The sequence below is a fragment of the Erpetoichthys calabaricus genome, chromosome 6 (genome assembly GCF_900747795.2).
Source record: "Erpetoichthys calabaricus chromosome 6, fErpCal1.3, whole genome shotgun sequence".
Lineage (NCBI taxonomy): Eukaryota > Metazoa > Chordata > Cladistia > Polypteriformes > Polypteridae > Erpetoichthys > Erpetoichthys calabaricus.
The window spans coordinates 93,161,499-93,305,677 of NC_041399.2; positions in this window are offsets into that span (position 1 = coordinate 93,161,499).

Genomic DNA, 144,179 nt, shown 5'->3' on the forward strand with positions numbered 1-144,179 from the left:
CTGCTATCGTGGGCTGCATCAGGAGTGGGCAGGAGGAGGAGTATAGGGACCTAATCAAGGACTTTGTTAAATGGTGCGACTCAAACCACCTACACCTGAACACCAGCAAAACCAAGGAGCTGGTGGTGGATTTTAGGAGACCCAGGCTCCTCATGGACCCTGTGATCATCAGAGGTGACTGTGTGCAGAGGGTGCAGACCTATAAATACCTGGCAGTGCAGCTGGATGATAAATTGGACTGGACTGCCAATACTGATGCTCTGTGCAAGAGAGGACAGAGCCAACTATACTTCCTTAGAAGGCATGGTGTCCTTCAACATCTGCAATAAGATGCTGCAGATGTTCTGTCAGACGGTTGTGGTGAGTGCCCTCTTCTACGCAGTGGTGTGCTGGGGAGGCAGCATAAAGAAGAAGGATGCCTCACGCCTGGACAAACTGGGGAGGAAGGCAGGCTCTATTGTAGGCATGGAGCTGATCAGTTTGACATCTGTGGCAGAGCAACGGTCACTGAGCAGGCTCCTGTCAATCATGGAGAATCCACTGCATCCACTAAACAGTGTCATCACCAGACAGAGGAGCAGCTTCAGCGACAGACTGCTGTCAATGTCCTGCTCCATTGACAGACTGAGGAGATCGTTCCTCCCCCACACTATGCAACACTTCAGTTCCACCCAGGGGGGTAAACGTTAATATTATACAAACTTATTGTCTGTTTTACCTGCATTTTTATCACTTTTTAATTTAATATTGTTTCCTTATTAGTATGCTGCTGCTGGAGTATGTGAATTTCCCCTTGGGATTAATAAAGTATCTATCTATCTATCTATCTGTCTTATCTATGAGCAATTTTGAAGTATCTGTAACTGTGTCTTTTAATGTTTAACTTTCTTATGTCATTTTCTTTTTAGCTCTGTGGGATTGCTCTCTTAATTGATGAATTGATGATATATATTATATAAGGGTAGTATATATAGGTGGATCTGCAGGAAGTGATGTTATGAAGAGGCGTGATCTTGAGGGTTGGAACCGGAAGTGATGTTATTGGGTGGTTTCTTCAGTTCTGCCGGGAGACAGGAAAGAAGAGTTAGAGGGCAGCGTCAACCCCTGGGTAACTGCATGTAATTGAGGCAGTAAACTGTCTCCCAGGCACACATGTGTGACAATATATATTATATATATAGTAACAGAGGCGCTATATAGGCGCCTGACCCGACACAGATGGACACAGAGGCACGTACCAAAATAACAAGAGACTTTATTTTTCTTCACCCATGGGTGCACATCTTCCCCGTGACCCACAAGCAGTACACAGTCCATAAAGCATTTAACTGACAACAACAATCCTTTCTCCTTCACCACCACTCCTCCTCAGGCTTAGTCCTCCTCCTCCTGACTCTGGCTCTCGAGTGGTGGTGGCTGGCCCTTTTTGTAGCCCACCCGGAAGCTTTCCAGGTACTTGACCACCTGGTCCTAATTGCACTTCCGGGTGGGGCTGAAGATTTGTCCAGCCAGGCTGTTGACTCCATGCAGCTCCCCCTAGCGGCCATCCGAGCTCCCAATGAGGCTGTGGAAGACTCCATCTCCCATGGAGCCATGCGACAGGTAGGGTGATCACCGTCCACCAGGGAGGCTGCCACCAAGCATCCCGGGGGAGGTATTGCGCTGCCCATGGTTGCTCCCCTGAAACAGATGCAGCAGGGGCGTCCCTGCCGGGCATGGGACCCAGCTGTCCGTCACAATATATATACTGTATATATATATATATATATATATATATATTTATATATATATAGTAAGCTTGACGCTATATAGCGCCTGACCCAACACAGATTGACACGGAGGCACGTATACAATAAAATAAACTATTTATTTTCTTCCCCTGCGGGCACACATCTTCCCCGTGACCCACAGGTAATACACAATCCCAGCACTAATCACACCAGTACAACAAGCACTTTTCTCTCCTTGGCACCACCACTCCTCCCAAGCAACCTTGTCCTCCTCCACCCGACTCTGGCCACTTGAGTAGTGGCTGCAGGCTCTTTTTGTAGCCCTTCAGGAAGTACTCCAGGTGGTAATTGGCCTAATTAGGCTGCACTCCTGGGTTTGGCTGCATTCCAGCCCACAGAGGCTCGTTAAGCCATGCAGCTCCTCCGGGTGGTGGCCACAGAGCCCAACAGGTCTGAGTCCTGAAGTCCCACACCTGTGGCCCCGATGTAACCCAGGAGGGCTGCCACCACGCGTTCCGGGGGACGTAGAGTGCATCCCATGGCTGCTCCCCCGGATCCAGTGGTGAAGGGGCGTCCCGGCTGGGCATGGGACCCGGCTGTCCGTCACAATATATATTGTATATATATATATATATATATATATATATATATATATATATTAGGGCTGGCCAAGTTAACGCGTTTTTATCGCATTAACGCATTAATTAATTAACGCCGACAATTATTTTATTGTGCGTTAACGCAGTTTTTCTTCTTATTATTATTATTTTGAAAGCCTCAGTCTCGCTAGCGATCGATAGATATCAGTAATCTTGTTAAAGTGCTTTTCGATATGCTTTGTTGATTTGACCTTGATTCCCTGCACGTGCATGAGTAACGAAGAGCAAACAGCTTCTAAAATGGCAAGTGGAGAGATACCAAAGTGAATGCTCAAAGCAGATAATCCATGGATGACTTTTTTGTATTATCGCTATATCGGACTCTGATTTGTCAGACTCCAATTTTGATGCAAGTAATCTGTATATGTAGATTGAAAACGAAAGTGAGTTACCGGCATCAGCTGATCGTGGTGCTGAACACGTTTGTGTGGCTGATGCACCTATGGCAACATTCACCTGGGCGGACAGACACTTACGATGACAGGAGGTACAAACCATATTGTGTCTCACTGCAACTGGCACCCCCGCGCACCTCTCACAGTGATGGCCAGGCAGCCAGCCTACTGTGCATTCCTGCTGGCCGTTGAGCCGCCCCCTGCGCAGCCGCTGCTGCCGCAAACTGCAAACAGGCGCAGACAGCAGGGATAACAGGCAGCGATAGACTTTTTATGTTGATTTATGTGTGAAACCATTGCTTTTTGCACTTTTCAAAAAACAAAACAAAAGTTTTTTGGAAAAAATATTAGCCCTCAAAGAGTTGCTACTGAACATAGACTGTTTATGGTGCTCCCTGATAAAAGAAAATGTTTCTGCTGAAATCTGTTCAGATAAAAAAGAAAACAGATTTAGAAATGTTAATGTAGCCCGTCTACTCTAACTGTGTGTAGAAAGGGGCCCTGAGTTCTTTACTCCAATGCCTAATTTATTATGATTCTAATTACTTTAATATTTTGAGTCTCGGGTCACTATGAATAAAACATTATCAAATAATTCTAGCAATACACTGGTTGGATAATAACAAATAATGGTAAAAGAAATTACCTGTTAACATTCGTTCCTAACCCAATAGTTTATTTTACACCAACTTATAATAAACACCAGGAAACTGGGTTATAAAACAATAATGAATTATCCGTTTAATTATAAGTCAACCAACACAATTAATAAACTGAAAATAATCATGAACTATATTACACTATTAATACTAAAATAAAACACATTCAGTCTTGTCACTCTATTTGAAACAAAACGTTGCAGGCCTGATTTGTGGCTTGGGAGCGTTGCGACCAAAAACTTATCGGTCCTTTCACTCCAACAGGAGCAACAAAATAAAATGAAAAAGGTACCTTACTTGGCAAAGTTTTCAGTCCAACAAATCCCTCTGACCTCTCTGCCTCTGTCTATGCGCAGGTAGTCGCTGTTTAGTAAATCCAAAAATGTCTCCGTCCTCCAAATAAGCAAACGTCCACCATTAACTTGTAGAGCTGAGTTAACTCCTGCCTCTGGTAGTTCGCTCCGTTACTCCCCTCGTTGAATTAACAAGTCGTTCCTCACCAGATAGACCCTGCGAATATCTAATCGAACTTCTTCGTCTATCTCAGCAGTTCGTATCCCGGTAAATTATCTGGTTGATAATTTATCTCTCAAACTTTCTGCTACACCACCTTGGCGTCACGTTCTCTCTTTTCTTTTTTCTCTCTTCCTCCAGCCCTTCCGTTTTTACTGCCACTTCCGGTTATCAAAATAAAAGTCATCATAACTACATAAACAAACTATTACACTAAAATTAACAGTTTACAACACAACATTTACATTTTTACATTAATTAGAGATTTAAACACATTTCTATCTGGGCTACATTAGCTTGCTGTTGCTCGGAAGGTGTTTGTTAAAATGTTGTGATTGTAGCTCTGGACTCTGAAGTTAACTTGTTTTTTCTATAACAAACTAGATAAAATGTTAATGCTCTGGCAGTGGCAAATAGCTTTGGTTTTATATTTGATTTGCTTGTATTAATGTTTAAGTTGAGATTTACAAGAAATATTTTAACTGCTACTATGTAGAGGGAATACTGTTTTTAAAAGCACCTTATGTTTACAGTGTTTTCAAACCAAATACACAAAATATACTACTTTTGAGTTAATTATTGAATTTTGCACATAATCCGAGCCGCTGCAGCACTGTCAGCCTGTGGTTGCCCCTGCAACGGATAAGCTGTCTTTCACAGACGCCTCGATCGCGCTTCAGGGTGCTCTTCGGCGTGTTGTCCCATTGGGGGGAGTCCCAAAAGAGTTTAGAAATGTCACACGTACCGTATATATAAATATAGTGCTCACAAAATTAAAGGAACACTTTGAAAATATCAATGGGAAAAAAATCATGCCAGATATCTATATTGATATGAACTGGGTAATGTGTTGGGATCAAAAGGATACCACATCGTTTGATGGAAATGAAAATTATCAACCTACAGAGGGCTGAATTCAAAGACACCCTGAAAATCAAAGTGAAAAAATGATGCAGCAGGCTAGCCCATTTTGCCGAAATTTCATTGCAGCAGCTCAAAATTGTACTTAGTAGTTTGTATGGCCCCCACATGCTTGTTTGCATGCCTGTCAATGTCAGGGCATGCTTCTAATGAGACAACGAATGTTGTCCTGGGGGATCTCCTCCAGAACTGGAACAGGGCATCACTGAGCTCCTGGACAGTTTGAGGTGCAACCTGGCGGCGTTGGATGGACTGAAACATAATGTCCCAGAGCTGTTCTATTGGATTTCGATCAGACGAACGTGGGCGCCAGTCAATGGTATCAATTGCTTTATCCTCCAGGAACTACCTGCATTCTCTCGCCACATGAGGCCGGGCATTGTCGTGTACCTGGAGGAACCGAGGACCCACTGCAAAGACATAGGGTCTGACATTGGGTCCAAGTATTTCATCCCAATACCTAATGGCTGTCAAGGTGCTGTTGTCTAGCCTGTAGCGGTCTGTGCGTCCCTCCATGGATATGCCTCCCCAGACCATCACTGACCCACCACCAAACTGGTCATGCTGAACGATGTTACAGGCAGCATAATGTTCTCCAAAGCTTCTCCAGACCCTTTAACGTCTGTCACATGTGCACAGGGTGAACCTGATCTCATCTGTGAAAACCACAGGGCGCCAGTTGTGGACCTGCCAATTCTGGTATTCTATGGCAAATGCCAATCGAGCTCCACGGTGCTGGGCAGTGAGCACAGGGCCCACTAGAGGTAGTTCCCCAGGCCACCCTCATGAAATCTATTTCTGATTGTTTGGTCAGAGACATTCACACCAGTGGCCTGCTGGAGGTCATTCTGTAGGGCTCTGGCAGTGCTCATCCTATTCCTCCTTGCCCAAAGGAGCAGGTATTGGTCCTGCTGATGGGTTAAAGACCTTCTATGGCCCTGTGCAGCTCTCCTAGAGTAACTGCTTGTCTCCTGGAATCTCCTCCATGCCCTTGAGACTGTGCTGGGGGGCACAGCAAACCTTCTGGCAATGGCACGTATTGATGTGGCATCCTGGAGAAGCTGGAATACCTGTGCAACCTCTGTAGGGTCCAGGTATCACCTCATGCTACCAGTAGTGACACTGCCCATAGCCAAATCCAAACTAGTGAAAAAACAGGCGGAAAAGATGAGGAGGGAAAAATATCAGTGGCCTCCACCTATAAAACCATTCCCGTTTTGGTGGTCATCTCATTGTTGCCTCTCTAGTGCACCTGTTGTTAATGTCATTAACACCAAAGCAGCTGAAACTGATTAACAACCCCCACTATTACTTAACTGACCATATCAATATCCCAGATGTTTCATTGACTTGATGCTATACTCTAATTAAAAAGTATTCCTTTAATTTTTTGGGCGGTGTATATATATATATATATATATATATATATATATATATATATATATATATATATATATATATATATATATATATATATATATATATATACAGTGGTGGTTCAGCATCGGCACAGACAGACATGGACACAATGTTCCAAAAACACACACTTTTAATTATAAAATTTCAGCACACAATACAGTGCCCCTGCACCAAACACCTTTCTTCCTGTCCTTTTCTCTCCCTTCCGGACTACTCCTGCAACCTTTCCACCTCTCCTCCCGAGAGTTGCTTTCTTCCTCCTGACTCGGCTCTCTCACTTGGAGGAGGCAGCCTCCTTTATAATCACCCGGGTTGTGCTCCAGGTGCTTTCTGAGGATTTTCAGGTGGCACTTCCTGGTGTGGCAGAAATGCCGCATGAGCACCCAGAAGCACTCCGGGTGTCCCTGGAATCTCTTCCGCCAGCACTTCTGGATGTGGCGGAAGTACTGACACCCAGGGCTCCACAATCCTCCGGGTGCCCCCCTGTGGTGGCCACGGGCCCCAGTGGGGTTGAGCTTCCATGCTCCGTTCCCGTGGTCCCCATACAGACCAGGGTGGCTGCCCTCTCATGGCCCAGGGGAGGTATAATCCCTCTCCTGGTCCTTCTAGGTGCCCCGGCCGGGCATAGGTCCTGGCCGTCCGCCACAATATATATATCTTTATATATAATATGCTACCGTGGCTGTTCGTTTGTCTGTCCAGGATTTTAAATCAACTGTAGCTTGCAAATCGTTTTATCTATTGACCTGAAATTTGGTACACATATACTACGTGACGTCTACTATTCGCTTTCAGGGTGATGATTGACCTCCAAGGTTATTCCTCTTTTTATTTTTATTTTATTTTATTGTAGAATCAACTCTCGGCAGCGGCCAGTAGGGTGGTTGTGTGCCGCTTGCGTACAAGTGCTGTTCTCATTCCTTACCACCTTCGCTGTCACCTCCCCTACGTCTTTATATCTTAAATCATTCTTGAGGCAGATTGAAGACTTAAGTGCCACCTTAAGTGAAAAATTAAAGAAAAAGTATGAAGTATTTGTAACACAAACACTGACTTAATCAGTTTTAACATGAAAAGATGCAGATGAAAGAAAAGAAAAAGCGGGCCACTAGGGTGGAGGAAAGAAGAGCTGCTCAGGAAGCAGCAAACACATCAACCTCTGAGAAAATGAATGATAAACATACAGAGAAAGAGGATGAAAACTATGAATGCTCAAGTCAAGTGTATTCACTGCACGTTATCGTACATATATAATATATATATATACATACAGTATAAGCATTTTAAAAAATTCATCCATCCATTTTCCATCCTGCTGAATCCGAACACAGGGTCACGGGGTGTGCTGGAGCCAATCCCAGCCAACACAGGGCGCAAGGCAGGGACAAATCCCCGGGCAGGGCGCCAGGCAACCGCAGGGCACACACACACACTCTATGCACACACTAGGGACAATTTAGCATCGCCAATGCACCTAACCTGCATGTCTTTGGACTGTGGGAGGAAACCGGAGTGTCTGGAGGAAACCCATGCAGACACGGGAAGAACATGCAAACTCCACGCAGGGAGGACCTGGGAAGTGAACCCTGGTCATCTAACTGCGAGGCAGCAGCGCTACCACTGCGCCACCATGCTGCCTAAAAAAATTCAGTGTATTAAAATTTTGCATATACAGTATACTTTTCAAAACAAAGCACGGTTTCTCAAACTGCAGTTGAGACAAGCTCCTGAATGTTACTGACATGTAATCACAATTTTTTTGCATTTGCTATTCCTCTGCATATTTGTGTTTAGTGGATATTTAACATGGTATTATATGTAAAGGTTAGTTGTCCTCTGTTAATTTGAATCTCTGTCATAAAATATTATACAATGCTCTGTGAGTATTTCTAATTGTGACCAGGAAATGTAAATGACAAACAATTAGATCATGGTGGATGTACTGTATATGAAGAGAGGTGACTACAATTAAGGTGCAGTGAATTTTTATTGCCAGTCAGAATATTTAAGTTTGAATTCAGATGTATGCAAAATAAGTGTTTCTAGTATCAAGATGACGATTCAGCTTGCTGCCACTCCTCACATTTGCAGACACTGGTACAAGCAACCCTTCACAGTTCCTATGCAATGTGCCAAATTAAGTCATGCTTTTAGACAAGTCTTGCAGACAGTAATCTGCAATCACAACTTCATTGCGCTGTCACTCACCTGTCTCCTAACTATAAAATATTAATCTCCTCTAGACAGCATCAGAAAGTTCACTGATACAAGACTTTGTTATTTATAAAAAGTCAATCATTTTATTTAGAAAGGAGTTCAAGTAAATTGCAGAGGGTATTTTGAACTATTAATAAAACAAACAGGGTTGAGAGGTTGATTTAGTGTACTAGTTGGGGGGGGGGTCTAGTTTCTCTTTACTTAGTGTTCTATTTCATTGATGTTTTTATTAAACAAATATTGAGAATACAATCACATTCTGTTTTACATGGGCATAATATTGTGTGCCATTTTGAAAACAGCATGTTGATTTCTTATTGTGTAGCCCACTTAACTTGTTGACAACAAAATCAGCAGTCCTCCAGAAAAAAACTTTGAGGACTACTGGTATATAGTGTATGCATTTCAGTATACAGTGTATGTACTGCTAATAATTATTTACTGCATGTTCTAATGGTCTCCTCATATTGGGCTGGCTGATTACCGATGGTATGAGACAGCTTGTACTCTGATTTCATGTTTAAAACAGTGGTGGCAAATGAATTATCTTCTAAAAACCATCTGTAATGTATATTACATAAAATCACAGATCATATTTATTTTTGTTCATGATATACCCTATTGAAAACATGAAATTATGATTTAAGACATTTACTGTATTAAATGTTACAGTGGTGTAAATATGATCAAATATACTGTATGTTCTTATTTTTGAGCAGCAGGGCTTGAATGCACACTTATACACTGACATGTGGGAGGTAGGATTTGAGGAAGAAGTAACAGATGGGGATACAGATAGTGAAAATGGGAATGATGCCAGCAAAAAGGCAAGGTAGGAGGCAATTTCTTTATATAAATTAAGTGGGGGATATTATTATTATTGAAGAAGAGAAAGTCCCTTATTAAAAGTTACACAATAGAGTCATAAGGAAAAATTCCAAAAGTGACTTTTTATATTAGGAAAATATTTATTAAAATATAATTATGTAAGCCAATAAACAGGAAGTGTAGTTAAAAGCAGACGTTGCAGTCATGGTCCATCAAGGGACATGTTACTCGAAGTGTGATTTCACTTACATTGTGACAAGTTCTACTGTCGATGTGAAGACCTCATTCTATCCTAAACAGACTTGTACTGTCATTCCCATTAGTGTTATCTCTTAGCGTTTCTTTCCTGAATGAAGACTTGGCAACATAAAAAAATAGCCCGCACGTTACACAGTTACATAGAACAACTCCATTCTTCCATTTCAATAGGTTTTGTTAAAAATTTTAAATTGTATTATTTTAGTGATTCAAAAGTGCACTCCTTTTTTGATTTTATAACTTTTTTTTTTTTTAGTAAAATTACGACAGTTGAGTTGCCTTTAGTTGTAAGCTAATCAAGGAGTACAAAGTGTAAGTGTCTGAGGTTTGACTCTGAATTTCATTAATGACTTTCATCACTACAAGATAGAGCAAGTAATTGCACAACCAGAAGCTGTTGTTTGCTCCCCAGTATGTAGACAATAGGGGTGTAAAATTATTCAAATCCGTAATAATTTCAATAAGGCCAAAGAGGTACGAAAAGAGTAACATTTAAAACAAGCAAAAACAGAAACAGTAAACAAGAGGAATCACACGAAGTTCAGAAATAACCAGAAAACCAAAAAACCTACAGAATCTCTGAGTCTGTCAGCAGTGGGTAGCTTCCCTGTCTATCACGTGGGCTTGCTTGTCCACCAGCCATCACAGTGCTGCACAAACACTTCTCTTCTGTGTCCCCTTCTTTACTGTCTCTCAGTCCTCTGGCCTTACTTTATCCATCAGTCAAGTCCTTACCTTAAACAACATCACAATCCTAAGCTCAATGTAGGACTGACCAGAAAAAGATTTTAATTTCTAGCCATTGACTACTTCTAAAAAGATCTCAATATCAGGAATACTCTCTTGAACTTCCATGGATATACTTCTAAAAATTTCTATAGTGGACCCATGTGTCTCTGGTAACAGGTTCCCCCAAGTTGCTGTCTTCTGGGTGGAGACCTCCTGTATTTCATTCCCCTATTTCCCAATTCTCATGTCTAAGTCTGCCCCGCAGAATTGATTTCTGGTCCATTTTTTTCCTCCCCTGGAAGAATAAATTTATTAACATGGCAACATGCATCATTCAGGTCAGAGTTTCTCTTAACATTGGTGCTTTGTAAGACTTTGTTGTCATTCAGTAGTGCCTTCAGTTGCCTGTACCTCCTACCTGCATACCCCTGTGTTTTCTTTAAAACTTCTATACTATGTATTTCAGAAATATGTAATTTATTTTGGCCACATTTCATATTGATTACTGAATACACAGTGTACAGTATTCAGAATGCCTTTAGAAAATTAGTATTTTTCTTGAATATAAAGTCAGAAATACACTACTTTTTTAGTACCCTTGGCCTCTATGTACTATATATACTGTATAGAATTCATTTCCTTCCCTAATGATAACTTAACTTTAGTTGTTCTACCAGGGTGGTGCAGATCTAATTATGCAGCTGTTCGACTGACAACTGTCTCCCCGCCATTTTGGAATGCAGGGCAGGTGCTGCCATCTATCGGCAACAAAAAGAATTTTAAGTGAAATCTCTATGTGCAGGGCGGCATGGTGGCACAGTGGTAGTGCTGCTGACTTGCAGTTAGGAGACCTGGATTCGCTTCCCGGGTCCTCCCTGCGTGGAGTTTGCATGTTCTCCCCGTGTCTGCGTGGGTTTCCTCCAGGCGCTCCGGTTTCCTCCCACAGTCCAAAGACATGCAGGTTAGGTGGATTGGTGATTCTAAATTGGCCCTAGTGTGTGCTTGGTGTGTGGGTGTGTTTGTGTGTGTCCTGCTTTGGGTTGGCACCCTGCCCAGGACTGGTTCCTGCCTTGTGCCCTGTGTTGGCTGGGATTGGCTCCAGCAGACCCCCGTGACCCTGTGTTCGGATTTAGCGGGTTGGAAAATGGATGGATGGATGGATGGATCTCTATGTGCAGGGCAGGTGCTGTGAATTCTCTATGTAATAAACTTAATAAGTTATAGCATCATGAAAATTGCATAATTAGATCTGGACCACCCTATATTAGTTAAGGTATCAAACCGATCTAATACTTAAATTACTCAATGTGTATGCATCCTGGAAAAGTAGTACATTGTTAGGTTATATACAGTCCACTTCCTTCGGTATCTTAGTAATGATCTTAAAGCAGTGCCTATCATTTTACATATAGAAAAACGTTTTCTCGGGATCATTTAAAGCAATAGTGCATTAAGTAAAGTAATGCTGCTATTAAAGGTTATGTGTACATAAAGCTGGCTCATAAGTAGACTACCTGTCAGTTTCACTCTGGAAATTTAATGTATAAAACTTACTATGTAATTTATTAGATATTTCACTATAGACAATATTCGTGCAATTTTTTTTGTTTAACCAAGGGCTAATACTATCGGCAAGCACTGTACTGTAGAGTTTAAGGCTTTGGACCTAGGACTTCAAATTCTGAGGTGTGGGTTCAAATCATGTTACTAACAGTGTTTCACCATGAGCAAGTCACTTCACCTGCCTGTGCTCCAATAAGAAAAGCAAAAGAAATGTAACCAATTGCATCTCAAATATTGTAAGTTGCCTTGGACACAGGCATCATCAGTCAGATAATAAGCAATAAAGAATTTTGGAAGTTGAATTGAGCCATCTCCGTGCAAAGAAAGTAGACATGCATGAAAATGTAAGTGATTACGGAGTGTGTCCCATTTCGATGTCCTTAGATGAAAATATATATTACAATGGAGTAAATTGTGGGGGATCTGTTCAGTTTAAACTGATTCTGTCAGTCCTCACTTTCTGCTTCTAGTGAAGCAACACCTACGCTTCACAGCCACATTACCTGGCACCAGCATTCAAGGTTTGTACTGTGCTTGCTAACCACTGAGCTTTGCATCTTCCTTGAGTTTTGTTGAACTTTCTTCTTCTATTTCCCACCTTACTGTATGTAATCACGTCTCTGTTATCCTGTCGAGGACACTGACCCCTCTCAAGTCATCCATCCACATATTGGTTAGTGGGGCTGTTCACATAGTCAGTCAATTGCTTCTGCCCTGTCCTTTGTTTGCATAAAGCTCATTCTCAGTGCAGCCCAGAGCATAGGTCTGGTCAGGTCAGGTTGGGGAGCATGCACTGGTACAGCACGTTGCCACACCCACACATGACAAAATAGCTTGGGATCCTGGTTGACAACCCCCAAGGCAGACAAACAGTCTAGTCCCACCCTCCGGAAATGACCATCTATCTGTCACAGCCAGGTGTTACATGGGCATACCCATGGCCTAGTCCAGCTAGTCGGGCCATCAACACTGAGGACCTTGCGAGCTGAATCACGCTTTGGAAATCGCACCACATGACCATAGTGCTGTAACTGATGATCCCTCACAATGCAGGTAATGTGCCTCATTCGGGACTCCATGAGCAACCTCTCATTCAATATAAAGTCAAACCAGTGGTACCCATTATTCTCTGAAGAGACACAGTACTGAAGGAGTCCAGTCTTTGTCTCAGGTCACTTGCGTCCATATCTCACAACCATATATGTTAGCATAACATTACTAAATATCAGTCAGTCGGTCATTGTCCAACCAGCCTTATCCTAACACAGGGTCACGGGGGTCTGCTGGAGCCAATCCCAGCCAACACAGGGCGCAAGGCAGGAACAAATCCCTGGGCAGGGCACCAGCCCACCGCAGGGCACACACACACACCAAGCACACACTAGGGACAATTTAGAATCGGCAATGCACGTAACCTGTATGTTTTTGGATTGTGGGAGGAAACCAGAGCACCCGGAGGAAACCCACACAGACACAGGGAGAACATGCAAATTTCACGCAGGGAAGACCCGGGAAGCAAACCCAGGTCTCCTTACTGTGAGGCAGCAGCACTACCACTGCGCCTAAAATGTTCTCTAAAATGTTAGTGGTCACATGACAGAGCAAGAACATATATTATACTTTTCCAGAAGATCTATACACTAAGAAACTCATAAAACATGCACTGACCCATAGAGGGGATGTCAGAGCACAGCTCAAAGTGAAATGCCTAATTTATGAGTCAGCAAAACAGAATATTTCACTGCTAAATGGCACAAGAGGTGTCATGACCTATTTGTGGCAAGAATCAAGGTAGCACTCTTTCTTTTGCTGAGGTCTACTGCGAGTCATTTGTCGTCTTTTCCCTTGGGATGTGTTTGGGGGAAAAATGGCTTTGAAGATTTAAAAACAATAAATCATCCTACCAAGGGACAAGATGATAGAAATATGCATTAGGAGTTGAGATATGACTTATTCTAAATGACTTCAGCAAGTACTGTATATAAATTTCCATTAGTTCACTGTACTCTAAAAGACATTATATTACAGTAAGTAGATTAATAACTTCATAATTATTAGCCAAAACTGGCCTTTAACACTTGCACTTGTGTTCAGTCTAACAAATTAGTCAATATAACATCTAATGAAGACTATAAATACTAAATACAAGTTAAGAGACAGGAAATTAACTATGAAAAGAGAAATACAGGCTTCAGACAAGAGAACATAAAGTAAAAAATAAACATTAAGATTAAAACATATTGGATGAAGGAGACACATGTCCATTAAAAAATTACAACATCTGAAACAATTCTTTTAAATACTTTGGCAAGAATGAGAAAAAGAAGAAAATGATTTTTAAAATTCCAGACTTGAAAGCTAGCAGTTCAACTGGGTTGCAGTTGTCCATCTGCTTTTTTTAAACCTGATATTTCCTGATGTCCAGAAACTTCCAAAACTGTCACATGAATGGGAAGCAAAATTTATTAAGAACAGAAAAAATGTGTAACAACAAAAACACACCATTCAGTCCAAAATATCTCATCAGTCCTCTTCAACTAACTAAACCAAAATGACATAGAGCTTAGTTTTAAAGATCTTTATAGTACCACTCTCTACTGCACTACTTGTATTACATGTACCAGTGGTTCTCTCTGTATGAAGAAAAACTTTTTACATTTCAGTGAAATTTGCCACTGTACTAATCCATCTATCCATCCATTTCTTTAACCCACTTATCCAGGACAAGATTGTGGGGAAGCTGGAGCCAATTAAAGCAAGCATTGGGCACAAGGTAGGAATTATCCCTGGACAAGGCACCAGTCTATCACAGAGCGAACATACACACACTCACTAGCTGCCAATTTAACAATGGCAATTTTCCTAATGTGCATGTCTTTGGATAGCAGGAGGAAACTGGAGTGACAGGACGAAACCACGTGTAGACATGGGGAGTAAGATGCAAACTCCATGAAGGAAGCAACCAGGACGTGAACCACAGTCTCCTTGTTGTAAGGCAGCAGCACTATCACCACGTCACCATGTCCCTGTACATATTCCCTTCCTAATTTTAAACATTTCAATCATGTCACCTTTTAATCTCTGTTTGTATAAACTGAAAAGGTTCAAATCCTTCAGTCTCCTCTCATAGCTCATAACTCTCAGTCCTGGAAACAGCTCAGTTACTCATCTTTGGACATTTCTGTATCATTTTTGTAATTTGCAGAGCAAACCTGTACAAAGTGCTACAGGTGAGACCTGACTAGTGAGTTACTGAGCTTAAGCCTAACCTCCCTAGACTTGTACTCTACACATCGTGCTGTTTAATATAACGTTCCATTACCTTTGTAGAGGCTCCTGTATACTACCTGGATGTAGACAGCGACAAACCTACCATGATGCCAAGGTTCATCTTATAAAGTGCACTTTAAACGTTTCACAACAACAATTGTATAACAACAAAAACATTTATTTATATATCACATTTTCATACAAACAATGTAGCTCAAAGTGCTTTACATGACAAAGAAAGAGAAAAAAGACAAAATAAATAATTCAAATTAGGGAACACTAATTAACATAGAATAAAAGTAAGGTCCAATGGCCAGGGAGGACAGAAAAAACAACTCCTGATGGCTGGAGAAAAAAATAAAATCTGCAGAGGTTCCAGGCCACGAGACCACCCAGCCCCATCTAGGCATTCTACCTAACATAAATTACCTCAATCAGTCCTCATTATATTCAGGGTTCTCATGGAAGAATTTGAAGATGATGGTCATGTGTATTTCTGGCCTTTAATCCATCAATGTAAGGACATCACGGTGCTTTGATTAGATGGTGGTGGCGCATATCGCCACCACAGAAAACCGGAAAAAGAACAGAAGAGCAAAGTAGGGGTTAGTACAGATTTTGGAGCCACCATGAATAATAATGATAATCAATTGAATATACAGACCATCAGGATTTAACTAAGATGAAGCTATGAGAAAGCCATGTTAAAGTAATGTGTTTTCAGCAGTGTTTTAATGTGCTCCACTGTATTAGCCTGGCAAATTCCCATTGGTAAGCTATTCCAGATTTTAGGTGCATAACAGCAGAAGGCCGCCTCACCACTTCTTTTAAGTTTAGCTCTTGGAATTCTAAGTAGACACTTATTTGAAGACGTAAAGTTACGACTTGGAGTGTAAGGTGTCAGACATTCCGAAATATAAGATGGAGCGAGATTAATTAAGGCTTTGTAAACCATAAGCAGTATTTTAACGTCAATTCTAAATGACACAGGTAACCAGTGTAGTGACATCAAACATTTTCACTCGTAATGTATAATACTTCAGATTTCCTTTCACTGAGTTTCATCCAAATCCTGAATTCTGTCTATGCCCATCTGTAATGATTCAGCCAATTCTAGTGTATTTGCTGTTCCATATAGTTTGGTATCATCATCAAACTTTGTAAAACCATCTTTTTGTTTATTTTCTTACATAGATAATGCATTTGGATCTGAAACTGAAATAAACAAAGTAGGATTGGAGATCAGGGCCCTCGCAATCTCATATGAAATTGTTGAGTTGAGGGTAGGTCCCCGTTGCAGATCAACATTCTTGTGTTCGATAATATGAAATTATGTTTTTGCTTCCTTCCCCTCAAGGCCCTTTTACTTACCAATTAATCTAATTCATTAATTTGTCTAATATAGGCATCTCTGGGAGAAAATCCAGGGTGAAAAACATGCAAAAAAGGAGTGAATATGCAAACTCCGCATAGACAACAAACAGACATGAAATTCAAACCAGAATGCTAGAGGGAATAAAACAACATTTTCAAAGTCAATCCATTTCAGGGTTGAAGGGGCCTAGAGCCTATCCTAACAGCATTGGTTGAAAGGCAGGAACCAACCCAGGACAAAGGATCAGTCCATCAAAAGGCCTGCTTTACAATATATGCATTCAACTACAGGGCAATTTTGAATTGTCCATCTACCTAACCTAAGGATGGATTCCATTTGAAATTGGAAATCGGAATTTCCAAATTCCTAATCAGAGTTTGCAACTGGAATTTCAACTCGGAAACTCAGGGCTGGTCTGAGTTTGCTCAACTTCACATCATGACATCAACCCAAAATGGTGACATAGTAAAAGCAGCAATATTAAATTGTTTATTAGCACTCTTGTCTGTTTGTGTCTTATCAAATCAGTTTTATGCACAGTACTGTCCAACTTCTATTAGTGAACATGTAGCCGTGGTACATGGATATACAAAATACCACATAATATGTTGTTATCAACTGCTATTTATTCCAATGGAGCAAGCACAACACAGGCTTTCCTGGATGCATCTATATTAGTTTTTAATGTTTTACTGGAATGCAGTCAAATCTGGTGTGACGGCATTACCACCTCTGACATCCATAAATTGAACACAGCATAATTTTGGCAAATTCTATAGCAAATGCACTGTTTTATCATTTATTTACTGTAACTTTTACTATTTTTTTTCATGATTTGTAAGCAGAAAAATGTCATTAAATGTATTCTACTAAAATAAACTATTATTAGGGCGGCACGGTGGCCCGGGTCCTACCTGTGTAGAGTTTGCATGTTCTGCCCGTGTCTGTGTGGGTTTCTTTCCGGGTGCTCTGGTTTCCTCCCACAGTCCAAAGACATGCAGGTTAGGTGCATTGGCGATCCTAAATTGTCCCTAGTGTGTGCTTGGTGTGTGGGTGTGTGTGTGTCCTGTAGTGGGCCGGCACCCTGCCCAGGATTTGTTCCTGCCTTGGGCCCTGTGTTGGCTGGGATTGGCTCCAGCAGACCCCCGTGACCCTATGTTAGGAAATAGCGGGTTTAGAATGACTGACTGACTAAACTATGATTATTACTAATATTATTATTGAAATTCAGAGACTAGCAGCGGTCACTTAAAGAAAGTTGTGTAATTTGATGTAATTGATCGAAAATATCAGATTCAGTGTTATTGATTAGCCTAACATGCACATCTTTCAAATATGAAAGAAATAATGGAATGCCCAAACCAAACTTAAGTATAAGAATGTGCAAGATTCAGTTCAATATTATTGGCCAGACACAGAGTAGCACTGAAATCAATGATCTATAAAGCAGCAGCTCAAACCAGAACAGTGGTATGTTACTCACCTTGACCCAATTTTGATTTAAAATTACTACTGTTTCATATTTTAAAACTCAAATTTAACAATTTAATTCCATGCAACTGGAGTTCTATCATTAGACATAAAATGGTCACCATACATAAAGAAAAAAGTATAACTCTTGAAAGTGGTGATATTAAAAAAATTAAACTGGCTTGCTAGTTATTTTTATTGTTACTGAACTGAAGACTCTTTAAATTTTTTTATTTAGGAAATAAAGATTATCAAAAATGAAATAGTGAAATGGCAAGTATGTTTTAATGCAAATAAAGTTTATAGCTTTGAATAATGGAAAGGAAAGCTGCTGGAGTTCTTGAAGGTCAAAAGTACAGACAGTTTTCTCATTGTCTGGTGACAACTGAAAAAGACTGGAGAGAAAAAGATAAAGATTGGTGGAGAAGTCAAGCATATAAATTTCAGAAGATCGTATCTTTTTCTCTCCTTTTATAATTTTAACTCTGATCTGGTTTTAGCAATCTCTGCTAGTTGACTCATTGTTTTTGCACTCAATAGTCAGCAACAAGATAATATGTATATCTGCTATCACCAAGATGGCATGAAATTAGGGAGTCGAATCCACTCATCTTAAAGGTCATGTGACATCATAACTAAGAACCAGAAAAAAACTATAACGTGCCCACAAAAATGCTAGTTATGTGAATATAGTCAACAAAACATTTTTGTAAGATAAATCTATAAATATATATGGTTTGACTCAAACAAGTAACGTGTATCTTAAAATGACAAATGTCTGCTTAGTTTCTCACTTTATTGTAGGCATGCCTCCTCATGTACAGTGCAGACCAAATGTTTGCCTGTTAAATCCCCACAAATCATTAAGCATTTGCATGCCCCAAATGTTTTATAATATATATGATATATGTAATTATACAATTGTACTGTCCTTCTAAAGCACTTTAAGGTAGTGTTCACTATTGACAATTGCTACACAAAATAAAGTGTGTTTGATTATTCAATTCAAAAGCTCTAATCACAAGAAACATTATGTATTACTTTGGTGACAGCTGGGAGGAATTCATTAAGTATCTGTAATTCTTTCCATTAGGAAAATAACTGCTTAATCTGGATTTTTTAATATAGGACATCAGGAATTTTGAATTTGTGAAAGCTAAAGGGAAATCGGCTAAAATATCTGATTGACATGCTGTCTAACACTGTGCTCAAAAACATATATGACTGTCCAAGCTGCTTTAATAAAACAGTTTACAACAACATTTTCTGTATTATACATTTTAATCAGCAGAGCAAGGCTTAAAAGGGAGACCTGCAAGCCTGTTTGATTTTGGTATATGTTATATGTTGTTCTTTAGTTTTAACCTCCTGCACTCTGTTTAACTACCGGGAATTTAAAATGCCTTTCAACTGGAAATCCAAGAGACTAATGCAGCTTTTGCAAAAGTAGCAGCTCTTCTATGTAGACAGTCCATTTAAACTTCACAGACCAAATTCTGTTCCTGTGGATAATTAGCAGAGGCATTTCCAGAATCCACTGATTGTATCCGCTACTTTCGCTATTCCTGAATATTTTGAAATGAAACTGCTTAGAGTAAGGCTCTGGTGCATGTATCCTTTCCTTCTGGCTATTTGTAATTCTTCAGAATTTCTTACAAGTGCATAAGAGATGTACTATAAAATTATTTTTGCAGAAAGCTTCCTTTTTATCCACAACACAAGACAATGGTATTGTGTCAATAAATTGTGATCATTAAAGCAGACTTTCATGTGGTTAATATTTTCATTCCATTCACCCGGTCTTTCCATTTCTAGACTCATATAAAGAAAAGCCAAGCAAAATGACACCTTTTATTGGCTAACTAAAAAGATTACAATATGCAAGCTTTTGAGGCAACTCAGGCCCCTTCTTCAGGCAAGATGTAATTACGTGTGATTACATCTTGCCTGAAGAAGGGGCCTGAGTTGCCTCGAAAGCTTGCATATTGTAATCTTTTTAGTTAGCCAATAAAAGGTGTCATTTTGCTTGGCTTTTCTCTACATTCATAATAGCTAACACGGTACAACACCCTAGTACTATAGACTCATATAAGTAATACAGGGAGATTCACTTGAAAGAAGCCCCAAATATTCTGTTGTAACTCCTGTTAGGATGAAGCAATCTGAAACAAAAAAATACGCTATATACCTTGACGTATGTGTAATCGATTGCATTACATACGATGGTGGAAGTGGTTTCCATTTTCTGCCTGACACATTTTGACTCAGCGTTCCATGTCCCTGAACATATTGGCAAGCGTCTTGGGGGGAATAGCAGCAATTTCACATTGGATGTTTTCCTTCAAATCTTCCATAGTGCGAGGCTTGTTCCGATAGACTTTTCCTTTGAGCAAACCCCAAAGGAAGAAGTCTGGTGGTGTCAGATCTGGCAACTATAGTGGTCATAGCCCCTTTGAAATTACCCTGTTGCCAAAGAATTTCTGCCATGCTTCTTGTCGATGTGTGACATGTTGCTCCTTCCGTTAACTCACGATCATCCAGTTGATTCTGACATCACTTAAACAAATTGGTGACTCAATACGTTCGTACCATGAAAATGCGCTGCTCAATACTGTACACCACCATCCTAATGAGAAGTCAAGTGACCGAGTGAAGGGGTATGAGCGGTATGCAGTCAGAAGTTGCAAACGGAGGTTAAACATCGCAATGGCTGTCTGGTGCCTACCACATTGCTCCGACGCAGGGGCATCCCAGCTTGTTCGTAGCTCTATATACAGAGGAGCACATTGCATGTTGTTTCGTTCAGTTGGCTTCGTCCTAGAGAGAGTTATTACAGAATATTTGGGGCCTCTTTTGAGTGAATCTCCCTGTAGCTTAAGAATGGTGGAAACAGTGATGAGTAAAATGATTTGTGAAAAATTTAATTTGCATTGAAATTCAGTGTTTCACCTGGCAAAAACTTCTGTGAAATAAATTTGCGCCACTGACATATGAAGAAAGGTCTTTACATCCTTTTGTGAAGCATTTAGATGCCTTAATTTTACATGTATCTGCCTGTCATTTAGTATTTAAATAAAGATCTCTATTGAAAAAAAATGTGGGTGCATGTTGTGGAGCTCATGCCATATATCTTTTGATAGTACAATCCACCATTTAGCTAATCATGATGGCATTCACAATCCTAAAGATACATCTGAGAAAGAAAAAAAATGTAAAGCTCTGCCTCTCTTGCAGGAATCAAGAAAGAGGAAAAGGCAGGGCAGGGTTGGGACTTCCTATACAGTGAGATTTTTCTGTGGAAAAAAACACAGTATTGTGCACAATGGTGTGCTTTGGTGTGCCTTCATCTAGAAAATAAGCATTATGTGATATTTAAAAAAAATACACAGACGATTTGAACAGCATTGATTTTACTGGCATGGAACTGTTTACATGCATTACACAGCTGCAGGAAGGAACAAAGGTAAACACAAAAGTGTGAGTGCATCTCTAGTGAGCAATATTCCTTGTTTTCCACCATCACCCCAAAAAACCCAAAACCCAGGTCACAATACATATTATATGTATATTGTGATCTGAGTTGCACAAATAAAACTGGTAAACAGTCCTTATTCATAGAACATTTTATTCCAAATTCATGGGACAAGTTGACTCTGTTCCATCTCATCAGACTTAATAAAATTCAAAGATGTGTTCTTCAGAGCTGCTGTCATACAAGGGGTGAGGATGGAACCTTCCACGTGGATCTGATATTCAGAAGTGACGCAGTTGGGGAATGACTTATAATAGTATTAGAAGAAAGAAGCTCATAAAAACACACTTAGAGGCCATTTGGTATATGACAGGCAGTGTGGCATAATGGTTAAGAGTTCAAACTGTGAGGTTATGGGTTAAAATCCTGCTTCCCAGGTAAAAACAAAATATACTTACTTGTACTAAAAATATACCTTAATATCAGAAAGTACATTTCTAACACATTATTGTTTTTGTGTGCTAAAAATAAGTGCAAAGAAAATATAATACAAATGTACTAATTAAAAATACATTGAGTACTTCAGTGTACGTAATGTAAATATGCTAATTTGCACTAATTCTTAAATTGATATTAAGTGTACTCAGACAAAGTGTACTACCCCTAAAATATATGTTATTAGTGCATTACTTAATGCTATGCTATGCATGCTTTAAATATAAGTTCAATTTTTGTGTACTTTCATACACTATTATTAAGTTCATTTTAAGTGTATTTTACTGCACTTCTGGGATATAATATACAAAAAGTATGCTATATCTGAGTTGTACATACATTTGAAATATATCACAAATATATTTTCAATGTATTATCCTTGCATTTTGAGTGAAATATAAATATAGTCCATCCATCCATTATCCAACCCAATATAACCTAACTACAGGGTCACAGGGATCTGCTGGAGCCAATCCCTGACAAGACAGGAAACAAACCCAGAGCAGGGCGCCAACCCACCACAGAGCATGCACACATAAACACACTAGGAACAATATTGGATCTCCAACCTAACCTGCATGTCTTTGGACTGTAGGAGAAAACCCATGGGGAGAGCATGCAAACTCCACGCAGGGAGGACCTGGGAAGCGAACCCGGGTCTCCTAACTGTGAGGCAGCAGCTCGACCCACTGCGCCACCATGCCACCCCTCTCAAGTATTGTATGTAAGATAAAGGCATCAGACAAATAAGTAAATATATAAAGAGTAAAATAATACCAGAGATTGGCAATGTGTTGCATTTTGATCAGATGGTAAGAACTTCACTGTACTCTGTGCATGCAGCAATACTACTGCTACTACTACATACTGTAGCTGACAACATAAAAGATAACACAAGAAAAGGACTGATACAAAATATGCTGAAAGCAGCTTCTCCTACACCTTATCACCACATATTTTGTTGGTTATGATTGATTATTGACTTTGAAAGTGGACTGATTTTTTTGGATTATGTTTGTTTTGCATGTCAATAAGAAAGATTGCTGAATGTGTTCATGTTTTATGGTGGCTAAGGTGAGATTAGCATGGAAGTCATCAGAAAGACATCACAGATAAGTATAGACAAAAGCACAAACTCCATGACTGTGATGTCCATGCATTGATTGTAGATTGAAGGGAAGAAGAAACAATCAATTAATGATAACCATTCATCCATCCATTATCCAACCTGCTATATCTTAACTACAGGGTCACAGGGGTCTGCTGGAGCCAATCCCAGCCAGCACAGGGCGCAAGGCGGGAAACAAACTCCAGGCAGGACGCCAGCCCACCACAGATAAATGATAACTTTATTGAAAATATCAATGTAAGGCAGAAACAGGTCAAAGAGAAATGCCAGCGGGAGATAACTTTAGGTTCCTAACTTTTTGACAGCTTTTCCACTTTTACATTTTTTTTGTAACTTATTTTTTATTTTCTCCTCTACACTTTACTCCTTTCCGGGCTTGCATTTCTATAAAAGTCTGGTACAGTAATTTCCCAGTTAATAAATCCTCTGAGAACAAAACTCCTTTATGATGAAGTCCACATAAAACTTGCCATGACAAATGGTCAAATTTAACTACCAGTATGCTAGAGCATTGTAATCATTGTACAGAATAATCAGTTTGTTGTTGATATTGTGTTTACTGTAGAACAAAAATGAATTTATTACAGTATACATGAATACTTAGTTATTTCACCCATATTGTAGTTATAGTAGCATATTTAGACAGTAATAAATATTATTTACTCAATATGTCACAAAAACATTAAGAATTTTCTTTAGAAACTAAAATGCAGTAAAGTGTGAGAAAGAAACACCATGTCACAGAATGACTGGGGTTAGCACCTGGCCAAGAAAAGAGTCATTACAGAGCATGAAATTGCTGGAACAGATTAAGAGCATTTACAGTTTATGCAAGCACTTCAGAGATGTTTGTTTGCTGCTAAAGTTCAGTAGTCCTTAAGTCTTATTAAGGATCCTGGCTTGGATTGTCTCATAGAGTTGGAGAAAGTGAGATAAATGATGTTGCCTTTGAGCCCAAGTGAGGTGTGCATAGCAGCCAGTGTGAATGTTTAGGCAGTGAATGAGGCAAATGAGAGCACGTGGATGGTGCCCCAGGTGGCTACATGCAGCAGAAGCATTGTAGAGCAGCTATGGAAGGAGATGGCTAATGGCATGAAAGATGTGATACACCTAAACCAACACCAAGTCCCCACTGCCACCCAACATAATTGTTGCAATACTTATTCATTTTCCTACTATTTTACATCTACAGAGTGTTTTATAATGAGTTGAAATGTCGGAATGCATCTACAGTACTTTGTTAACTAAGGTATTATTGTGTTCCAGTTCTCCTACTTATGCATTTTATGTCATACCTTATACTCTGAAGATGTTGTTCCACCAAGTCATCATTTCATGTATAAAGGACAACCTCATCAGAAGATGACCCATACGGCAGTATAGTGGAGTGTTCTGTGCTGGTGAGAAATCAGCAAATCATATTGGCAGTACCAGACCATCACATATAGGGGCTGCAATATCCAGTAAATATATGGAGTGTCTTCAGAAGTATGGAGAAAGACTGTATCTTGATGAGATGTGTAATTTGTTTCCTCAGCATGCAAGAAGGTAGCTGACATGTTTCACATGTTGGCAAATGGGGAGATAACCTCTGGGGAATTATAGTTGTAGTTGCTGAGCTGTAAGATTGTCCATAGAATTTTTTTGTTTTCAGCTACTATATCTATTTATGAGTGTTGAGAAGTTACATGAAGGAAAGATTCCAGAAGAGTAAGTAGACAGGCCAGGTACCAATCCCTAATACAGAAGAACAAAACCAAAGAGAATAAAGCAGGATCCACAAAGTCTTAACAAGTAGATATCAAAAAGAAAAAGAAAACCAGAATACTAAAACAAATTTGATCAAGAAGCTTGTCTATTTAAACCATGAAACATTCATCCAAGTGGATGTGCAGCTGTTTACAAGCCTTTTTGTGGTACACAATGAAATCCTGCTATGCATTGTACTGGTCAAGCGACCTTAAGATTGCTTTCTCCTCTAAACCAACAGCTTGGGTCCTGGATGAGACAATAGTCAGAGCACTAGGAGGACAAGTTATGGGGTTCCAGAGGGTAATCCTGACCCCCACAAGTAATGGTGGAATTAACCCCAGAAGTGGTCCCTGACTGAGGTTTAAAACTCATTCCAGATATACGTCCAGCAACTGTGGAGTCAGGGGAAGGGTAGGACTAATTTGAGAAGGCAGAGAACAGGATTCAGATTATTTTATGTGAAGTAAAGAAATACAGTACCTTCTGTGTTGTGCTCACTTATCTGAACAGGGTTCAAGACCCTAATAATTAGGCCCAGAGGAGTAGGAGGCTTTTGTTTCTATTGTATTTCTTTCATTGCTTTTGTTTTCCTGTGGAAATACCTACTTCTTGTTTTTTATTAAATAAAAACATTGATGAAATACTTTGATTCGCTTACAGTGTTGTTTATTAAGTCATGTGTGGGGCGGTACACTTTTTTTAATTATAATTTAATGTGATATGTTCTGTGCCACAAAGTGAAGTAAAAAGTGCATTAATGCTGAAAGATCTGCAGCATTAAACAGTTTACTAATCACCATTTGTGTTTCTTTGTCTTTGACCAATGATGTTTCTGCTAACATTACAACATAACAACAACACGTAAAACAAACAGTTTTGCAGATGTTAATTAAAACACTAACTTGAAATATGGAGCATTTACATGAAGAACCTCCTATCCTAAAATGAAAACATCTGTTTCCTTGGTCTATCCCATGTTTAAGATTGCTTTCAGTAGCTTTATTACCTTATTTCTCAATTTAGGCACTTTGAATACCCAATTTAAGCTACATTTTATAAAAATTAACATGATATACAGTATATACTATTTTATTTACATTGTAGAAAAACATGGTTTTAGCCTGCAGTGACTCACTGGATTCTTATTGATTTTTATTGCTCTTGCAAAAAGGCTTCCTGCTATGCCACACTAACTTTTTTGTATGTTTCCCCAAGGCTGCCACAAAATTGAATAGAAGCCTGCCACCTTAGACTGCCACCTCTTTGGGCCTTGACGCTGCCATTGTTCTCATTTCTTGGCTACCCCTATTGCAGTTAAAGTCAACATTACTACAATACATCTGGAGACGGTTTTTAATGTCAGTTTAGAAATAAAACAAGGAATGAAAGACATTTCTACCATAAGCATGCATGTCACTTGGAGATCAGTTTGATTTAAAAGAAATCAAAACTAGCTTTCATCTGTAAAAAGACCCAATTGCCACTGATTTTTAAAGGATGCAAAATAATTTCAAACAAATACAAATAAAAAGAAATATAGCACCATAAGCAAGAATTTATTTGATTTGGACAATATGAGAAATCAAAATAACATTGGTGAACAAATGGATAGTCACTTGTCTTGTATTGACACTGCCAGGATGAAAAGAATCATCTTAATACATTTAAAATGTGTGACATTGATCGAACAATACACTTTGATCTTCATTATTTTGAACTGTGGAATATATATATAGAAGGTTTTCTATAATATTCTTGCACTTTGATTCCAGCATTGTTTGTATAACTGATATCTCAGTGTTTCCAGTTCACACTTCTGCTGCTGTTTCACCAAGCAATGAGTCAGCAACACAAGCAGCTAAATATAATAAGAATAGCCACTGCCAGAGAACTGAAGAGTACTTCAAAACTTTAAAAATTCCCCAAAAAATATTTAAAAAAACAAAATATCAAAAAAAATGTAAACACAAAACTGTAAGAGACCTCTAATAAATGGACACCAAACATACTGTACTGACTGCATTAAATGGCAGCAATGTGAATGAAAAACAGAATTGAGAGAAGGAAGAATAACATATAAACTAGCCAAGATCAAAACTGGGAGAGCAAGAATCTAGAAAAACAGGGTTAGGATGTGAAGCCAAAAATCATATTCAGGGGGCGAAACAAGAAAATCAAAATTCAGCAAAGGCTGACAAAGACAAAACTAAGACAAAAACACAAACCAAAGATTTTGTTCAAAAGAACAGAGAAAATTCATAACTAGTAATCAATTATTACACAAAGAAACAAATGTTGGAGTTTTTCTATATCAGGCCTATTCAAATGGTGGCCTGCAGGCCACATGCGGTCTACAAGCAACCTCTGAGTGACCCAGGAAGTGGTCCCTCCACCGCTCCAAACTGCAACAAAAATGATTGCAAACATGACCAAAAATAGGTTTGCTGATTGACATTTTTACTTAGTTCACCAGTGGTGAATGAAATAATTGACTCTTTAAACTATTATTTTTGTAACAGATGCAAAAGGCTGTTTTTTTTTATTGTTAAGCATATGTGCCATTAACATATATGGTGGCATGGGCTCCCCTTGCATATCCCTGAGCTGCATAAAGACTGGTTTATTTCCCACACTGGATGTGAGGCAGTCACTGTGAAAATGACATCAGAGGTGGAGACGCATGCGGCAAAATATTTCTAAGTACATGGCGCTGTTGAGGGGACAGCCATGAATTTCAACAAAAGGCTGGTTACGTATGTACCGGAATAATGAACGAAGGGCTGAATATGATGCATCAAAACAAAATGTAGGCATGCGAAACATTTGAAATTCCTTTGCCCATCATATAGATTCCCTGTTATGAATATACCTGTGCCCCGTGGAATTCAGTTGTCCCTTCTGATTTCATGCCGTCACACTAAGGTGTGACTATCATCGATCTCCATGTGTTTGTGCATCTTTGCATGCTGTTTCTCTTTAGATTTAACGCATGCCAGTCTGTCCATCAGTAAACATGTACAATCAGTCACCTGCCTGCTGTTTCGTCGTACACTGTGATGAGATGAAGTCTGCGTTTTAAGGTTGCAGGTGTATTACCATTACTTTACTGGGCTGCTCTGTGATTCACAGCGGACAGTAACTTTGTTAAAATGGTATCGAAAATGCCACTTCATTAGTTATTACTTCAGTCATTTTGGTGTGCACACAATATGTTCTGTTACCAATAAATTCTTCAACAGGACCTCATCAACAAAGAAACACAGAAAATGACTTAGTAAAAATAATAATAGTAATAATTACAATTAATGATTCATTACTTAACACCCAAGAACTCTGTACAATGACATTTTAAAATAAATGTACTAGTCTACACACCATATGTGCAACCCTTGCTCTTAAACATTTACTCAGGTAGTTTTTTTCTGGGGGGGGGGGGGGGGGATGCACAGGGAAGGCGTTGTTGTGGAACTCAAATTTAAACTCTGTCATATGAGTCATTAAAACGGTGTGAATGAAACAGTTTAAGTAATCCCTTGCCTGTCATGACCACCCTTTTAAATTGGGGGAGGATCTTATATTTCAAAAGGAAAACAAATGTTATTGCTAATACTGTGCACTTTTTTTATTTTTATGCACTTTGAGATGTACCTGGGTCAGATGTGAGCAAAATGTTTTTTTTTTATTTCAAATGTGGAACAAAATGTATTGCTACTACCTCAGATTTTATTCAGTTAAAGCTTTTAGTTGTTTTTTTTATACATTTTTTGATGTGCCTGCGTCAGATGTGACCAAAATCAAAAGGGAAACAATGAATAAACATTACTTGTTTTTAAATACGTTCATTTGCGTTGATTTAAAATTTGTCATTACCTGCATTATAGAGTTTCCTTTTAAATAACCTGCCATTGTACCAAACAACCAAACTCCATTGAACAAAAGAAGAAGACAAAGAAGAAGCAGCAGTGATGATACAACATTAGACAAAAGAAGAAGAAGCAACAAAACAAAATGCTTGTTATTTTTGACGATGGAAGTGTGCTTCGAAATGAAAATGTTTGAAATTTGCATTTGTTCATTTTTCTTCGTTTATTTTTTTTAAATTACTTTGTGTTGCATAGTTATGTTTGTACCATGAACCTTTACCATCCATCCATCCATCCTCTTCTGTTTATCTGAGGTCGGGTCGCAGGGGCAACAGCTTGAGCAGAGATGCCCAGACTTCCCTCTCCCCAGCCATTTCTTCTAGCTCTTCCGGGAGAATCCCGAGGCGTTCCCTGGCCAATTGGGAGACATAGTCCCTCCAGCGTGTCCTGGGTCTTCCCCAGGTACCGTGAACCTTTACATTTGTATTAATAATCATTTTCGCTGTAGTAATCGATGCATATTCAGTGCTTGAAGTGGGCCAGCACTCAGTGGTACCGCCAACTCTTCAAATTCCACAAGGCAAGTTTCACTAGAACTCCTTGACTGTGCATGGAAGACAAAAAAACGTGAACCAGGCTTTTGACAAAGATCAGATTGACTACAGTGGTGCACCATATTACCTGTTATTTTTCTTTTCAGTTTTTGGAGCAATGTGTCTAAATTGTAATACCAAGTAATCTGCCATGTGTTTGTACCGTCAATTTTAACAGAATTTCATGATAGTTTTGTACCAGATGATGCATGCCATTTCTAAACTGTTAAAAGACTTTCATGCAAATGGCAATGCACCACTAAATTGTATGTGACTCAGACTGACAGTCACGATGTACACAGAGGCTTTTCAATTTAATTACAAGTGACATTTATATTTTTTCCTTTCAGCCAACTTGCTACAAGAATATCTTCTGAAAATTGGATGTTAATGAAAAATAAGGTAAAATTGCAAACAACCATTTGTTAATCTTGTAATTCAGTTGTAGTATCTGACTTTCACATGTATCTTTTTTTTTTTACTTTCCTTCTTTTCCTAGGACATCCCAAAGCAACCTACTGGTTCTGTAGACTGTGAAATACACATGTTGATGGTATTTGAATATTAATTATAGGCTTTATGTAACCTTACATTTGCGTATAGATTGTATATGATTTCAGTACTTTTTCTCTTGTCCTCTGTCAGTATGCGCTTTATCTGACCATGGAGGAACCCTTTGATTTTAGTGCTGTTAGTCTTTTAAAGGTTCTGATCATTTTTTTTTTCTTCCTGTGTGGTATACTTTTAACTGTGGCATTCATTTACAGTGCCCTCCACCATTATTGGCACCCCTTATAAAAATTAGTAAAAAGGGTTAATAAATAATTGAATAGCCTGATTAACAGGTGCACAGTCACAAAAACTGCAAAATTATTACTCTTTTTAAGGCATGATATTTGCTCTTCACAGGCCGTTTAACATAGTAAAATTTAATTATAAAAATAATGATTGAAAGGTGACTATTAGCACTATGATAACTGCATTTCTTACATTTAACATTGATAAAATGTGGAGACAGCCAAAGGATGCTTTCAATTAATAATTTTATTGTCAGATTTTTTACTGTTGTCTATTCCCTGATATATGAACTTGAGAGTGTTGAGTATGTGATTTGTAATATTCTGTATTCATAATACAGCTAAAAAAACCTTGAATTTGAGATCCACAGGCAACAAACTCACTAGAGCTGTTGGGATGTTGAGAACAGACATGAATACTGTAGAATATTTGACACACATTAGCAAACAAAGAACAGAAGTTGTTCTGCAGGCAGAAGGGGGTACATTGGAATATTAGGAATACATAAATAAATAAACATAGATAAATAGTAATGAAAGTAATAAAACAAATGTTTAGGGTTTTGTATTACAGAAATAAAGATTTAACTATGACCATTTATTCAAAGTTTAAAATTGTAATACGTTTATAGGCCATCTATAGTGTGACTTGTTAAACATAGGTGACTATTTGGACATTCGAGTAAACAACAACAGTCAAATATGCAATATCTACTTGCATTTTTATAGGAATTTTGCGGGGCAGGAGACATGTACACATCATCGCATGCATGTAGGACGATGACGTTCGACAGTCTAATTGGTTGGCACAATGGCACTGAATACAAAAGGGAATGAAATGAAAGGGGCTCTTTTGGCTAGACTGCGCTGAGATATTATACTGGAGATGATAGTATAATATTGATTGTTGACGCAGTCACGTTGATAAATGATTCTAGACTCATTTTTAATAACTGTAAAATCGTGTCAATTTCTTATTGGGTTCTCTCAGTAACAGGACAAAATACCCTTTTTAAGAACTTCCTTTTTCCCCAATAAAATCTCACCCACTAACGTTCTACTGGAAATTACCAGCAACAGAAATGTCAATCAAGATCAATATAAATTTAACTCATTATTATAAATGTATATATTTAAAGTCTAAAAATTCTTGGTTGTAATATAATAATAATAAAAATCAAAACTAACACCATATTCATAAGCACTGACCTTGAAATAGTTTAAAACAATATCCCATTTGCTTATGTTTAAGTTTTTGTCATTTTTGACCTTCTGGCTCTTAGAGGGCTAGGACCACCGGTAAAGAATCAAATATCAAACATACAGTATGACATTCGTTACCAGCAACTTTGAAATAGCATAAAACAACAATCCACATGCCTTTATTACCAATACCTATTTTTTTCTGAAGTTTTGTTAAAAGGAATAACTTTGACCCCTTGTATCCCATTAGGGGTGAACCCCTGAAGTCTTTTGATATACCATGTCAACTTCAAGTCTTTCTGATCAATTTTGTTGACAACACTTATTGGGTTACACCCTAGTATAAGGGTATAATTTCCTGCACAAAATATGTTTCAAAACAGCAGAAAAAATAGTTTGTTCAGGTATTGAGGGTCAAAAATAAGGGAGAAATCCCAAAAACCCTTGCATAACTAGGTATCAAGATGAGTCAAATGGTATATCATATATGAGTCAGGAGGTGCTGGACAAAAAAAAAAGTGATTTCAAAGCATTCATCAGTAATTCCAATTCTGTTTTGGAGTTGAATATAATTTTTTAGTTTACTTACTGCTTTTAAGTCATTTTATTTTTGCATGCAGTAGAGTAGTAAGTGCTGTGCTCAGTACATCCATAAAGCACTGTGTAGAATGATAAAAAAAAATAATTAGCATCACCAAGGCATACAGTAAAAGTCTATCTTAAGGATATTACAAATGTAATAAGGTCAAGTAAAATGTCAACTACATTTCTGTGTAAAGTAAAATCCCTTAATTATCGGAAAAGAATGTCTTCATTTTTAATTTGCAGTTTATAACTTGACATTTTTGTTTGTGATTATATAGGAGGTGTATGCTAACAAAATGATGGCACTTGCACTCTTAACATTAACATTAGATTCCTCCTGGAAATCAATTCTCCTCACATAATGCAAAAACAAACTGATGACCATAAGGAGACGACGACACAATTAAAGTGTGGGTATACATAGGAAATGTTTTGAAAAATACGGGTTTTTCTTTTGTGTTTGTTACTGTCTTACAACCATTGCCGATTGCTCCCACAGATGCTGATCTTGATGAAGTGGGTCCTGAAAATGAATGGATGAATGTGCACACTATAGTGTGCTGGAGCAGTCCCCATGTGATTGATTTCTACGGTTTGGTTTTTAAAACTCAGTGCGACAGACATTTTTCAGCTTTATCAGCTCCACTGAATGTTGTATCACATCATTGATTTACTGTGGTATGTGTGCTGTCTCTCTGCTGTTCCAATCCTTGGCACACATTTATTAAATCTTCAGTTTTATTTCAAGTTTCGTTAACAACAATTTACAGCTCTATTCACTGCATTACATCAACTAAATCCTGCAATATTTTATATAAAACCAAACCATGTTTACTCCTCATCAATATTTTCCTCTCTTGTAACAAATACTGAAAAAGGAAAAAAAACATACCAGAAGGAAAGTTTCCTCAATATGTTGGAAGGCAGTTGCATAGGTTTAAAAGTTTAATTCTTCAGCTCTGTTACTCTTTTTAAAAAACATATTTTGAATGAGATTTTTTTTTATTTATTCAACATTTCTAACAAATGCTGTAAAGACAGCATTGAAGTAGATTTTCAAAAGGGCTTAACTTAACAACAAGTCACAATGCCTTAAGAACATAAGGACATAAGGAGATTGACAAATGAGAGGGAACTATTCAGTCCATCTAGCTCTTTTGGTATTGGAACTGCATGTGCTTATTGTCATGCTAACTAAGATGCAAATCTAGTCAGTACTGTATATAACTCACTGAATCTATTTTAAAGAAAAGGCTTAACTGTTACTATTAATAATAATAATAATAATTCATTACATTTATATAGCACTGTTCTCAGTACTCAAAGCGCTATACACACAGCCAATGTTAACTGGCTACTCTTAAAGTACTGTATACTGTTTGTTAGCTGTTTATTCTGCTTACCTGTACAGGCTTATTGAATGAAAAAAAAACAACTAGTGATATGCAACAATATACTAGTTTTTCAAAACAGAAGAATTGGAACCCAATTCATACTCTCACAGTCTGTTTAAAAATGTCTTCTTCTATAGTACCCTGTGCCAGTTCCCCCAACGGGAAAAGACAACATACCCAAAATGTACTATGTTGGTTATTCTCTTCACATTCCAATTATCATTGATTATGTATAACAAAGGAGAACTCCATAAAAGCATTGGTAGGCTTGGCCATTTGACTTTTGAAGTTGATACACTCTAATATACAATATGCTGTCCCAGACATAATAGCTACAGGTGCATGCACCCAATTTGTCCATGGACTAGCATCAGCTTTCTAGGGATCCATTACTCCAGTTTATATAAATCCACCACAGTTGTTTTTCTGACGCTGGAGTGTGTTTCCCGAAAGCATTGTACTGCTAACTTCATCATAAAATCGACTGTTAATTTAAAAGTGTTTCTCGAACCCCATTAAAAATAAAGTAGTAATCTACCTGCTAGCTTACTTAGTCATTATTTACTACACGCTTTTAAGGGACTGTTTACACTTTACGTTTAGAACGTGTACACGCACGCATCTTGGCTGCCACACATTCCCAGCGTTCATTTGACGGTCCTCTGAGCATGTCCTTAGAAATTAACGCTACGCAGTAGCATTGCAGTACCAACAAAAACTCAGTAGGGCACAGTGTGTTAAAGTCAGAACGTGACATCAGAGTCTCTGTTTACTATCTACATATGACAGAAAGTCGCTTTGCGGATCATACAGGATTAATGTGTGTGCTTTGGTGTTTGATGAATGGTTTGATGTGGTGAAGCAAACTACCGACATATAAATGCATTTGTGGTGCTTTTATATTCAAGCGTCGCATATTCCCTATCATAATGACACAATACATTTTAAAGGTCTCACATACCATCTTCTGTGCCACCTTCACAACAGCATCAGAATGTACGGCGGCGTATTTGAGCCACAGAAAAAAAAAAAGTTAGGAACATAGTGAAAAGTGTTTTTTGTGATTAAAGTGGAAATTTCTGCTTAAATCTCGAAATGTCCACATCAATCCCATAGAATACTTTACCATCGAAGTAGACCGTCTTAAACGTCATCTTAAAACCGACCCAGTTGTTAATTGCTATGTGCTTCTGGGGCTTCCTCCTGCATTGACAGCAGCGGCAAGCAGCAATCCCCACACAGAACACATTAAACTTATGATATTCCAGCTCTCTGCACATTTAGAATCCTTAGATTTATACTTGATATCACTTTCCTGATGAAATGCATTAAGCTATATATATTTCATTTTACAGATAAATTGTTAACTTCATTTAAATAATGAATACTGTTAATAATTACACATGGGGTGGCACTGTGGCTGAGCAGTAGCACTGCTGTCTTGCAGGGAGTCATGTTCCTGGTGTTCCCTGCCTGGAGTTTGCATGTTTTCCTGGTGGATTTCCACAGTTTGCTCTGGTTTCCTTCAAAAGACATGTAGCTTTGGTGATTTAGTGATGCTAAAATGACACTAGTGTGTGTGAGTGCTTTTGTTCACCTTGCAATGAGCTGATGCCCCATCCAGGGATTGTTTCTATCTCATGCCCAATGCTTGCTGGAATGGGTGCATCCCTGGATTGATGGATGTAATTATTAAACATCCTTTGAAGAGATATTGTGGCAAGGTGTCCTCGGAATTTAATGGATGTTTCAGACACATTGAAGCCAAACGTTTTCTCACCATGATGATATTTCCCACTGCCACCTGGTGAAATCTTCCAGATTTATGTAAAGTATGCGTATAATACAGCACAATGCTTGCTCAGCGCCTGAAGTATAAGCCTGGCCTTAAAAGTGGTTTCCTCATGCACTGACTATAGCATTGGGCAGCAATCATCACACATAATTAATTAAATTCAAAATATGATAATTTTCTAAAACATTTGGAATACTAAGATTTAGGCAACACTTTAGTTCAGGTACTGCAAAAATATATCTTTTATTCATTTACTTTTTATGTAGAAAGACCTTTACAAACACTTCTTTGGGTCTTCATAACACTTACAAAGCATCAGTAAAGTGTTTGTTCATCTCTGCAATGTGACCTGCTAACAAAAGGTCACTTTGGAGTGGTCTGGGGTGGCTTAACTAAGACACATTTCTCTTGATATTACATATTTGGTATAGGACCTGGGAATATTTCATATTAATAAGTCACTTTACCATCATGTCAATATGCTACAGTGCACAGATATGAATAACCTGTCTATGTTTTATAAGTGTTATGAAGTCAAAAAGAAGTTTTTGTTAAAGTCATTACGTAAAAGTAAATGAATCATAGATGCATTTTTGCAGTACCTAAACTGAAGTGTTACCAAGATTAATATTATAATATTTTCATGATGAAATGCAATAAAGCATTTATAGTTTGATATTTTGTAGACAAATTGTTTGATTCATTTAAATAATTTAGACTATTAATAAATACAAATTCATAACATTTCTATGTTTCTTAAAAACTTTCAGCACTCAGTGTTCTAAGGTTGCAGCTCACTTTACTTTCACACAGACATTTCTGTGTTGCAAATGGCTATGCGAAAGAAAAGGGATGAAAGAAAAGGAATGACAGGGGCTTTGGATAATTAGTTTGGAGACAGTATTGCTGTAATAAAGGAAGCCCACCCTGAACACCATCCATTGAATCATACATTTGTATCTTCAATCACCAGATCACAAATCCAGCACTTGCACATTATTAAAATTAAACCAGTGGGCTGAAGCTGATACCCATTCATACACCCAGCTTCTTTACTCCTTATTACACTTGCCATAAGGGTTCTCATCATCGAGAACCTTCAGAGGTGTCTTTGTAGTCACTAAGAGCTTCTTTATAGATACTGTGGCAAAGTAGCCTCAGAATACCTACAGTTCAACAGTGTGAAATTGGAAGAAACAGAGAGCTTGGTGGTGGATGGTTTTCTGTGTTATTGGGTAACCTGCTCATACTTGCTGGTTGACATTTAAAAATAACTGTAAGACAGCAGCTGAAGAACAAGACAAGATTACCAAGCACATCAGCCAACTTGCAGCATGGTGGAATGCAGTGTATAGGCAGAGCTACTGTATGGGAAATGTGATGCTGCTGTATTTGAGAAGTATACTGTACACACACTGCACTGTCTAATTGTGGGAATTTTTAATGCATAATGAAATTTATTTGCTTCATTTAAATATGTGTATATAACATAAATTTCCACTGGGCTGTCCAATTGGTAACTATTTATCCAAAAGAGATTAAAATAGGTTGTGATGTATTATTGTCTTCAATGTATCATTTCCATCCATCCATTTGTCCATCTAGTTTCTTAACCTGCTAATACAGGATAGAGTCACGGGCAAGCTGGAGACAATCCCAGTAAACATTGGGCACAAAGCAAGAACAACACCTGGATAGGTACCAGTCCATTGCAGGGTGCACAGACACACACACACTCACAGAATAGGGCTAATTTAACAATGACAATTTACCTAACCTGCATGTCTTTGGACTGTGGAAGGAAACTGGAGCACCCAGAGGAGACTCAGGCAGGAACAACTTGCAAACTACACACAGGGATCACCTTAATGTTTATTCTCGCTGTTAGAAGGGATACTGTGGTGCTTTGCTGCTATCTAAAAAAGGGGCTTTTAAATTATTTTTTTTTAGTGAAGTATGATTTTCGCTTATGATGCTTGTACATCATTTTTCTGTATTTTCAGGAACAATTTAAGTGTGATTTTGTGCTTATTTATATGCCTTGTTCTATTGTTATTAGATTCTGATTTTATGGTTACTTCGTATTACTTTTCTTAACTTTTTTTTCATTCCACAGGAGGATTAAAGCAACACCTTATAATTAAATTATTGCCAATCTACAGCTATTCAGTTGACTTGTAATGCTTTGTTGTAGGTGACTTCAACAACAGGGTTCACTAAGTAATAGTTTATGCTTGTTCTTAAAGTGGTTACTTAACAAGGGATTTTGTAGCTTAAACTTTATGTATATGCATCACCAGAATTCAAACACACCCCTGATTAGTCAATACAAAAGTTTCGGTTGCCATTCTGAATATTTCTCTGCTATGTATCATTTCTGAATACAAATATTTTTGCACAATATTTTTATTCAAATAGTTTTGTTCATGTTTATCATTATTACGGTAATGTCATCATGCTTCCATTTTAGATCATGCTTAGATGATAGGTACTGACATTTCATGTTTTTCATTTCCACGGCCTCAATATGTACAGCAACCATGCAGTAGTTTCAGTATATAAGTCATGGATAAAAAAAAAAAAGTAAAATCACTTTTTTTTTTTGCTTTGGAAGGGATTGCTTCTAGTTGGGTTTGATTTGGAACTTCTGATTTTTTGGTCTGTTTCAGATCAATCGGACTTCTGTTTAAAATCCATCCATCCATCCATTTTCTAACCCGCTGAATCCGAACACAGGGTCACGGGGGTCTGCTGGAGCCAATCCCAGCCAACACAGGGCACAAGGCAGGGAACCAATACTGGGCAGGGTGCCAACCCACCGCAGCTGTTTAAAATCTCTGATTTTTATATTTTTGTATGTTTGTTTAGGAAATAAAACATATTAACAGAACTCCACATAAGGAAATAAAGAAAAGAAAATTACAAAAAACAATCCCTCACTCTCAACCCCCTCAAACAAGCCTATCAGAGCTGACATCCCTGTCTACATGGTCCTTAGTGTAGGAGGACACAAATAAAATAAAAGGGCTGAGCACAGGCCCAGCATGTTTACTTTTGAATCATACTGATGAGCATGTGCTAAATTCTGAAAAAAATCTGAACAAATCGTTATAAATAGAATGAGGCTTTTTCAGTTTCAGATAGAGTAGAATATCTTTGGGATCATTCTAGTTGAGCAAAATACAGTCAATATGTAAGTATATATATTTCTCTTCTGGTTCATCCTGCTTCCACTTCAAAACTGGTCCCGCCCACACGCAGCCGACACGGCATTTCTCGATTCCTATTCGTCCTCTTCCAAACCCTTCCCCACACTGCCTGCGGCCTCCCATACACCTTGCTATTTTCGTTATACTGCAACGGTTGTTTCCTAAGCCTTTGTTATAAAATCAATGACAGTATCTTCTCTGTCGACGGGTTTTTTGTACAACGTCATCTCTATTCCGGGATCCGGCAACTACCTGTTCCTATCAGTGGGTTATTTCTTGACACAAATGGTTGACGAAGGCAATGCACTCTCACTACCAGTAAAGTAGCTTTACCACCTTTGTGGGAGCCACCTGTGTCTTTACAACAGCTTCTTACACAGCAGACATCAGAAGCTAAAAATTATTGTGAACACATTCGAGAATACAACTCTTCTCTAGCGTTTGCTTCCATGGGTGCACAGATAACTCAACCTCCTGGCCACGGACCATACTGTTTTAAAATACACAGGCAAATTTATCACCAAATTTCTCCACTATACACTAACACTTCTACCTCTCCAGGATATGGACAGTTGTATGTTTTTGACACAGCACAAGCTACTGAAGTACGCTTACAAAATAAAGCAAACTCTGCATGCAGCGAAAAATTACTTCTCCAGCTAGATTCCATGCTCAGAACCATCAACCCCTTCGCTAAATCATACAAACACATGCATGAAATTGCTCAGTCCAATCCAACAGCATCTGTACGCATGGTTTTCAAGGAAAACCCTAGGCAGGATTTACAACGATACAATGCCTCGACATGTCACACCGATGTTGCAGCGATTTTCGTCAGAGAAGATGGCGAACCGCCTGCCGAAAGGGACATTTGCATCTATCCAATAGGCAACTGCTGTAAATAGATTTCCACGCTCAATATGAATTGCGATCCTATGGTTTACCCACTTTTATTCCCTTACGGAGACATTGGCTGGTACAAAGATTTACAACATGTTCCCAATAAAAGAACTGCCAAGCGAGTAAGGCTTACTCAATGCCAATTTTACACATACAGATTAGCAATGAGAAATACATTTAGTATTTTGCACTTCAGCGGCAAACTATTCCAACAGTACGTCGTAGATGCGTATGTTAAAACAGAGGGCGCACGTCTCAACTATCTCAGATTACATCAACAAGATCTGCGCGTGTAACAATACAAAGGACTATCAGACGCACTGCAAGCAAACACTGAAAATAACAACGTATGTGTAGACAAAATGATCATATTATTGTCCACATTTCCAGGAAGTCCAAGATACATGCAATAAAACTATCAGGATTCCATGGCCATAGTATGTAAATTTGGAAAGCCTGATTTATTTATCACTTTCACATGTAATCCTGCTTGGCCGGAAATTCTACATGCACTGTTGAATACCCAAAGACCAGAGCACAGACCTGATACCAGTCTTCATCCACGGTCAGTTGTATGTGGCTTTTTCTAGGGTTAGATCTTTCGACTCATTATCTGTCGTCTCCACCAAAACACCTATTCACAACTGCATCTTTCAAGAAGTATTTATTTCTTCTTGATTTCTGAATTCCTTTCTCACCGTTTTCCGTTCCTATTCTTACACCACTGTATGCTACGGCGTGCGTTGGCTAGTATGTAAGTATTGTGGTAGAGGATATTGAAATATTATTTCATACCACACTTCTAAACCTTTCTGGTATTAGTTTAAATATTACTGTTAAGGTGTTAGGAGTGAAACTGAATTAAAGGCTCTCTTTACCCAATATGGTTTAAAGTGTAGAACATACCCAAAACAAATCACCTTAGTAATGCAGACACTTAATTGCATCTGCTGAAGGTTGATTTTTGCCATTTTTTAGAAAGTTTCAGATGATATATACAGTATGTGACTGAGGAACAGTTTTTAACTGAACAGTGGCATACTTGGCACATACAGAACTAGCGTATATTTTATGAACGGCTGAGTTCCGTTTTCTGAATGTTTGAGATTGATTGCAAAAATCATTAAGAGGTAGGTTCTGTGAAATTTTGTGAGATATATATACCCTAGAAATGCTTTCTGAATCTTCATGTACACTATCCAGCATCACCTGAAAGATATAGCTGAAAGATGAGGAAATTTGGAAAGTTTGCTTTTTAGAAGGTTCCTAATTTATATAAAGAAGGTAAAAGCCTCTCAGTGGAAGATTAAATTAGCAGCTTAATAGTTAAAAGGAAGAAATATTGTTAGTAAATAGTGAACCACTGATTTGCTGAAAAATTGATGATAATTGGAGTTGGTTGCAGCACAGAGTAAAGCGTAGAAATAAGATTTAGAACAGGATTTCCTTTCTCTTACAACCCAAGCAGGTGTAGTTTTTATAGATTTCTGCCACTTTCCAATATCAGTATTTTATTATACAAATATTTGCTGCTCAATAATAGAACTGATAGTACCATGCTGCATACCTCTTTACATCATATAATTGATTCTACAATTGAGTGTAAATTTTTAAAGGAAGATATATATATACTGTATATATATATATATATATATATATATATATATATAGAGAGAGAGAGAGAGAGAGAGAGAGAGAGAGATAGATAGATAGATAGATAGATAGATAGATAGATAGATAGATAGATAGATTCTTTATTTATATATATATATATATATATATATATATATATATGGAAGAGAAGGTCTGTGATACGGTTTGCATATTAGCAGCTGGAGATCCACAAAGGGTGAAAAAATGAATCACGTATCATAAAGTAGTTTTTATTCCTGAGCTTTCAACCCCTGCCAGGGGTCTTCATCAGAGGATAATGCTTAGACTTACAAGAATCAAAGGCAATATATAGCAACACATTACGTGGAGGGGGGGTGAGCCGAATCTTGGCTATCAAATGAGAACGCCATCAACAGACACTTGGACATAAATCCAGCATATGCAAACTTAAGAAGAACATGTTCATAATAAATAAACTGTACACCCAAACCCCCCCCCCCCATCACACTGACTTAGCCACCCCCCCCACCACGTAATGTTTTGCTATATATTGCCTTTGATTCTTGTAAGTCTAAGCATTATCCTCTGATGAAGAACCCTGGCAGGGGTTGAAAGCTCAGGAATAAAAACTGCTTTATGATACGTGATTAATTTTTTCACCCTTTGTGGATCTCCAGCTGCTAATATATATATATATATATATATATATATATATATATATATGCATTGATCACAACCGCAGTACGTCCCATTTTTTCACCTCATGAGACGTTGGTTTATCATTGACCAAAAGCCGCCCGGTGATTTCTGTTATTCCGTATTGACAGCGTTTCATTAAAGGGCGATCTCTTTCAGCAAGGACTTTAGTCCTGTTTGCTGAAAGGATGTTATGGAGGAAAACACTGGAATAGCGCTGTTTCTTCTGAATGTTTATCAATGATCAGAATGACCAGAATATCCCTGCTTCACAAATAACGGGTGTTTAACTGTTTTTATAGTAAAACTGACAAAACCACACACATGCACATGCACACAGACACACACGTACACCCACACGCAGTTGTTGGAATGCTTTTGGCAGACACACTTGCTGTGCTCATAGCTCTTAAAAATTGTATACATTATAGATAACACGTCAATGACTACGCGAAGAAGAAAGAGCAGCGCGTCGAAAAGAGACCCAAAAGCGGGGCTGTAAAAAGACAAAGTAGAACATCGTAAAGAATTCAAAAACGTTGGCGCGATACACATGCAGAGCAGGTTAGAGATAATGGAAGTCTCAAAAAAAATGATAGTAAAGATCGCATTGGCACGAACAAACAGAAAATATTACTCGGTGAAATAACTGAACAGCAAAAAGAGATCGAATAGTGTTTGAGGATGTCTGGGGGAGAAGAGAGACAAGGCAGTAAGACAAAAGGACAGCTGCTGTACAAGTTTTTAATCGTTTGAAGCACCGCATGAAATTCAGATCACGCGGCACTGCAGCAGCAGCAAGCAAGTCGCTGATCGAGCAAAGAGGAGGTAAAAAAAAACTGTATTTGTTTCCCATTGTATCACCATTTAAGAGGGGTGTTGGAGGAGCGACCACATCTCTTTGGGGTGTGTTCAGCCCCCCTCTTCACAACAGCATGTAGCGTTGGCGGGGGAGGGGGGGAGGGGTTGTTGAGCAAAGTGAGCAGGGGGCAAGGCCCCCTAGTATATATATATATATATATATATATAGTGGTGGATAGCCATGGCACTTGCTCATCTGGGATGTCTCAGTGCTGGAAGGACTGGGGGAGAGAACATTCAAAGGGCATTATTTCCCCCGGAGTGATAGATGGCAGCGCCCTGGTTTTCCACAGGCTTTACAGGAATTGGAGTTCAGTGACTCCAGGGAGTGCTGCGGGGACTGGGGAGTCCTACTTAGTGAGGCTTCATCTTTAGCAAGAAGTGCTCTTGGCCCAAGCCTTTGGGACAATGGTAGTACTTCAGAGGATCACTTAAAAGGAGCCATTTGCCTTCATTCAGGGACCCAGAGCCAGGAGGAAGAGGAACCAAGCTTGCCAGGAGTAATGGAGGCTGATAGAGAGAGAAAAAAAGAAAAGAAGAAAGAAGAAAAGGAATTGCTTTACTGTATACTGTGCTTTGGAACTGTGCATGCTGTGTGGGGAACAAAAAGAAAAACATTCCCTCCTTGTAATTAAAGGGTGTGTGTTGTGCTGAACTTGTGTCCACGTCTGTTTATTTCCGGTCTGGGGAGCTAGTGTGCCCCCTGATAGCTACTATATATATAAGTATTTACAGTATATAGGTAAAATCAAACTTCCATTAAAATTAATTTTAAATCCAGAGATTTTTAAATTCTCCTAACAGGTTTAGTACTAATGGCATAAATGAATGTGGGACTGACATTCCCCATATCTTCTGTGCAAAGAGATATTTTCTTATTAAACTCCTGCCTTATGAATTCCTTTCATCTCTGACTGCTTCTGAAGATAAGTAGCGAGTGATTCATTAGTAACAGCAAAAAGCATTTTTGATAAAGGACACTTTTGTTTGGTTCCGTATTTTAATTTCAGTTAATCTGAGTTAATGCTGTTAATATAGACCAAGACTTCTGGACTAATATGAACAAGATTAATCAATGTAGATATAATTGAGCTAAACCCAAATGTGCTTAATATAGTAAATAAATAACCCTGTTCAGCATTTTTAAACAGTAAGACCTTTGAAGCTTCAGATTTAGTAGGTGAATAAATTACTTTTAGACAGCACTGAACACTGGTTTCTAAATAGCCGTCTTTGATAAATATGATTTGATGGTGTGATATTACAGAAGGAAGCATTTTCTCTATTCTTCTAGTTAAAATGTTTGCCAGTATCTTAACATTATTATTAAGAAGTAAAATTGCAAATTGTAGCAAGTATCTATTTTGTTTTTTGCAAAGACAGTAAATGATACTTTCCATGATGTTTTTGGCAGAGTTGTATTTTCTCTAGCTTAAGTACACACCGCTAAAAATAATGTCAGTCTCTTGAGTTGAAACCTTTTTATTAAATTCCACTGGATAGTCTTCCAGGCCTGCAGCTTTCTCACTTTGCAATGAGTTAGTTTGAGGTTTATCAAGCTATTTTACACCAAAAGTATCAAGGTTTAGTATTTGTATTTTATCAAAAAAAATCCTTTGCTTAAGCTTCATCTTTAAATTGGTAGTAATTTAAGACTTAAAGTATTCCTTAAATCTCTTAGTTATTTATTTGAGCTCCCTAATGTTATTTGCAGATTCATTTTTAATCTCTAATACTGAATTCTAAACTTCCTGTTTATGGGTTTGTTGTGCTGAAAACTTATTGGCCTTTGCTCCGTGTTCATAATGATGGTGTCATGATGTAAAGTTAAGTTGTTCAGTTTTGTTTATAGTCAAAATATTAAATTCTGATTGCAGTGACAACCTCTTCCTGTATCATTTGATGTTCTAGAATACTCTGTATCAGTGTTCCTATTGAACTCTGGTTAAACACTGAACTCAATCTGTGTGGAAATTAATTTTATATAGTCCTCCATTGCTAGCATCAATGGGTTATGGTCACCAGATGCAAATTGGGCTTATGGTGTAAACACATTTTAGCTTCAAAATAATAAAAGCAATTAACAGAGATAACAATAGCTTCACTTTTGCAAGATTTAATAGATGGTAATAAGTAAAAATATTCTCTCAAATTTGAATATTGAAATCTCCTTGACCTAGAAAGACTTTGATTCATAATAAACTGTAATTTAGATGTTAAAGTTGCAGTTTCTGAGGCCCTATCTAAATCTGGAGTTAAAGTCTCCTGATATTATAATGATATGGGTTCTCATACTGGGAATTAATGCAAGTACCTTAATCATGAATTTAGATTCACGTAAATTCCATACCACAGTATATCTCCATTTAGCGTCAGACACTATATCCATGGTTACAAGTGGAATTGTTTTATTAATTAATATTCCCACACCTCTGAATTTGTAATTATTGTTAGAATCAACAACTTAACCAACACGGTCCATGTTAAGCAGAAGCTGTTCCTTGCTTATTAAGTGTGTCTCCTGTAAAAACGCTATCTCACCTCTTATGGAAGGATTTGACTGTACCTTTTTTCTATCTCTTATAGTTGTGATTGTGAGTTCTGAGACCTTTAATGTTCTGGCCTACAAAGTTTGTTAATTGATCAGAATTATATATATTTCTTTCTTCTAGAAAACATTTTCTGACATTAAATGAAATAAGCGAGATTTTTTAAAAACTTTAGCTTTTTCACCTGTTTTATATTTGTCATTAGTAGGTCTTGTAACCAGTAAAATAACCATAAATTACAGGGTAAGACAGTGGGGCAAAAAGACAGACAGTAATTTGCTCCTTGTTCCCCTCTCTTTTCACAATTCTCCTCTCACATTTTGCCTCCCACTTAAGAATCCCAGGACTCTGACATGAGAATAGACACAACACACCCAAAGCACACAGAACCCCACCCCACTGAAATGACCACAAGCAAAAAGTACAGTAGTACTGCAGTGGCATTACTAGTTTGCAAAGCACCTATTATATTATTAAGCTTTATAAATGAATGTTATTATATAAGGCTATTTTTTCCATCCATAAGTTCAAATCTATTTACGTTCTCTGGTAACATGTTAGATGTTTTTCTTTGCTAAAGTCTCAATGGTTTTCAACTGTACTGGACATCACAGTTTGCAAGTGTTAAAAGATCTTACAGTACATTAAATATCTATCATTTATTACATATTTGTCTCATATCATATTTGATAATATGGAAGACTATTTGCATAATAATAATAATAATAATGTCTTGCACCTACAACTCTTTTATTGACAGCAGTGGCTCTCTATTATCCAAACCATAAGTTCTTATGTGTGTTTGTTGTTTGATTTTATTATCAAAAATTATTAGTATTATTAGTTATATTGGTTATTAGTATATCATTAGTAACTGAACTTCAAACCCTGTTCTTAACCAATTAACAACTACTATATGAAGAGCTTGAACTGTAATTTGTTGAGAAAAACACTAAATAAAGAAGAGTCTTGAGCCATTATTATATGTGAAATTGAAAAATGGTCATCTTTTATTTGCACCTGATGTACCTTCTTCAAAGCATCATGAAAGACTCTAACAGAAACTCTTCTTTTAATCATCTAGGTTCATTTACATAACACATTTCAATATATTTTAATTTTCACCAGTGAGTTTTAGATAAATGTTATAATCTAGAAACACACCTCTGAATTAAGTATTATGTAAAGTCCCAAACTAGTTTATCATATTAAAAGTCCTAGGTATAAGACTTCTCATATGTAAACTGTTATCACAGGACAAAGTACAAAGTCATATGGTATACATGATCTGATTTTCTAATCCAAAATATACTGTGTCACACGATTGAGAATGAGCCACACAAAAAAAAAAGGTCCTGGCTGCTAAATGGAATAAATAGGTAACAAAGATGTGTATCGATCAGAGTCCACAACAGAACTGTCTTGTTGGCAAAAAGATGGTGGATTTAAAGCAAACCGGAGGAAGTGACATCATAATTGGGGCCGGAACTGGAAGCAACATCATCGAGGCCAGGCAGAATTTCCCATAACTGGTCTGCAAAGGATTGAGAGAAAGAGTTAGTGCACTCTGCCACCGCCTGGTTTGGCATGGAATTACCCTCATTCAGGCCCTTTAGCTGCCTCCCATGTGCATGTGTGTGACAACTGGTACAAATGAAGCCAGAATGTCCTAGTTTAACACACAATCTGTTTCAAGCACCTTTTTTTCTCAAACAGGCTATTACTAACTGATCATGAATATAGATACCCAGTTTTAAAATTGTGAGATCATAAGAAAGTGCCATGATTGGACCTACAACTCAGTATTTAATTTGCATATTCAATGTATACTGTAGGTATAAAATTGATAATGTTGTATATTGCACATACTCTTCCACAAAACTCACATTAGCACAAAACAGATTTAAAGATCCATTTAACAATGAATCAACAAACAACAGAGAAGTTGATGAAAATTTAAGAAGGTAAGATTAAAGAAAGAAACTGTATAAATTCAAGGATGAACTTGGCCAGGGAAAAAGGAACGCTGAAAAGCAAGACAACAAAACAAATATCAATAAAGAAAACGTGACTCAAAGAAATAAGTCTACAAGCTGAAACAAAATCCCCACTCTTAAACAAAACTTAATGAAAGTAATAAATTCTAATACACTTTAAATAATCCAAAAGTAAAGAACAAAGGCAAAACTCAAATCTAAGCCAGAGGACAAATTAAGAATATGAATCCAGAAATGTGTAATTTGCACAACAAACATTTTTTTTCCAAATGAAAGACATAACTTTTAGGAGAGAAGGGAGCTGGTAGGCAAAATGCCACAGCAACCAAGGCCAGCTCTTTACTTTCTTTCAGGTGACTGCGCTCTAATTTATCTGAGGGTCTATTGATTAACTAGAGGCTATGCTTTCACATTAATTAAACAAAATCTGAAAACAGGAAATGGAAACAAAATTAAGACCAAAAGCTAAAAAAATGGAAAAAAGGGTCAAGTCAGGGAAGAAGACAGAATTAAAGCATGAGAGATGAGAAAATTTCTCATGTGAATGCAAGGGTACTGCTTGCTCTCCTTTTCTACCAAGTTTTATCCATAACCTTTACACAGTAAGAATTATGTTTCTGGACTTCTCTAGCGCCTTCAACACCATCCAACCTCTGCTCCTTAGGGACAAGCTGAAAGAGATGGGAGTAGATTCATACCTGGTGGCATGGATCGTGGACTATCTTACAGACAGACCTCAATATGTGCATCTCGGGAACTGCAGGTCTGACATTGTGGTCAGCAACACAGGAACACCGCAGGGGACTGTACTTTCTCTGGTCCTGTTCAGCCTATATACATTGGACTTCCAATACAACTCGGAGTCCTGCCACGTGCAAAAGTTCGCTGATGACACTGCTATCGTGGGCTGCATCAGGAGTGGGCAGGAGGAGGAGTATAGGGACCTAATGAAGGACTTTGTTAAATGGTGCGACTCAAACTACTTACACCTGAACACCAGCAAAACTAAGGAGCTGGTGGTGGATTTTAGGAGACCCAGGCCCCTCATGGACCCTGTGATAATCAGAGGTGACTGTGTGCAGAGGGTGCAGACCTATAAATACCTGGGAGTGCAGCTGGATGATAAGTTGGACTGGACTGCCAATATTGATGCTCTGTGTAAGAAAGGACAGAGCCGACTATACTTCCTTAGAAGGCTGGCGTCCTTCAACATCTGCAATAAGATGCTGCAGATGTTCTATCAGACGGTTGTGGCGAGTGCCCTCTTCTACGCAGTGGTGTGCTGGGGAGGCAGCATAAAGAAGAAGGACGCCTCACTCCTGGACAAACTGGTGAGGAAGGCAGGCTCTATTGTAGGCATAGAGCTGGACAGTTTAACATCTGTGGCAGAGCGACGGGCACTGAGCAGGCTCCTGTCAATCATGGAGAATCCACTGCATCCACTAAACAGTATCATCTCCAGACAGAGGAGCAGCTTCAGCGACAGACTGCTGTCAATGTCCTGTTCCACTGACAGACTCAGGAGATCATTCCTTCCCCACACTATGCGACTCTTCAATTACACCCGGGGTGGGGGGGGGGGGTAAACGTTAACATTATTCAAAGTTATTGTCTGTTTTTACCTGCATTTTTTATCACTCTTTAATTTAATATTGTTTCCTTATCAGTATGCTGCTGCTGGAGTATGTGAATTTCCCCTTGGGATTAATAATGTACTGTATCTATCTATCTATCAACTGGTTTGTTCCATAGTTTCTGGTGTCAGCAGTCGGGGGTTTGAGAAGCATCAGAATAATGCAGTGACCAGAAATATTAAAATATTTTGCTTTCCTTTTTTCTATTACTTCAGGACAGGAGAGTTTATAATTAAATCTAAAAATAAGGCTATCAGCTTTGGGTTCCAGTACCCTACAAGGGAAGAATCTACTAGATCAACGCTTCCCAAACTCAGTCCTAGGGAATTACTGTGGCTGCAGATTTTTATTCCAACCAGCTTCATAATCAGTGACAACACCTGATAACATTGATCTCATTTAATTAGCTGGTATTTTTTACATTCGGGAAAGCATAGCAGCATGATTTTTACATTTATAAGACATTCAGAGTGTGAGAAGTAGCCCGGACACAGACACACGGACACCATTGTACAGTCCACCACACATTTATTTACAGAGTCTAATAGTGCACAACCCAGTGCCTCAAGCACCAAACTCCCCCAAAGTCCAGGCCTCTTTCACTCTCTGCCTGCTCGTCAGGCCGCCTCCTCTCTCCTGCCTCCAAACTTTGTCCACTCCTCACCCGACTCCAGTCCTTCTTTGCAGTTAGGTGGCCCCTTTTATAAGTACCCGGATGGGCTCCAGGTGATCCCCGACACTCCCTAGACACTCCCCTGTGTGGCGGAAGTGCCGGCTGTGTTCCCGGAAGCCCCCCGGGTGTTCCCCGTCTTCTTCCCCCCAGCACTTCCTGGTGTGGCGGAAGTGTTGGGGTTCCGGGTTCTTCAGGCATGGGGGCGCCCCCTGGCGGAGACCACGGGCCCCTACAGGGTTGGGCTTCCAAGCCCTGCACCCGTGGCCCCCGGAGGAACCAGGGCGGTCACCCTCTCGTGGTCTGGAGGAGGCATGAGCCCTCCTCCTGTCTTCCTGGGTGTCCCGGCTGGGTGCCACCCCCAGCCGTCTGCCACAAGAGATATTTCTGCTTTTGCTACAGGTTTAGATGCTTAACTCTCTTTTGTTGATTTCATTATATTTTGCCCTTACTCTTTGCAGTTTGCTCCCTTCAATGTATTTTATTAATGACAATTAAAAATAAGCAGAGCAGACACCCAGGCAAATGACACTGACTCATGAAAGGCTGCAACTACTTTAGTGTTAGACCCACTAATTAGTAAATAATGGATTAATTAAACAATTAGAACACCTTGAAAAGTAGAATGATAATCAAGATGAAAATATTGTTAAAAAGAAAAAAATACATTATTCCCATATAACTACTTGGTACATTTTAATATATATATATATATATATATATATATATATATATATATATATATATATATATATATAGTATCTCACAAAAGTCAGTATACCCCTCACATTTTTATAAATATTTTATTATATCTTTTCATGGGACAACACTGAAGATATGCAACTTGGATACAATGTAAAGTGGTCAGTATATAGCTTGTATAACAGTGTAAATTTGCTGTCCCCTCAAAATAACTCAACACACAGCCATTAATGTCTAAACCACTGGCAACAAAAGTGAGTACACCCTAAAGTGAAATATATATACAGTGTATATGTGATATATATACAGGTGCTGGTCATAGAATTAGAATATCATGAAGAAGTTGATTTATTTCAGTAATTCCATTCAAAAAGTGAAACTTGTATATTAGATTCATTCATTACACACAGACTGATGTATTTCAAATGTTTATTTCTTTTAATTTTGACGATTATAACTGACAACTAATGAAAGTCCCAAATTCAGTATCTCGGAAAATTAGAATATTGTGAAAAGGTTCAATATTGAAGACACCTGGTGCCACACTCTAATCAGCTAATTAACTCAAAACACCTGCAAAAGCCTTTAAATGGTCTCTCAGTCTAGTTCTGTAGGCTACACAATCATGGGGAAGACTACTGACTTGACATTTGTCCAAAAGACGACCATTGACACCTTGCACAAGGAGGGCAAGACACAAAAGGTCATTGCTAAAGAGACTGGCTGTTCACAGAGCTCTGTGTCCAAGCACATTAATAGTGAAGCGAAGGGAAGGACAAGATGTGGTAGAAAAAAGTGTACAAGCAATAGGGATAACCGCACCCTGGAGAGGATTGTGAAACAAAACCCATTCAAAAATGTGGGGGAGATTCACAAAGAGTGGACTGCAGCTGGAGTCAGTGCTTCAAGAACCACCACGCACAGACGTATGCAAGACATGGGTTTCAGCTGTCGCATTCCTTGTTTCAAGCCACTCTTGAACAAGAGACAGTGTCAGAAGCGTCTTGCCTTTGGACTGCTGCTGAGTGGTCCAAAGTTATGTTCTCTGATGAAAGTAAATTTTGCATTTCCTTTGGAAATCAAGGTCCCAGAGTCTGGAGGAAGAGAGGAGAGGCACAGAATCCACGTTGCATGAGGTCCAATGTAAAGTTTCCACAGTCAGTGATGGTTTGGTGTGCCATGTCATCTGCTGGTGTTGGTCCATTGTGTTTTCTGAGGTCCAAGGTCAACGCAGCCATCTACCAGGAAGTTTTAGAGCACTTCATGCTTCCTGCTGCTGACGAACTTTATGGAGATGCAGATTTCATTTTCCAACAGGACCTGGCACCTGCACACAGTGCCAAAGCTACCAGTACCTGGTTTAAGGACCATGGTATCCCTGTTCTTGATTGGCCAGGAAACTCGCCTGACCTTAACCCCATAGAAAATCTATGGGGTATTGTGAAGAGGAAGATGCAATACGCCAGACCCAACAATTCAGAAGAGCTGGAGGCCACTATCAGAGCAACATGGGCTCTCATAACACCTGAGCAGTGCCACAGACTGATCGACTCCATGCCACGCCGCATTGCTGCAGTAATCCAGGCCAAAGGACACCCAACTAAATATTGAGTGCTGTACATGCTCATACTTTTCATGTTCATACCTTTCAGTTGGCCAACATTTCTAAAAATCCTTTTTTTGCATTGGTCTTAATTGATATTCTAATTTTCAGAGATACTGAATTTGGGACTTTCATTAGTTGTCAGTTATAATCATCAAACTTAAAAGAAATAAACATTTGAAATACATCAGTCTGTGTGTAATGAATGAATCTAATATACAAGTTTCACTTTTTGAATGGAATTACTGAAATAAATCAACTTTGTCATGATATTCTAATTTTATGACCAGCACCTGTATATTGTAATAAGGCTATATTGTGCCCGACCCAGCACAGACTAACACAGAGGCACGTGTAAAAACACAAACTAGACTTTTATTTTCTTTACCTGTGGGGCACATCTTCCCCGTGAACACCACAGGCACAACACAGTCCAAAATGCACAAACACAAAAACACAACACTCCCTTCTGGCACCACCACTGATCCTGTCAAGCTTCATCCTTCTCCTCCCGACTCTGGCCCCTGAGTGGTGGTTGCTGGCCCCTTTTATAGCCCACCCGGAAGTGCTCCAGGTGCTTGATCACTTGTTTCCAGTTGTACTTCCGGGTGGGGCTGAAGACTTGTCCAGCTGGACTCAGGGACCCATGCAGCGCCCCCTAGTGGCCACCCAGATCCCAACAGGGCTGTGGAGAACTGCGGGAAGCTGAGGCTGCCACCAAGCGTCCTGGGGGAGGTATTGAGCAGCCCATGGTTCCTCCCCCGGAACATATGTCGAAGGGGCATCCCGACCGGGCATGGGACCCGGCCGTCCGCCACAATATATATATATTTACCAAACTTAATTTTCTATTTTTTTCTATATTGTTCCCAAAACACAGAACTTGGGAAATAACAGTTCACTTAATTAGCCCAGGAGTCCAATTAAAAACAGAAGCTGGTTGGAACAAAAACCTGCAGCCACATTGGGTCCCCAGGACTGAGTTTGGGAAGCACTGTACTAGATGGCTTTTCAGATTTAGGGTATTCTTAGTCCTCCACCAGGTCTGTACTACAAGATGCTGAAAATCAGGAACATGTTCAAATAGCACACTAGGCTGGAACAGAAACTATTTTTTTTTTTTTTAAAGAGAATACTGTTATCATTTGTCATCAACTGTAGTTAAGCGTATACTGTATACTTCTACAATTAAATCAATGGAAAACAAGCAGAGAGGACAAAGAACCAGGTTTAGAATAATGGCACTTTGAACGCCATGACAATACTTTCAAATAAATTGTTGTTAGTAATGTTCATAGAAAGATAAAAGAGGCAGAAGATATTTTAAGCACTGCATGAGAGTAGTAACTTATTGGTTTTGAAGTTTGTGTATATAGGAAAGGAGAAAGAAAATGCTTTATGTATGGCAAAGGTGGCAGAGACAGAATACAAAAAGAAAAGTCAAGAATACTGTTTGTGTTTGTAAAGGATTTTTATTTTTTAAGTTTGCTTCTGCTGCCCCTTCCCCCATTCTCCCAAAGCCCTCTTGCTCAATGTGCTTCCCTGCTAGCTTTTTTGCTTACCTTCAAGGTTAAACTGATAAGGCTGCTCTCTATCCTGAACTTACATTTGTGGAAACTGATGTTTTTCCTGACATGTTCTTGCTTTCTGCCCTTAATATACTATTATGCCAATATACAGCTATATATTTTCATATTGCACATGATTGTTTTGCTTTTTGAATGTTGTGTTTGTTTACCTATTCTGCTACTCCTCTTTGTCATTGTTAACTTTCTTGTCAATCTTTTGGATGGTAAATAATTGTTCTCTTCTTTCACTACTATAAAGTTCTTGTTGGACTTCTTCTGATCTACTTTCCAAACATAATAATTACCATGAGAAACAGGCTGTCTAGTTTCTGAAGACCCTGCTGTTTTGGCACTTGCTGCCATTTTTTTCACCTACTTGTGGTCACAGGGATCATCCATTTTCTTCAATCTTCTGCTTACCCAAAGAGAGGGCCCAATGATCCACTTTGAGGTGTGTTTTTAATTGGTCCACTGGATCAAGGTACTCCCAGGATAACTGTGTGGTAGCTCCACAGTTCATCCTTTTGTGGTAGGCATTGCTTTTATACAGTATTTTCACCCATCTGTAGGGTAATGACAAAACTAATGAACAGATCCATTTGGTATGCATCAGACTATTTATGAAGTGACTTAACAGTAGAATTCCTGAAGCCTACAAAAAAACTGGTAATCCCGGCCCACCATAACTCCCTTCACACCTTTCCATCAGCATCTTTTGTCTTGTAAATGTGTTGATCAACACAAGCAGCAAGCAGCCTGCTATCTCATCCCCCCACCGCCACAGAAAGGGCAAAAAACTCCCCCAGCTCAAGTCTGTTTATTTGGGAGTGAGGTACGTGGAGTTTTATTAGGTAAATAATATATTGTGTTCCGTGTCTACAAAGATCTATGTAAGTGCAGGATGACAGGAAATGCAAGAAATGTTGAACACATAACTAAAAGACAAACTTTTTTCATGTTTTAGTACTAACAACAACATTTTGACATGAAGTGTATAAGGTGTGAAGACTGAAGTCTAAATATCAAATAAACACTTACACAAAAGGTACAAATATAAAAGAACAAGTGCACTTTTTTCAAGAAAATAACCAAAGAAAAAGCAATGCATTATTTGTTAACAACAAAATGGTATAGTTTCTCCTATAGCCAAGGACTTTTTTGTGCTTGAAAAGATGTACTTCATTCAAATGTCATGTGTTTGTACTGTATATGAATTTGGAGACCACTGGACAGGAGGTACACCCTCTGGCTGGGACAATTGGTCAGCTGAGGGCTTTGGCTGAGCAATAAAGACTGAAGGCTCAGGCTGAAAACAGACTAAGGTCCTGAAGACTTAAGGCCATGTTACATTATATGACTTTTCCAGTAATTTTCAGTTGAAGCCTTCGTATACATAATCTTGCCGAGTCTGAAGCAGTTGGCAACACACTCCCATGAAGCCAATTGCCTAAGGTGACATACCCAGCAACTCACACCAACTAGTTCAAGAGTTGCCCAGAAAAACTTGATTTTATGATTAGTCATTTGGACAGGCTCTGTATGCATGATGGGTGAAAACCAAATCAATGCTCATCCAAAAATACAATTCATAAAATGCAAGAAGGAATAAGTTATGTGTGTTAGATCTCACAAACCAAAGAGAAGCTGGTCTCTGGGATGTCTCATCTTTTACGTAACCTGACAGAATGGAAAAAAGGGCTGACATTGTGGCTGACTTTATTGTAGATTTTAATCCTTCATACAGCTCTGGCTACGTCAACCAGCATACTATTGGCTGTCTCAAGAAAAGGCAAGCACAACTGGGTTGGAATGTTGGGATATAGTCAGTAAATTAGATATTCCCAAAAATTTTCAGTCATTCAAATTGACGACTAAAAGTCAGATAACGTGATGTTGGCTTTAGACTGAACAGCAAAGACTGAAGACTATTTAAATTTCAGCTGAGTTCAAAGACTGAATGCTGAACCTTAGCAGGTTCTGTGCTGGTTAGGAAGACTCAGATACTCAGAATCTGAAGGCTCAAGCTTTGGAGGAGGAAGCACACCTTCAATAACTGAAGAATTCCTTGGGACATGCAGATACTGTCTCAACAACTAGAGTTCCTGCTTCAGAGAATGAAGAGATGCTCTTGGAAACTGAAGACTTAGATAAGGCTACTTTGATTCAGACCCCTAGTGAGGCTTTAAATTCCTTTGATTGAGCTCCCTTAGTTTTGTGGAATTTGCTGACCCCATGGAGATTGTTTGGTACATTCTAGGGAATTTAACAATGTGCTTGCTATCTCATCTCTTGAATTCTCTCTTTGTACCATAATTCATTTATTTTGCTAATCAACAAATATGATTTTTTAGGCCCCTCTGAAACTCCCAATAGTTTTTCAACCATATTACTATAGAACAAAATACATTTAACATTCTGCTTTTTCAATTTATTTAACTTTGACTGTGACATTTTGATATGTTTCATTTTGAAGACGGTAATTAGCCGAAAACATCAGGAAACCCTTGCAAACTGAAAAAGGACACACTAAGACAATTTCATTAAAGTATTATTAATTCATTATATCAAAAATTAAGTCAATAACAAATAATTTAAAAGAAAGGGAAAAAAAACAGTGATTATTAAACAATACAAAATAAAATGATAAATAAGAAACTCAAAAACAGAAATACAAAGAAATTGCAATAATCATATAAACCAAACCTCATGTGACAAAAACAGATTAAATATAAATAAGCCAGAGAAAAAATTTCAAAAGCAAACAGCAGATAAAAACTCTCAAAGAAACAAGACTGAGCCTAATTACTTACCAGACCAGCTCAAAGACAGGTGAAGAACACAACAGCTAAAGCTTGCTAATGCCACAGCAACAAGGCTGAAAAAAGAAATGAAAACAGGGGCAAAGCACTGCTGCCATCCTAACAGCAGGAAGGTTTATTTAGAAGCTGTTGCAAAATCATTTAGTAGAAGCATAATTCCATGCTTTGACATTCCTCTGCATTTAGTTAATAATAGAATATCACCCTTTGTTGAAGAGATAATTCAGGACTTACATAAATGCCTGCAAGTTATGCAATTATTGCACCATTCATACAATTCTCAAGTAGTCAACTTTGTGGAACAAATTTACAGAAAAATTAAAAATAAACTGGCCAAACACTGCACAATGACTTGACAGAAAGGACATAAGGCCCTGCTGTGTTATGATATATTTATTGTTTTGATGTCTATGAAGCCCACCTGCTAGGAAGAGTGGACTTTTGCTTCAGTAAACTCTGTTAGTTGTGAAAAAAATGAAAAAATTCAGGTATATTTTATGGCTCTTACAAGATCACTCAGCCTTTTTATTCTCTGGTGAAAGCTGCCCTTTCTGACCTACCTCCAGATTCTTGTCATGCCTTTTCTCCAGGTGTCCATGTCTATACTTAAGTTCACAGCAGAAAGTCTGCCCTCAAGCCCAGTTGGAAAGGCCAACTGTACATTTTGCTGACTGTGTACACTGCACTGAAGTATCAGGGGCAAAAGAGTCATGAGTTCATGCAACTCACTCATGCTATATCACAGCCTTTAATGCATCGGCATCCTGCTTCTGCATTAACTGAAATTCTTCTCTATCCAAAATGTGTTCACCATTAAAGATGTCTTATTGGCACTACTAGAAACAAAGGAGATCCCACAGTTTGGGTCATTGTTCTGTAGACTGTATTGTGAATGTTCCTAGTCAGTACGTTTCTTCATCATTATCTCTTCTGGGACAATCCACCTGAACTATAAAAGCACTAAAAGACTATCACCACTAATAATTCCCCAATTATCAAACTAATTAATCTGCAGAGAATTCATTCACTATGATTAAACAAATAACAATTTTCAAAATTCGCTGCATTTCAGTGTGTGCAGCTAATGTTTATCAGTTCTGTTTTTATTAAATATTGAAAAATCAGCTTGAACAGTTTTACTTCACATCTCCATATCAGTAATTGGTATATTTCCTGAACTATAATGCAAAACCCTTTGTGATAATTCAAAAGAAATGTGTATTTATCATTTGTTGTGTTCACATTTGCATATTCCAGGTTATTCCAGGATGTCCCATGCAGTCCTCTTCTGCAGGTGTACTCAAAGTGTCCAAAACGGAGCTTAAAGTTGAGGCTGGCTTTTCACGTACCTGTACAGCTATGACACATGCATTATCGCCCATAAATGAGATAATCCATTGTTTTTACTAGGAAACATTTAGTTTATGAAAGAAGTGTAAATATTTGCACATGTTGTGGAAATAGCAGTAAATAAATATTTTTGCACCAATATGCTTAAGTGATAGAGCCATTATAGTTCTGAGAGTCCAAAATCCTCAAGGTTAATACTAACAGTGACATAAAGAAAAGTAAATAGCTAATTTAAACAATAAAGATATTATCGAGTATTAATTAAAAAGAACTAAAGAAAAAAACTAAAGAAATTCCAATTGGCAAAACAGACAAAAAAAATGAAATTAGGAAAAAACTTAACAAAACCTCTAAACACACTGCAAAAATGCAAAGACTTCACTAAGGGAAACGAAAAAATGAATCAATCACTCAGTGAAACTCACATAAAAAAAGACTTGTCCAAAAAAGGAGACACATCTGAAAAATAAACTCTGAGATTGAGGGATGAAAAGGGCTAAGTCAAAAAGAGAGCCGCAGGACTAGTTGGGCTTCATAACAAGGATCAAAGTACCAAAATATTCAAAACCAAAATGCAAAACTAAATTTAAGCATAAAAACCAACAGACAGATGATCTAATCATTACTAGAAAGGATTTCCCTAAATAACAAAAGAAGTGGAGTCACTGAGAATAGCATGCCTGTGGTGTTATGGGTCCACAGCTCTCCCAGCAAAGGCCGTTTTTATTTAAATAAATAATCGCAGTGTTCGCGGCTTAGCGAGGGGGCGTGGTGGCTATAGCAAGCCGCAGGGCAATCTGCAGTGTGGGCGTTTCTCACCTAAGTGCACAGATGAGAGACTGCTCGCATCCGTGATTGTTCCTGTGGCTAATGGGCTGCAGCTACCATGTCCTCTCCGCATATATAGAGAAGCACGAGCCGGTTAAGAGGAAAGAAAGAAAAGAGAAGTAAAAGAGAAGGAAACGGAGGTGGCAGAAGGAAGCAGGAAGGAGAAAGCCGGCGCGGATGAGCCGCGAGCGCTCGCAGGCAGCTGTGTGGAAGCCTGGGTGTTAGGCCGACACCCGGTAGTCTTAGTAGTGGTCGCTCCCGCTGAGTGAACGAGTAGCGGGGGTGACCAGTGAAGGGCGACTGGCCGCGTAAGGCCAAGAAGGCAGCGGTAGTCGGGAGGCTTGGATGTAGGAGTCCCAATGTGAGCGTCCTAGCCCTTGGGTTAAAGCCAAGTCTCGATCGGGAGAGTGGAACCGAAGCCAGGGATCGGGAGCATCCAGATCAGTTGTGTGGAGAGAAGGCCAGCTGCAAAAAGGGCAACACTCCTGTTGTGTGGCCCAGATGGGAGAAGCAGGAGAGCTGCCAGGTAAAAGACACCGGGCTTTAGATTAATTTTAAAGAGACTGCCTTCAGCATTTTGTTTTGTTTTAACCTCATTTTAAAGGATTGTCCTATTTATTGAATTTAACCTCCACAACGTTTCTTTAATGGATTATTTATTTATTTATTTATTGAACTATGAACACTGCACTGTTGCACTTTGGATTTGTTGTTTAAATAAAAGCACTTATGCACAATTATACATCATCCCCTTGCTTATTGTTATTGCCTCACTGTCTAGCTCATCGGTGACATTACCGATGGTGTTGGGTTCAAGGGCTCCCTAATAGCCGATGGGAGCGAGGAGCCGAACCTGCATCGTCACAATGCCGTCATGTTTTATATTGGTACTGTCATAATGTTGGTCTCCATATATCATGTGCCTGTTTTCTTTTATTAATAGTGTTGTTTTAGTTTAATTACTGAGGTCAGTTGTGGATCAATTTAGGTGCACGGCAAAGGTTAATATCAACAGTGACATTTGCAAATCCTTAAAGAAAGTTAAATACAGCCAGTCGTCAACTTATGACCTATGCGCTTTATGACTGTCCAATTTATGACTTCTACCACATTTTGCATCTGGCAGTGTGAGCATTGCTAAGCTGGGCATACGACAGTTTTTGCCATGCCAACTTTGTTTGTGGTTTTGACTACATTTAGTGGTTTCTACTACATTCAGGTTATTATTGACTGCAATAATAAATTATAACTCTAACAATCGATACTAAACAATAAACTCAATCAATAAATACTAGCACCAATGTCCAAAACAGTGTAGTTTAGCAGAAGCAGTTGATGATGAATGTTTGAATGAAAAACCTTGTGATCAGCCTTCTGAAAGTGATGTAGTCACTGGTAGTTTTGTCCTACCAGGATCCTGATGCATTGTGGGGTTGAGATGATTGGGAGTGCTCCCTCAGAAGAAGATGTATCCAATCAGTTTGAACTGACATGGAAAGGCAGGCATACATCCAGGAAGGCTAGGGATCTGCACTGGCAATCGGAAGGTTGCCAGTTTGAATCCCGTAAATGCCAAAAGGGACTCTGCTCTGTTGGGCCCTTGAGCAAGGCCTTTAACCTGCAATTGCTGAGCGCTTTGAGTAGTGAGAAAAGCACTATATAAATGCAAAGAATTATTATTATTATTAAGAAAACTGTAATCTAAGGTGGTGAAGTTGTAATCCAGTTGATGATTGCAATCCCCACAGCATCTTTAAGCTTCTGTCTTAAAGGTCCTGCCTGTTCAGGCTTCTTCCCAGTAGCCCCTGCACCCTTCCAATCTGTTCAATAGCGTTATAACACCAGAGCAACTGGGAGCTGTGGGAATTTTAAGTAGCAATGCTACAACTTAAGGGACTTAGTGTATAGTACTATACATACTGGTCCATTTTATGTCCTGATTGTCTTACGACCATTTGGTCATAACTGAACATGGTCGCAAGTTGACTATTGCCTATAGCAAATTTAAAGAATAAAGATTTTATCAAGAATTAATTAATAATAACTAAATAAGAAACTAATGAAATTCTAATTAGCCTAAATGGACAAAAGGAAATGAAATTAGGAAGAAACTTAACAAAACTCTAAACACAAGACCAAAATATACTATAAACTGAAATACAAAGAAATCACTAAGTAAGGCCAAATCAAAGTACCAACATATTCAAATCAAAAATGCAAAACTAAGCATAAAAACCAAAAGCAAGAGCATCTAACCATTACTAGAAAGAATTTCCCTAAATAACAAAAGAAGCAGGGACAATGAGAATAGCATGCCACCCTGTTTTATGTAGGAAAGTGCTCAAGTAATATAAATTTTAAGTACAAAATAGAACAGGAAGAAACCTCTCAAATGAATTTGTGGGTTGTCACACACGTGCACATGGGAGGCAGCTAAAAGGACCAAAAGAAGGTAATTTCCTGCCAAACCAGGGGGTGGTGGGATGCACTAAACCTTCCTGATTCCAACGACATCACTTCCGGTTCCAGCCAGAAGATGTCACTTCTGGACCCAGCCCCAAGGACATCACTTCTAGTTCCGAGTACTGATGATGTCACTTCCACTTTAAAAACCCGCCATTTTCCCTCTGTTAATTAGTTCTGTCTTGGACTCAATTCTGTACAAAAACTCTGTTTTATATTTGACTTTTTGAAGTCAGTCATTAAATAAGGGTGGCTGCCCCAAACCTTTCTTTGTGTGTTAAGGCTGTTCATTTTTATAGGGTTTATGTTGACACAATATTCTCATGGCCTAAGTAATGAGCAGAAGCAATTGAAATGCAAGTAAAATTTTGAATTATGGAAACATTCCTTATAAATCAAAGGGAATTATGTTCAGACGGCAGTGGGGCTGCATTTGGAGGACTATGTGCACCACTCTACACAAATCTACCAAAAAGACATAGCAGCCCTAGTAGATGTACAGAGTATACAAACCAAATGCACCTCAGGGGTAAAATTTTTGACAAGCTCAGGAAATTAAACCTGTTCAGTCTTGAGAACAGATATTTGTTTCGGTATCTAATCAAGGTCTTCAAAGATATCAATAAAGTTGATCTAACTGAATTATTTAAATTAAAGAGTGAATCACATACTCATGGACATCAGTAGAAAGAAGGGAATTTAAGACTGAACCAGGCAGCACTTCTTGACTCAAAGAGTTCTTGGAGCCTACTAAGTCATGTCCATGTAGTTGACACAGAAACCTTGGCAGTTTTTAAAAAAGAATCTGAATGAGATATTGGAGCATTCTAGCTATTAGCTTTTGAAATGAGCTTGATGGATTAGATTTGATGAAGTTTGTTAGACTTATATTCTTACATTTTTTGGGTAACAGTGCTTAATTGCATCGTAAACTCTATAAAATATTTAAGAATCCATATGTTTTGAAACATTCCCTTCACTTTTCTAACCTCTCCAAATCTTAAACTGTTATATATTGGTTGCTCCCCAGAAGCTATGACTGGTAAGTATTTTGTCTTCTGCTCTTATGCCTATCCTTGACTCCTTATGGTCTGATTTATGCTATCCTGTCTCTTAACATTGCCCTTTACCACTCCCCCTCCTTTCTTCTCTGCCCGATACAAACCCATAATATACTGTAATTTATTGCTATTGTGTTCTCCATGAATGCAGCTAAATGCCTTGATACAGAATGAAGGAAATTGTCTACTACCCAGAAGGTTGTTTCTAATATGGCAGTAAAGGCTATTGATGCATTTAAAACAGAGCTTGTGGCTTTGAAATGCTTCTAGCTGCCTAGAGAGGCGCCTTCATTGTGGTAGGCCACAGATACCACAGTTATACTAATAATTCCCAGGCCTTGCTGGTCATATCCACACTGATGCCTCCCACCTTTTAAATATAGAGCTAGCTTCTCCCTAAAATTGATTTCCACTGTTATTGGTTCCTTTGGTTTCTCTTTTTGTGTCCTACACAGTACGTTTTTTTTGTTTTGCTTTTCATCCTTCTTGGTTATTAAAACTCTGAAAGCTGTTGTTTCTTGTTGCCTCTCCAATTCTATTTCTTTTTTAGTCTCTACTGCCCTGTGTAGCGACACATGTCAAACATTTCAGCTGACAGATTTCAGGATAGGCCTTTGAATGAAAGTCTTGTCAAGCTGAACAGGATTCAGGGAAAGCTGAAAGGTAAAGCAAGATTCAGACTATTTTACATAGTTAGATTGTGCACCTTTGGATTCCAATGGGGAAATAACCTTGAGTTTGTGATAATGTCTAAAACATTGTGTGTGTGTTATGGAGAAACTGCAAAATGTCAACATTGTCTGCCAACAGAGATGAAAACAAGTAAGATAGGTGTTGTGTGTGTGTGCGTTGATTTTCAGCGAGCGGCTGCCTTTTATTGTCTACTTTTCAAAAAGAGCTTTCTCTCATTTACTGATATGGACATTTTCATGGAGCTTTCTCTCAGTTCCTGCTTGGTAAAAATGAACATTTTTGCAAAGTTTAATTTTTTTCTATTGAGGATACATAACCTGTGATTAAAACACTGGGAAAGTGTCATCTGCATCTTGCTGTTGAAAATGGGACTGCATGAAACCACCCTGGTGGTATAATTCTTTATTTTGCTTTATATGTGCTGCTATTGATTTTGATACATTTTTAAGTGAAAGCTTAAAAGACATCGCCTCTGTCTGACTGCACATATCATTGCCCTAAGCTTTACTGTATATTCTTCATTCCTTTTCTAACTGCAATACATTAATGGCACAAGGGGGCACTTGTGTCCTTTGTGTCCCTTTTAATAAATTATTATTATTAAAAGTAGTAGTAGTAGTAGTATCAGTAGTAGTGTCACATGAACAAAGTACAGTGAAATTCCAAGCAACACACAACAATGAAACATTTGGCACCATGATAAACAAGAATATTTTAAAATAAATACTATTAGATATTTTAAAATATGCTGTTACTTGTTATGAGTTATTTGTTTTTATAACGTTATAATTGTTGCTATTTATCTAATGTTTTTCTAAAATTGAAAGCTATAGCCCATCCCATCAGTGCTGAGTCTGCAGCAAAAACAATGGACGTGACACTAGGGCACTACATCAACATATTTAAATAATTAAAGTATCAAGATGCTCTTGGCAGAATTTGGCATTCCTCTCAGGTATAATATTTAACATGGAACTATTAATTTTGACTTTGGTCTGTCTCTTTGTGAATAAGATTTAATAAAAGTTCAAATATAAAATTTATAGTAGACATCTAAAATAGGAAGAGTATCCATAAACTGCAATACTGTAAAGTTAATGCAAAAAAAAATAAAAGTTTCTATGCAAAGTACTGTACACTCAAAAGGAGGATTGGCATCAGGATCCATCCAGGAATTCGAGGGTTTGTGTGCACATTTGCAACCTGAACTTTCCAATTTAGAGCTGGGGCTTAAGGTCATCCTCCATATTAAAAAAAGAAATGCCTATTGTTCATGTTTGCACTTCTAGCTCAAGGTTTTTTATCTCTAGGCAATACAATACCATCTGATTCCTTAAAGGTAGCCACAGTCTTCTTCTTCTTCTTTCGGCTGATCCTGTTAGGGTTTGCCACAGCGGATCATCTTTTTCCATATCCTTTAAAGGTAGCCACAGTAATCACAAAAAAGTATATCATCATTGTGAATGCATCATTCATAAGACATTACACTGCATCTTGATTTTTGCCCACTGACCGTGTTAAATTTGAAAATAAAAAACACCAATAAGGCCTATGTGTGCTCCTTCCACTTTGTGGAAATGAATACACTAGTGTGATGCTTCAGTTTTAAAGAAACACAGCATCCTGGTGAAGAAAGAGCAGGTATGTATATAGAAAATCATTTTTTTCAATTGTTTTTTGACCAGTAAACATCTGATTGCACAGTTAACATTGATACTGGATGTTTAGTGTGCAGTTCAAGTCGTGAAGTGTGTGTGTGGTCAATGTGTTCTTTCTTTGTTATGGTGGCTTGTCCTTTTTCACCTCAAAGCTATTCAGAGCTAAACTTGAGATATTACCTTTTCAAAGTAGGCAGTTCATAACCAACAGAGTTTCTTGCAAAATCACGTGGTTGCAAACCTCTCACCTTAATTTTAAAAAAACTATATTGCTGTATTTTATTAGATGATGACATTGTCAGATTGTATCACAATCAAGACAGACAAGCCACCAGTAGACCATTGTTTTATTGATTATTAGTGATTGGAATGGTGTGGGAACTTGCATACTTCACTAGTCATTAGCAAAAGTGGGGACTGATATTATTACTTAAGTTAGTTAATGATTGCGTTGGAAATGTCTGTACACATTTATTAAGATATTTGTATGTATTCCCACCAAACATGTCATGCCAAAATGCTACTGGGAAAGATGCATACAAACTGGACCTAAATGGCACCATAACTTGAAAGGTGCTATGATGCAGAAAGTCTGCTTGCGACATTATCATGTTACCTTGGTTTCTTTTCACATTTGCAGTTCATTTTAAATTCATACTCATATTACAAGGCTTTTACTTCTGTTTATGAAATAAAAAATACAAAACCATGATGAAGTTGTGCTGAATTATTTAAAAATAACATTGTAAATGCACAACATTTACATATAAGGTACATCAACTAGAATAATCTTTCTTAGACTTTATTTCTTTATTTTTTTATCCAGATTTCATTAGTTCACCATAACTGTGGCACTTTGATACATGAGTTACAAGGTTAAGGTAGCATTACAAATTTAGAAATCCATTTACATGACAAATGATTTGCCTGAAGAATAAGGACAAGATCTGAATGCATTATGGGCTCTTTCTCAAACATATACTCTTTACTGTTATCCAGTTTGGTGTTCAAGCTATTTCTGATGACTTGAATGAATGTTGTGAAAAAAGATACAGTTGGGAGAATAATGTGGCATACAATGAAGTGTGAGAAAAGAGTACAATGAAGCTAGTTCACAGAACGATCACAATACTGCTCTTGACATAAAATCAGATTTGACAGGCTCAGTTCATTCTGCTGCTTGCTTAAATCCTGTACAAATGGATGAAAATTCATCTCTGTGCTATCTAAGTCTTAAGGATACCAGAAAGTGGTTTGGATGATCCCCTTTGTTAAGAATATATATATATATATATATTATATATATATATATATATATATATATATATATATATATATATATATATATATATATAGAATATGATATTATATGTAGCATAGATGTGGTAGAGTTTTGTTAAAAAAGCCTAAATGCACTAAGACTATGATTATATGAATAAGTGAGTGTTCTAAGTATTGAAGCATACGGGATGGAAGGGTCTTGAATACAGAGGAAGGAAATATATTTTAAAAAATCTTGCAGTGCTGACAATAGATGTAACAAATGGGAATTATAAATTAATTCCACATTTAGAAAACAACAAAGAATCAAAAGTGAACAATTAAACAAAAAGGCATAGTGGAGCTGAAAATTAATCATACTGCAGACAATCAGGTTCCTTGCTTTTCTATTCAGGGAGTGATTCACTATCAGCTTAACCTTGCTAAAAGACTTACATTACATTACAAAATATAATGGAAATGTATTTTAAATCAGAAAATATTAATAATATTACTATATGTATGGTATTGCCAGCCATTAAAGCAGACTCAGCCATCACAAAAAAAAATGTGCTTGTTTAATAAAAATATTTCCAGGTCCTTCTGGCAAAGTCATGAAAAGAACACATGTCCTTATGACTTCATGAGAAATTTCTTTTTAGTTTAAATGAAATTCTAACTATGCTGTCCAACTACAAACTGTGGTACTTGAGTGATATACAGTTGACTTAGGTTGCCTGTTTCTAGTTGTAAACTGTTTTTTTAAATATTTTCCTTATTTAAGTGTATATAATGTATTCTAAAATGCTAAGTTCCAGTTTAATATTTGCCTGTTAAGCTGCATCAGTTCTCTTAGGTACATATTCATTCAGTTTCAGCTCCCAGAACACTCTTGGAGAACTTGTGCAGCTCTTTTTCATACTTTGACTATCTTGCTTGTCCGTCCAAGTACCCCCACAGCATCAATGATGTGAGATCAGGGCTCTGTGGAAGTCATACCACCCAGTGGTGTTTCTGCATTAAGCACCAAAGGGCCAGTGGGGAACAACCCTACCCTTAACCCTACAAGATGTGGTGCAAAATAAGTAATAAGCTGCCATCAGTAATTTAACATATTATTAAAACATTTATAATAACCCCTGCGGTGGGTTGGCACCCTGCCCGGGATTGCTTCCTTCCTTGTGCCCTGTGTTGGCTGGGATTGGCTCCAGCAGACCCCCGTGACCCTGTGTTCGGATTCAGCGGGTTGGAAAATGGATGGATAGATGGATAATAACCCACAGGTTTGTTTTCTTAATCATTTGCTTATCCAATTTCTATATCAAATGCTAATTGTAATTACTTGTAAAAATATTTTGCTTCTTGTAGTATGTGATATTGTCTTTGTGCTGGGCACTACAAGCCTTTTTCGTTCTGAGGGGCTAAAACTGATGGCCCTGCAATGTAGATACACCCTTGTGTTGTGTGCAAATACTCATACCTTGATCTTTTCAGTTTAGCATTAGGACTTGTCACATTAATTGCCCATATTAGAATGAGGGCAGCCTGTTTTTTTTTTTTCTTTCCCCCAAAACATTACACAGACTCTTGATTTGCACCCATTGTTGAGGAGGACTATGTCTGATTTGAAAAAGCCACCTAAGAATCCAGCAGTATGATGCTCCTGTTTCAAAGAAGCAAAGAGTTGGAGTCACTAGGTCAGAAAGAACAAGTACTGTATGTATGTAAAAACTATTTTTTTCAATTGTTCGCTGGCCACACATTGAACAGCAAACACCTGGCTGAATGTTAGTTAGTGCTACTGATGGACCTGCAATGTGCAGTTGGAGTCAAGCAGTGTGTGTAATCTGTAATTCTTTGAATGTTCCTGTGGCTTGTCGTTCTTCACATCAAAGCCATCTAAACTTGAGGTGTTACCATTTTGGTTTAGGCAGTTCATAGCCAATATATTTTCCTAAGCAGTGGGTGGTTGCAAGGCTCTCTCTCACTTTTCTTAGTCTTTAAATCTACATTGTCAGATGTTCAAGTTCAAGCACTTTATTGTCATTGTGTAACACAACGGAATTACTTTTTGTGACAGCCCCAAGGTGCATTTAAAGAAAACTCAGATAATTCCAAATATGTCATATACAGTGTTAAGTGATCAAGTAACCAGAGCAAATTATTATTGCTCAAAGTACAGCAGCATAAATTGTTATTGCACCTGTTAATGAATAGTACATTACATATTATATATTGTATTACATTAGTATATTGCACATTACCAATATAGCTTATTGCACATGTTCAAATAAAAATGGTCTCAGACTGAGGAGATTCAGAGTTCAGAAAGTTTATGGCAGATGGGAAAAAGCTCTTTTTTAGTCTGTTTGTGCGTACACGGATTGACCTAAAGCGTCTTCCTGATGGGAGGAGCTCAAACAAAGAATTTCCAGGATGAGTTTTGTCCTAGAAATTAACCAGCAGCTTCTGGGGGAGGTCAGCTCTCCTTAGCTTCCTGAGAAAATAGAGGTGTTGTTGTGCTTTGCCTATTATAGCCAAGTTGTTGTCAGCCCAAGATAGGTCCTCTGAGATGGTGACACCTAGAAACTTAAAGCTGGAAACTCTCTCCACAGCATCTGCATTGATTGTTATCGGACTGCGATTGGCCTTTTTAGTGGTCCTAAAGTCCAGAATAACTTCTTTGGTCTTTTTGATATTTAAGACCAGGTTGTTAGTGCAGCACCATTCTGTCAGATTCTGAACCTCTTCCCTATATGCAGCTTCATTGTTGTCTGTTACAAGCCCAATGACAGTTGTATCATCCGCAAATTTAACAATAATGTTTGATTGGTGGATGGGTTGACAGTCATGGGTGAAGAGTGCATAGAGAAGGGGACTTAGTACACATCCTTGCGGTACACCAGTGCTCAGGGTAAGGGTGGAGGATGTGTGTGTGCCCATCCTGACAGACTGGGGGCGGTTGGTGAGAAAATCCAGTAACCAGTTGCATATGAACGGAGCAAGTCCTAGTGCATAGAGTTTTTGGATCGGCTGGTTAGGTATGATGGTATTAAATGCAGAGCTGTAGTCAATGAAGAGCATCCTAACATAGGTGTTGGGCTTTTCCAGGTGCGAGAGGACAGCATGTACAGCCACACAGATGGCATCCTCAGTTGATCTGTTGATGATGATGATATAAGTTGTGGACCACCAGGGGGTGTACAAGCCACCCTACCTGACACAGACAGATTCAGGAGGCACAAGTGCAAGCAAACACTTTTATTTCTTCCTTTTTCCCTCATGGGAAATGCCTTCCCCTGTTTCCCATACGTACAACACAGTTCACAGCACAGCAAATAGACAAAACACTCTTCTTCTTTCTGTTTCTTTTTCCTACACTCCTCCTGACAAGTTTTGTCTTCTCCCACCCAACTTTGGCTCCCAGACTAGTGGCTGCTGACTCCTTTTGTAAGGCACCCAGAAGTGCTCCAGATGCTCATTGACAGCGCTGGGTGTGGTGGAAGAGTTGCACTTAACAGATCAGCAGCAGCTACAGCACCCCCTGGCGGCGCCCATGAAACCCAACAGGGCTGCACCAAACTCCATCTCCCATGGAGCCCTGTGGGAGTCTGAGGCACTGCTGCAACACAGGGGGGCTGCAATCTAGCACTCAAGGGGAGGTAATGCTCTGGATATGCTCCAGTCCTTCCAGCATGGAGCAGGGGTTCTAGCCATCCATCACAAAGTGTACATTACAATGATCTGATGTCAATCAAGACACCACCCTTTGGTTGATTTTGTGTGATGTGAAAGGTATGTGAAGTTGAGTATTTTACTAGTGATTAGCAAAAGTGGGACAGATGTTATTAGTAAGGTAAGTTAATGTTTATGTTAAAAATGTTTGCACACATTTAACAAAATTTTGGCATGGCTGCACCAGAAATTTCATGCCAAAGACGCCACTGATACTCTGTTGTAGAATTCTTTGTGTGTGTCATTCTACTTAAGACATTTCTTTATGATCTTAGCTATGTGCTTCAGGTCATTGTCCTGCTGCAGTGTGATGCTGGGTCGAATCAGATGCCTCCATGATGGCACTGTCTGATAAATGGCAATCTGCTTGTACTCCTCAGCACTGAGGATTCCATTAATTCTGATCAGATCACAAAGTCCATTTGCAGGAATACAGCACCAAAATAACTGTGCTTCACTGTTGGCTGCAGACTTTCACCCATGTTGTGCTCTCAAGTTCATCTATGGACAAATGTCAAATTTTGACCCTTCAGTCCTGGGTGTGCGCTGCCACTTGTTCAGAACCGCAGTGTGATGCAGAGTGCTATAAGGACTATAGCACAGATGGTTAGGGCATCTTGTAGTTCATGAACCAAGGATAATGTAAAGTGGTAGAGGGAAACACAGATACATGTTGGAAAAAAATGCAAAACCTGTTTATTAAAACCAGTGCAAAAAATCTGTTTTGTGTCAAAGCTGTCAATTCATGAGCACACAGTTCAAGTGTAATGCCATCCATCCATCCATTTTCTAACCCGCTGAATCCGAACACAGGGTCACGGGGGTCTGCTGGAGCCAATCCCAGCCAACACAGGGCACAAGGCAGGAAACAATCCCGGGCAGGGTGCCAACCCACCGCAGGACACACACAAACACACCCACACACCAAGCACACACTAGGGCCAATTTAGAATCGCCAATCCACCTAACCTGCATGTCTTTGGACTGTGGGAGGAAACCGGAGCGCCCGGAGGAAACCCACGCAGACACGGGGAGAACATGCAAACTCCACGCAGGGTGGACCCGGGAAGCGAACCCGGGTCTCCTAACTGCGAGGCTCAAGTGTAATGACTCTTCAAAAATCACAAAAAGAATAAATAAAGTATAAAGAAAAAGCTCAAAACCTTCAGATTCTATACCCTTTTCTCTTCCAGAAAGTATCTCTAGAAAAATGAGATCTTAAAAATAAATCTTAGCACCTTCAGACCCTTCCTCCCATTTCTTCCTTAAAGTACAATAGAAAAAGATCTTCAAAAATATAAAATAAACTTCTCAAAAAATATTCCCCCAGAATTAAAGCTCACCACAACTGTCTCAAGCTACATGTCCACTTTAAAGTTAATTGGAAGTCTCCACTCATTAGGCTCCGTTCAACCCTCTCTTATTCAAATAAATCAGAAGGCTGTTATGTATGACTATGAAACCCACAATGGCAAAACATGACAATGGTTAATCAGAGGGATACTGATCAGACAGAAAATGAAAAAGCATGTTGTGCCACTATATATACCTGTGGGATTTCTCCCCACCAGACGCAGCAGGCACCTCTCCAACCTCGACCAATAGAAGCACATGCCGAAATACTTGCAATGCTGCATACCGCAGGCAGGAAGACACCTGTGTTTTAGGGGATTTGAACTCATATGCATGTAGCATGCATACACGCTCATGAATCCTCTATCCAGGCAACTCTTCTGAACCTTTTCCTGCACTCCATCTCTGCTCCCTTAGCTGACTTGGAGCTCCTCTCTTTGCCAGCAATTAACTTGTACTTCATTCCCGGCATCTACTCTTGATCCCCTAAGCCACAAGTGCAACTCCACCCTTGTGTATATGTGAAACTCGGTGGTCACCTAGACCCTGCCTCTCTGCATAAGCGCAGTGCCTTTTGGAGTGCAACCCTGTGCAGCCTCCCTGCCATCCCTTATAGGTGCCCTGTACTGCAATGCCTCAGAATGACCAGGTAAGTTCTAACACTATTTACAACAAAAGAAGTAAATCTTTAAATTGCTTCATTACTCATTAAAACAACACCCTGTGACACAGCCTGTAATATACAGTGCAGGGCTGAGTTTCTTGGGTCTCTTTCAACTCTGAAGGAATGGCTTAAAGGCTGCAACTCTTCCATGAGACACACTTCTGACAAGAAGTCTCTGGACTGCAGAGGGTTGTACTTGGGTTACAGTGGTTTCTGTAAATTCAGAGGAATGTCTTTTGGATGTACCTATTGTTTGCTGCACTCAATTTCCTTGGTTGTCCTCTGCATTTTCTGGATCAAAATGACATGCAGGATCCTGTTGCTATGATCACTCTTACCATGGTGTAAGAAGTGAGAATGTGAAGAATAAACTGTCACTTCTGCCACACCCTCATCTTTTAGTTTGTCATCCTTCACCCAGTTTGATTCCTTCTACAAGCATTTCTATTTCTGTTTATCAATTTGCCTCAATCAACTCATGATTATTAGCACCTGCTAGTTATGTTTATTTAATCATACACTGGATTACACCTAAAAAAATTACAGAAAATATTTAGGGCACCAGAAACTTTTGCACAATATTGCATATTATGTGTGTGTGTATATATATATATATATATATATATATATATATATATATATATATATATATATATATATATATATATATATATATACACAGTACATACTAGCTGGGTCCTAGAGACTATTGAAATCGTCAGAAAAAAAATGAAATGTCGAGATGTCAGGTAATTGAAAGTTTCTTCGGAGGTTTCGTTTTGCCCAACGTGCTTACCTCACTTGTGTATTAGCGGTCAGAGGAAAAGTAAAAGGGATGCCGTTTGCCAATGTGCTCGTCTCATTCCTATATTAGCCACTAAGCAAGTGACTCTTTCTTCAGAGGTTTTGCTTTGCCAGTGTGCTGGCCTCACTTGCGTATCCTCGGCGGTGGACCCAACTCCACCTTTCACTTCCGGGCAGGACAGACAGACACACTTCCATGTGTAGACGTTTATATATACGATATAGCGAGAGAGACAGAGTTAAGATGAAGTATAGCCACTACAGGTTCATCTGAGTTCAGTAAGTCCTGTTGGAAAGTGGACACTGATAGGACATTGTGGAATTTACTGTCCTTTTGTTCCATTCTTAATGTAACTTTGGGAATCAAGCGTATATCATCAAGGCCCAAAACCCTCCACTGGCCCAGAATTTCCTAAGACCTGGTAATCTAAAGAGCTGCTCCTGGAGTGAAGCTTTTTCTCAATTAATCAAAACCCAACGTTTTTCATTTTGACAGCACATTTTTAATGATAAAGTACACTTATGCAGCTTGCAGCACATTTTAGAAGAAAACATTTTGCAAGTGTACATAGTTGACACATCTGTTTTTTTCTGGAAATTATCAGTGCATTTAAATTAATTTGCCACATAATATTTTGTGACATATGTTCAATTGTCTTTAATTATCAAAGGCTATAAAAACAGTTATTGTTACATTTGATCTTCCTGAAAATAACTCAGACTGAAAATTGAATGCATTTTTTGATGTTTCCAAGTCTGTGCTTATGTCTTATTGTTAAAAATTTTGAACATGGTGACAGCATCATATGAGGAGATGTGCAATTAAAGCAGGTAAACTGGTACCAAGAGATTCTTTGTGCGTGTGTGTGTTTGTCATCATGGGTAAAAGTAAATAGACTAATTGTCTCTGAAACTTCCCTAGTTGTGGTCACACAATAAAGTGTTATGAATGTGTCAGAAACAATATTCCTTTTGGGACTTTCATGCAAGACAGTGTCATGTGTGTATCAAGTAACAATTCTGTAACGATATCCTGTCAACAGTAGTCCTGTGTTCAGAAACACACCATTGAAAATCGAGCAGACGGATTCTGAAACAGAAACAGAGGAGCAATTAATAGAATATCATCTATAAATTAAACGCTGATGACATCTATTGTGTTGAAAGATAAATTTCAGTTGTTTTGAATCCTTTGAGGCATTCATAAAGAGAAGGGAAAAAGGAATAAGTGGGTAATGAGAGAAATTGAGGATTAAGACTAGCAAAATCAAGAGACGAACAGAGATCAGAATACTGAGAAAGCTAGACAGAATATGCTATTACGAACATGTAACTAGTAAAATGTCTAATCATTATTTTACAACTTTCTCTTTTGTAACAGTGCTTTCATGAAGGAGAATGATTTGAATAGTTTGTTTGGCACAGACGTGATTTAAACGTTCACTTATTTTATAGATATTAATGCCAAATTAATTTGTTCCTAGTCTAGCATAGTTTGGAAAGTTGCAATGCTGGTAAATACTAACCAAAAATAACTGATTTTTACTAGAAGAGATTTATTGCAAGACCCTTAAATTTAGTTAACTGTTGAAATTGCTATGACCATTCAATCAATCTTTACTTTATGTAGTGCCTTTCATAGCAAGCCCAACCATAATTTAATAAAGAAAACAATGATCTTGCAACATAACATAAAATTCACGACTTGCATGTTACCATTCTTCCCAAATGTGTAAGCTTGTTTTTTTTTGTAATTTCTAACAGTTGATTTCTCATTCTTTTATTATACCTAGCCTCATACTGTAGCTATTGTTTTTCTACTGTCTTACTTAACATAATCTTTTGCTTTAGAAAAATTTGATGTGATAGAAATGCTGAATGTGTTCAATAGAAACATCTTGCTGTTGACTTAAGTTGTTGTGAATTACAAGTAATTACATGCTTCCAATGTCATGCTTACAGTATAGTATGTCTCTCTTTACTCAGCTCTATATTCCTTAAATAGTTATAAAAACCTTCTAAACCTTCTACAACAAGCAATCGGTAAACGTTCTAACCACTCAGCCCAAGTGCAAGCAACTCTGTAATAGTAGGCACTCATTTATGTTGGATGTGCATCACATGAACTGTGTATTATTATTTACCACATGTACTGATCTGAACATAGCAGTTTACAAATGCATCCCATCCATTATAATGGAGCTTGAGAAGATCTGCCAGGAAGAATCGTAAAACTGCCAAAACCCAGGTACTGTATGTAGGCACTTACACAAGTAGACCTGAATCTGTAATTGCTGGCAAAAGGGCTTCTGCAAAGAACTGAATTAAGGGTCTGAATACTTACATAAATGAGAGATTACAGTGTTACATTTTTAATATTTTCTAAACTTGTCTGAAAACATGTTTTCATTTTGTCATTATGGGTTATGAATTATAGATTGATGGGCATCCATCCATTATCCAACCTCCTATATCCTAAATACAGGGTCATGGGGGTCTGCTGGAGCCAATCCCAGCCAACACAGGGTGCAAGGCAGGAAACAAACCCTGGGAAGGGCGCCAGCCCACCACAGGGTACGCACACACACACACCAAGCACACACTAGGGACAATTTAGAATCGCCAATGCACCTAACCTGCATATCTTTGGAATGTGGGAGGAAACCGAAGTACCCAGAGGAAACCCACGCAGACACGGGGAGAACATGCAAACTCCATGCAGGGAGGACCCGGGAAGCGAACCCAGGTCTCCTAACTGCGAGGCAGCAGCACTACCCACTGCACCACCCGATTGATGGGCAAAAATGGCAAATTTATCAATTTAAAATTAAATCTACAATACAATAAAGTATTTAGAAATTGGAGGAGTATGTGTGTATATACATACTACATACTATATATATATAGTGACACATGTGGATATGCAGCAGGCCCTTGATTGCTGCTGGCGCAGGACAATGCCCGGACTCTTGTGGCCAAAGTGTGTGGGCAGTTCCAGGATGACGAAGGCATTGATGCCATTGACTGGGCTGCACATTTCCCAGACCTGAATCCAATTCAGAGCCTCTGGGGTATTATGAATCAGTGCATCTGACACTGGTAAGTAGTGCCACAGACTGTCCAGGAGCTCACTGATGCCCTGTTCCAAGTCTGGGAGGAGATACTCCAGGAAACTGTCCGCTGTCTCATCAGGAGCCATGCCCAGACATTGTCGGGAATGCATACATGCATGTCGGGGCCAAACACCCTACCGAGTCACATTATGAGTGGCCGTGTTTAAATTCACTCAAGCTGAATCAACCTGTGATTTCAATTTTTGACTTTGATTTTCGGTATGATGTTAAATCCAGCCCCCAATGGATTGGTGATTTTGGTTTCAATTGACCATTTTCCACTTCAACATTTTGTTCATCAATATGTGATTTAAGCATTCCCTTGATAAATACTTATCACACATGAGGGAAGAGGTTAAAGGCTATACGGGGAATGAGTTGAGTGTAACACAGTAAACTAACAGTTTATCTACAGTATTTCTGCCTAGCAAAGAAGATACTGACTAACTGGAGGATCTATGATATTACCAATGTCCCGGGTCCCTGTCCATCTCTTCTGGTTACCCAACATATAAATGGTGGCAAAAACATAAACAAAAAATCTCATCATTCAATGGATTAGCACATGGTGCCCCAACATCTTTTAATGTCTTGGTTCCATTTTCTTGAAGGTATTACATACAGATAATATACAACTAATTTGTTTTGTGCAGTATTATCTGATTTTAAACCTGGCTTTATTTCCAAAATTTCTTCCCTAATTCTTTGCACATTCACTGACTTTATTAATGTCGTTATATTATGAGATGCAGTCACCCTGCATTACACATCTTCAAATACATCCCACTGCTCCTCAGCAGTTTGCCATATTAAAAATGTGTTTCTTTAAAACTGTGTAATAACTGAAAAGTTGTCTTAATGAAACTTGAATTATGATAATTAAATTCTAAAAGTTCAGCAACCTGTATATTCTCCCTTGATTAAGACAAAATATTAAGTCTAGACAGGCTTTATATTTTCACAATGGTGCCTAGTGTAAACATACAAAATACAGTACATTAAATTATTAGTACATTTCAAGATGTGCTTGGAAAGTATGACTTTTCATTTAACCCTATGATTATGAAGATTATAAATGATAAATGAATCATTGAATAAGCTGGGACCAATACAGTAATCCCTCGCTATATCGCGCTTCGCCTTTCGCGGCTTCACTCCATCGTGGATTTTATATGTAAGCATATTTAAATATATATCGCGGATTTTTTGCTGGTTCGCGGATTTCTGCGGACAATAGGTCTTTTAATTTCTGGTACATGCTTCCTCAGTTGGTTTGCCCAGTTGATTTCATACAAGGGACGCTATTGGCAGATGGCTGAGAAGCTACCCAACTTACTTTTCTCTGTCTCTCTTGCGCTGACTTTCTCTGATCCTGACGTAGGGGGATTGAGCAGGGGGGCTGTTCGCACACCTAGACGATACGGACGTTCGTCTAAAAATGCTAAAAGATTATCTTCACGTTGCTATCTTTTGTGCAGCTGCTTCCTGAAACGACATGCTGCACGGTGCTTCGCATACTTAAAAGCTCGAAGGGCACGTATTGGTTTTTGCTTGAAAAACAAACTCTCTCTCTCTCTCTCTCTCTGTCTGCTCCTGACGGAGGGGGTGTGAGCTGCCGCCTTCAACAGCTTTGTGCCGCGGTGCTTCGCCCTATTGATTTGTTTGCTTTTCTCTATCTCTGTGACTTTATATGCTCCTGACGGGCACTCCTTTGAAGAGGAAGATATGTTTGCATTCTTTTAATTGTGAGACGGAACTGTCATCTCTGTCTTGTCATGGAGCACAGTTTAAACTTTTGAAAAAGAGACAAATGTTTGTTTGCAGTGTTTGAATAACGTTCCTGTCTCTCTACAACCTCCTGTGTTTCTGCGCAAATCTGTGACCCAAGCATGACAATATAAAAATAACCATATAAACATATGGTTTCTACTTCGTGGATTTTCTTATTTCGCGGGTGGCTCTGGAACGCAACCCCCGCGATGGAGGAGGGATTACTGTACAGGCTTGTCATAAAGCTGCTGTTAAAATAACTTTATGTTGCCTTTTGCTTGTACATTTATCTTTAGTTAGGCAATCGTAAAAGTACACCTACTATAACTTTCTTGGTTATGATCAGTAAAGGGTATAGAAAACAACATCTGTGGACCTGTAGTATGTTATATAGAGCCGCACTTGTAAATGTTTAGACAGTATTAGTAGCAGATTCTATTATTTCATAAACAGAATACTGATGACAAAATAGGCTGCAAAGTGGAACAAAAAATGCTTGATGTTCAAAAGACACAAGGTGATACAGTAATCCCTCGCTATATCGCGCTTCGCCTTTCGCGGCTTCACTCCATTGCGGATTTTATATGTAAGCATATTTAAATATATATCGCGGATTTTTCGCTGCTTCGCGGGTTTCTGCGGACAATGGGTCTTTTAATTTCTGGTACATGCTTCCTCAGTTGGTTTGCCCAGTTGATTTCAAACAAGGGACGCTATTGGCAGATGGCTGAGAAGCTACCCAGCTTACTTTTCTCTGTCTCTCTTGCACTGACTTTCTCTGATCCTGACGTAGGGGGTGTGAGCAGGGGGGCTGTTCGCACACCTAGACGATATGGACGCTCATCTAAAAATGCTGAAAGATTATCTTCACGTTGCTATCTTTTGTGCAGCTGCTTCCTGAAACGACATGCAGCACGGTGCTTCGCATACTTAAAAGCTCGAAGGGCACGTATTGATTTTTGATTGAAAAACAAACTCTGTCTCTCTCTCTCTTTTTGTCTGCTCCTGACAGAGGGGGTGTGAGCTGCCGCCTTCAACAGCTTTGTGCCGCAGTGCTTCGCATACTTAAAAGCAGCCCTATTGATTTGTTTGCTTTTCTCTCTATCTCTGTGACAGCCTGTGCTCCTGACACGCACTCCTTTGAAGAGGAAGATATGTTTGCATTCTTTTAATTGTGAGATGGAACTGTCATCTCTGTCTTGTCATGGAGCACAGTTTAAACTTTTGAAAAAGAGACAAATGTTTGTTTGCAGTGTTTGTATAACGTTCCTGTCTCTCTACAACCTCCTGTGTTTCTGCGCAAATCTGTGACCCAAGCATGACAATATAAAAATAACTATATAAACATATGGTTTCTACTTCGCGGATTTTCTTATTTCGCAGGTGGCTCTGGAACGCAACCCCCGCGATGGAGGAGGGATTACTGTATTATGGACTACCAGTATACTATACAATTACTAAATCACAATAAAATAAATTATAAACTTGTATTTGTTTTTTAGGACTCTTCTTGTTCTGAGAGGCAACAGGAATATACAATTTTTCAGCAATTAAGGAAGGAAGAAGAGAGAGAGAAAGAGAGATACTTTCTCTTGTTGTTACTTATAAATTATAGGATTTATACAGTATATAAAACTAAGCCAGGAAAACATTATAATAAATAAAAGTGGAAACCGGGTTTTAGTATGATTTTTTTTCCCACCTTCTTTGTATAGACTGCAATTTTTAAATAAAGATGGAATACTTTTTGAAAGATTTATCTTGATTTAACTTTTTTATTACACAGAATATGTGATTTTGGTAGGGGTGTGTAAACTTTTTATATCCACTCTACGTTATAAATTGTAATATTAATTTTTCATAATGATTTCTTTACAAGTACATTGCCTATAAAAAATATTCACCCCTTGGATGTTTTCACATTTTTTTGAATCAGAGTGAATTTAATTGGTTTTTTTATTCTTGTGTAGCATTGGCTTTATGCTTGTTTTCCCCAAACAAATCTTTCCCCAAAGCTGCAGGGTTTTCTCCCAAATTCCTCCATATTATGTTGCATTCATTTTACCCCATACTCTCACATGCATTCCAGGGCTTGTGCAGAGAAGCATCTCCACAGTATGATGCTGCCACCACCATGCTTCACAGTGGAGCCAGTGTGTTTTTGATAATGTACAGGGCTTGGCCTACATCAACCACGCCGTTCAGTCTCATTAGACTATAGAACCTTCTTCTAGCTGACTTCAGAGTCTCCCATATGCCTTCTCATAAACTCTATCTGAGATATGTGCTTTTTTAACAAAGGCTTTTTCTTTGCCAATCTCAAATAGAGCTGCAGCTGGTGAAACACCAGGGCAACAGTCTCTCCAACCTAATGAACTGCTGCATTAACTCCTTCAAAGCTGTCATAGGTCTATTAGTGGCCTACCTCACTTGTCATCTTCTTACGCAATCACTGTTTTTTTTTTCTGGACTGCCTTGTGTAGGCTGTAAATGTCTGTGCCATACTTTTTACATTTTTTACTGATTTTTTTATCTGGACTCCAATGGATATTCAGTGACTTGATACTGTATTTATCTTGCCTCCATCCAGTGACTGGTGATTTTCACAGAGTAGCTTTAAGTGTTCTTTTTGTCTTCTTTGTGTAGATTAGGCCACCATACTGACTCACCATAAGATGGACTTTCCAGAAAAGGTGCATTTATATTTCAATCAATTAAAATCCTTTGACTAAAAAAAGGTGACCTCCATTGAACTAATTCTGTAACTTTTAAAAACAGTTCCCTGCAAAAGTGAGGATTTAAGTATGTTTAATTAAAGGGGCTAAATATTTATGCAATCAATTATTTTGTGTGTTGTATTTGTCATTAATTTAAACCATTTTGCAGAAATCTGTTTTTACTTTGACATTAAAGAGTCTTTTTCTGTTGATCTGTGTCAAAAAAGCCAAATTAAATTAACTGTGATTCAATATTGTATAACAATATGTGAAAATTAAAAAGGTATGAATACCTGTTTCAGGCACTGCAAGAGAAGGGACCTCACAATTCCCGAGATTGTTAATAAAAAAAAAAGATACACATAAAAGTTAAAATACTCCCATTGAGATGCAATACCTTTGTTTCTTTACTTCTTCCATTCCTAGAAACATTTCCTGTATAGTACTCATGTTTTGACACTATGTCTAGTGCCTCATGTGACTTTTTCTTTTTATCTATAATGGTAGCAAATTGTCTTGCCTTCAGTCTCCATTTTAATTTTGGGAACAAAAAGAACTCACAGTGAGAGAGATCTGGAGAATTCACGGGGTGCAAAGCAACATCCACATTGTTTATGTTCAAACACACTTTGACTGACAATATGATTTGTGCAGGTACACAACTGTGCATGCAGTACTGCTTGGGGCATATTTTCCCTGATGCTTTCCCACAGAAGCTTTAGCAGTTCAGTGTAATATCCCTGATTAACAGTCTGTTCATGGGGAAACTTTCATTAACAAGTCCAGTAATGCAGAAAAAATAAACCATCATTGTCTTGATGTGTGATAACACTTGGCATGCTTTTTTAACCTTGGAGAAAAAAAAATTCCAAAGTCAATGTACAATTGTAGAATAAATGCCAGAAATACGCATCTGGATCAACTCAGCACAATGCCACTTGGCAGACTGATTATCAAGACTGTAAGCATATAATGGCATAACTAGTGGCATAATTGATAACTTCACTCTACTTCTGTGCTGTTGACCAATTATGGGAATTTTGGGTTCCTCCTTGTATATTTTTAATGTAATATTGAAATATTAAAAAATTCTGAAAAAAAAGAAAAACTCCCTTAAAAAAAGACTCATCAAATAAATTTAAAAAAAGTCATAATTTTCTCAGGCTGATCAGAATAACACAAGAAGCCACAAAAATACATTTTAGATAAATAAGCATTAAAATTGGCATCATACACATGAATTTTTTTCAATAATTCTCCACATATCCAAAGGGCAACCCTACAAAGACGTAAGGAAGAAGGTGGCATGGCTCTACCTAACTTTCAATTTTATTACTGGGCAGCAAACAAAAAAAAAAAAACTTGGACATGGACACAAATCGATGAACATACACAGGCTTGTAAAAATAAATAAATAAAATCCTGCAGCAATTCTTTATATTCCTTGCTTTGTACCTCAGTAAGTATAAGACATCGCGAATATACTAACAACCCAATTGTGCTTCACTCACTCAAAATATGGAACCAATGTAGGAAGTATTTCAAGATAGAGAAGCTTTTAACTGTGGCACCTCTGCATGATAACCACCTTTTTGCACCCACTCAAACATATGCAGTTTTTAATGTCTGGAAAACATTTGATATTAAATCATTTAGAGATCTGTACATAGACAATGTCTTTGCATCCTACGAACAATTACATTGCAAATTTAACTTTCCAGCAACACATTTCTTTCACTGCCTTCAAATTAGAAACTTTGTTAAACAAAACCTGCCCAATTTTACTCACCTCCCACCTACCTCTATGCCGGAAAAAATATTTTTCAGTCTAGAGGACTCAGACAGGATTTCTGTAATATATAAAACCATTTTACAGTCCCTCCCTTTCAAAGATCCAAGAATACAGTGGGAAAATTATCTCTCACTCAACATTTCAGAAAAGGAGTGGAAGGTAGCAATGCACAGAGAGTACATAGACAACATCTTTGCATCCTATGAACAATTACACTCCAAATTTAACTTTCCAGCAACACATTTTTTTCACTACTTTCAAATTAGAAACTTTGTTAAACAAAATCTACGCAATTTTCCTCACCTCCCACCTACATCTATGCCGGAAAAAAAAAAAACATTGATCAGTCTTGAGGACTTAGACAGGATTTCTGTAATATATAAAACCATTTTACAGTCCCTCCCTTTCAAAGATCCAAGAATACAGTGGGAAAATTATCTCTCACTCAACATTTCAGAAAAGGAGTGGAAGGTAGCAATGCACAGAAATCACTCAAGCTCCATATGTGCAAAGCATAAAGTTATTCAATTTAAAATTATTTATCAAGCGCATCTGTCTCATTTAAAATTGTCCAAAATATTTCCAGGGCAAGATCCAACATGCGAACGTTGCAATCAAGTTCCAGCCTCATTGGGCCTCATGTTTTGGGCCTGCACCAAATTAACATAATTCTGGACTAAAATCTTTAAATGCCTTTCAGACAACCTTGGTATCACAATCCCTCCTAATCAACTAACAGCTGTGTTTGCTGTTCTTCCAGATGGGCTTAAAGTGGAGAAGGACAAACAAACTGTAATTGCCTTTACTACACTATTGGCATGTAGACTTATCTTGCCCAACTGGAAGAATCCTAATTCAGTGAAATCAGTGGATAACTGGTTGTTATATACTATTTGAAACTGGAAAAAATCAAATTCGCACTTAGGGGACCTGTATAAAACGTTTTCAAAACCTGGCAGGAACTAATCAATAATTTTAGAATAAGCATTTTAATTGAGGAAGCAGATTCTCTCCCCTCTTTTTTTTCCTTTTTTTTCTTTTTTACTCTTTTTATTTTTAATTATTTATTCATTTATCTATTTACTTATTTAGCTTAAAGTTGTACTCTGCTGGCCTAGCTCTCTTTCTCATGGGTCATTTATTTTGAACCAAGTCTTATAAAACTTGACTTATTTGTATGGAATATTATTTGTTATTAAAATCAATAAAATAAAAAAATAACAATTTTCCATAATTTTGGCAAATTATGACAACATAACCAGGAATCACAGCCATTTTGAACGTTTTATAGGATTAAAACACAATAAAAGAAAAAACTATACAGCTAAAGCCCATTTTTTAAAAATAACTTTATTTGAAATTTGACAGTGTTCCCACACAGCTTAGCATTATTTAGGCACATTATGTCACTGGGTACAAGAAAAAAATCCTACTTAATAAGACTCCCACTTTATAAGTGTCAACAAAAGTTAAAAACCATACTACTTTAATGCCTAACATTTTAGCATTTATGTCAGCATTATAAGCAAAACCTTGACTAATTACTTAAAAAAACTTATGTTAATTATTATCTAGACAGCAACTAGACTTTGCAGAATAAAACCATTTCAAAGACTGTCACTTTTTCCTTAAGATACATAGCATTGTTTATAGGATGATACTAGTGCTACGTCCCTGGCACATCACTGCAATTTAGAGTTTGTTTTTAGCAAAAAAATAATTGAGATTTTTATAGATAAATGTTGTATTTTTTCTGTGCAGGTAAATAAGTGCAGTGTGCCTACAAATCAGTTTAATGTTTCATTTCATCAGTTGGATAAATTAAATATTTACTAAACCTGAAAAATAACATTTATTTATATAAAATGAGAGACTTAAAAATAGCACCAGAGTTATGTATATACATTGTACTTTATCTGCATCAGTGAATATAAAATTGTGATTGGTAAAGTGCACACAATCTAAACTGTGCAGCAATAATAGTTAAAATAATCTGCAGTCATCTTGCAGTTTTATCTAGATCATTATACTGTAAGCTATTCTGAAAAGAAATTGAAATGGATAGCTAGATAATAATCAATGCCTACAGTCTTCTGAGTAACTGCTGATGTACAGAGACGTCTTAGAGTTTCACAGGAATGTGCACAGTTTCTTGTATTTCTTAAAATAGCATACAGTAGTTACCCATTAACATAGAGGCTGCACAGTATTTTGATAGCTGAGATATTGTATGAGGAAAAAAGTGAACTACCCGGTGATAGACTGATTGATGAACTTAATCACAGCAGGTTAACAGGTCTGTGTTCCATACTATACAATAAACAGAAGAGTATTTCAAAAGATGCGGCATTTTCAGTCAAATTTGGGGAAAGCTATTCTTATAAAATAAATTGTATTGTGCTGTGATTCATTTAATTGATTCCTATTATTGGATTTCTTCGCTCAGAATGATACCAAGGAGAACACCATATAAAAAATAGTATCTACATAAAATAATATGAACAAGTAGGCAGGGATGAATGAAAGGAGAACTCAAACATCCAAAATAAGCAGAAAATAACAGTGCCTATCATTACTCTAGGCCTTAAATCACAGGACAAATATACATTTTTCATGGCCTGTCGCTATCCTCTCTACCTCACAAAACGAAGAAAATGTCATCTCTTGGAAATATCTATAGTACTCTCAAGTCTCAAGATGTGGACTGCCCTTAAACCTCATTCTGATGTCAATTCCTGCCATATTCCTTAAGCACTTCCAGGGTCAGGATGACTCTATATTTAAACATTAGGCTGGATCACCATCAACAGGAAGCTGGCAGAGATAGGTTATCCTCTTCTAATAAAGTGAATGAGGTCAGGGAAGAAATGCCAAGAGTGGTAACACATCTTAGCTGCTTGGGGGCTCAGGAAGGGTTACATCGAGCAATGTTGTCCCATATGCAGTTTCCTATGTGGCCCAGACCTTTAAAGTCTATGGAAAGGACAGAAGTGAAGTGGGCTCAGGAGTTGCTAGATGGCCAGGCAGCTCTGCGGCCTGGTAGTGCAAGAGTGTTACAGGCCTACTTCAATCCCAGAAGTAACCATATCAGAGGTTGCATAACCGGTTCACCAACAATGGTGTGTTGAATACGGCACTGGTAGTTTAGAAAGGACAATGGGTTAATTGGTGTGAAAAAAAATTCAGGTTAGTAATGGACAAGGAAGGAACATGAGGAGCAACGTTATTATTGCTGCAAAGTTTAGATTGTGTGCTCTTTACCAATCAGAATTTTATACTCACTGATGCAGATAAAGTACAATGAATTTACATAACTCTGATACTATTTTTAAGTCTCTGACTTTATATATAAAGTGAAAAAGTGCCTCTAGTTGTTCAAAACAGTTAACAAAATGTAGCTAATGAATACAATGAAAGAACATGCAGATTCCACAATTGAATTTGGCAACTATTTTTCTTTTGCAAATAAAAGGAAATCAATAAAATATTAATGTTTATCAACATACAATTGGAAATTTAATACATTTTTTAAATGGATTGCTTGCTTTTCTTTAAATTCAATGAAATTGTTATTAAAAATTAGTTACTAAGTGTCACTTTGTCCTCATTTTACTGTTTTTGTTGGCCTTGAATCTCATTCAAGTTAAAACAGTGAACATAACACATATTCATATGAGCAAAATGACCCAACCTGGCAATCTAAAAATACATTTAAAAAGAAACTGTACTTTAAAGTCTACAAAACACAAATACCCTAGTGTGGGTCTATTGATTAATTATATATCAACTGTTATCATTAGAGAAATATGTTTTACTGTTTCAGAAGAACAGATAAACTATAAAAAATATGAAGAAGTTCAAATTTTGTAATAAAGCAAATGTAGAAAAAAAACCTGTCACAACATAATATATGGTGTTAAAGCAAACTGATTCTGCTTTTTTACAGCTATGTTAGAGCTACTTTTTTCTCAAATCAAATAATAAAAATCAAATAAACGTGTTACAGTTTCTAATCATGATGCTTGCATGATAGACCTTTTGTATATCATTTGTGAATGTCCTCTGTTTGATGCTATATTATAATCTTTGTTGTTTTTTATAAGAATTACTTATGAACACTATGAAATCATTTCAGATTTTTTTGTCCTGCACCTCCTGATGTGATTCGCTGCTGAGTGTGAAGCAACTGGGATGAGGTTCAGTACCACCAAGCCTGAGGTCATGGTTCTCTCTTGGAAAAGAGTGAATTGGTCTCTTCGCATGAGGAGGAAACAACCGCTCTTAGTGGAGGAGTTCAGGAATCTTTGAATCTTGTTCACAAGTGATAGAAAAAGGGAGTGAGATATTGAAAAGTGAATTGGAACAGACAGCTGTTCTGCAGGCACTGAACCAATCCATGACGGTGAAGAGGTAGCTCTTTTGGTTCGATCTACATCCTTGTCCTTACCTATAGACACGAGCTATGGTTAATGACCAAAAGAATGAGAACGTGAGTGCAAGTGGCAGAAACGGGGGTTCTTTGCAGAGTGGTTGGGCTGACACTGAGAATCCCAGCGATTCAGGAAAACTTCATGGTAGAATCACTACTTATTTGTATCAAGAGGAGCCAGTTGAGGTGTTTTTTGAGCATTTCATATGGATGCCCCCTGGGCAGTTCTCACTTTAGCTGCTGTAAGGGATATCCCACTGGGAGGAGACATTGCAGCAGACCCAGGACACACTGGAGCAACTATATTTCTCAACTGGCAGCACAGACTTGATCCTCCTGCTTTTTAAAATTCTAGTCATACTCTTTGGCTTGTCTGCTGGAACAGAGGATTGTGTAAAACTGCAAAATGTTGTAAAATAAAATCAGGAGTTGTCTCCCCTAGACTTTCTCATATACACAGATATGGGGATGGATATTTGAGGAGTAAACCACAAGACAATGATTAAATTTTTATATTATGTACATTAAAGAACCATCAACAACAAATCAAATCAAATTAATAATATATTGAACAATTATTATAAAAGCAAAGTTGAATAAATTGGACTCTGCAGCTGCAATAGCTCAAAAGTTGATAGAAATCTATGTTTTATACCTAATACTAGTATGCAAAATTTGGTTGACTTAAGTGAAAGCAGACACACAGACATAATTCCAGAAATGGTATTTTCGAACTCAGGGAGGTCTAAAACATCAAGATTTATCAAAATCTCAAAATCACATTTTTAGATGATTGAAATATTTCCCTACGAGGAAGTAAATCGGAGTGAGGGAGGTATTAAAAGGTCAAGATTCATCAAAATCTTGAAGTCAACTTTTTAGACGATTACAATACTTTCCCAATACTAATAGGAGATGTGCCTATTCTTTAAGAAACTGGAGTAAAAGCAGATTTTTAAAAAGTACTGTTATCAAAAGCAAAATCCAGCGAGTTGAACCTTAAGCAAAATCAAAGCAAGAATTTATATTACCAAAACTACAAAAATATCACCAGAACTAAAACACTAAGACCATGAATGAAATCAAGAAGTGGGTATCTATGAGTTGTTAACCAGAATATCTAACACATGAGCTCAATACTAACACTGTTCAAAGTTTAAATCTGTACTCTTGGGCAGAAAACTGAAGAGTTTTATAGCGGAGCCTTTGTTACTTGACACATAGTGCCTTCTTATTAGGCACTCCTTAGCAATGGTGCTAAGAAAGCAACAAAATGGTGAGACTGTAAATGGCAGTGTGGCATACTTAAAATAAATGACAAAAATATTAGTACATTTCTCAAACAAAATAATTACCTCTATCCACCTCATCCAGTTCAGGGTTACATGGGGTTAACTTCTCTCTGCACTAGGTCCATGGCAGAAAGAAACTCTGAGGGGGGTCACCTGTGCAGCACTGAGTGCACTCACACACAAAACTGCACTTACTGTGCCAATCAGTTAGTTTGGGACATCAGAGGAAAACAAGATTACCCCAGGAAAAAACACACACAAACTCAATATTCATTCAAAAGAATGAAGTACCTCTTTTATACCTGAATTTCATTAGTATTTCATATCATCTAACTGTAGTTGTGTTGCCTGCTGCCTGTGCATATGATGCCTGCTCAGAATGATTTATTGACATCCATTTAAAAAATCTGGCTCCAATGCATGTATACTTCTTTATTTATAATTGCATATGTCTGCTGCCTAATAAGTAGAAAAGTGACAGCCCAGTAAGACAAATGTTAGCCATCGTAAGCATGTGTAAATAAAGGCTTACCAACCTTTTTGCTGCTTTTAAAAAACAGTCGATAGGACTGCTTATCTGTAATGATAACACGTCTCCTTTAAAAAGCATCACATAAATCGGGCATTCCCCTCTCATCTTTTTGTCCTTGAATGTGATGACACACAAATCAAAATCCACCCACACAAGCATCATGCAGCAAAGGCTTACACTGCATCATTTTAGCTGAATATTATCAAGAACATGCTAAAAAGACGTTGATGAATCTTTTGGATTGTATTTGTTAGCACAAAATTGAACATGAAGTCAGCATATGTCGCTTTATTAATCATTTAACCAAAATTTAAATTTGTATGTATTTTTAAAATATTATATTTAGATATTGATATATGTTACATTGATTTGGGAAATATTTTATAGACCAAATAAAATGGCATAATACTTTAATTTATATGCAGTCTGCCAACATCATACATCTTAGATCTTCTTCTTTTCAGAATCTACCTAATACAGATTTCCTGGGTAAATAAGTACAAGCACTACTCTCTTTTTCTCTTCTTTCCCTTAATCCTTTTGCTGCTGTGAAGTCACCAGACCCATTTCTTCATTAAGGGCCATAGTCCTATCAGATATTGTACAAGGAAGTAATAAGCATACCTCTTTAATTTCACTTATTAGTAAAATGTTTATAAGAGCCCTAAGTTTTATCATCATAAGCGTTTTTTTCCAATTTTGAATTATACAGTAGCTATCTAAAAATACTGTTCCCGCAGTATGTGAAATTGCCTTCATGTCGTATGCTGCAAGCCTCTTTCAAGCTGTGGAGCTGGACCACTTGGCCCTGCAGCACTCAGTTAAAGGTAGACACAGTAATAAGACAAAACATAAAAAAAGACCAATATCATTCATAAGACATAAAGCCTCATCATGATTTTTACCCACCAATGAGGAGGACTGTACTAAATTTGAAAAAGCCACCAAGGAAGCCTACATATGCTTTTTTCGTATAAAAGAAAAGAAGCCAACAGTATGATACTCCTGTTTCAAAGAAGTGCAGAGTCCTGGTGCAGAAAGAACAGGTATATACGTATATCCCAGGCTGACCAGCAAACACATGCTGCATTGTACTAAGTGGCTTGTCCTTTTTCAACTCAAAGTCATTCAATTACAAACTTGAAGTGTTCCTGTTTCAGTTTTGAAAGTTCATAGCTAATATATTTTCCTGAGCAGCAAGTGTTGAGAGAGTCTCAATTTACTTAGCATTTAAATCTATATATCTGCATTTTATGAACTGATGATGTCAGAGGGTGATCTGATGCCAAATAGGACAGCCTAGGCACCACCAACCTATTGTCTGATTGCTTATGACATGACAGTGCATTAACATATGCTTCGTTGTCATTATCAAAAGAGGGACAGATACTTGTAGATAGATAAGTTTATGCTTATGATAGAGACGTCTGCACACATATATGAAAATTCTGGTGGAAGGAATGGCATCTCTCAATATCTAAATAAATATCTAGGTGCAATCAGTAGAGTATGAATGTCTGGGTAAGTTTATCATTACTCATATAATAAGAATATCTAGTAAAGTCCCATCATTCCACTAGAGCAATATTAAACCCTTACTGAATGTGTGTTTTTGTGAATTGTATGTTTTTATGATATATACATTCAAAATCTGTGTTCATTTACACTTTATTTGAAAATGTTTAATTTGATTATTGTCTTCATTTTCTTTGTTTATGTGGCATGTCTCATGACTTTGTTTGAGTTGGCATGGAAGTGACCTTATAAATATACTTTAATACGCATTATCCCTTGGTTGATGCACAATGTCTTGATTCTCGTTGTGCAGATAGCTCATTTACTAAGTAACCCCAGTTTTACGATTGTTTTCTGGTTACTGATTCTCATTTTGCCCTTGACTTCTGTTTAATGTCAAATCCTGGTTGCTAGGTTTTAATCCTCTGGTCTTTTTTGTTTCTCATAATTATCCTTGGATACTTTAACTGTCTTAAACAGTGGGAATATAGAGTGTCTCCACAAAAAAAACACCATAATTAAAGAATGCATTGTGAAGAAACTTTGAAATTAATATTATAAATCCATTACCAAAAGTATTGGGACACCCCTCCAAATCAATGAATTCAGGTATTCTATCACAAAAATGTATACAATCAACCACCTAGGCATGCAGACTGCTTCTACAAAAATTTGTGAAAGAATGGGTCGCTCTCAGGAGCTCAGTGAATTCAAGCGTGGTACTGTTATAGGATGCCACTTGTGAAATAAGTCCATTCATGAAATTTCCTTGCTACTAAATATTCCATGGTTAACTATTAATGGTATTATAACAGAGTGGAAGCAATTGGAAAGAACAGCAACTCAGCTATGAAGTGGTAGGCCACATAACATCACAGAGTGAGGACAGTGAATGTTGAGGCGCACAGTGCACAGAAGTCAGCAACCTTCTGCAGAGTCAGTAGCTACGGACCTCAAACTTCATGTAGCCTCCAGATTTGCTCAAGAACAGTAAGCAGAGAGCTTCATGGAATGGGTTTCCATGGCCGAGCAGCTGCATCCAAGCCTTACATCACCAAGTTTAATGCAAAGTGTCGGAAGGCAGAATTGTAAAGCACATCACCAATGGAGTATAGAGCAGTGGAGACATGTTCTCTGGAGTAACGAATCATGATTTTCTGTCTGGCATTCCGATGGATGAGTCTGGGTTTGGCGGTTGCAAGGAGTATGGTACTTGCCTGACTGCTTTGTGCCAAGTGTAAAGTTTGTGTGCGGTTGTTTTTCAGGGGTTGGGCTTGGCCCCTTAGTTCCCCTGAAAGGAACTCTTCATGCTTCAGCATATGAAGTCAGTTTGGACAATTTCATGCTCCCAAAGTTGTTGGAACAGTTTGGGGATGGCTCCTTCCTGTTCCAACATGATTGCAGACCAGTGTACAAAGCAAGGTCTATAAAGAAATGGATGAGTAACTCTGGTGTGGAGGAACTTGACTGGCTTGCACAGAGCCCTGACCTCAACCTGATAGAACACCTTTGGGATGAATTAGAGTGGAGACTGCGAGCCAGGCCTTCTTGTCCAACATCAGTGCCTGACCTCACAAATGCTCTCCTGGAAAAATGGTCAAAAAATTCACATAAATACACTCCTACACCTTGTGGAAAGGATTCCCAGAAGAAATGTAGCTGCAAAGGGTGGGCCAACTCCATATTAAAGCCTATGTATTAAGAATGGGATGCCATTAAAGTTCATGTGTGTGTAAAGGCAGGTGTCCCAATTCTTTTGGCAAAATATTGTAGATCCATAAGTATCACCATGAACCACTTCAAAGATCATAACAAACGAATAAGTTGTATCCCCTCATTTGTGAAGCAAAATGTGTGTGTGTGTGTTAAATGCCAAGGACCACAACAATGTCTATCACATGCCCCATGTTCATAACTTTGTGGAGTCACAGCTTGGGGTTACCATTTACAGCCACCACTTCTTGGACTTCCACAAGAGCTAGTCGTCATTGAATATGACTAAAAATATAAAACAGAAGGGGGGAGAGTTACGACCCCAGAAAGCTTGCTCAAGTTCATGGTAATCAGCCTCACAAATGCTGAAGTGAGTTTTCACATGCTGATAGACTATCTCTTAAAAGGATTAATAGGTAAAATTTGCTATGTCCATACTGCTGGCAATATAATATTCTCTCCAGGATTGCAACAAAATCTGTTGAATGTGGAAATAATCTCAATTCACTCTTAATGTTAAAAGTTGCTGCTTTATTCAACCCCAAAATAACTTACTTAGGAACACGGTGTTGGCTACAAGGATGTACTTGGACATGAGAAGACCTTAAAAGATAATTCCACTGTAGTCTCTTTAAACCACCTGAAGAAGAAATATATGTGATGGAAGTTGTCAGCCAAGTGTCAGAATATTGTTAAACAACTGAAGATGGCCCTTCAAATTCTACCCCTTCCAGACTAACTGAATTTCTTCCTCCGATTTTCAGCACCATTCAGCTCTTTAGCATTTTGACCCAATAAATTAATGCCAAAAGGTAAGATTTCACCGAAGTATAAAGAGGTCTGAGTCAAGTTGTTTCACTTCCTGGAGTGAGTGTTTGTTGATAGTGCAGACATCTTAAAGGCCCAATCAACCTACTAATCTCAATTACCTCTCCACTAGAATTAAGTTTTTGCTATACAGTTCAGACTGTAGTGAGGGATATGGTCTGGGGACTTACAGTGCATCCGGAAAGTATTCACAGCGCATCACTTTTTCCACATTTTGTTATGTTACAGCCTTATTCCAAAATGGATTAAATTCATTTTTTTCCTCAGAATTCTACACACAACACCCCATAATGACAACGTGAAAAAAGTTTACTTGAGAGTTTTACACATTTATTAAAAATAAAAACATTGAGAAAGCACATGTACATAAGTATTCACAGCCTTTGCCATGAAGCTCAAAATTGAGCTCAGGTGCATCCTGTTTCCCCTGATCATCCTTGAGATGTTTCTGCAGCTTCATTGGAGTCCACCTGTGGTAAATTCAGTTGACTGGACATGATTTGGAAAGGCACACACCTGTCTACATAAGGTCCCACAGTTGACAGTTCATGTCAGAGCACAAACCAAGCATGAAGTCAAAGGAATTGTCTGTAGACCTTCGAGACAGGATTGTCTCGAGGCACAAATCTGGGGAAGGTTACAGAGAAATTTCTGCTGCTTTGAAGGTCCCAATGAGCACAGTGACCTCCATCATCCGTAAGTGGAAGAAATTCGAAACCACCAGGACTCTTCCTAGAGCTGGCCGGCCATCTAAACTGAGCGATCAGGGGAGAAGGGCCTTAGTCAGGGTGGTGACCAACAACCCGATGGTCACTCTGTCAAAGCTCCAGAGGTCCTCTGTGAAGGACATCCATCTCTGTAGCAATCCACCAATCAGGCCTGTATGGTAGAGTGGCCAGACGGAAGCCACTCCTTAGTAAAAGGCACATGGCAGCCCACGTGGAGTTTTCCAAAAGGCACCTGAAGGACTCCGAGACCATGAGAAAGAAAATTCTCTGGTCTGATTTGACAAACATTGAACTCTTTGGTGTGAATGCCAGGCATAACGTTTGGCGGAAACCAGGCACCGCTCATCACCAGGCCAATACCATCCCTACAGTGAAGCATGGTGGTGGCAGCATCATGCTGTGGGGATGTTTTTTCAGCGGCAGGGACTGGGAGACTAGTCAGGATAAAGGGAAAGATGACTGCAGCAATGTACAGAGACATCCTGGATGAAAACCTGCTCCAGAGCGCTCTTGACCTCAGACTGGGGCGACGGTTCATCTTTCAGCAGGACAACGACCCTAAGCACACAGCCAAGATATCAAAGGAGTGGCTTCAGGACAACTCTGTGAATGTCCTTGAGTGGCCCAGCCAGAGCCCACACTTGAATCCGATTGAACATCTCTGGAGAGATCTTAAAATAGTTGTGCACCAACGCTTCCCATCCAACCTGATGGAGCTTGAGAGGTGCTGCAAAGAGGAATGGGCGAAACTGGCCAGGGATAGGTGTGCCAAGCTTGTGGCATCATATTCAAAAAGACTTGAGGCTGTAATTGCTGCCAAAGGTGCATCGACAAAGTATTGAGCAAAGGCTGTGAATACTTATGTACATGGGATTTCTCAGTTTTTTTATTTTTAATAAATTTGCAAAAACCTCAAGTAAACTTTTTTCACATTGTCATTATGGGGTGTTGTGTGTAGAATTCTGAGGAAAAAAAAGAATTTAATCCATTTTGGAATAAGGCTGTAACATAGCAAAATGTGGAAAAAGTGATGCGCTGTGAATACTTTCCGGATGCACTGTACTTTTGTTTGCTTTTTGCCCCAGCCACACCCATATATGTTAGTTGCTATATAAGGTCTATTGCACAGCAGACATTAGATGGGGGTGCAGAAAGTGCATGTGATAATTGGTCTGTGGCATTGGGCAGATTTTAAATAAATAAATAATCATGTACAGGAAAAGTGCAGCATGTTCCGTTCCAGAAATGGTTGGGATTCCTCGCTGATCGCATGCACAATGCAAGCATTAATCAAGCGCCTTATTCATGCTTTGGAGGGAGTGGCTTAACACGCCTATGCCCAATTAGGCACATCAAGATAAGAGGACACTGCATGGCAGAAGGGATAACAGCAGGAAAAGAACATGTGACGATGAGGGTTCGGCTCCATGCTCCCATCTTCTGTTTGGGAGCCCTTGAACCCAACACAGTCGGTAATGTCACCGATGAGCTAGACAGTGGGGCAATAAACAATTGCGCAAGAGGATGGTTATAAAGTGCAAAGTGCTTTTATTAAAACAAAACAAGTGTTCAAATAAAGTGCTGTGCAGTTGATTCAACAATTCAAATAAATAATCCAATAAAAGAAAAGTGGAGGTTAAAATCCAAACAAAACAATCCTTTAAAACAACGAGGTAAAATGTTACTGGAAGCAGTCTTTTAAAAACAAACGATAAACCCGGTCCTTCTTCACTTTAGACTGGCGACTCCCCTGCTACACCCGTCTGGGCTACTCAACAGACAAGACGCCTTTTTGCAGCTGGCCTTCTGCCTACTCCTGCCACAGTTGTCCGACTTGCCTCACCGATCCTCGGCTCCGGTCAGCTCCTTCAGACAACGACATGGGACTCCCTCCCACGGCCAAGGCTCTCACGTGGAGGACACCCTATCCCATGTCAAGACTCCCGCTGCCATCTGCGGAGAATCTTCTGCCTTCCTGTCACTCCCGTCCTTCAAACAAAACTCTGCGGGAGCGACAACAACTACTACGCACGAGGTGTCGGCCTAACACCCATGCTACCATCCCAGCTGCTGCGAGCCTTTACTCGCTCGTTTTCCTGCACCGGCGCACGCTCTCTCTCGCTTCCTCCCATAACCTCCGTCTTTCATTTACCTCGTTCACCTTTCCTTCTTCTCTCAGTTTTACCCCTTTAACCGGCTCGCACTTCCCTTTATCCCCGAGGGACATAGCAGCTGTAGCATAATAGCCACAGGAGCAATCATGGATGTGGGCAGTCTCTCACCTGTGCACTTAGGTGAGAACCGCCCACACCGCAGATCGCCCTGCGGCTTGCTACAACCACCACGCCCCTTCCTAAGCCGCGGGCGCGGCGATTATTTATTTAAAATAAAAACGGCCTTTGATGGAAGAGCTGTGGACCCATAACACCACAGAACAGAGAAGAGAAAAACAGAGGTTAAAAGATGGAGACAAAGGCAGAAATAGGAGAGAGGTGGTGTGGGGGGAAAGGAGGCAGGCAGCTGGGAGGACAGCCCCATGGAGGAGAGCTGGACTGATGCTTGGGTGCTGAAAAGGATTGGTCCAGCTGAGGGTGTTCCAGGAGCTGGAGTGACCTGTTATTCAAGTGATTCACTGTGTAAGGCCAAGGAGGGACAGAGGGAGTCAGAGAAGGGAACATCTGTGCTGTACGCTGCCAGGGCCACAGAGGGTAGCAGGAACCCAAGCTTTAAAGTAAAGGTTGGCTGTGCTTGTCGGCAGGATGTCTCCTCTATCTACAGGATCCTGTGAGGGATAAGCAGAAAAGATGTCGGTGGACTGCAGAAGAAGAATGCACGGGGACTGAGTTTTAAAGGACTGTATCCTCATGTGGAATTTTAATCTGATTCATGGACTTCGTTTTAACCTCCACACAGACACTTTTATGAATTATTTGTTTATTGAAAAAGATTGAAGCACTGCAGTGATTGCAATCTATTTTTGAATTGTTTTAATAAAAGCACTAGTTCACTTTTACACCTGCCCCTTGGCCAGATGTATGTGTCCTCATTTGCCCAGCTCATCTCAGTTATGACTATCAATGGTTGTGGGTCAAAGAGTCAGAAGTAGAAAGGGATCATGGAGCTTACCTGCACCACCACTGGGCAATAATCAGAAGAACTCATAAAGACCTGCTTTGTGTTGTGATTTAGGAGTCAAATGGAGAAGTTTGTCTCTTGGTGCAAAGAGAATTGTCTACAGCACCTTTTAACATCAGCAAAATCAAGGAAATGCTTATTGACTTTTGTTTCGCCAAAGAGCCTCTATGTCTGGTCACGGTATTATACATTCATTTCTTCATTAATATATCTATTACTGTATTTTGTGAAGTTTCATGTATTCTTTTGGGAGCCCCCCAACCCAACAGAACGACACACAAAAGCTTGATTGCCATGTCTGTGGAGGGCTGCTTGTCCGTTGCTGAGGCAACCTCAGGTTCGCAGTGCAGCACCACAGCGCAATGGAAACAAATGTGAGCCGATCACAGTCATGCTATAATCGCCTGTCGCCAATGGGTGATGCAAGGAACATATTAAATGTAGGGAACAGTATAACTTGGCCGCTGACCTGGCCCGGACTATGCTTGTTTCCTGTGTCTGTGTATAGGAGAGTGGTAGCTCCTGCTGCAATAAATAACCCTGTTGTTCCTGTTTCAAGTTGAATTAAGCTGGTTTTGCTAAAGTATTGAGACTCAGCCTCATTTTTGGGGTGTGAGAGAGCGACTTGCAATTACTCACATGCATTTTTCCTGAAGAACACTCAATGTATGCTGACCACCACTTCATGAGCACCAAAGTTTCCTTCTACTGCGCAAAAATCCATTTCCATTGACATCATATGAAGTACAGTAGGTCTGCCTGAGTAAGCTGCTTGTTAGTATGTTACAGTTTGGGAGTCTGCCGAATGGCAAGGCACAAAGTAAGTACAATACAAAACCATAATACTGATAAAAATAAATTCTTTTATACTTGTGTTTACAAGCTTAAAGCAAAGCTAGGAAATAACAGGCAGTCATAAATTAGTAATAGAAATAAATAAAAAAATCAAAGCAATAACAAAAACAAAACAATGCAATTCAAAGAAAAATGGGTGACTGTGTGATCTGTCAATAAAGAATGTATTGTTACAGTGTTTGCTTATTGAGTTTGGAGGAGAGTAAAAATGCTATGCAGAAACAAAGTTTGTTAATTGGCAGAGTCTGAACACATAAAATGGAAATCGATTCTCTTAACAACATTATACATTTATGGAGATGGTAAATGGTGAACTGGAAGTTGGAAAGCTGAAATTCTTAATTTCTCAGAAGTAAGATCTACTAGCTAATTTTTCCTTTTAAACAAATTTAGTGCAAGAACTGAATACTTGTTATGTTCTTTAATTTATTAGTCCTTTTTTGTGTTTTGTTTCCTTCATATGCTCTGTTGTTCTACACTTACATTTAATTAGGGTTAATTTGTTAATTACCTACTAGTTAAACAATGTAATAAAGCCTCAACCCAAATTTTGTTAGGTAATTAAGGTAGCCTAAAGCATCTGATTGCTATACATACTTTGGTAAGTTACTCCTTTAATTATAGTGCATTAGTTAGATTGTATTTGTTTTGTCTTTGCTGTCTTTATGGTTTTTTCTTTTATTTTGTTTTGGTTTATGTTTTCAGAGGTATTGAACTATCTGGTGTTCTTGTGTCTTTTTTTAATTCTGTTTCTTTACTTTGGGATTTTGGATTAGCTCAGTTATTCCTTGTATTATGTATTTTTAAATCTTTTTTTTGCCCTTTTGTATTTTTCTCATTTTCTAATAATTTTGTATGTTGTTAATTTCAGTGAAGTTGTGTTCCTTCTCTTTTCCATTTGTATTTTTGTTAATTATAATTTAGTATAAATTTTTTGTTTTTACTCCCATTGCCCATTTTTTATGTTTACTCCCTTTTGTCTTTTGCTTAAAATTTGTTTATTATAAATTTGTTTCTGATTTTAATTTAGTTAAGTATAGTGAACAGAGTGTTTCCTACAGGATTTCCCTCTCCTTTTTGCATTTTGGTTGTATGAATCATAACAATATATAAAGTTGCAGCACTGTTGTTACATGCCAGTGCATGCAACACTGGTTCTGCTAGAAGTGCTGCAATGAGTAGAAGGTCAGTGTTGTCACAAATGCTTCGCAGTCCAAGAGAAAATTATAAACTACAGAGTCAAAGTAAATTTTAAATTCCAAGCAAAACTTGAAAATCTCACACATGTTGACAACTAGAAGAAGGTAAGAATGTAATGGTTTTAAAAGTTTTAATAGCATAATGCAAAGGTGACAGGGAATGTTTCTGTTTTATTTTCTCAGACCCTTCTACCATATGACTGCTGCTCATAAGATCCTGCCAATGAAAATATTAAAGTGGGCAGTGTTATAAGTTTTATAGGGTTTGTCAACAATTTAATAGTTTAATAGTGTACTTTGCACTGTACCTTCATCTTTTTAAATACATTCTCTTGTTTTTGTGCAGATGCATGTGTACAACTAAACTTTAATGCTTTAATAATTTCTTAAGAGCCCATCTTGTAATTGTAAATAGTTGCAAATGAGTGTAATTTAATTTTAAATTGGGAAGCACAAGTAAAACTTTTCTGACTGTGATTGCTTGGTGGCACAAACCTGCCCTATCCAAATGATTGACCATCAGCCACAAGGCATCTATTTTAATATTAATATAACTGTGTTTGCACTGTCCACATAAGTACAGTGCCAGGAGAGTTATCTACCTTAAGTAGAGAAAACAGTGCTGTATGTAATTCATTGAACTCTTCTTGTTGGTAGATTTCAGTACTATACCGTGTAGGTCTAATGACTGTAAATTGATTGATCATAATATCTGTCTTTGAATAATTAACCATAAAACAAGTATTTATCATTTAATTTTCTGTCTGCTCTAAGCTGTTTATTACTCACAGAAGAACTGAAAGAACAAGGGAACAGACTTATCCCTATAGCTAGGAGCTGATTTGAAAGGATATACTTTTGTACCTTTAACATCTTTTACCTGTTGCTGCTTGAAAATACAGACCTATTTCCTTTTAGTAAAATGGTTTGTCATTTTATTATATTTTCATTAGGGTGCACACATGAAGTCAAAGCTACCATTACCTCAAAATTTTACTTTCATTAAGCAATTGATATAAATGTACACTTCGAATTTTCAAAGAGTACACAACATACTTTATTTAAGCATGTTCAAGCATAACAAGGTAACAAGCACCTTTTTAATACTGTATTCATGTTTAGTGGCTTCAGAGAGCAACCTCAGAGTCCTCATCTGCTGCAAAACAGCCATCTCTATATAGGGATCTGCAATTACTCTGTGGTGCTGCAACTTTTTTAACCTCCTTGAAAATAAATTCATGAAAAGTAATGAATAAATTCTCCATGATTAGTACGTATTTTAAAACATAAAACTACTCAAAAAAATTAAAGGAACACTTTGAAAGCACATCAGATCTCAATGGGAAAAAAATTATGCTGGATATCTATACTGATATGGACTGGGTAATGTGTTAGGAATAAAAGGATGCCACATCGTTTGATGGAAATGAAAATTATCAACCTACAGAGGGCTGAATTCAAAAACACCCAAAAAAATCCAAGTGAAAAAATGAAGCGGCAGGTTAGTCCATTTTGCCAAAATTTCATTGCTGCAACTCCAAATTGTATTCAGTAGTTTGTATGGCCCCCACGTGCTTGTATGCATGCCTGTCAACATCGGGGCATGCTCCAAAGGAGACTACAGATGGTGTCCTGGGGGGATCTCCTCCCAGATCTGGACCAGGGTATCACTGAGCTCCTCGACAGTCTGAGGAGCAACCTGGTGGCATCAGATGGACCGAAACATAATCTCCCAGAGGTGTTCTATTGGATTTAGGTCAGGCAAGCATGGGGGTCAGTCAATGGTATCAATTCCTTAACTTAACTGACCAGATCGATATTTCAGACGTGTCATTGACTTGATGCTGTACTCTGATTAAAAAGTGTTCCTTTAATTTCTTTTTTAAAGAAAGGTCAAATTTAAAGTTATAATACAAAAGCCTAAGTTTACCATAATTTATTAGGTATTAAATTAATTAATGTAAAAGCAAACGAATTTATTTGAAATGCAATTTTTGTGTGATAATAAAGTTTAAACATATGATTGAAAACATTAGCCTTATGTGTTGTGGAAGCCAGCCCCGGACACAGACAGACAGACACCTCCATGTCTTCAAAACTCACGTTTATTTACAGTTCTCACACACAGTGCCCCTGCACCAATCAGCCTTTTTTCAGTCCTTTCCAAGGTCCTTCATCACCTCCACTCCTCTCCACAGAGCTCTGTCCTCTTCCTCCCAACTGCAGCCCCTGAATGGAGGGAAGCGGCCCCTTTTATACACTCCCGGATGTGCTCCAGGTACCTGATGACCGACTTCCGGCAGCACTCCCCAGTGTGGCGGAAGTGCTGCCCTTGCACCCGGAAGCACTCCAGGCATAAACTATCCCTGGTTTGTCAGCACTTCCTTGTGTCCTGGAAGTGGTGTCCCTCAGGGATCAAGGACTGGCCGGGTACCCAGGGAAAACAGGTGCCGCTCTGCCGGTTCTTCCTACTTCCCGGCATCCCGGCGGGGCAGGGCTCCTGGTAATCTATTACAGTTTCTTCATATGAATTATTTTCATTCAGAAATGTATTTCGTATGTTTTTTTTTTTGTATTTCCCTGAAGTCCAATAGTTTATGCCAAAGTGATTTGCAAATTTTGTATTTTTAATATAGCTCATCTTCCTGATTTCTTACTCTCTTCCCAAGTGTTGCAGAAACTTATTGAACTCAGAATTGAAGAGGAAATTGTTAATATAGCTGACATTTTGCAAATGCCTTAGAGAATTGATTTACATTTGAATGTTGCTTTTTTCCAAGGCAACTTACAAGATCAGAATATAGGAGTACAATACAAACTATTTAACTGAATAGTGAGAAGTGTTGTCATAAAAATGATAAAGGTTTTAATTATTAAAAACGAAAATTAAAACCATCATGCTTAGTGACATTCATAATCAGTAATGTTCAGGTATTTATCAAACTGCTTACATCATACAGGCCCTCTAGAATGATGAATGCAGTAAGCACTGTAGACAAGAGATATGGCATGAAGGTCAATGTGAAGAAGAAAAATGTGATTAGAGCTTGCAGGAATGGTAGCAAAAATGAAGGGGATTATGAACTAAATAGCACATTAGACTGTAGGAAAGCTAAGCAGCTGAAGCATTTTTAACATTGTGTTCTTTGCTTACAGTTAAGAGAATGAACAAAACAAAAACAGTTAACCGAGATTCATTCACTGATAAAAAAAAAGCTAAAAATTATGAATGCAAACAAAAATTTGAAGACAATGACTATTAGGAGATTAGAAAAAAGAAACATGAAATTGGCCAATATTGTTTGAAATGTAAACAGAGAGAAAATTTAAGTGACAAGACTTTAAGGCCGGGTTTATACTTCACGTGATGTGACACGTGTGCCTGTGAACACTACTGCTACTCAAGCATTATACTGTATATACTTGAACACGTACTTTACATAAATCTGGAAGATTCCACCAGATGGCAGTGCAAGATATCATCAGAGTGAGATAACGTTCGGCTTCGCTGTGTTGTGAATTGCCTGAAAAATTTATTAAATTCCAAGCACACCTTGCCACAATATATCCAAAAAGGATGGATGTTTAATGATTACATCCGTCAATTCAGGGATGTGCCCATTCCAGCTAGCATTGGGCACGAGGCAGAAGCAATCCCTGGACGGGATATCAGCTCATCGCAAGTTCAATACAAGCACTCACATACACTAGCGTCATTTTACCATCACCAAATCACCAAACCTTCATGTCTTTGGAAGGAAACCGGAGCACACAGTGGAAACCCACCAGGAAAACGTGCAAACACTAGGCAGGGAACACCAGGGATGTGACTCCCTACTGCGACGCAGCAGCATTACCACTCAGCTACCGTGCCGCCCCCACATGTGTAATTATTAATAGTATTCATTATTTAAATGACGTTAACAATTTACCTGTGAAATGTAATATACATACTTTAATGTATTTCATCATGAAAGTGGATATTGAGTATAAATCTAAGGATTCTAAATGTGCAGAGAGCTGGAATATCATAAAATTAATGTGTTCTGTGTGGTGATTGCTGCTGTCAGTTCAGGAAGCCCAGAAGCACGTAACTATTAACAATTGGGTCGGTTTTAAGATGACGTTTACGACGGTCTACTTTAATGATAAATTAAACTACAAGGTAAAAATGGATGTTTTGAGATTAAAAGCCAACATTTCCACTTTAATCACAAAATACACCTTTTCACCATGCCCTTCAATTTTTCTCTGTGGCTCAAATATGCTGTCGTACATGCTGATGCTGTTGTGAAGGTGCAAAAAAAAAAAAATAGGATGGCACAGAAGATGGTACAGTATGTGAGACTTTTAAAATGTATTGGGTCATTACACTGGGGAATATGCAACGCTTGAATATAAAAAGCAACACGAATACATTTGTATGTCAGCATTTTGCTTCACCTCATTGAACCATTCATCAAACACCAAAGCACACACATCGATCCTGTACAATCCGCAAAGTGGCTTTCTGTCATGTTCCAACTTGATCACACTGCAACCCCTGACTTTGTCCTGGTACTGCAACTTGCGCACGCGTTAAATGCACCCTGGGAACATACGGCAGCCATGATGCGTGCACGTACGCATTCTGAGTGTGAAGTATAAACCGGCCCTAAGAGGTTAATGCAAACAATTCAAAGATAAGATATTAAGATTCCGAACAATATTCTGGAGCTATTGATGAATAAAGAGAAGGTCTGGAAGGGGGGATAATCAAGAACAGATTAGATGGAAAGAGACCAAAAATGGTTAGTGCCAGCAATAAGGTTATTAAGCCATAAACAAAAAGCAAGGAACTAATGTCAGATACCTTTGAAAATAGAGCCAATTAGTATTTATACTCATGGGCTCCGACTTGTCATAAACGTTGGAGAGGAAAAAAATGAAAAAGCTACAACATACGGTGATAATAATAGTAATAGTAATGGCACAAGCTCAGGAAAAACAGGACTGAAGCTCTATGCTTTCAATACATCGCTAAAGAACAAACATCACTCAAATTGGCTTATGTTAAAACTTACATTAACATGCTGCAAATATCATCCTCCATTGGTCACCACCACCTGTTACTTAATTGATTGCATGCCTCACATTTTTTGGCACACTAAAAACGTTCTACTCAGGCAGTTTATTGCTTGAAAATTTTAGAACACAGAAATAAATTGGAAACCAAGAAGGTATCACAGCTAGTCAGCGAAAATACTAGAATAGATCAAGAACATGCCGGGTGTCCAACTGAGGCACGTCATAGAAAAAAGGCAGGCTCTGCATTCAGAACTCAACCTCTTAACAACTGAAGAAACTGAACAACTCATTTTTAAATCAACACATAATTATTATGAACATGGAGAGAAAGTTAATAAGATCTTAGCTCAACAAATCCACAATGCAATCCCAGCAATCACCAACACAAACGGAGACAAAATCATTGACCATAAAAATATAATGCAGACATTTAGAGACTACAATAAATCTTTATATTCTACTAAGTTTAAATAAGACAAGACACAATCTAATGCATTTCTGTATGCATTACAGATACCACAAATAGATACTCTTAGTGCAGAGGAATTGGATAAACCTCTGACACTATCAGAATTACTAGATGCTATAAACTCACTTTAGAGTGGGAAAGCAGCAAGCCATGATGGGTACCCTACTGAATTTTATAAAAAAATTCTCAACTCAGCTGCTAGAAACAGTAAAATTCTACTTCAAACTTTTCTCCAAGCATTAATTACTGTCTTTCCTAAACAAAATAAGGACTTATTACAATGTGCATCATACAGACCAATTTCACTTCTGAATAATGATGTAAAGATACTCTTCAAAGTCCTAGCTAAAAGAATGGAGAAAGTGCTCCCTTTGGTAATATCACAAGACCAAACTGGATTTATTAAAGGCAGACACTTAGTTTCCAATTTTCAACGCCTGTTTAATGTAACATATTCACCCACAAAGTCGAACACCCCGCAGATATTATTGTTGGATGCAGAAAAAGCATTTGATATGGTTGAATGGAACTACCTTTTCACTACATTGGAGAAATTTGGGTTTAGCCCGAACATTTGTGCATGGATCAGATTACTGTATACCAATCCAGAAGCTTCAGTTTGTATTAACAACATTAATTCAGACTACTTTAAACTAGAACATAGTACCAGACAAGGATGCTCCTTGTCACCACTGCTTTTTGCAATCGCCATTGAGCCACTGGCAGTTTACTGTCGTAATGCTTATGGGATAAAGGGGATTGTCAGAGAAAGACTGGAACAGAAAATTTCTCTATATGCAGATGATATGGTACTGTATTTATCAGATCCACAAAATACTGTGCCTGCAGTCCTAACAGTACTAACAGAATTTCAAAAGATTTCTGGTCTCAGAATTAATTTGAATAAAAGTGTGCTCTTTCCAGTGAATTCTCAAGCATACAATATTAGGTTGGACACCTTTCCTTTTATTTTTGAAGATCAGTTTAAATACCTAGGAGTAAATATCACAAGTAAACACAAAGCTCTTTATCAAGAAAATTTTGCCCTCTGTATGGAAAAAATTAAGCAAGACTTGCATAGATGGTCAACCCTTCATCTCACTTTAGCTGGAAGAATTAACATTGTTAAGATGAATATCCTTCCTAAGCTTCTCTTTTTATTTCAAAATATTCCAATATACATCAATAAATCATTTTTAAGACATTAGATTCAACCATAACCTCATTTATTTGGAATTCAAAACATCCACATGTCCAAAGGGAAACCCTACAAAGGCCTAAGGTGGAAGGTGGCATGGCTCTACCTAACTTTCAATTTTATTACTGGGCAGCAAATATACAAGCTGTAAAAACCTGGACATGGACACAAATAGATGAACATACACAGGCCTGGTCTGCAATAGAAATAAAATCCTGCAGTACTTCTTTATATTCCTTGTTTTTTACCCCAATAACTACAAGTTATCGCCAACATACTAACAACCCAATTGTGCTTCACTCACTCAGAATATGGAACCAATGTAGAAAGTATTTTAAGATAGAGAAGCTTTTATCTGAGGCTCCTCTGCACATGAGCCATTTTTTTCCACCCTCTCAAACTTTCGCAGTTTTTAATGTCTGAAAAACATTCGGGATTAAAACACTTAGAGATCTACATAGAAAAGAGAGCACATAGACAACGTCTTTGCATCCTATGAACAATTACACTCCAAATTTAACTTTCCAGCAACACATTTTTTTCACTACTTTCAAATTAGAAACTTTGTTAAACAAAACCTACGCAATTTTCCTCACCTCCCACCTACCTCTATGCCGGAAAAAAAAAAAAAACATTGATCAGTCTTGAGGACTCAGACAGCATTTCCATAATATATAAAACCATTTTACAGTCCCTCCCTTTCAAAGATCCAAGAGTACAGTGAGAAAAGGATCTCTCACTCAACATCTCAGAAAAGGAGTGGAAGGTAGCAATGCACAGAATTCACTCTAGCTCCATATGCGCAAAGCATAGAATTATTCAACTCAAAATTATATACTGAGCACACCTATCTCACTTAAAATTGTCCAAAATGTTTCCAGGGCAAGATCCAACCTGCGAACGCAGCAATCAAGTTCCAGCCCCACTGGGCCACATGTTTTGGGCCTGCACCAAATTAACATCATTTTTGACCAAAATCTTTAAATGCCTTTCAGACAGCCTTGGTGTCACAATCCCTCCTAACCCATTAACAGCTGTGTTTGCTGTTCTTCCAGATGGGCTTAAAGTGGAGAAGGACAAACAAACTGTAATTGCCTTTACTACACTATTGGCACGGAGACTTATTTTGCTCAACTGATAGAATCCTAACTCACCTATTCTAAGTCAGTGGGTAACTGATGTTATATACTATTTGAAGTTGGAAAAAATGAAATTCACACTTAGAGGATCTGTACAAAACTTTTTCAAAACCTGGCAAGATCTAATCAATAACATTTTAGAATAAGCATTTAAATTGAGGAAGCATGTTCTCTCCCTTCTTTTACTCCATGTATCTTTATTCATTTATTAATTTATCTTTTACTTATTTTTACTAGCTTAATGTTTTACTCTTCTGGCCTAGCTCTCTTTCTCAGGGGTGGGGATTGATTTGTTTCTAGCCTATTTTTGTAAAACGTGATTTACTTGTATAGAATGTTATTTGATTTTAATAAAATCAATAAAATCAAAAAAAAAATCTCTGATGTAATGCTTTGACTGGATGGTGATATTGCATTTTTGCATATGTAGGCTAAGATACAGTAAACAGGAATTATGGATAAATGTCTAAAGATAATCATTATATTTCCATTGGATTGAATTTTCCGATTATACTAGACTAATCATTTTATTTCTGTGACCTGAATGTTTATCGGGCTGCATGGTAAGATTATTATACCGTTGTCACCATCACCGTCAACAGTTAACCTAGCAGATTAAATAGCAAGCTACCCTTTCAAATATTTGCTTATGCTGTTTCTTTTTCACAGACAGAGATTTGTACTAAGATTTGTAAAACAGGAATGCAGCCAAATTACTATGTGTTTTTTGAAATATGCTTCTTTCCAAGACAGTCATACCTAGTGGCTCTTCTCTTGTGTTTACAAGTATGTGCAGACCTGGCAGTGATGATTCCACTCAAAGCATCTTTGAGTACTTACCATCATGAGCTGACAAATTTGCAGACATCCTACACTGTAAATAATTTGCGGTCTATATATAGCTGGTATGCATGGTTGTCTTTTAGGATACATCTGATTAATTAATTTTTATTAACTTTGCCTATTCAAGATAGATATCAGTACATATTGGATTTGAGTTGCTTGCAGAATTAATCTGAAGCATAAAAAAAAATAGGATATGAGCGAAAGGTCACAACTGGGCCACTTTTAACTGCAGTGTGAATGTAGCTTTAGTGGTCTGTAGCAACAAGTTTTTTTCAGTTCATTTTAACCATTGCAAATTTTTTCTAGAATTACCTATGTCCCCCTCCCCTCAAGACAGGGCCTTTGCCTATTTTGCTGTGATGTTTTATATCTAACAGGGTATAAAATGTCCATTTCTACTTAGAGTTTATAATAAATAGTTTGTTCCTTGTTGTCCAGCAAAAACTCATTATGGAAAGAAGGTGAAATTCAACAAAGGAAGAAAAATTACACTGAAGAACACTTTTACTTGCAAAAATGTACAGACTTGAATGGAGGTGGCTAGTAAGCTCTATATCTGCAGAGCAACCCTGAAAGAAATTTCTCTGGGTGCATGACAGAACCTGGGATTTAAAGGACACTACTAGAACGTATTTGAAGCAAGGAGTTCTACCATGTCTTCTGCTATAGAGAACATTAAGTATATCCCATTATCTTAATGAAGCCAAGAATTGGCACCAAGGGGTTGCCAGAGGGCATTAAAAGATGGTCTCTAGATTTTGCAGTGGATTGTAACCTGTGAACGCTAAATAGCAGAGCTCTATCTTGGAAGAACCAAGTACACAGCAAGCTCTTAGAAAGCCAACTTGGTCTCCAGAAGATAGTAGAAGGTTGAGGGCAGATTTTGGAAGAGTTTGCCATGGTAAAAGGAATAAACTAATAATAAGTAAGATGCCAATTAATCTCAGGGAATGCTTACACTTACATTCACATCAATAAAATCATAAACGGAATTGCCAGTTAATGTAAACACATTTTGGAAGTGAGTGGTAGAACTATACTATCGACAGACAAAAGAACAATCTGCAGATTCCACATAGACAGTAACAGGAGTTGAATTCAAACTACAGTCAATGAAACTATAAGGTAGCAGTTCAAACCACTAAGCCACTTTATTGCCCCATTTTGTATTCTGTAATTATTTAAAAAAAGAGAATCCACTTTCTTCTGGCACATTGATCTTACATTACAAAATTGCTTAAGCAAGTTCAAGGATGTAGAAAGCACATCAATCTTCTTTATCAATTAAAACATAAAAATTGTTCAAGTGCTTCTTTATATTGTAAAAAGACTCTGGTAAGATTTCATAATGTAGTTTTGAGTGAGGTAAAAGATTTGTTGAAATCTGTAGCATGTCTGTAAAATACTTACAATAAAAATAGCAATCCATTTCTAAATCAGCATTTTAGCTGAAACATTATTTGTTAAATACTAGAGTGCTAAGTGCTAAATATCATCCTAAAATCTGCAAGCGTAATCATTTGCACCTCTAACTCACTATAATGTTCAGCAATTATTTTCTGTAGATTTATGGATAATGTGGAGAATGTGTCAAAATAAACAGAAATATATTAATTTTAATTAATGTTTCAATAATGTGGGTTTCTCTTGAATTTAAAAATAGTTTGTAGGAAGATCAATCTCTAAATGTTCAGATTAAAGAAAAAATGCAAACACAGTTGCCATATGTAGAATAATCTGCTTTTGGGGTCAGGGTTGCTGCTGTGTCTCATTTCTTGACTCATCAAAACCAGCATCTGGTGTAAGACAAGCAACATCGTGATGAGGTGCATGCGTCTGTAAATTGTTGAGAAGCTATCAAAATATGCCATAAAATCATTCACATTATGCACAACCTCTGACCTTTTTTGAAAATGTCTTTCATGTTAAAATTTCTTGTTTGAGATGGCAAAATTATAAAATCAGATGCAGTAATTGACCCACATTCACAAACTGGCTGTCAAACTGGGAGGATGACTTATGCACCCGGTGATATGTACAGAGGTATGTTTTGTCCCTTGGCGTGGAAAGAGTGACAACGAGAAACTGCTAAATCACCAAAGCATACCATAGCAGTAAAGTAGATGAGATTGTCCTCTGCCAAGGTGAAGGTACAACACAACCAGACAAAAAAGGTGAGCACAACATTACGCGGGTACTCATCCATTCTTCAGCTGCTATGGAAATGGCAGTAGGCTCCAGCCTTGATGACCAGAGAAATTCATGCAGACACACTGTTGGGATTTTATGGAAGGCAAGTACATTTTTCCCGTTTCGATTTTCGTATCACATTAGGTCTGCTTAATGTGAATGTGAACATGAGTAGTTAACTCTATGCCTAAGTAAAATATTAGCCTAGATAAGAAAATTGATTCAGCAAATATTCACTAAATGGAACTTGGCATTATACCAGCATGTTCAATTTGGTAAAAATGTATTTGGATTTTGGTTGTGTTTTTAAAATTAATTAGACTGAATACCTAGTGGCCTCAGGCTAATCAGAGAAACTTTGTTTGTCTATCATACTCTGAGATTTGTGTAGATGTTATCGACTTCATATGTAGTGATTCTGAAATTTTATTTTCAACCCAAACTCAGCTACACTAATATGGAAATCACAAGTAAGTCAAGGTAATACTGAGCCTTTAATTGAAACACACACAAAGTAAAAGCAGTAGTTTTGGGCATGTGTGTGAATATTGTGAAAATACACACTAACTAACTGGAATGATTATTTGTAATTGCTGAAACGTATTCAGTAAGCCTAGAGTATGTAAAGATGATAAACGGTTTTAGCAAATCCAATTAGTTGCATAAACAAATGACTAGAAAACATATTCATGCCACTACATTTTTCATCAATAGCCTCTCTGTAATGCATATTTATGCACTATTCACACCTGAGCCCACCTCCCCCCACCTCCATGACAAAGCCTTAGGAGTGTTCAATAAACAAAGAGGAAGAAGGAGGAAAATCCCTTTTTTTGTTTGTTTGTTGGTTTTGAAACTTTAATTGAACATGCCACACCAACTTTATACAGTAAAAATAAGTTTTTGCCTATACACATAAATCTCAACAGTTTTTAGGTTTTCAACACAGTGGACAACATCACACTTTTGTGCCTAAAACCCAAAGAATTTCAGGTTTTTGTGCTATTCTGGAAAACAGACTATGGCTGTAGACAATATTCAGCCACATATGCACAAGTACAGTAGTACAGTGAGACTGCCTAATAATAATGCAAAATGTTAGTGACAATAAATTCACATCAAAACCAATTGTTGCATACATTAACATATGGAAACTTCATTTACATTACTATTCAGCTAAAGTAATGAGTCACTCATTTTTACCGAGTCTACTATGAAATGAGAGCTCATCTTAGCAAACTTGCAAACAAAAAAAACTCATATGAACAGGGTACATACAAGTCGGAGGATGAGGATACAAGTTGACTAAAATAAAATTGCTAATCCAAATAAACCTAGCAGGATACATGCTTTCGAGACAGCTTACACTGGCCAACTAGCAAACTATTGAGACTAATGTGCAAAGTGCATATACAAGCAGACTGGAAGCACTTTCACACTTCCTTGATTTGCTCAACTTTCATCCTTGCCCACTACCCCACTGGTCTGCTTTTATACTGTGTTTTGTTAATCCAAACGTCAGTATATTTACATAATATTTTTGACTTGCAACCTACTAGGCAACTGTTCAATTTCATCACCAGACAATAAAGACTTGGCAGAGAGTATTCCCTTTATTCTATTTAAAACCCAAACCAGAGCACAAACAGATGTAGTAAAAACACTTTTATAGTTGTGTTTTTGTTTACTTGGTGTCACTTGCGAAAAGTCATAGCAGATATCAAACAGCACTTGAATCTGTTTGTCATGCATACTAGCAGTTCACACAAGAAGATTTTTGAATAGATAGGCAAAATGAGATTGTACATAAGAAGTTTTAAGTTCAGTGTGTCATTACTGTTCAGCTGCAAGGTGTGCTTACAAGACAAGCTGCTGGTCAAAATGTCATGTGTAATTTTCATTAATGGTTTTGTAAAGGCCTTGCCGTGGCAGAAGGGCTTGCATGGTCTAGTGATCCTCGGACATATGTTGTTGGGAGCTAGATGCTCCTGGTAGGGCTTCCCAAGGCAAACAGGTCTGAGGTGAAGATCCAGACTAACTCGATCCTGAGACCCCATATGGCTTTAAACCAAGGATCGGCGTTTCCCTTTGCCGAGAAAGGGTACCCGGGGCCCCACCCTGGAGCCAGACCCGGGGGAGGGGCTCGCTGGCGAGTGCCTGGTGGCTGGACCTTTGACAATGGGGCCCAGCCGGGCTCAGCCCAAAGGAGAAACGTAGTTCCTCTCTCTTGTGGGTCCACCACCTGCAAGAGAGGCCATAGGGGTCAGGTGTAATGCGATATGGGTGGTGGCCGAAGGCAGGAACTCTGGTGTTCCGACCCTCAGTTGCGGTTGACAAAACTGGCTCTTGGGACATGGAATGTTACCTGTCTGGCGGGGAAGGAGCCCGAACTGGTGCGTGAGGTTGAGGGGTACCGCCTACATATAGTCGGGCTCACCTCTACGCACGGTTTGGGCTCTAGAACCATTCCTCTTGAGAGAGGCTGGACTTTGTTCCACTCTGGAGTTGCTGTGGGTGAAAGTCAGCAGGCAGGGGTGGGCTTGGTTATGGCCCCCCGGCTCGAGGCCTGTATGTTGGGGTTCTCCCCGTTGGACGAGAATGTTGCTTCCCTGCGCCTTCGAGTTGGAGGAAGGAATCTGACTGTTGTTTGTGCTTATGTGGCGAACGACAGTTTTGGAGTACCCGGCCTTCTTGGAGTCCCTGGAAGAAGCACTGCGTGGTGCAGCTCCTGGGGACTATATCGTTCTGCTGGGAGACTTAAACACTCATGTCGGCAACAACAGTGAAACCTGGAGAGGTGTGATTGGGAGGAATGAACTCCCTGATCTAGTCGAGTGGTGTTCGAGTTGTTGGACTTCTATGCTGGCCATGGATTGTCCATAACGAACACTATGTTTGAGCATAAGGGTGTCCATAAGTGCACTTGGCGCCAGAATACCCGAGGTTGCAGCTCGACGATTGGCTTTGTAATCGTGTCATTGGATCTGTGACCTTATGTCTTGGACACTCGGGTGAAGAGAGGGGCTGAGCTGTCAACTGATCACCACCAGGTGGTAAGTTGGATCAGATGGTGGGAGACCAGGCAGACCCAAATGTATAATGAGGGTCTGCTGGGAACGTTTGGCGGACTAACTGGTCAGAAAGATCTTTAACTGCCATGTCCGGCAGAACTTCAACCTTATTTCGAGGGAGGCGAAGGACATTGAGTCTGAATGGGCCATGTTCCGAGCCTCCATTGTTGAAGCAGCAGAACAGAGCTGTGGCCACAAGGTTGTCGGTGCCTCTTGTGGTGGCAATCTACGAACCCGGTGGTGGACCCCTAAGGTTCGTGAGGCCGTCAAGTTGAAGAAAGAGTCCTACCGGGTCTGGTTGAGGGGTACCGGCAGACCAAGCGTGTGGTGGCATCGGCTGAGGCAAAAACCTGGGCATGGGAGGAGTTTGGGGAGGCCATGGAAAACAACTTTCGGTCGGCACCAAGAAGGTTCTGGCAAACTGTCAGGCATCTCAGGTGGGGAAAGTGGTGCTCCACCAACACTGTGTACAGTGGAGATGGGACCCTGCTGACTTCAGCTGCAGATGTTATTGACCGGTGGAAGGAATACTTCAAGGATCTTCTCAATCCCACCAGCATGTCTTCCTTAGAGGAGGCAGAGCTGGAGGACTCCGGGGGGGCCCATCCATATCAGGGGCCGAGGTCATCGAGGTAGTTAAAAAGCTCAGAGGTGGCGGGGCCCCTGGGGTGGACGAGGTTTACCCTGGGTTCCTCAAGGCTCTGGATGTTGTGGGGCTGTCCTGATTGACATGTCTCTGCAACACTGCATGGACATCGGGGGCAGTGCCTCTGGATAGGCAAACCGGGGTGGTGGTCCCCCTTTTTAAGAAGGGTGACCGGAGGATGTGCTCCAACTATAGGAAGATCACAATCCTCAGCCTCCCCAGTAAGGTCTATTCAGGGGTGCTGGAGAAGAGAGTTTGGTCGATGGTCGAATCTCGGATTCAACAGGAACAATGAGGATTCCGTCCCGGCCATGGAACACTGGACCAGCACTACACCCTGGCCAGGATCCTGGATGGGGCATGGGAGTTTGTCCAACTAGTCCATATGTGTTTTGTGGATTTGGAGAAGGCATTCGACCGTGTCCCTCGAAGCATCCTGTGGGATGTGCTCTGAGAGTACGGGGTACAAGGCTCGTTGTTATGAGCCATTCAGTCCCTGTACAGGAGGAGCAGGAGCTTGGTCCGCATTGCCGGTAATAAGTCGGACTTGTTTTCTGTTGAGATTGGACTCCGCCAGGGCTTCCCTTTGTCATCGATCCTGTTCATAAGTTTTATGGACAGAATTTCCAGGCGCAGCCAAGGAGCGGAGGGGGTATGGTTCAATGACCTCAGAATCTTGTCTCTGCTATTTGCGGATCTGGTTATGAGCTATTTGGTTCTGTTGCCTTCATCGGACAGTGGGGATGAGAGTCAGTACCTCTAAATCTAAGGCCATGGTTCTCAGCCAGAAAAGGGTGGAATGCTCTCTCCGGGTTGGGAACACCTTACTGCCTCAAGTGGAGGAGTTCAAGTGTCTTGGGGTCTCGTTCACGAGTGAGGGAAGAATGGAGCAGGAGGTCGACAGACGGATTGGTGCGGCATCCGCAGTAATGTGGGCTCTGCAACGGTCCGTCTTGGTGAAGAGAGATGAGTTTTCTCCAAAAGGTGGCTGGACTTTCCCTTAGAGATAGGGTGAGGAGTTCAGTTATCTGGGAGAGACTCAGAGTAGAGTCGCTGCTTCTCCACATTGAGAGGAGTCAGTTGAGGTGGTTCAGGCATCTGGTCAGGATACCCACTGGACGCCTCCCAGGGGGGGTGTTTCGGGCATGTCCCATTTGGAGAAGGCCACGGGGCAGACCCAGGACACACTGGAGGGATTATATATTCCGGCTGGCCTGGGAATGCCTCAGGGTCCTGAGGAGGTGGCCAGGGAGAGGGAGGTCTGGGCTTCCCTGCTTAGGCTGTTTCCCCGGCAACCCGACCTGGGATAAGTGGTGGATAATGGATGGATGGATGGTTTTGTAAAGCTGCACTCTTCACAGAGCTGTTTTCTGCTCTACATGCATTGCAGAGTAAGGTGAAGTAATGAGCCTAGTATGACTAGAATTATTCAGATGTGTATAAGCAGAGATTTGATAACACACACACAACACTGTTGATCAAAATATCCATAACCAGTAGCAGTTAATTTCCACACGTCAGACCACTTGCTTTCTCATCAGTAGCAAATTGTCGCCCAAACCTTCGTTTTCAGTCAGACCCAAGTGTGGAAACCAGCTTTCACACAAATCAAATGAACCTAACTTTAAGGTCAAATGGAACAGGATCTTGACAAAAAGGACCCCAAATCACTACTTTCACTAAAGTGAGTGAAATGCATGCTTTAAAGAGCTCACAGTAGCCAATTTTCAAAGCTGGAAAAGCACACACAATTTGTACTTAACAGCATACATATCTACCAATATGATCAAATTGAACACACATATCAGCAGGTTTACTCTAGGCTGGATCAACTCAAGCCTAGATCCACTGTACTACTTCCTTTCATAATTTTAAAAACTTCAATCATGTCACAACTTGGACTCCATTTACTTAAGCAGAAAAGTTTCAGCTCCTTCATTCTTTCATCTTAACTCATACCCTTCAGTCTTCGAATCAGCCTAGTCACTCTTCTCTGGACTTTTCCTTGCATTGTTATTTATTTTTTGTAGCCTGGAGAACAAAAATGGATGAAGTACTCCATTAGCCTTTTACATACCTTAATCAATAATCATGAACTCATTTGACTTGTAATCTACACCTCATGCTATATAACCTACTATATAATGAACCTTCTTAATGTTTTTTGGAATCTGTCTGGATGTAGACAATGATGATTCCACTATAACTGTTAGGTCCTCTTCATGAGGTATACTTTCAAGTTTCAAACCAGCCCCTGTGTATTCAAATATAACAATTTTCCTCCAATGTGTAATACTTTACATTTACTTACGTTAAATTTAATTTAGTACAAATCTGCATATATAATATCCTGTCCAGGCTCCTCTCTTATTATTCAGATGACATTAGATTATCTGCCATTCCACCAGGTTGGTATCACCTACTGTACTTACTTAACCAGCTTGTTATTCATATTCCTACCTAGGACATCTACTATATATATATATATATATATATATGAACTTAGACTTTAATAGACTCCCTTACAAGGGCTTGTGCGACACGGGTGCCGACTCCAACTGGCGCTCATAATGTGGAGAACATAACCGTCGATCAAGAAGTTGTAGGTTTGTTTCCAAGAGGACCATGGTTAACAGCCCCTATATACAATTTGAGAAATACATTTTCAATGGATGCAAAATCTTTCTACAGGTAACGGCCTTATGTGTATATATATATATATATATATATATATATATATATATATATATATATATATAATTGGAATTCACTGTTTGCCCTTTCTTTTTTTAAACTCTTAAGACGGAATATGTTATTTCTGTTTATTTATTTATTTTCCCATATTTGGACATTGACTGTTGTAGCAAACTGCATGGGAAGAAAAGGGAGAAAAAAGATGGAGTTCAATTCACTAAAGAAGTCATTTTGCTTCCTGATGAGAGATCCAGTTCGGTACCTATGCGAGGAATGAAAGCATTGCTTTTCGAAAGTGAAATCTGCCGTCGAGTTTAGAGTAGAATGGGATGAATAGTCCATTGTGAATGCAGTCTGGCAAGCCTTTCAACCCCTTTTGGACAACTGCCGGTAAGTGACTTTTCGTTGTCTCGCGTTTTAATATGCATCAAGTTTATTCATTTTTGCAAATGCTGTATCCCTCAATCATAGGGTTGAGTTTTTACTTGGATGCCACAACAAGCTGGTAACATCGTCATTTACAGCAAGCCAAACAATGAGTGGGTACATGCTGAAAAAAATATTCCACCAAAGGAATGTGTATTTACGACCAGACAAAACCCTTCTGGTCAGTATGTTTTTTAAAAACTAACATAACTGTGCGGTTTACCAATATTTTTTTAACCATCCAAAGTAAATGTCACAACCTGCCTTTTTAATTATGTGTAACGATCTAAATATATTCACAGACCTCTGAAGATGCTGGAGAAGAGGAAGCAATTAAGCAACAGGTAAATAAAAATGTAAATCTGCAGATATAACTTGAATCTTAACAAATTACACCAATGAAGTGAGTAAACGTATATAAACTAGATTGCAATGACCTGTTATTGGAAATGTTGCAATTATTTAGCATCGTATTTAAATTTGAAAAATCTGTTCATGTGCATTTTAAAGCAGGGGGTAGTGAATATTTGTGAAGGCAATGACCAGTTGTCATCTCTGTTTGTCCAACCAAGCATTTGCCCTGAACTTGACACAGAGACTTTGGATTCTACAGATTCTTGCTACCGGTATGTTTTATTAGTTTATCAACGGTTAGTTTTTAAATTGTATATTACTTTTAAGAGGTGGTGGTCAGTCAGTTTTTGACAAAAGAACTTACCAGAGTTATAAGATATTTGAGCATATATGGGATGTTAGTGCAAATATTCATCATTCTATGCTTTACAGAAATTACATAGGCATAATGTCTCCTGAGGTGTATATATCTGATGAAGATGATGATCTGCAAGAAGCCATAAACAGATCTCTTCTAGAATCAAACACATTTCAGTAAGTTCCTTGTTGAACCATCTTGCTTAAACTTAACTGACATGGCAATTTAAAAGCTGAATTTTAGAAAGTCATTTTGCCAAGTGTGGTGTGGTATATTTAACACATCTCGTGCCTTCAGCTTTTAGTCTGTGTAGATTACAACTATGCCAGTTGTGTAAAGAAATATAATTTATTGGCCACTAGAAAGGTTGTGTGTATATATATATATATATATATATATATATATAGTGACAGTTTAAGGGTCTCGTGACCCCTTGAACCCTCAGACCAGACATCAGACACCAGATAAAAGTCCAAGAATTTACTTTATTATTATGAATAAGTGCACAAAGCACCCTCCTCTCCACAATACTCAATAAATCCACAATAAACAATACTCAGTCCTCCACTCCCAGACGCTTAGCCACCCTGCCTCCCAACTCAGCTCGCCGTCTGGGATTTCCCATGGTCCTTTTATAGTCCATGACCCAGAAGTGCTCCCGAACCCCTGTCCATGTGATTACTTAGCACTTCCGGGTCGGATAAAAACCACTCTTTCTTCATCCCGGAAGCACGTCGTTCCTTTTATATTCCCTGAGCCTCCCTACAGCATCTCCTGGTGGTCCCCATGGTACCCAGCAGGACTGGTTAAAAAACTACAAGGTCCATGAGGCCCTGCTGGAATTCAGGGGAACTTCCATGCTGCCTGGACGGCTCCATCTGGCGGCCATCCCTCACAATATATATAGGTGGCAGCTTAAAGACACATTTATGAACTAAAAGGCAGAGTTTGTTTTAATCCTCGACCCTTACAATAGTCTTCATTCCCCACTATTTTGGGATTGTTGCATACTATCACATGTGTCTGTGTGTTATATATAAACACACACACGTGTAATATTATGTAACAATCCCAAAATAGAGGGGCATGTCAAGACTCATATGTATGTATGTATGTATGTATGTATGTATGTATGTATGTATGTATGTATGTATGTCCTAGTTATATCATGAGTGATAAAATAAGCTATTGAATTCTTTACAAAGCTTGCATGTGGGAAAGAGGATTTTGGTTTAAAATCTTGATTTTAAAAGTGCAGTTATTTTGTACATTTTTTATGGAGCAGTTCTTGTTACCAGCATGTACACAACCTCTGTTAACCTTAGGAAGACTAAGGATTTAACTGCTACATTTCACAATCTTGTATGTTATGGTTTGAGTAAAGATTATAACATGTTCTGGGCTGTTCTGAAATTTTAAATCCTGCAGATTGTAATATGTAATCTTGCTTGATGTTTGTTCTGTCCTGTCTGCAGAGCTGATGAAAAAACATCTATGGAAGCCATTTTGCACTCACTTTCTAAAAGCTTGAACTGGGAGGAAGTTGTTTGCTTCAATATAATGCGAAAAAATGTTTGGGATGGAACCAGGCGGGCAATGGCCAGAGCTAACTTCTCCCCTTATAAAAGAATTGATGTCAAATTTACAGATGACCTTGGTGTTTCTGAAGGAGCAGTGGATCTAGGAGTGCCTAAAAGAGAATTTTTCCGACTTGTTCTTTTGTATTTGAAAGAAGAAAGTGGTATTTTTGAGGGGCCCGATAAAGCAAAGATTTTAAGTTGCAACACTGAAGGTAAATAAACTTTACACCTCCTGCATGGTTTGTGCCACTTTTTTTTTTCAAATTAGGGTCAATTTGAAGTATTGGTTTTTATCAATTTTAATGTGTTTTTTCCCCTTCCCCACTTTCAGCTTTAAAAGCAAGTACATACTTCTATGCAGGTCAGATTTTGGCAATGACAGTAGTTCATGGAGGACCACCCCCTTGCTTCCTTTCACCAGTCTTGTATGAAGCTTTAATCAAGGGTCCAACGATGTTAGAGTTAACATTGATCATGTTTTTGACCAAGAAGTAGATGGACAACTGAAAGCAGTAAGTGTTCTGTGAAGTTTTCTGTTTAACTTAATTTATAGGTGTACCCCAACAGCCTTCATGCAGATTGACCTAGGTTATGTTGCTTAACTTAAACAGATTGTCAGCGAATGATGAATTTGTTTGTGGTGGTGTTCCCCCTTCCCACCCCTATACAACTTGAAGGTCCACATACTTATACTTTGGTCAATCTTGCTTGGTTGTAAACAGCAGTGTAGCAGATTAAGTAAAATTACAGTTTGCAAAAGGCCATGGTACAGTTAACCTGTCCAGGATTTTAGAAATGAGATGCAGAGTTGGAAGGTGTCTTCTTTAAAATTGCATGACAGCCTTCCCAAAACCCACGTCTTTTTTTATTTATTTTTTTAATCTCTGCACTAGGAGCAAAGATCATGTTGTTGTTGTTATTTTATGCCCTTTTCAGCTTCCCATTTTACAACTGCAGTGCAAAATGATTGAACTTAAGATATGTATGGGGTATTTCAAACTGTTGCACACTGCTGAATTTTGTTAGTATGTATCCAAGGAATTATTTGTTACAATTATATGTTAATGCTATGGAAAAGTGTTTCCTTCCTACCAGTTATGAATATTTGGAGGTCAACATACCACATCAGATTTGTATAATATGTTCAAATGATCTCAAACCATAACCTTAGGCCAGACCACCATCAAACCACTCCATGTTTTATATTTGACCTTTTGAATTATAGCCACCAGTAACCTTATGGGAATGCCATTTGTTATCATGATACCCAAGTTGTACTTAAAAAAAAATAAATAAATGCTTTCAATAACAAAACAGATGTTTGTTTGCTAGTTGAGTGTTTTAAGTGGGTAAGTAGATTTTTAGACATGTAGATTATAATTTAGAAAGGTGTGCAGCTACCATTATGTACTCTGTTTAATATGGAATTATTTTTTTTATTAGATAAATGATGCCACCACAGATGAAGACCTGTTTAATTCTGTTGAGTTAGCTGCAAGCATTCTGAGTCTCTCAGGCTGCTTCAAAAAAGTTGACCACCACAACAAGGGAGATGTAGTTTTGGATGTTGCTCACTGGTATGTTTTCCAGCGGACAAGAAGCCATTTTGAAAGGTACAGTCTTGGCTATGTTAGTTGTATGTTTTTAATTGTATTCAGTTGATCTAATTGGTGAATTGACACAGGTTATTTTATAACCTAGTCTTAAAGAAGGACTGGGAGCACTAGAGGTTTTAGAGGCCATACAGCATCATCCAGAAGTATTAAAATCTGTGTTCACAAATACGGGGAAAAAACTTACCGCATCAGATGTGGAAAACCTTTTCACAGTGTCAATGTCTGAAATTGGAAGCAATCGTTTTCAATAAGAAAGCTGCACGGTTGGATTCTGGAGAGATTATCTTCAAGATGCTGAATGTAAGAGATTGCCCATTATCTGTTAGTTGATCAACGACTGCTAACCAAAACAGAGCTCCTCTAGGAATGAGTTTTGGAAAAGGTGTCATTGAAATATATTTAGACGTCAGTATTTCATTCCTTTTTCATAATTTGTGTTTTATTTTTTCAAATATATATAGTTGATCCTGAAGCAGTATCTTTGGAAGATTTGCTGATTTTCATCACTGGCAGTGATAAAATCCCTCCACTTGGATTTTGTCCTACACCGTGTCTGGAATTCTTACATGATGACTCAAGGTTTCCATTGGCCAACACATGTGATAATGTGATCAGGATACCTCTCAAGCAGTCTTTCTCAGAATTCAAGAGCGATATGGATTTTGGCATCAAAAACTCTCCTGGCTTTGGAACAGCATGACCTGCACTCTACTGTGTGCAGTTGCTTGTTTTAGGATCATGAAAGTTACCAAATTCACAGAGTGTTCAGTGGTTGACTTTGTGCATTTCACCTCCAGTTCTGCATTTGTTAGCAACACCAGAATAGATTTGTTAAACTTTTCTAATTGTGAACACATTTTGCACTTTCTTGCATCTTTTATAGATGGCTGATTGCCCAGAAAACAATTTGAATATCATTCAAGTTCACTTAAACTTCTGAAAATTTGTCTTGGTGGTGGCTATGTATATCAAAAAATATAAAACTTCAGAAATTCGCCAGTGTCAGAGAAAGAATTGTTGCTTTTTTCAAATTATGACAAATGTTTTGTATTGGTTAAATATTAAATTGCTTTATTTAAAGGCAACACATTTCTTTTGGTTTCACATTCCTTTAATACTGACACTGAACAATTTTCCCAGAAACCTCTTGTTTATTTAACTTCACAATAGCCACAGTCTTCTATTAGTACAGTCCTGAGCCACACCTCTGAAACATGAATACACAGTCACAGGGAGACTACATAAAACCATTCACAGTAAATGCACAGACTAGGATTTAAAATATTGTAGACCTTCTTAAGGACACTGTAATAAAAAGAAAAAAAAAAGAGTTGAGCATCCTGTCATATTTTTAATTTTACAATGCTGTTGTAACACAATTAAGCTTTGCAAAAAGGTTAACAATGGACCTTATGATACACACTAATATGCATTTTCTGACATGTTGATAAAATTAATTGTAAAGTCCATGCTAATTACAGGAATAACTGTACCTTCTTGGGGAAACAAAACAAAGTTTTTTGTTTTTTTTTTAAACAAAGGATGAATTAATATTATGGCATGGTGAATTTTTTTATGATGGTACTCTTTTTCCATGATTACTAAAATATTGTAGTAGTAATACAAAATTATACTGGTCTGTGTAAATGTGTGCAAAGAAGAAGGTAGTGCTCAATGCCATGATTGCCATCATCTGTGAATGGGTCAATTGTTTGTAAAAATGCATCTACGTTTTGGGGAAGAACTGACAAACTAACTGTGGTATGTTCATTTTGATTACAAGCTGCACTATCCGAACATTCATCCAGTAAATTGCCCTGTAATAAACCATGTTGTAGAACACCAGATGTCCACAACTGTAATGGTGACGTTGTGCTCTGTGCTCAGTGAGTGGTTATTCCATTGCTGTATGAATTCGTTAACACCAGCATTAATTCTTGGAAGATAAATCTACTGCAAGGCAAACAGGTCAGCAGCTGACATCACATCCAGTAAATTGTTTTCTTCTAGAGATAAAAATAAATGTTTATAGTAGAAACTTAGGACCCTATTTAACTCTGCCCATAACCTTTCAATTCGCTGATTGTGCACGCTTCGTCCTACTATAAAACTTCCCCTCCCCAAACCTCGTAGCTGTACAATAAATCGAGCAACATCTATATTTTCTAGACCTGCATCACCACGAACACGAGATGGAAGACCAAAGTGGTGCACACCTTCCTGAAAAAGGGAAAGGACTGTACATGCCATATTGTTTGTGCAGCATTTTAAGTACATAATGCAGCGACTGAATCCATCAACACATCCATGTAAGAAAAATCCCCATTGGGCTAATTTGTGGTTTCCATCAATGTGCCTGTTGAAACAATAAATACATTTCAGAAACTAAATCTTCAAAATGTATTTTATATTCATGAAATATGATATATAACATGCATATAGAAAAATTTGGAGATAAGCAGAAAATGCATTAGTTGTAATTATAAGACAATTTAAAATACCTATTAATTAAACATTTGTCAATTACTATTATGTGAAACTGTAAAATACATGCTTCTGTTAATATTTTACCTTTGCTGCATAGCTGATTACAAATAATTTTATGATAGCTCTATTTATGAAATGGGAATAATTACGAATTACTAAGAAGTATGTTCTAGTCTTAATATTTTGTACTTTTTGCATATTTAAAAGCTTATGCTTACCATAGTTGATTGGGTATATAAATGTTGTAAACTCTTCTTTGTACGGCCCATTGCTGTCTAATAGCTCTCCCAACAGAGTCAATTACATTTAGGCACTCACGTATTCGTCTTCTTTGAATTCTCAGTCCACGACTACGAATACTTCCAGCAATGTAAACTTTCGCCAACATTGGGCGTCAAAGTAAGAACTTGCATGATAACAGAATCCAGCTCGACATCGGAAATATCACTAAATGCTTCATTTGTCAACATACCAAAGTGTGCTCTGTGGTTATACAGAGTTCTAACACTCATGCACATTGCATTGGCTATTGAATTCCAGGTGTATCCCAGTTCTCTAAAGGTATTAATCTGGCACGATGTTAAACAGTACCTAGAAGAAACATTGTGAAAGTGAGTTTTTTTTCATATTTCTAAATATCCAAAATGTTTGGATAGTGCTCATAGACTGACATTTTAAAATAAACTTCCGTTCATAATATTAAACTACACAAATCACTTCTGTGAATCATTTGTTAAAACTGAAATTACACATGTAATCTCACATTTGGATTAATTCAGTTCTCGATTGGGTGAAACCGGGTGTTATGGTAGCATCACTTGTCATACTCACACCAAAACGCACGCCTTTGGGATATGTGAATAAAATTTGGATAGCAGGAGAAAACCCGACCAGATGTGTAATCTCCACAATGATAATGAGCATGTGTATTACTAGAACAAATAACATTATCCGCGAAACATCACTGTTAACTTCTGCACTGCAATACAGTATTCAACAAAAATTGCTATTTTTAACAGTTAAATGTATTTTACATAAATTATTTACCTTGGTTGACCTAACGTTTCGTGTGTCCTTGTCACACTGGGAAGGAGAGGTCGGTTAGACATCTCAAATTCCTGGCTTAAATGAAAATTCTGTTCTGTTATGCTTTCCAGAATTGAATTTATTTCAATATATAACTGTTCTAACAACCTTTTCAATGTGGATACGTTTGATGTCTCTTCTGCATCATTTAGTACGGAAATAAAAGCCAAAATAATATATGAATGGCTTTCAAGATGTCTAGCTGAAATTTCCAGCGGAGTTAAATCCGTAGAACAAACATGTCTACGTTCCAAACACCTATCTAATTCTAAAAAATAGTTATACACTTCTTCACATGCCATTCGTCCAGTAGTTCAGCTACTTTGTTTGAGATCTTAAGTAAAACAGACCGTAAAACCCATCGTTAGGAAAGAGAAGTTTTTTGTTTTTTTTCTCGCAATTTCATTGGTAATAGTACAGGCCCCCAATCATCTAACACGTGAAGGTTTGACCCTTTTCATTTAATTCTGTGGCTATTTTTATGAGAAGGGTCCAGCAACAGGCCGAAGACTCGGCCTTCCACGCTCCCGGCCTTCCACAGTCCGCTCCGAGGAGGGTCCGTGGCATAATTGCCCACCCTACTGCTTCCGTCCGCAGAAAGAGAAGGTAGAGTATAGATATTCATTTTTTATAATTCGAAAAAGAAAAGGTATTGTAAACTTTTTCCGACACAGAACAATAGCACAGCGGAATCAGGTATGGGCTCACAGAATAAAACGCTCAGCATATTTAAAGAGACTTTAGAGCCATTAAACAAACTAATGAGATGTTCGATTAAGTGTTCTGTAGTTATCGTCACTACTGACGTCGGCTGGATATCATATTTTTAAACATATCTTTTAAATTATTTTTCCCTTCTTGCATCATTTCTTTTTCATATTTGTCTTATTATTTCAGCGATAATAACTTTTTAACTTATTTATTTGATGTTATGTAGCGTATCTGCAATGTTAATTTACAATACGGAAAGGTATTTGTATATTGTCGTCATTAACATTTGTTAGATACCTTATTTAACTTGTTTTTTTCTGTATTTTGGAGACTTAAGTTAGTCAGTATTATATATTATTTTTTCTTTGATTTCCATAGCCACATTTCTCTATATATGCAGAGAATATAAAACCAACATTGATTAATTATCAAAACGAGTACAAGTGTCCTCTTTGTAAAAAAAACATGGAGACTACAGCATCATGGTTCCTCACCTTCAGTCCCATGAATCCCACGTTGTAAAGTATGCAGGTAATTAAACCAGTTGTCTATGCTTGTTTGTTTTATTTAAAAAATGTCACTAGCCTACTTTACTTGCACACAATACTGATTGTTAGAGTTTTGAATTACAACTTTTTAAACAAAGTTTCAAAAGCTGAGCTAATCCTACAGTGTGTGTCTCAAGTAGCCATTTTCATTGTTGTTTTTGTTCAAAAAGCATTGTCAAAAGACATGGCTTTTTAACTCACCTACAAAAATCCCAAAAATTGATAATGCCCATGCCCGCCAGAGAGACTCTCCCCGCTATGCCCGGCGGAGAGACTCTCCCCGCTATGCCTGGCGGAGAGACTATCCCAGTTACTTCTCCCAAAGAGACTGTGCCCTCCATGTCCACAATCAATGACTGTTCATCAGCATCTGTCACTAGGTTTAGAGGATCACAAATTCTACAACATTCAAAAGAGAAGAAGATATTTTGTTGCTTTTGTAATTTGAGGTTGTACAAAAAAAATCTCAAGTTACATATACAAAGAAGACATTCTTCAACAAACATTGAGATAAATGAATATAACAGGCTTCCTTCAGTTTGTATTGATTTCAGAATGGGCATTTTTGCAGTGGCAAAAACTTCCACTGGACCAAGATACCCCATTCATGTTCAAAAATGCACATGGGGAGATCATTTGATCTCTCTCTCTCTCATTTTTCCTAGGGCACGAAGCGGAAGCGGAAGCAAAAGCAGAAGCGGACAATGGCCGACAGTGAGGTGAATCGCATTGCAACTGTAGTCGAGGAACTCCAGGCACTCGATGAACAGATTCAGAATCTTCTGTCCAGACGAAGATACCTCAGAGATCTGAAGGCTCGGCTGTTGGATAAACCGTCCTCGCCATCTGTTATCGGCGTAACATCAACCCCGCGTTGTGCCACGCAAGTCACCTTCACCCCCGCGCCTCGTAGGAGCGACACCGATGATGACCTCGGTGTATTTCAGCTATGCAGGCGGGGGTTCAAGGCCAGAACACCTCCATCGGCACAGGCAAGCATCGTAACCCAGAACCGGTTTAACCCTCTAAGCGTCCCCAGTTCGCCTTCAGCTCCTGGTGATGTAATTGTGGTAGGTGATTCTATTGTTAGGAACCTCAATATCACTTGCCCTAATAGAAAATCTTTTGTTTCTTGTTTTCCCGGTGCTCGTGTCCGAGATGTGACGAGACGTGCGCCGGCGACCTACAAGAACAGGGCAGTTGGAGCCATTGTTATACATGCTGGCGTAAACGACATAAGGCACCGACAGTCGGAGATCCTCAAGGCAGACTTCACTGCATTAATTAAAGACACAAAGGAGAGGACCCCATCGGCAAAGATATTCATCTCGGGTCCACTCCCTCTCGTCAGACGATCAAACGAGTATTACAGTCGTCTGCTTGGTTTAAACAACTGGCTGCAGGGCTTCTGCAAGAATCAAGACATCGGGTTCATTAACAACTGGGACCTCTTTTGGGAAAGACCGCGTTTCTTCAAGCGAGATGGCCTGCATCCGAACAGCTTCGGCGCCCGGGTCCTCTCCGAAAACATATCGAAGGTAATTCGTTTATCTTGACTATCTATCTCTGCTTCTAACCCCTTCCGAAATGCCACTCCTGTGTTTGGTCATGATAATTGTTTAAAAAAATCTTCCATAAAAGTGCGCAACATAAATACTGTAATAACCAATCTTAATGCACATAGAAAATCTAGGCAATACGGCATAAACGCCAATAATTTAATTAAAGTTACTACTTTAGATGAACAATGTATTAAAACTGTAAAAACAGATCATAGATTAAACAAAAAATACACACAGAGCGGCGCTAATAAAAATAACTTAATTCCTGTTCCCTATATCAATAACGCACATAGTATTCATCTCTGCTCCTCCGAAACATTGAATATGGCACTATTAAATATTAGAGCTTTAACTAACAAGACGTTTTTTATCAACAACATTATTAGTGATAAAAAAATAGATTTTATTGCACTAAGTGAAACGTGGCTTAGCTCAGATGGCGCAGCTGTTTTAATCGAATCTGCGCCTCCGGATTACAGTTTTACTCGTGCTGATCGCCAAGGAAAGAGAGGTGGCGGATTAGCAAACATTTACTCTAGCAGGTTAAAATGTAAAAATATCAGTTTTGGTAAGTTTAAGTCTTTTGAGTATCTCGCCATTGTTATTCAGGGAGATTCTCACGTTCTAGTATTATCCGTGTACAGACCTCCTAAATTCAACGCGTCTTTTTTTGAGGAATTCTCTGACTTGATGTCAATCTTAATTACGAACTATGACGCACTCTTAATAGTCGGCGACTTTAATTTTCATATAGATAATCAATGTGACCAAAAAGTAAAAGAATTTATGAACCTCCTGGACTCTTTTGATTTGAGACAGCTCGTTAATCAGCCTACACATAAAGCAGGTCATACGTTAGACTTAGTAATTACTAAAGGACTAAAAGTTGATATAAAGCAGGTCATTGATACGGGTCTTTCAGACCATTTTCTTCTACTTTTTAATATAGAAATAATGATAGAAAACACTCATGAGAAGCATATTGTTAAAAAACGCTTCTTTGACTCATCAGCAACTTTAAAACTTACAAACATTCTAACCAATCAGTCCGTTTATAGTGCCAACTATAATAGCGAGGAGAATGTAAATAGTAAGGTGGAAAGATTTAATACTAAAGTGAGGGCTGCTGTTGACATAGTTGCACCTGAAAAGACAGTTAAAAAATCTTCTAGCATTGTTATACCTTGGAAGACCCAAAGAGTGTCTGATTTAAAGAGAACATGCCGTAGAGCTGAGCATAAATGAAGGAAGACTAAACTAACTATTGACTATGAGATATTAAAAGTTAAAATAACGGAATACAATAACACAGTCCGTCTTGAGAGGCGCTGCTATTTCTCTAAGATTATAAATAACAATGCTAGTAATCCCAGAGTCTTATTTTCGACAATTGATCATCTGTTAAACCCAGGTAACTCAAAGGAATGCCTCCTAAGTACTTCCAGTAAAACCTGTGAGGCTATCGCTGTATTTTTCAATCAAAAAATTAATGATATTAGAAATAACATAGTATATCCCCCCAACACTAAGGATCCTCCGAAACCCCAGTACTTCATAATAAATAAATTAGAGTCTTTCACTAGGATAGATTTACCTGATTTACATAAAATAATTTCTCAAATGAAACCATCCACCTGTGCCCTTGACCCAATACCAACAAATTTTTTCAAAGAAGTATCGGGTGTGCTTATTGATAATGTTCTTGACATAGTAAATTCGTCATTAGATACGGGGGTCTTCCCAGACTGTCTTAAGACTGCGGTAATTAAACCCCTACTTAAGAAAAATAATCTCGACCCCTCTGCTCTTGAAAATTATAGACCCATCTCTAACCTGCCTTTCCTAAGTAAAATTCTAGAGAAGGCAGTCATTATGCAGTTAAATGAGCACCTCAATAAACATGCTATTCTTGATAAATTTCAGTCAGGTTTTAGAACAAATCACAGCACAGAAACTGCACTCGTTAAAGTAGTAAATGACTTGCGGGTAAATGCAGACAGAGGCCATTTATCTGTTCTCATCCTCTTAGATCTGAGTGCCGCATTTGACACCATTGATCATAATATTCTTAAGAATCGCCTTAGTCAATGGGTGGGCCTCACTGGCAGTGTCTTAAATTGGTTTGAATCCTACCTGGCAGGGAGAAAATTCTTTGTTAGTTGTGGTAATTATAACCCAAAGACACATGATATTCTATATGGTGTTCCACAAGGCTCTATCCTGGGTCCGCTGCTCTTCTCAATCTACATGCTTCCACTAGGTCAGATTATCTCGGGACATAACGTGAGCTACCACAGCTATGCTGATGACACACAGCTGTATTTATCAATAGCACCTGATGACCCCAAATCTCTTGATTCGCTAACACAATGTCTAACCTGTATCTCAGAATGGATGAATAGTAACTTTCTCAAATTAAATAAAGAAAAAACCGAAATCTTAGTGATTGGCAATAATGGATACAATGAGGCTATTAGAAATAAACTGGATGCATTAGGATTAAAAGTCAAATCGGAGGTAAAAAGCTTACGGGTAACCGTTGATTGTAATCTGAATTTTAAATCGCATATTAATAAGATCACTAGGACAGCATTTTTTCACCTAAGGAACATAGCAAAAGTTAGATCTCTTATATCATCGAAAGATGCAGAGAAATTAGTTCATGCGTTTGTCTTTAGTCGGCTAGATTACTGTAATGCACTCCTCTCAGGACTACCCAAAAAAGACATCAATCGTTTGCAATTAGTGCAGAATGCAGCTGCTAGAATCCTTACCAGGAAAAGAAAATCCGAACACATTTCTCCAGTTTTGATGTCACTACACTGGTTACCTGTGTCATTCAGAATTGACTTTAAAATTCTGCTTATGGTTTATAAAGCTTTAAATAATCTCGCCCCGTCTTATATATCGGAATGTCTGACACCTTATATTCCAAATCGCAACCTCAGATCCTCAACTGAGTGTCTCCTTAGAATTCCAAGAGCGAAACTTAAAAGAAGTGGTGAGGCGGCCTTCTGCTGTTATGCACCTAAAATCTGGAATAGCCTGCCAGTAGGAATTCGCCAGGCTAATACAGTGGAGCACTTTAAAAAACTACTGAAAACACATTACTTTAACATGGCCTTCTCATAACTTCACTGTAATTTAATCCTGACACTCTGTATATCCAATTCATTATAATAACTATTCATTCAAAATTTGTACTAACCCCTACTCTCTCTTCTGTTTCCTTTTCCGGTGTCCTATTGGTGGTGGCTTGTGCCACCACCATCTACCCAAAGCACCATGATGTTCCAACAATGATGGATGGATTAAAAGCCAGAAGTCTGTATAACCATCAGCATCAAGTGACTCCGTGAGAACCCTAACTACAAAGAGGACTATTTCATTTATGTTAGGTAGAATGCCCAAAGGGGACTGGGCGGTCTCGTGGCCTGGAACCCCTACAGATTTTATTTTTTTCTCCAGCCTTCTGAGTTTTTTTTTGTTTTTTCTATCCACCCTGGCCATCGGACCTTACTCCTTTTTATGTTAACTAAGGTTGTCTTATTTTAATTTCTTATTTGTCTTTTATTCTTCTTTTCTTCATTATGTAAAGCACTTTGAGCTACTTTTTGTATGAAAATGTGCTATATAAATAAATGTTGTTGTTGTTGTTGTAAACATGTTGTGATCTGTGAGTTAGAGAAATGCAAACGAGCATCAGAATTTTCTCAAAGGAGTGGGTTCATGGGATTTGAATGCTGCCATTTGAGGTCTTTGGCTTTCTCTCCAGTTACTCCTATGTCAGATGTTACACTTCAGGAGGAAGTATTAACTAGCATGGTAAAAACAAAACTGTTTTGCAAGGAGACGATGAAAACATGTTTAAATCGTAAACATATGGCAGAAACACTGCAGACGCCATTAAGTAAATAGATTTCTCTTGGAGAAGAAAAGTCACAAATATATCTGTCAGTGTTTGAACCATGTATATCATTCAGGTCTCGTTTGGGGAGGGTGATTGTCCATTATAATCAGAAATTGAATACCCGCCACTGTGCCTCTTGCAAGCCTGTATCCTCCTGTATACACAAGGCTGTATCTAAATGGCATCTATTTCAAACATGCCCTGAACACTTCAAAAAAGTCAAGACAACAGGAAATGATGTGTTTGACTGCCATCACCATTCAAAGTGGCTCCTATGACTCTGAACAATCGCATGACGGTTGCTATCCTCCTGAAGGCCATTTACTTGTGAGACCTGTACAGTACGTTCAGAGGAATATAACAATCCCAGATGTTTTGCTTTGGGAAGTTTGTGCCCCACCAAAAAAGGATGACTTCCCAATGCACTTGATTCCATATGAGACATTTTGTGCCCAGGGAGGGTTCCTTTGTCTGATCCAATTCTGTTACCCATAAAGCAAAGATCATCATGTTCTCTGGTATTGTCAAAGGTTTATTATATTATGTTGTAAACATGTTTTTGTCAAATATATAAGTATTTTTTAAATATAATTTATTTAATGTTGTTGTTTTTAAGTTCTTAAAATATCCATCCATCCATCCATCCTCTTCTGCTTATCCGAGGTTGGGTCGCGGGGGCAGCAGCTTGAGCAGAGATGCCCAGACTTCCCTCTCCCCAGCCACTTCTTCTAGGTCTTCCGGGGGAATCCCGAGGCGTTCCCAGGCCAGCCGGGAGACATAGTCCCTCCAGCGTGTCCTGGGTCTTCCCCGGGGCCTCCTCCCGGTTGGACGTACCCGGAACACCTCACCAGGGAGGCGTCCAGGAGGAATCCTGATCAGATGCCCGAGCCACCTCATCTGACTCCTCTCGATGCAGAGGAGCAGCGGCTCTACTCTGAGCCCCTCCCGGATGATTGAGCTTCTCACCCTATCTTTAAGGGAGAGCCCAGACACCCTGCGGAGAAAACATATTTCAGCCGCTTGTATTCGCGATCTTGTTCTTTCGGTCACTACCCATAGTTCATGACCATAGGTGAGGGTAGGAACATAGATCGACTGGTAAATTGAGAACTTTGCCTTATGGCTCAGCTCTTTTTTCACCACGACAGACCGATACAGAGCCTGCATCACTGCGGACGCTGCACCGATCTGCCTGTCGATCTCACACTCCATTCTTCCCTCACTCGTGAACAAGACCCCGAGATGCTTGAACTCCTCCACTTGGGGCAGGATCTCGCTCCCAACCCTGAGAGGGCACTCCACCCTTTTCCGACTGAGGACCATGGTCTTGGATTTGGAGGTGCTGATTCCCATCCCAGCTGCTTCACACTCAGCTGCGAACCGATCCAGAGAGAGCTGAAGATCACGGCCTGATGAAGCAAACAGGGCAACATCATCTGCAAAAAGCAGTGACCCAATCCTGAGTCCACCAAGCCAGACCCCCTCAACACCCTGGCTGTGCCTAGAAATTCTGTCCATAAAAGTTATGAACAGAATCGGTGATAAAGGGCAGCCCTGGCGGAGTCCAACTCTCACTGGAAACGGGTTCGACTTACTGCCGGCAATGCGGACCAAGCTCTGACACCGATCGTACAGGGACCAAACAGCTCTTATCAGGGGGTCCGGTACCCCATACTCTCGGAGCACCCCCCACAGGATTCCCCGAGGGACACGGTTGAACGCCTTTTCCAAGTCCACAAAACACATGTAGACTGGTTGGGTGAACTCCCATGCACCCTCCAGGACCCTGCTAAGGGTGTAGAGCTGGTCCACTGTTCCGCGACCAGGACGAAAACCACACTGTTCCTCCTGAATCCAAGGTTCGACTATCTGACGGACCCTCCTCTCCAGAACCCCCGAATAGACTTTTCCAGGGAGGCTGAGGAGTGTGATCCTCTGTAGTTGGAACACACCCTCCTGACGGTCCCCCTTCTTAAAGAGGGGGACCACCACCCCAGTCTGCCAATCCAGAGGCACTGTCCCTGATGTTCATGCGATGTTGCAGAGACGTGTCAACCAAGACAGCCCTACAACATCCAGAGCCTTGAGGAACTTCGGGCGTATCTCATCCCCCCCCCGGGGCCCTGCCACCAAGGAGTTTTTTGACCACCTCGGTGACCTCAGTCCCAGAGATGGGGGAGCCCACCTCCGAGTCCCCAGGCTCTGCTTCCTCATTGGAAGGCATGTTAGTGGGATTGAGGAGGTCTTCGAAGTACTCCCCCCACTGACCCACAATGTCCCAAGTCGAGGTCAGCAGCGCACCAGAGTCCCACAGGACAAAAGGGACCGGTAGGACTCCTTCTTCAGCTTGACGGCATCTTTCACCGCTGGTGTCCACCAACGGGTTCGGGGATTGCCACCACGACAGGCACCGACTACCTTACAGCCACAGCTCCGGTCAGCCGCCTCAACAATAGAGGCACGAAACATGGCCCATTCGGACTCAATGTCCCCCACCTCCCTCGGGACATGGTCGAAGTTCTGCCGGAGGTGGGAGTTGAAGCTACTTCTGACAGGGGGCTCTGCCAGACGTTCCCAGCAGACCCTCACAACACGTTTGGGCCTACCAGGCATGACCGGCATCCTCCGCCACCATCGGAGCCAACTCACCACCAGGTGGTGATCAGTTGACAGCTCTGCCCCTCTCTTCACCCGAGTGTCCAAGACATGTGGCCGCAAGTCCGACGACACGACCACAAAGTCGATCATCGAACTGAGGCCTAGGGTGTCCTGGTGCCAAGTGCACATATGAACACCCCTATGCTTGAACATGGTGTTCGTTATGGACAATACGTGACGAGCACAGAAGTCCAATAACAAAACACCACTCGGGTTCAGATCAGGGGGGCAAGTCCTCCCAATCACGCCCTTCCAGGTCTCACTGTCATTGCCCACGTGAGCATTGAAGTCTCCCAGCAGTACGAGGAAGTCCCCAGAAGGTGTGCCCTCCAGCATTTATTAATTTGATGTGAGGCACTACATTTTAGCACCTCATAGTGTACAGCAATCTATCCAGCTTATTTATATTGAAGTTTACTGTTTTCTTCTTTTTATTTATTTATTTATAGATGTCTCCACATATTACAGGCGCTGTAGCCTTTGTGACAATTTCTACCGTTATCAGGAATGGAGAGATGAAGTACATAATTTTGATGACCACGTCATTGTGAGCATCCATCTGTGTATTTTTTTGCGTAATTCAATTCAGGTACTTTACCGATCTAAATAACCGCATTCACCTACTTTAGGTAGATTAAACCAGGTAGAATCAATTACCTAGAAGATTTAAAAAAAACATAAAAACTAAAACCATATACCCAAAACCATTACATTCAGAATGCGATGTCAGTACTTACCTGACTTGATCACTCACTTTTCCTGAATTTTCCACCTGGCAATATATACTAGCCATTGCACTTAATAAAACATGAAGTAGAGAAGTTTTGAATAAAAGTAAAGACACATTATTTTCAATTGTACATCTACCTGTAACTGTTACTTGAATGGTTTATTAAAACTGCACTCCACTTGGACCCATAAATGCACTTGGCCAAAACTAACGGGGCCATGTGGTTGTTTATTCATATAGAGGGTGTGTCCACTGTCATATCGACCCTGGCTGATTTTATAAATACAATATCATTTCTTTTTATTTTTTTAATAAAAATATAATCTAATTATTTAACAATTACATATTTAGCACTATTGTGTATGTGATGTCTGTATGTATATTATGACTGATGAATTTTAAAAAGTTTCTTAACTATACAGATATTTTTGTCTTTTTTTGTCTGTGCCTGAATATTTTTTTTTCTCCACAATTAGAATCACACAGCTGTTGAAAGGGTCATAAGCAGCCTTGACAAAACGAATGAAATGTCCTACCCAAGTCATAATGCCATATTGCATGCATACCTACATTTTGAGGCACTGACATCCCATGAGTATAATTTCTCTTGTGTGCACTGTGGGCATCATCCTCCTATTGTTATCATGGACTTACACAAAAAGGGTGTCTTTAAAATGGCTGGTAAGGATTTCATGAATACATGCATACCTGCTTGAGCCGTTCTTTGCAGAGGACAGCAGGACATTGGTCCCAGAGTTTTTGTGCTCAAGGGACAGTGTGGCAATAAAAGACAATGAGCTGTTATAATTATCTTTTTTTTTTCAGTAAGTGACATAAAAGATCCCCCACCAGATTTTAAAGGGGAAGTGGACATGGAAGATTACTGGAAGTCCGTGGAAAGAGAAATTCTTGGCAGAGGCTTTCTGAATTGTAAGCTCATGTCTTTTTTACTTGTCAACAGTTGCATGAATGTATGTTGAAAAGTCTGATTTCCCCCCCCCCCCCCTTTATCCAGGCAACCGTGGTAGTCCTTTTCTCGTGGTGCTAAGTTTCCATCAGTGGGCACCCTGGATCGGGCCCCAAACCAGAGCAAGTCATATGGTTGCTAACACAGAGTATGCTAACGTACATGTGACAAATAAGTGCCAACAGGAAGGTGACATAGACATTACAAATGAAATCATACATTTAAAGGTAAATTGGTATACAATATCAATATGAGTGTTTTTTTTTATTGGAAGGTGCAACTTTCTCACTGTTGTCATTTCTAAAGGTTAACACCATCAGGAAACTCTGTGAACAATGCAAGCTTGACTCTAAGGGCTCAAAAATGGATCTTGTCATGCGCTTAAGAGAAAGAATGCAAACTCGAAGCACATATGACATTGTTCACCTCTCCTGCTAAAGTAATCTTAAGTTGGTGAGGTCTGTTAATATTTTACACTGAAGATAACCCACTTAAAGGTCTTTGTTTCTTTCATAGTGTATATAAACACAGGGAATTCCAGTTTTTGTATTACAGCTTGCCTGAAGAAGGGGTCTGAGCTGCCTCGAAAGCTTGCATACTGTGATCCATTTAGTTAGCCAATAAAAGATGTCATTTTGCGTCGCTTCTCATCTCATCTGACACAGAAATACAACTCTTAAAGGCCTTAGAAAATTTAAAATACATTGTGTACTGTGTTATTTATAGTGTATTGTAACAAACATTGAAGACTTGTAGAATCTTATGATCGAAAACAACAATGTTAATAATGTGTAACAAATTAAGACTATACATTTATTTTTTCTCTTTCCTTTTCTTATGTTTTTTTCCATGTAAATGTGAAGGAAAATGTTCTATGATGACCATTTAAAAAAATTTTTTTTTCCTAAAAAAATATTACAGCAACATGGAATCCTTCAGCATCTTATAGAGGCAGAGAAGTGGTGTGCTGAGAATAAATCTTTGTTCAGGGTGCAAGTCTCACTCCTTTCATTACTGTCAATGGAGAAAGACGACATAGAGGAGGCCCTTCAAAAATTTGAATCATTACTTGAATTTCCAGAAGAAGAGGAGAGGGAATATGTCCTTAGACCCTTTACCTTCGTTTTTTCACATATGGAAGTTATGCAACTATTTTTAAATAGCATGAGAGGAAAAATAAAAGTAAGTGTTTTGTGAAAAAATATAACAAACATACATGTCCATCTTTTTTCTGTTACAACCTACAATTGTAGTTCTATGTTTTATATATTGTTTTAACTTTTTTCTAATAAATGTTGTAAACCAACTTGATCTTTGCAATCTGTCTCAGATCTGCATTTCTTGGTGTTATTAAAATGTTTTATACCTCAATTTATCAGATGTGTAATAATTGCATCCACCCAAACAAAACATTTTTAAAGTTAAGTTTAAAATCTGAATCAATATGTTACTTTAATTACAAAATAAATGAAAGACGGTCAATGGAAGTGAGGCACAGAGGGTGCAACTTTCAATGATGCAAATTTTTACATTTCTTTAAAAAAACATTTGGTAATATCTATGAGGCAATTTAAGAGATTCACCCCACTTTATTATTATAAGTTAGGATCTCTGTCTTTTGTTCTTTTTAAAGAGTTACACTACACTACATGTTATACCTGTCATGACTATGTCCTGCTACTCCAAAAGGATATCAAGCAAGAACCATATCTACTTGAAAAAGAGCCCATATCAATGTAAATATCCACTCTTATTTCTTGTATCTGAATGGAAGCACCCTAACCAAAACTTTTAACCATATTTTTATCCTGGATAAAATTTCATATATAAACATAATAAATTGTTTAGGAGTAACCAAGATACCATTCAACCCAGCCACTGGGGTCACACAAGCTAGTGTTGTGTTGGCGCCAGTTCCAAGCCCAGGTAAAGTGGGAAGGGTTGCGTCATGAAGGGCATCCAGAATAAAACCTGTGCCAAATCAAACATGCGGATGAGAAACAGAATGTCCATACCGGATTGGGTGAGGCCTAGGTTACCAAAGGCTGCCTCAGATGCTGCTGTCCAGCAGGGTATTGACGGAAACCATACAACTGCTGGATGAAGGAGAACGAGAGGGGGGAAAACGTGTTCAAAGACAATGGGAGAGGAGGAGGGGAAAGAATGTGGAGTTCAGAGTCAGAACGTTGGATGTTGGCACTGTGACTGTTAAAGGGAGAGAGAGCTCCCCAATATGACAGAGAGGAAATACATAGATGTACTGTGTGTACAGGAGACCAAGTGGAAAGGGAGTAAGGCCCGAAGCCTAGGAGGTGGGTGCAGCCACTCCAGATGCTGTTCATAACAGGACTGATAAAGACTATCCAAGGTGCTACAATTATCCTTCGAGAAAGACAGAGGCCATGTTCTACCATGATGTGGACTGTAACAGAAAGAGGGTAGGGGTAATTGTGAAGAGTATGCTAGGAATGTTTTAGAGGTGAAGAGAATATCTGACAGGGTGATGAGCATACATTTGGAAATCAAAGAGGTAATGTTAAATGTCATCAGCGCAAAATCACCGCATGTGGGACGTGAGATGGAGGAGAAAGAAGATTTCTGAAGTGTTTCTAATATAAATAAAAATGTGTTTATGTGAAAAGTGACTGGAGTTAATAAATTTGGGAAGTTTTATTACATATAGTGTATTTCAGTTGCTCCATGTGGTATCATACACACTGCATGATGGAAGGTGGTGGAAGGGTGCAATTGCAAGGAGAATAGTTGGTGAAGGTAGACAAATTTAAATACTTGGGTTCACCAGTCCAAAGGAATGGAGAGGGTGGCAGAGAAGTGAAGAAGAGAGTGTAGGCAGGGTGGACTGAGTGGAGTAGAGTGGCAGGAGTGATTTGTGATAGAAGAAGGGAAGGTCTATAAAATGGTAGTGAGACCAGCAATTTTGTATGGTTTGGAGATGGTGGCACTGATGAAAAGGCAGGAGGCAGAGCTGGAAGTGGTGGAGTTGAAGATATTACGATTTTCACTTGTACTAACGAGGGTAGACAGGATTAGGAATTAGTGTATCAGAGGGACAACAAAGGTACAACAGTTTGGTGACAAAGTGAAAGAGGCTAGGTTTAGATGGTTTGGGTATGTGCAGAGGGGAGATGAGTAGTACATTGGGCAAATAACATTGAGGATGGAACTGCCAGGCAAGAGGAAAAGAGGAAGGCCAAAGAGGAGGTTTATGGATGTGGTGAGGGAGGACATGAAGGTATTCGATGTGGCAGAAAATGATGTAAAAGACTGGGATAGGCTGTGGCACCCTCTAAATTTGATACAGTTGACCAACACATCTTTATCAGCTTTCTATTCGGCCTGGGTAATTTCTCCTCATTCTTGGCCCCTATCACCTGTGGGGTCCCTCAAGGATATATTCTGAGTCCTATTTTTTTTCACTGTACATGTTGCCCTTAGGATATATTTCTTAAAAAACACAATACTTCTTTCCATGGCTGCACAGATGATACACAGATACCTCTTCCACTGAAACAAATTCATTAAACCTTTATTGGAATGTCTAGAATACATTAAAACATGGATATAATTAAGTTTTCGTAGTCTAAATGACAAAAAAAAAAAAGAAATTCTGTGTTTTGGACCCTCTGATCTTAATTGTGCTACAGAAATTAATCTTGGCTCCTTGACAACCTACTGTAAACCTTTCGCAAAAAATCTTGTGATTTTTGATATTGCCCTCAAATTTGATAAACAAATCAACTCCATTATTAAAGCCCGTTTCTGTCAGCTCAGGGTATTGCCTAAGGGTTTCTTTCCATACATGACCTTGAAACACTAATTCATGAGTTTGTCTCTTCTTGGCTTGGCTATTGCAACTCATTATACACTCTACAGGATTGAGTTTAAGTTTTTACTGTTTGTTTTTACGTCCCTGAATGGTTTGGCCCCCTTTTAACTTACTGACCTCTTACACCCTTATTCTCCCGAAGTTCTTAGTTGTGCAGAGTCCTAGACTTAAGCTTTGAGGTGACCCTTTTTTTGCAGTAGCGTCCCCTAAGATCTGGAACTGTCTACCTTTTTATATCAGGTCAGCACCAACTTTGGTCACTTTTAAATCCATCACATCGATGACAAATATATGCAATGACCATCCTTTACCTGAAATGAAGTGACCACTGCATCCTGCCACTGGTTCTGAAGAGGAGCTTTGCCCTGGAATTATGACATATTAAATAATAATTAATCTGACACATAGAAAATGAAACACTGCATTCAGTAAGTACAATGCACACTACTTAGCGTTTAATTTGTCGGCCACTTTTTGCCAGCCATCTTTTCTGGTTTGGGCTGCTTTTGCAGTGTTATCCTTTGTGCATATTAAATCTTGAAACTCTTCATGTCCTTCGAATAAAAGGTCTTGCTCCGCTTGTGTGAAAAAAAAAATGCGCCCGTTCTTTCATCACTTTGTTACAGCCTATTAAAGACTTGCTGATCATGTTTTCTAGACTCAATATATATGGGCTTTCAATCAGCGCAGGCGCGCACATTCATCTCAGATGATTAGATCCAGCTAGACTGATCTACTACATGGCTGCGTTTGAAAAACCGACTTATCCCGGATGAGTTTCACTGGCATTAACTCATCCAAGATGAGGCATCTGATCTCAGATGATTTAAGCGACGTACAGAAAATACCCCCCAGGACATCGCTGCGCGTGCATGTTTACTAACAGATATGACACCATTTTGCACAGAGCATGCGTAGAAACAAAAGACAAGCGGCGCACAAAGGAAAGCGAAAAAGAGGAGTTCTGCAACGATCACACCTCAGTGCACCTAAGAGAAGGGACACTAAATTCTACGAGGCCCCAATATTTTAAAGCACCTGTTCAAATATATATTCTTAGATTAGCGATTTTCAACGGTTCACAAGTGTAACATAAAATTTTTTAAACCAAACCAATTGAAGACTTCTTTGTAGAAATAAAACAAGTCTACTATGCAGATTCTATACCTTTCTATATTATTTTTATATCATTATTTTAATAATACATATACACAATATCCATCCAGTATCCAATTCACTATATCCTAACTACAAGGTCACGGAGGTCAACACAGTGCGCAAGATAGGAAACAAACCCCAGGCCACCGTAGGGCACACACACACACACACACACACACACCAAGGCCAATTCAGAACCGCCAATGCACCTAACCTGCATGTCTTTGGACTGTGGGAGGAAACCAGAGTACCCGGAGGAAACCCAAGCAGACACGGCGAGAACATGCAAACTCCACTCAGGGAGGACCCGGGACTCCTAACTGCGAGGCAGCAGCGCTACCCACTGCGCCACCGTGCCACCCCTATACACTATATGTGAACTATAAATAAATACATGTATAATTTTGTGTATTTTAACCAGTTTACATATCTCAACTTATTAAAAATGTGTATATTAAATATCATCTCATATAATCAATTTATATGAACCTTTACTTTACTAATATACACATTATGTTTGTATTGCGTGCGCACCTTGCTATGTAATTATTTCAACGAACACGTGGTATTGTCGAGCACATAGTGTCCCTATTTATACCCCACTACGCAGTGGCTGAATTTGATCACATGTACACACGTATAATAATAATAATAATAATAGTAACAATAATAGTAATTCCTTACGTTTTTATAGTGGCTTTCTTACTAATCAAAGTAATTTATAAATAAATAAAATAAAATAACAGAAAGGAAGCCCCCGGACAAAAACCAGTGATCATTTAACTGTGACTCGGCAATCTTACCCCTGTACCGTCACCTCTTCCTGTAAGATACGGCGCATTATAATTTTGAGCACTACCTTTTTTATTTTAAACAGTCATAAATAAATAATATCAAAAAGGTTTTTTAAAAAGCCACTTTGAGGCAAAGCGATTAAGTAATTACTATTATTATTTTTTTGTAAGTCAATCAAAAATTATGCCTATTTTTTTTGTCAGATCGGAAAAAATTATATTTTCTGGGGTGCAGCAGAATTTTACTTATTACTTTATTTGTGCCATGAGATGAAAAAGGTTGAAATTGTTATTTTAGATATATATATACATTGGTTTAAATATATATACACCGTTCGGATATATATACACCGGTTCAAATATATATCTACAGTGGTTCGGATATATATAAATCCGTTCAGTTTACTATTCTCTTCTTGTGTTAGCGTGTACATGTGCGAGTGCTTACGCCTAAAAAAAATAAAAAAACAAAATGTCCTGTCAAATTAAGAGACCCTTTCTCTTTCTTGACGTGAATCATCTTTAAATGAAATTCTGCCAATAAGGAATAATACAAATTACCACACTGCTTTATATCTATGATGAACTAAAGTTTTATGAGGTGAAAGAAATTATTGCCCCTGACAGATACACTTAATCAGTAGTGTGTGCGACCCATGATTTGTGAGTTTGAGTGTGTGTGTGTGTTTTTTTCAGTTTTACTATCAAAACAGTTAGACATAAGTTATTTGTGAAGCAGGAATATTCTAGTTATTCTGATCCCTGATCAACATTTAAAAGAAACAGAGCAACTCCAGTGTTTTCCTCCATAACATCCTTTCAGCAAATGGGACTAAGTTCCGTGCTGAGGCAGATTGCCCTTTAATGAAATGCTTCCAATACGGAATAACAGAAATCACTGGGCGGCTTTCGGTCAATGATAAACCAGCGTCTCTTGATGTGAAAAAATGGGAGGTACTGCGGTTGCTATCAATGCTTTCCGGTAACTCAGCGTTTGAGAGTCGGTCATGGGAGGGACAAGAGGGAGCCAATGAGGCGGGTACAATGAGCCGGGGCAGGACGGATCGAGGCGAGGAGGCAGGTATCTGTGCGAGTGTTTTAAATAATAAAAGGAAAAAAAAGTGCTTTGAAATCCAGGACCTCCAACCAAGACGGCTTACGAAACAAAACACGACAGACAGGCATATGCTACTTGTATAAAATATGCACAATAATGACAACAGTGTTGAAGCAATGATGAAGGGAAAGGGAGATGCTAAACTTGGGTGGCCGCATTGTGCCTGCCCATAAATCCCAACTGATGTATATATCTGAACGGATCTATCTGAACCAATATATATATCTGAACGTATGTATCTGAACCGATGTATATATCTAAACCAATCTATTTAAACCAATATATATATCTAAACCAATGTATATCAACCAATATATATATCTCAACCAATGTATATATTTGAACGGATGTTTTCAAACCAATGTATATATCTGAACGGATGTATCTCAACCAACATATATATATCAGAATGGATCTTTGCAAACCAATTTATATATATCTCAACCAATGTATCCCAACCAATGTATATATCTGAACCGATATATATATCTGAATGGATGTATTAAAACCAATGTATATATTCAAACCAATGTATCTGAACCGATATATATATCTGAACCAATGTATATATTTACGAACCAATCTTTTTTTCTTTGAACAGTCCCTCATAATATATAATATACAGTATATAATAATATATGTATATAAATAAAACTATATAATATAAAAAGTCTTTAAAAAACAGAAATATTGTGGGTGTCCTCAATGACTGATTAATTTACCCTTTCAAATTTGCCTTGAAAGTTTATATTAATTTGTAAATTTTGTCTGTTTTCGTTTTTTACATCTGATAGCTGATTCTGACGACAAAACAATCCAAGTTACTGAAACACCTGAAGAGTTGCATACGTGTGAAAACTTTTGACCACGTCAACAGTTTATTCAGACCTTTGCCACATCAACTCACTTCCAAAGTTGATTAAAGTCATAATTTGTATAATCTTTTTTAATATAAAAATGACAAATACTAGCAAGTAAAAGAAAAAACAAACACTTAACATTGAAGATGACACTCCTTAAGTGTGGTTCACTAAGCTGTTATGCATACAGTAATAAAAACATGTACACAATATTTAAGTTTCACTAAAAATAAATTTAATATTTATCTGACACTATAAACTATCGGCAAAATGCCACAGTGCTATCCATCATGGTCCACTGCAACCAAACATTTTGGCTTGAGACATCAACAAAAATTTTAAATCTCAATTGGGTACTCCTTTTAAAAAAATATTTTTATGAAATATTAACTACAAGTAGCCATAAATCCAATACAACCAACAACTAAAAATATTATAAAAAACGTCTGAAAAGACTATTTGTTTTAAAAAGGTTTTTAACTAAATAATACTGTGGAATGCAATTAAAAAGGTATTTACTGACTTCACTAATGTAATTTATACACTCTAGTAATGAGTATTTACATTTTGTTGTCACAATTATTTCTAGTTACGACTATCTTATTCAAAAATAAGTAAATAAAACTGTGACATCTGTCTATTTCGTGAAATAAACAAAAATTAAAAATACTCCAACACTTAGCTAGGTCCCCAAATGCACTTTAGTGTCCGCTATGAATAAATTTTCTAGTTTGTTTATTATTCCTTCTTTTGAAGTTTTATGGGAAACAGTTATGTATGTTTGAGTTTTGTTTTATTTGTACTTTTAAATTCTTTATTGAATGTAGAAAATTTAATATTAAGGGGTTTGTGTTAGGCTGCATGTTTTTTAACAGTTTGGCTCTCACCATTGAGGGTAATCATGACATTCTGGAGCCCAGCAGTGGGTGAAGATCGATACGTGCTCCACAGCCACATTTTGATTGTCGAGTCTCGAAGAGCATTCCTGGCACAAGATCACCTTTCTTATTTATAATTGTTGTGTCATACTGTAAAAGAGAAAATACAGCTAGACATTTCATAACTGATTACTGCCTTGCACGTTCTAAATTTTATTGGAAATAGCATCTGAAAATGGATGTGTGATGAACACAAAATTTAAAAGATAGGGCCCCCATGCCCCCCTAATCCTCCCAAGTATGATGTGGATAGGTTGAGACAATGGAGAATATCAATGCCTATCAATGAAAATTAAACCCTAATTTTCTTGAGAGTTATCCCAATTGTAGAAGGGGAAAAGAGACAATTTAAATGAATTAGTAACGCTACCCAACAGTAATAGACTAGATTTGAATACTTGATTTATCTCTGATGTTGTAGAATTTTCACATTCTTACGGTATTTGTGTCCATCTTTCTTTGTGTACTTTGGTTTTAAGTTCACAACTCAAATATGTGTGCATTAGGTTGATTAGTCACTTTGCTTTGGCACTGTGTGCTAGACTGGTGCCTTGTATGGGATGGATTGTGTCATATACCTAATGCTACCTGGATGGACGTGAGCTCCCTGCCAGCCTATAAATGGATTAAGCCAGTTTAGTAGATGACACACCTGACTGGCATAGTGGTACAGTGATTAACAGAGCTGCCTCACAATAACAGCAGCTCACAGCTCAAGAACACATGTATCCATATCTAGTCCAGTCTGTATGGTATCTGAATATTCTCCTCATGAGAGTGTGGATTCGCTCAGTGTATATTAAAGACAGGCCCAGTATGAAATGAAAAAAGGATCAGAACATGTACTGATGGATGGATTAGCTACACACTAACATTATGCAAAGAATAATTGAAACATCTTCAGAAGTACTGGGCATGTTTAAAATTTTGCCATTTTTCTTCTTGCAGATATTGAAGTCTGAAATCAAACATTCATACAGTATTATGTGACAGGCACCACCAGCATAAATGTCATTTTTGGCATTTTATTTAACAGCTGAAAATGATGAGCAGTTTTGCTTACATTTTTGCATATTTTGTCTTTTCAGATTCATGAAAATAACGGAAAAGGTAGAAGCATTAAAATACAGAAGTCAAATGCTCTTTCGATTTTATTAAGTCAAAATGCTGCGTGAGTTGTGTTTTCTGAAAGCCCATAAGGTTCTACATGTTTTTTCCTGTTAACTACGAAAGTGTTAAAGTATGTAACTGCTTTCCGAGGCTTCTTGTTTGTTTATAGATATGTGAACAGTTCTTCCATGAATTGCAGAAACAACATTCTCTTGTCAAATTCAGCAAAAACAGGACATAGTTAACAAAAAGAGGGTTTATATTATGCATAGAGGAGTAAACAGAGTATGATAGAACATTCCAAAAACTCTACTCTCCTTATTTATCTTGAGAAAATTACTACAGCTATACAAGTCATTGGATTAGAATGTCAGGTTCATCATGTGCTTTCCCTCTCTCTCTCTTTCTCTTTTATATATATATATATATATATATGTACATACGCACATATATATATATATATATATATATATATATATATATACATACACACATATATATAGTTGCATGCATAGTTGTCATAGTACATCTTGTGTTTAAATATAATCTGGCCAAATGAAAGCATGTAGATTGAAAAAAAGCTGTGGGCCCAGAACAGATCCTTGTAGAACATCGTATACTATATCATAAATCCCTGAACTTCAATGCC